The sequence below is a fragment of the Pristis pectinata genome, chromosome 2 (genome assembly GCF_009764475.1).
Source record: "Pristis pectinata isolate sPriPec2 chromosome 2, sPriPec2.1.pri, whole genome shotgun sequence".
NCBI classification, from domain to species: Eukaryota; Metazoa; Chordata; class Chondrichthyes; order Rhinopristiformes; family Pristidae; genus Pristis; species Pristis pectinata.
In genome coordinates, this window is record NC_067406.1 from 75610939 (window position 1) to 75755117 (window position 144179).

Below are 144179 nucleotides of genomic sequence, written 5' to 3' on the forward strand. Positions count from 1 at the left end.
TTTTAAGGCCATCGATCTTTCCTCATGCTGAAAGAAGTTAGGAAGTGGATATTTTATAGGCAAGTACAGAGCGAGGGAAAAAGGCCACGGTGAAGGTTGGAGAGGATAAAACAAAAGGAAACATCTTTGATTTAGATGTGGAGGGCAGTTGTGACTAAATGACGGAAGGTATGTAGGGAAACAGAGTGATAATGAGACAGAAACAAAAGATGGGTCCAGTGGAAGTGTAAATGACATACACTGTTTGAGAGTTGCAATGGGACAGCAAAAGACACTGAAGACAGAATAATCAAAATGCCGTAATATACTTATTTATAATAGAGAAGGAAGTCAGTCAACTCAGCAGGCCCATCCCAGCTCCCAGAGCAACAATCCTATTGGTCCCATTTTCCCTCTTTCCCCTTTGCCCTGCAACTTATTGTCTCTCACATGTCCTTCAACTCTTTGATTATTTTGTCACTTATCTACACTAAGGGATAATTTACAGGAGTCAATTAACCTACTAATGCTTTTTTTTCAATCTTTTTATTAGTTTTCAAATTAATACAGATTGATATATTGCATCAATATTTATACATGTAATACAAAGAGACCAGGATAACAATCATAGCATATATAATGATAAAGAACAATAAAATATAAAAAAATCTGTAGATCCAACAATCTCTTAGTAAATGAATATAATATAAAAGAAAGGAAAGAGAAAGATTTATTACATAAATTTTAAAAAAACCCAAATCAATAAAAAAATATAAACAATATAAACTAAACAAACAAAAACTTTTCAAAAGAAAAACAAACAACAAAAAAAGGGGAAAAAAAACTGGGCTAAACCTTCTCAGTAGAAACAAAAGAATATTATGTCGTCAAGTCCGTTCCTCCAAGTTGGAAAGTTATTGAAAGGGAATCTACATCATGTGAAAATATTGAATAAATGGACTCCAAACAACTTCAAATTTAAGTGAAGGATCAACAATACCACTCCTAATTTTTTCCAAGTTTAAAGATGATATAGTTTGAGAAAACCATTGAAAAGTAGTAGGGGGTATTGGAGCCTTCCATTTAAGCAAAATGGATTGTTTGGCCATTAATGTAACAAAATCAATCATACGGTTAGTGGAAGGAGATAAATGGCCAAACTCTATCCTTGGTAGTCCAAAAATTGTAGTGATAGGGTGAGGTTGTAAATCAATCTTCAATACTTTTGAAATAATGTTAAAAATGTCTTTCCAATATTTTTCTAGAAGAGGACAGGACCAAAACATATGTGTCAAAGAAGCCACATTCGATTTACATCTATCACATATAGGATTTATATGGTTATAGAAACGAGCTAACTTATCTTTGGACATATGGGTCCTGTGGACTACCTTAAACTGTATCAACGAGTGTCTGGCCCACATTGAAGATGTATTGACTAAATGAAGAACTTTCTTCCAAGTCTCTATAGGTATAGATGTCCGGAGTTCACTTTCCCATTCATTCTTAATTTTGTCTAATGATTCTAGATGTATTTTCATAATTAAATCATAAATTATCATTATCAAGCCCTTCTGATAAGGATTAAGAACTAAAATTTTTCCCGTAGTTTCAATTTTGTAAGGCGTTGGAAAAGAGGGTATAGTAGTTTTTAAAAAATTTCTAATCTGCAAATATCGAAAAAAGTGTGATCTAGGCAAATTATATTTATTAGACAATTGTTCAAAAGATGAAAATCAGTTATCACTAAATAGATCCCAAAAACATACTATTCCCTTCCTTTTCCGTATGGAAAAAGCTGAGTCAGCTCTGGATGGATGGAAGAAAAAATTAGATTGAATGGCACTTGACAAATTAAATTTATTCAATCCAAAAAATTTATGAAATTGAAACCATATTCGTATTGTATGTTTAACAATTGGGTTAGTCGTATGTTTACTTAACTTGGTAAGTGCAAAAGGGAGAGAAGCTTCTTTGGGATGTGGAAGGAAACTGAAGTATCCAGCAGAAACACACGCAATTACAGAGACAACATGCAAACTCCACACAGACAGTACCAGAGGTCAGCATTGAACCTGGGTTGCTGGAGTGTCTAGTGCCATGTGTGCAGACAGAATGGAGTTCAATCCAGTCTGCCTTGGTAAGAAGGGATGAAGAAAAGCAGGGTGGTAATGGAACAGAAACAAAAGATGAGTCCACCTGATGTCCAAGAAAGTGTAACCTCAAGCCTGAAAATGGTGCAGCACATGGAGTTAGAAATGTTTTGATATTGAATTTGAAGCTAGTCAATTTTAAAATTCTGTAGTAGCTCCCTGCTGATTTCCTATTAAATGGGAATGTTATATTACTGCAATTCTGAGACCAATCCTGAATGAAAAGCAAACTGCTGGAGAAACTCAGCAGGTTGAGTAGCATCTGTGGAGGGAAATGGACAGTTGACGTTTTGGGCCAAGACCCTTCATACGGACCATTTGCTGATCGACCCATTGAGTTCCTCCAGCAGTTTTTTTTTCGCTCCAGATTCCAGCATCTACAATCTTTTGTGTCTCCCTGTTTACAATGATCATATTTGGATTATCCTTGCCTGTGCAAACACAGTGAAATAAGGCACTTAGCACTATTATCAGATTGTCCCATTCAACCTTTCATATACGTGTGGTAAACAAAAAAGTTAAATATTTTTACCTATTATTAAGTCAGGTGGCCATTATTAATAGGAGATTTTACAAAATGTTAACAAGCCTGAGACAAAACTCCCAAACAGAGAATCTATTTCAGTCTCAGTCACAAGAAGAAACTTCCAGTCAGGCAGAGTAAAAAAAGTCAAGAAAATGTCTTTTTGAAAAATGCAAAATTCTCACTGACCCTTGCAAATCCCTGGCTTGTCACTGCTTAAAGTGGAAAAGAAGTATTCAGAGTGTATTGAAAACCTTAGAACGTTACACTGGAAACCCAGAGAAAGTCTGCATAATTAGTTGAAAGAGAAACCTTTTCACAAACTACAAACATTCCTCCTGTCAGGCACCTTCTGTCCCATCTGTGGAAGCATCTGTAGTTCCCACATTGGCCTTGGCATCATCTCAGAAGTAATGAAACTGAGAAGAAACAATCGCCGCAAACAGCAAGAGGAAAAAGAAAAACAAAAAGAAAAAAGAGAAAAGGTAAAGAAAAAGAAGCTACTCTACTGTGGAAATCTGATGCTAACTTCAGCCAAGTATTCAAATAGTTTCCAGTGTGAGTTTTCACTCTACATTAGCCGAGTCTTGACACACTGCAATGCTTCACTGTCAACCTAAAGAATGTTACTTCTCTGGAAATGCCAAATGGATATAGAATCTGGCAGCTTGCATGCTTGTGTAGTTTGGTGCATGCGGGGGTAACCACAGATCAAAATTATTTCATTGGTTTTAGAGCATTTTGTGATGCCTTGATCCATGAAAGGCATTGTGTTAAATGCACGTCTTTTGATATTGTACTTCTAGACCATTGGATGTAGTTACGAAAAATGTTTTCAAATTTGGAGATATATGATTTAGAAATTCCCAAAGGTCTGGATATAAGGCAATAGGTCAAAAAATATAAAACCTTCTATTAAAAAAATCTGATTAATTTGATTCAACGTGGTTTGATAGAAAATTAGATTGATAAAAATTTTCAACACTAAATTTTAAGGGACTCTTCTAATATCATATTAAACTAAATTTTCTTTTAGAACAATTGCTTTCACAGACAAAGGAATGCTTGTTGTATTTTTGGGAATTCATCTGTCACTTCAAAATATTTCCTGTCTGAACCACACCTGCTGTCAAATCTGTCGCCATTTGAGTATTTAATACTTATGATTCAGAGGTCAAGCATAAACAGACACTCACAATGCCCACAACTATATTATTTCTTCTTTGGCAGGCTTGTGGGATCAAGGATGACGTGTCTATTCCAATTTTTTCGGTTCTGAGATGGTTGACAGGGCAGATTGGTGGATAGTATGGAACATGGTGCACTTCCTCTGCTGTTAATACACTTCTGTATGCTTCCAAAATAAGTACTCAAGGTTCTCACAGCCATCCTGAACCCTACTCCTTCAGTTTAAGTCTAGGGATTCCCATGAATCAATGGGGATGTTGCACCTTTTGAAGGAGGCTTTGAGAACATCCTTGAATTGTTCTCTCTGTCCTCCTTGTAATCTCTTGCCACAATGGAGCCCAGAATCTGGTGTACAGCATGGGAACGATGTGATCTACCCTTTGCAGCCAGCTGAGTGTAATTACAGCCTCAACACTGTGAATATTAGTCTTGCGGTGGATGCTAACTTAGATTTGCTTATGCTGCCAGTGGATTTGGAAGATTGTGCAGAGAGAATGTGGGGGTGGTAACTATCCAGTGCTTTGAGGTCCCTGCTCTTAGTTGTCCCTGCTCTTAGTTGTCCCAGAAGCACATGGGAGGGTAGAGATCACTGCTGCCAAGTACACTTTAAGCTTTGTACTGTATTTGAGGTCTTGATCTTCAAACATTCCCTTCCTCACATGGCCAGAGACTGTGCTGGTACACTGAAGGTGATGGTGAATTTCATCATCCATGCCTGCCTGCTCTGAGAGTTGGCTCCCAAGTTATGGAAAGGGGTCTATATTTTTCAGGGTTTCACTATCACCCTTTATTACTGGGATCATTTTTGCGCAGTGGAGGCAGGTTAGTAGAACTCATGTAATAGAAATTCCATCTTTAAAAAAAGTGTCACACAGGCAATTCCTTTTTTGAGGTACAGGGACCTGGAATGTCAGGACCTTACAGACAACCTCAAAAGTAACAGACCTGAAAATTGCGCTGCTCTCATGACCAGGGACTTGGATACTTTGCATTGAAATCACTACCATGAGTGAGATAAAATGGATGTAGCTAGGTCATAAAGCACGAAAGGGTAAAGCTGAAGAACATAACAGCATTTACATGATTACCTATTAAATAAAGAGAAACAAGTTAATGTTCTCTTAGATTTCCAGAAGACATTTGATAAGGTGGTGTATTAGAGGTTATTGAAGAAAACAAAAGCTCATGGTAGGAGGTAGCATACTGGCATGGATAGAAGATTGACTGTCTAACAGGAAATAGAGAATAGGCATTCATGGTTCTTTTTCTGATTGACAAGATATAATGAATTATGTGCCCTAGGAACCAAGGCTTAGACCTCAACATTTAACAGTTTATATAAATTGCTTGAATGAAGGCACCCAAAAGCATAGTTGCTAAATTTGATGATGATACAAGCAGTAGGAAAGTAAGTTGTGAAGAAGACATATGGCGGCTAAAAAGGGTTACTGAATGGTTAACTAGGTGTACAAAGACCCAGCAAATGGAGCATAATGTGGGAAAATGTGAAAAAATGTGAAATTGTCCATTTTGTCTGGAAAAATAAAGAGCATACTACCCAAATTGTGAGAGATTGTGGAGCTCTGGGATGCAGAGAGATCTGGGTCTCCTAGTGCATAATTCACAAAAAGGTTATTTGCAGATATTGCAAATAAATATGAAAGCTCGCTGAATGTTATTACAGTAAACTCTCATTTATCCAGTATTTATGCACCTGGAATTCTCATGCAACTGGTAGAAATTTATAAGAATATTAAGCAATTTTTAAAATGAAAATAAGGTCAAACTCAAAGTCGAATTTATTGTCATATGCACAAGTACATGTATGCACAGAGGCAATGAAAAACTTACTTGCAGCAGCATCACTGGCACATAGCATCATATAAGCAGCATTCAGAAGAAAAACATAAATTAAACAATTTTTACAGGTAAGAACACAATTAGAGCAAAAAAAGCAAAGCTCAGACGATGAATTTTATTTCAAGTATTAAGTATTATGCTTAAGTAAATGTGAAAATACATTCTTATTTTGTTTACAAATATTCATGGAGCAGTGCAGTTGTAAGCTGATTAGCAGCAACATCCTCTGAAGATTTGGCATTCGTGTGATGGTGAGTACAGTCATTCATTTTATTTTTGCTGCATTTTACTCGAATACTTTTTAGCCTTAAATATAGAATTGCAATGGAAGATATTATTATTTAAAAGGGTAAGGAGAATACACATATTTTGGCAATTTATTTAAAGGTTAATCCATAGAATATTAGTGTGTGATGTGCAGTAATGTTTTTTTTTGAGCAATACTCATGCAACCAGTATCCCTATTCCCCATGGATGCCAGATAGCTTAGAATATACTGAATTTATTGGGAATGGAATTGAATCTAATGGTAGAAGATTATGTTTCAGGTTTAGAGCACTGGTGAGACTACATCTGGATTACTGTGTACAGCAGTGCTTTTTTTTCCTTTTAAGAAATTGGTAGAGTTCAAAGGTTTGCTAGACTTACCTGGAATGGAGAAAGGTTGGGCCAAGCTAAGTTAGTACCTGCTGGAGTTTAGAAGAAAGGGAACTGGACTGAAATACACAAGATCCTTAAGAGTCTTCATAGCATGAATGTAGGGAGGACGTTTTCTCCTGTGGGAGAATGGAGAACTGGAGTCACTGTTTAAAAATTAGTGGTCCCCATCTAAGACAGATGAGCAACAATATTTTCCTCTCAGGGGACTGTGAGCCTGAAACTCTCTTCCTCAAATGCTGGCTGAAGCAGAATCTTTGAATAACTTCTAAGGCAAAGATGGATAGATTCCTAATAAGCAGAGGGAAGAGAGGTGAAATATTATTGTGGTTGGATGGGCATGTGGAGATAAGGTTACAATTAAACCAGCTGCAATCTTTTTCAATTGCAGAGCAATTGCAAAAGACCAAATGGCTAACTGCAGCTCCTAATTCTTATGTTTGGAGCTACATACAGTACAAACATATCTTAACTATCCTGCCCTTAGAATGTTTCCAGTTTTGCAAAATTAATACATCTTTGTTTAAATGGAGACAGGATTTCGATAGCACTTTGATGATGAAAAATTATTTTGCATAAACAGTACTTTTAAAGACTCTTGTTTTCATCTTTCTCAATTTATAGGAATTAATCAGTATTTCCATTAACATTCAACTGCTGCATTGAGCCTTGACTGAATTTTAATCCAGTATTCAAGTATTTTGCATTTGGTGCACAATTAAGTGATATCATATTTGAACTAAGACTCTCTTATTATGGAGGAAGTTGGTTCAGCTCAATGGGAATGACAACAGTTATCTTACTTGGACTAGTAATACAAACATAAATCAGGGAGGATTGTGATCCAGAGATGAGTTTGAATCTCAGTGAAGCAAAACACAAGAAAGAGGAGGTGATTCTGTACCTTCCATTATTCAATAGAATTATGGCTGTCTCTTTCCTGCATGATTTTTGGTAAAGCTAATCATTACATTTTCCTGGTAGAAATTTGGAGTCTTTGTAGGGCCCTCTATACAACTCATGTCACTTCTCATCTGATATGATACAATGAGCAGAATTTTAGGTTCAGTAGAGGAACTTGCAGGCATGTTATCCCGTCACCACCCAAACTGGAATTTAAAGGGTCAGAATAAAGACTAGAATCCTGGTATGAATAGATTCCACCTAGAATACATGACCCTCCCAATGTCTTCCCACAATTTTAATGTTGATCTTTAAAAAAAAAATCCATAAACAAATAATTGAAATTTAAGTATTTTACAGCCCAAATTAAACATGACACCAAATCCATGGCTACAGTGTTGACAGGAGCTTGAATTTTTGGCATTGTTTAGCTGTAAATGGGTGTGCTTAAGAGCTTGTGCATTGTACACAATGCAGACACATTTCAGTTTACAATTGCAATCACATACATAAATGGCACGAAGGGACAATTAGCTATCATATTTTGCACAGGTAGAATAGAGAATTCATAATTTCTCTATTCATTATAATGATATGAATAGATGATGACAGCAAGATGCTTTCAATTGCTGATTGTCCCTTCTAATCTTATCAGGAATGCATGAACTTATCTATGGGTGTATCTTGTATCAATAATTATCTGATGAAATCATATTTACTATAAATAGAACATAAAAATAAAATCACCCAAATGTTCAATAACAGTCTACTCAACACTATGCTTTAAAGCCTATTCTAATTTTAACCAAGGTCATTTTGATGCCAAGAGAAAATAGAAGACACATCGGAGAGATTTCAACAGGGAACTTCATGTTACAAATTGTTCTGACATTGTTAGCAATTATGTTTGAGGAAGGAAAGTGTTATTTGATGAGAAAAAGATTACCTTAAATCTCTGAAATCCAAAGATAGATCTATTTTAAACTAACTTTTACAGGAACTATGTTGCAAGGTAAAGATTTGAAGGCACAAGAAATTCTGCAATGCTGGAATCCGGAGCTATACACAAAAAGTGCTGGAGGAACTCAGCAGGTCAGGCAGCATCCATGGAGGGAAATGAACAGTTGACGTTTTGGGCCGAGATCCTTCATCAGGACTGGAGACTTGATTTGGATTATCTTGAGATTTGGTTATCTTGAAAGCACTATTCAAATATAGCTAAACATATCATTTAAAGGTATTGGGGATATGAGTCATAAGCTGAAGTTTCAAGAGCAGAAAAGATAACTTCAATCTAGTTTCAGATAAAAAGCGACCACCTCTGCCAGTGGTAGAACAGCATGTTGGTGTCAAAAGTGTTTACTGGATGACCCAGAACTTGCTTAGGTGCTTCATAAATTGATAATTCATTTTTCTTAAGATGTTCTGTTGAAACTAAACCTCCCAAACCTGCAAGGTTTCTTTCCACAAAGGTCAGTACACAGATTTAGGTGTGGTACCTCAGAAGTGGTTTCATACCTTTTGTCTATAGATTCAGAGCTATACAGCAGGGAAACAGGCCCTTCAGCCCAACTCATCCATCGCGTATGAGATGCCTATATACGCGAATCCCATTTTCCTGCATTAGGCTCATATTCCTCTAAACCTTTCCTATCCATGTCCCTATCCAGATGTCTTTTAAACATTGTAACTGCACCAGCCTCTTCCACTTTCTCTGACAGCTCACTCTATACACTCACCATCCTCTATATAAAAAAATCTTTCCCCTCTTACCGTAAACCGATTCCCTCTAATTTTAAGACTCCCCTATCTATGCCCCTCACAATTTTATAAATCTCTAAGGTCATCCCTCAGCCTCCTTCACCCCAGGGTAAACACTCCGACTATCCATTTTCTCCTTATAACTTGAGCTCTCCAGCCAAGCAACATTCCTGTAAATCTTTTCATCACCTTCTCTTGCTTAATCAAATACTTGCTAAAGCGTGGCAACCAGAACTGCTCACCAAGTGCAGCCTAACCAATGATTTGAACTGTAACATGCTGTCCCAATGCATATACTCAGTGCCTTGGTCGATGAAGGGAAGCACACCATATACCTTCTTCACCATTCTGTCTACCCATGTCACCACTTTCCAACAATTATGTACATGTACCCCAGGGCCCTGCTATTTACTGCATATGCCCTGCCCTAGTTTAACTTCCCAACATGTCACTTCACATTTGTCCAAATTAACTTTCATCAGCCATACCCCTTTCCACTTTATCTAGATCTTGTTATAACCTTAGACAACCTTCCTCACTGTCAACTATACCTACAGCAAGTCCAGTAGGCAGGACAGGATAAGGGAGTGAGGAAGGGCTGATTGGCTAAACTGCATTAATTGTAATGCAAGTATCCTGATGGGTAAGGCAGATAAACTCAAGGCATAGATTGGCACATGGGATTGTGACATTATAGCCATAATGGAAACAAGTTTGGGGGATGAGGGGGACAGGCAGCTCAGTGTTTTGGGGTACAACTGCTTCTGGCATGATAGAGATAGAGGCAAGAGGAAGTCCAATGATTGAAAAGGTAGAATATCATGGCAGTACTTAGTGAGGATATCCTAGCAGAAACATAAGCAAAGTCAAATGAGCAGAACTTAGAAATAAAAAAGGGGGGGGGGGGGGGGTTGGAAAAATCACTGATGGAATTATACTACAGCTCCCCAGTCTTCCCCCTACCCCCCAAAATAGTCAGCAGGAATTAAAGGATCAAATAGGTAGTGAAATCAGGGATGTGTAGGAATAATAGAGTTGTAATAGTAGGTGATTTTAACTTCCCTAATATTGACTGAGATTGCCATATTGCTAAGGGATTAGATGGGGCAGAATTTGTTAAGATAACTTTGTACTTAAAATACACCACAAGTTGGATTCACATCAACAAAATGGATTTATATAATTGGGCTATAAAACTCTTGATAAATCTGCAGAGTTTATCCTGAAGTGGCAACATCCCCCATGGACAAATGCTTTTCTTCAGTCAAATCTAGCCAATTAACTCAGATAAATTGCAGAGATTCCTGAAAACGGAAATAAATTAAAGCCTATGCTACAACTTCATGAGCTGTTTACTCATCCACACATTGATTTCCAGAAGTATGCAGCCACTACACCAGCGGGAACAGTGCTTCCAGTTGCCTAGGGCCTAATCTCTAATTTCAGTTCCTAAACTCATTTCTTTCTCTTTTGTCCTTACATTATCTAATATATACCTTCAAGTAAGCTTTGACAGCTGATCCAAACTTCATTCCAGACAGTAGGTACCAACAATGAAGACCAAACATGGTAGCTAAGAGACCTTGGGGTTTTGAAAAATTTAAGAATTCCAGTGGAAAGACCATCCATGGCAGAAATGTCAGACATTGGACAGAGAAATTGTGCCAAGTCAGAGAGACTGATGGTAGGAGGGGAAAAAAAACCTGCAGTTAATACATGAACAGGAAGGCCTGAGTTTTAAAAATGGATTAACCCAAGAACTATCCTAATCTCCTCATGAGTTTAGCTGTCAAATTTTGTGTAATGCTCCTGTGAAGTGATGCTTTACTTTACTAAAAGATGACATGTTAATATACATTGAAGTTATTGCAATCAATTTGAAGATAATCTGTCATTCACATTCCATAATGTCCCAACAAACATTCACTTCCATTGGGAGCAGGTAAAACACGGTCAATCAGCTCCATCTGCAATTAAGACAGTTGACCAGAACAAGAAACAATTCTTACACAAGTATTATTAGAATTTTGATGGAGAAGTGCTTTTAAGCAAAGGAGATTTGGTATGTCACCAAAGGCCCTTGCAAATTTCTATAGATGTATGGTGGAGAGCATCACAGCCTGGTATGGAGGCTCCAATGCACAGGATTGCAAGAGGCTGCAGAGAGTTGTAGACTCAGCCAGCTCCATCACAGGCACAACTTTGACTGGTATCTCAATATCCTTTACTAAACACTTAAAGCTAAACCCAGACCAGAATGTGTGTATAGTGCACCAAAGTGCTAAATAAGTAATATTTACCAGACTGCCATTAGCTTTTCCTCCACTGGTCTCATTTTATAAACCTTGAGAAATGGCCTTTGACCACCAGGATCCCTCCTTTTGTCACTAATTCATATCCATCAAGAAACAAACATGTATCAAGTTGCCACTACTCAAATGTATAACATAATTCTAATTTACATTGCTTGTGCCCATTTATCTAAATTACCCAATCTACTTTCTCTTTATTGCTGAATCCTGCATAGATTTCCAGCAAATCCATTAAGGAATGGACCAAGATAATTAACAAAAAGAAAGCAAAGTATTAAACACAGAACCAGTGCAAACTTATTACTGAAGTGGCCTTCAGTTTGTAAATTTCCCATTAATAGATTTGATCAATTGTTTTTATATGTAGCTGCTGAATCTGTAATATTTTTTGAATCTATTTCCTATCTGCTCCAAGAAATACTTGCTCAAAAGTTAGGAAGCAACAAACGGTTGAAGGGCAATCTGACAGAAGTATATAAAATTATGAGAGGCACAGATAGGGTAGTCTTTCTCCCCAGGGTGGAAAAGTCAAATATTAAAGGGCATACCTTTAAGCTGAGAGGGGGATCAGTTTTAAAGACATTTGCCAGGCAAGTGTTTTTCTTTAAACAGAATGGTGGTGCCTGGAACATGCCATCAGGGGAAGTGGTGGAATAATACAATAGCAATGTTTAAGAGGCATTTAGACAGACAGTAAGTGGGCAGGGAATGGAGGGATATAAACCATTTGCAGGCAGATATGCAGTTTAAATTGGCATCATTGCTGGCACATACATCAGCTGAAGAGCTTGTTCCTGTGCTGTACTGTTCTACATTTAACTGCCTTTTATCCAGCTATTGTTTTAATCACTTTCAGAGTGGAATAACTTCTGATCCTTAATGTTTAGTATCAGTAATAACCTATAGTACAGCAAAACTTGTGTTACTTGTTTATCAAGTTTAACACCACATTTTTGATTTTTTTTTAAACAAAGTTAAATGCTTATGATGCTAATTAGAACTATTAATTTTAGTGAAGAGATTCAAATACAGGTGTTCCTTTTAAAAAAGGCATTTATGTATATGTTTAGAATTTTTGAATATTAATTGAATCATCTTGAAGATCAAACAAGCATCATTAAAAGTACATCAGATGACTATCCAATATTTTACTGCTAAATAAACAATGATGTGACAACTACAATTTAAATGAAGGATTTATTAGCTGTTAAATTAGCTGTAAAACAGAGCTGTAAAACTGCTCTTGTAAGCAGAGTTGGCAACTGATTCCATTAATGAAAATTAGTCAGGAGATTCTCTTTAGATTGATCTTTTGTGCACTAAATCAAAAGCAAATTTAAGAAAAATAAATTCTGCTGTTCTCATGTGTCCAGCCATATTATTCATAAATTAAACCATGGATTAAGTAACAGTGACATGAACATGGGCTTAAATACTGCAAATTTGCAATCACCATTTTTATGGGGATGAACCGTTTAGCTCTTTTCAAAGAGTGGCAATAACAGTAGTACAGAAGTCCCAGGAAATTACTGCATCCCATATATAATAGTGTATCTCACTGGCTCCTTAATTCTTAACTTAATGCTAGAATAGGATATACTGTATAATGATTCATCAAATTCCAGACCAAAATGATAGTTGTTTGTTTTAAATCCCTGTACTTTTGTGCTTAAAAGTGACGGGAAAAAGTATAACAATGAGAAAATACAAGCAAGCATACATTTACTTCTTATCCAGGTTCTATTTCAGAATGTAATTTGTTCATTTTTAAACTTTCTTCATGCAAAACCTCTATCCTTCATTGTGAATCAGTATTCTGTCATAAATCCATGCAGATTCAAAACAAATGTACTGCAATATTGCACGACCTTCAGAAAAAGGCTTCAAAAAATGAACTCAAAACTTAGAAACACTTTTCAGTGATCTTCATAGAGCAGATTCATGCTATTTAATACAATCATAGTTGATTGTAGTGAACTGCAATTAAATCCATTCAAATGTAGAACTTGGTTTCACATTGTTTTAATGCTTTTCAATGAAACAAATACAGTGATCAGTGCCAGTTGCAAAAAACATTCTCATCCTCTGTATGAAATTAAAGCTTTTGGTCTGAACATATAAACACAAACATCTTTATTCAAGAAATTCCCTATAGAATACCCCTGCACAGATAATATAATACATTACCATTTGAAAATTTTAATGCAGATCTTATAAAAATACATTAAGACAGTAGTTCATGTTCCCTGACACTAAAAATTGCTCAAGTTTTAACTCTGCAAAAGTTGTAAACTTTACTTTCAGTATCTAACATCTGATGAATTACACCAAAGCAACTATATTTGGCAATTACAGTAGATAACTTCCACCTTTTTCTTGCATTTTAAAAGGCGACATATGGAATTCAAGTTTGCTCCCTTTCACTGTCACCTTATTGCATATTTACAGTGGTATGAAACAGGTAGCTAGAAATCATTTAAAAGGCCAACAAATTTATTTATACATTCATTACCAAGATGAGAAAAAAGGTTTTCGGCAGTGAAATGTCTGGGTGAAGGCATTGCTCAGGTGAACTATCCTGCCTTGACTTCCAGAACTACTTCTTTCCACAACCACACGAGGCATCTGAACTAACTGAATTGGACTTCTTCCATCTTTAAGTGCCTGAGTAAGGTTTAAAATCTAAACAGAAAGAAAGGTGCATCATTTCCAATTCCTTTCAGTTTCATGAGTTACTTCAATGCACTAGTTGAACTTCGGTCTTTTTAACAGATTGCCACAACAAAAAGTATGCTACGGGTTTCATTCATGCATAACCTTGTGTTAAAAAGGTAATGAACTGCACAGCATATTCACAATTTCTTCCATGAATTTTGATGAAAATACAATAAACAGTTCATTTTACAGCTAATATTAGATACAGTCAAAGGCACTTAGATGAATTACTTCTGTATCAACATATCTGGATAAACAATTATTTCAGCAGAGTAGTTAAAAGGATACAAAGTTCAAGGTTTCACTTGCAAGTTATTTCACACCAAATTCAAAGTCCAATCATATGCAAATATTACCTGTCCTCTCATCACTGACATCTGTAGTTCAAAAGTAGCTTTATCAAACCCTCTGTCAGTCTGAAAGAAATATTGCATTTAAAAATTAAACTCACATTCCCATAGGCAGAGGCTTTTATTTAGCTTATGACCTTCTTACCATGAGCAGAAAACTTTACTCATTAGTAAATCATTAACCATCTTTGGATGTGACAAGAAATAGATCCAGTCAGTCATTCCATCAATTTCTTAGAGGTACATTCAATTTGTTACTCTCCTTTAAAATGCAACATGCAAGACAAGTGCCATATACATGAAATGGAAAACAGGAAAAAAAAATAGGCACCGGAACAAATTGAGTGGCTGAAAAAATGAAGTTATTATATAATTTAGTTTAATTTAATGACAATACAAGACCTGTTAATTTCTTTTCAAATCAATAGAAGCCTTGCTCTGGGATTATTCCCTGATGATGAGAGAGAAGGACAGCCAGTAAAGAGCAGATTAAGAACAGTTAAAGCTCCTGGTTGAAAGACAACAATCTTCAAAAGGAGGCTAAGAATAATCATGTTTTTACATGCAAATGATTTACAGGAGGTACAATAGCACAACTAGATTACTATTATATCTCAGGCCAAACTGAAGGAGGCAAAAGCATTAATTATCTTTGACATTTCAACACAAATATATACTCTAAAATATTTATAAATTGCTCTAAAATATTTAAAACTAGCTAAAAAAACTAGGTAATGACTACCACAATTCAAGATGGGCAATAAATTGCTGACTTTACCAAGGCTATCTACACCCATCAAAGAATTTTATAAAATTAGTTTTCACTGCCTAAATATTCATGAACGATTCCAAAAAACAAATATTTGTTCATTCCACTTACTTGTGGCTGTGCAGCAAGTTTTACTTGAAATAAATCAAACCCGCCCAAAATACCCAATATTCATAAAATGTCCAATATTTTGCCACTGACTACCTTAAATAGTAAAAGACACAATTCAATGGCTACTAGAAATTTAAGCAAAAAAAAACACTAAAGTCAGCAAACCAATTTTAAGAACTGAGAAAGCAGGAGAAACACTTAAGAGTTTACCAAGTACAACTCATAACATTGATGAACAATATGTTACAAACTGCTTGCACAAGCATGATACCACCAGCAAAGGAGAAAGACAGATCAATCTCAATGCTCAGAACAAGAGCAGTTTATTTTAAAAATAATGTTTCTGGGATTTGCTCATTTTGACGCCAGCTTTTTCATCTGAATGCAGAGATGAAGCAACAATCATGATTATTTGACAATTTACAAAGACGAGTTTTAACACCTTGCAGGATTAAAGAAATGGTAGAAGAATGTGACTGTGGTTGAATTGAATACTTTGACAGTAAATACTTAAAGGTTTAAAAGAGAAGGTAGGAGAAGGTAATGTTCAGCAATGATGTTCCAACTTGATGGATCAACTGATCTTTTCTATCTGCCGATTTTGATCACAAGACAAGGGAGCAGAAGTGCCCTTGTCCCATTGAGTCTGCTCCAAAGAAAAGGGGAAAAAGAAAAAGAAATGAGAAAAGGGGGGGTAATGAGAAAAAAAACTCAATAAGCCCAATTTCCAGCCTTATCTGCATATCCCTTGATACCTTGACTAATTATCTATCTCCTCCTCCTAAAACGCCTCCAATGATCTAGCCTCCAGTGTTGTACGTGGCAAGGAATTCCATAAATTCACTACCCTCTGGCTAAAGAAATTTCTCCTCATCTGTTTTAAACCTGTACCCTCTAATTCTAAGATTGTGCCCTCTGGTCCTGGACTCACCCACCAAGGAAAACAGCTTGGCCACATCTACTCTGTCCAATCCTTTCAACATTTTAAATGTTTCTGAGGTCCCCTCTCATTCTTCTGTACTCCAATGAGTACAGTCCAAGAGCCAACAAACGCTCATCATATGTAAGCCCTTTCATTCTGGGAATCATCCTCAAATCTCTTCTGAACCCTCTCCAACATCAGCACATCCTTCCTAAGATTATGGGGCCCAAAACTGTACACAGTATTCCAAATGAGGCCTCACTAGTGCCCCGCAGAGCCTCATCAACACTTCCTTACTTTTATACACCCTACCTCTTGAAATGAATGCCAACATAGCATTCGCTTTCTTTACCACTGATCTGAACTGGTGGTTAACCTTTAGGGTATCCTGCACGACTACCCCCCAAGTCCCTTTGTACTTCTGTACTTTGAATTTTCTCCCCTTCTAGATAATAATCTGCCTGTTTATTTCTGTTTCCAAAGTGTACAACTGCACATTTCTCAACATTGAATCTCATCTGCTATTTCCTTGCCCATTCTCCTAAACTCTCTCTCTGCAACCTTCCTGTTTCCTCAATACACTCTACTCCACCTATCTTGGTGTCATCCACAAACTTAGCCACAAAACCACTTACTCCATCATCCAAATCATTAATGTACAGGGTAAAAAGAAGCGGCCCCAACACCGACCCCTGCGGAACACCACTAGTCACCGGTAGCCAACCAGAACAAGATCCTTTTATTCCCACCCTTTGTTTTCTGCTAACCAGCCAATGCTCCAACCATTCTGTTATCCTACCCGTCATTCCATGACCTCTCATCTTATTAATCAGTCTCTTATGCAGCACCTTGTCGAAGGCCTTTTGAAAGTCTAAATACACAACATCTACCACCTCTCCCTTATCCACCCTACCTGAGATTTCTTCAAAAAAAAAAACTCCAATAGGTTGGTCAGGTAGGATCTTCCCTTCACAAAACCATGTTGGCTTGGACCTATCTTGCCTTGCACCTCTAGGTATCCCACAACTTCATCCCTGAGGATCGATTCTAATAACTTTCCCACCACCGACATCAGACTAATAGGTCTGTAATTTCCTTTATGTTGCCTCTCACCTTTCTTATACAGCGGAACTACATTTGCGACCCTCCAGTCCTCCGGAACCATGACAGAGTCTATCGATTCCTGGAAAGTTATCACCAATACCGCCGCTCTCTCTAAAGCCACCTCCTTCAGAACCCGGGGATGCACCTCATCCAGTCTGGGAGACTTATCAGTCTTTAGTCCATTTAGTTTTCCTAGCACCTTCTCTCTAGTAATCTTAACTGAACTCAGTTCCATTCCTTGAGACCCCTGACTAACCAGTATATTGCTGATGTCCTCCACAGTGAAGACCAATGCAAAATACTCATTTAGTTCCTCTGCCATCTCTTTATCATCCATTATAATCTCTCCCGCACCGTTATCTATTGGTCCTATATCAACCCATGTCTCTTTTACTCCCTATTTAAAAAAACTCTTAGTATCCTTATGAATGTTATCTGCCAACTTCCTTTCATAATTCATCTTTTCTTTCCTAATGACCTTCTTAGTTTCTCTCTGCAGGTTTTTAAAAGTTTCCCAGTCTTCTGTTTTCCCACTAATTTTTGCTTCCTTGTATGCCCTCCCTTTTTCTTTTATTTTAGCCTTCACCTCTCGTTATCCACATTTGTGCCTTTTTTCCATTCAAAACCTTTTTTCTTGGAATATATCTATCCTGCATTTTCCTTATTTCTTGTAGAAATTCCATCCATTTCTGCTCCGCCGTCTGTCCAGCTAGCTTACTTTTCCAATCAATTTGGGCCAGCTCCTCTCTCGTGCCACTGAAATATCGATACACCAGTTATCAGCTTCTCCTTCTCAAATTTGAAACTGAACTCAATCATATTGTGATCGCTAGTTCCTAATGGTTCCCTTATGTTTAGTTCCCAATCACCTCCGGTTCATTACATAGCACCCAATCCAAAACAGCCGATCCCCTGGTGGGCTCATCAACAAGTTGCTCCAAAAAGCCATCCCGTAGACATTCCACAAACTCACTCTCTTGAGATCTATTGCCTTGCTGGATTTCCCAGTCCACCTTCATGTTAAAATCCCCCACAATTATCTTAATGTTGTCACTCTGGCACGCTTTTTCTATTTCTAACTGCAACTTATAGTCCACTTCCTGACTGCTATTAGGGGGCCTACATATAACTGCTACTATTGTCCTTTTACCCTTGCTATTTCTTAGCTCCACCCATAAGGATTCTACCTCTTCTGACCCACTGTCCTTCCTTTTATTGATTTTCTATTACTACTAACCATCATGGCCACACCATCTCCTCTGCCTACCCTTCCTATACACTGTGTACCCCTGGACATTTAGTTCCCAATCACATCAGTCATAAAGCCATGATTCGGTGATTGCCACAATGTTGTATTTACTAATCTGTAGTTGTCCCACTAGGTCATCTACTTTATTCCTAATGCTACGTGCATTTAAATATAGTACATTTAGTCCAGTATCTGCTATTGATTTTGTTGTACTTCTATTGTTCAGCAAATTATCCTGACTTTTCACCTGCCTGTCCTTCTTACCATCCTCACTATCACGGATTTGTTTCTATATACCTCATCCTCTATCCTAACATCCTGTATCCTAACATCCTGGTTTGTTGTACTTCTATTGTTCAGCAATAGAATATTACTTAGAATAAATTGATCTGTGAACAGCAGTAAATGTCAACATATAAACCTCAAAACAGTCTCAAATTCCAGCTTCCCCAAAAAAACCTATTAAATATATACAACCATACAGCACAGACTTCAGCATTACTTATAAACTGCCATTTTCAATTGAGTCTCCCATTTCTCTACTGGAATTTGAGTTTAAGAATAATCAGTTTCAGACATGAGACCACTGAAAACATAAAACAAACCTTAAAGAGTTCATAAAGATCCTCACAGAGATCCTGAACAAAATTCATATCTGAAATTCGGGGAAGGACAGAGTCTCTTGTCTCCTGTGAAAAAGGAATTTTAGCTTGATGAAGCCAGGCCCAGTGAAATGGATCTGTTGAAATAAACAAAGTGAAGAACAAAAGTAAGAAAAACTGCAAATGCTGGAAATCCAAACAAAAATTAGAAAATGATGGAACCACTCAACTGGCCAGATAGTATCTGTGAAAAGAGTTTAAAACACAACTTCCTTTTGCAGTTCTGACAAAGGATCTTTGACTTGAAATATCAGTTGTGTTTCCCTTTCCACAGATGATGCCTGCCTGCTGTGTTTCCAGCACTTTGTTTTTATTAACTAAGTTCTCCACAGATTTAGAGCTCACTGTAGTTACTCTCTCCACACCACCACAGCCCCCCCCCCCGCCCCCAAGTCATCACGTCTAGGAATTTACTTATGACCAGCGGTGGCTCTTCCTTCAGCTGTCAATGTTCTAAGTTTTAGTATTTGCTCTGTAGTTCTCAAATAGTACAAAGTACACCAAGTACTAAGACTCTAGAACCTAGGTTGCTTCAGTTTTATTGGCCAATCCGCCAGGACTTTGGTGGGTACCATTTAGTAAAAGATACCTTTAAGAAAATAAAGTACATCAGTGAATGGTGACAGGACAAGAAGTCATCTGCCCTATCAAGCAATTCAGCTAGTCTCACTTTGCTGCCCTCCTTCAAAGCCCTGCAAACCGTTTCTTTGGATACCTGTCCAGTTCCCTCAGAACTAGAACCAAAAATCAGTCTCAAAATAAGGGTTCACCATTCAGGTGAGAGATGAAAACAATTTTCTTCATCCAGGAGGATATGAATCTTTAAAATTTTCTACCCAAGAGGATAGTGGAGGCTCTGTCACTGAGCATACTTAAGGCAGAGATCAATGTTTTTAGATATTTAAGTGAATCAGAGAATACACAGTTAGTGCAGGAAAGTTGCACTGATTTGAAAGATCAGATTAATCACATTGTACAGAGCAGGCATTAGGGGTCAAAGTCAAGCCGGTGTTCCACAAAGATTCATCACACCTTTCTTGTTCTTGTATCCCATGCCTCTATTTAGAAAACCCACCATCCCATTTTTTTTTAAAAAAAGCCTTTCCAACCTGCCCAATCACTTTCAATGAACCTTGCACATATAATTTAGGAAAAGGAGTTGGCTACTCAGCTCCACCTCAGTTCTGTCATTCAATAAGATCATGGCTGATCTGACTGTAACCTCAACCCCATATTCCTGCCCTCTCCAAGTAACCCTTCAACTTCTTTTCCAGAATAATTTCCTTCTGCCTTAAAAAATATTCAAAAATTCTGTTTCCTCTGCCATTTGAGGAAGAGAGTTCCAAAGACTTGTGACCCTCAATATATTTCACTCCATCCTTTGTCTTCCTTTTATAAAGATTCAAGGTCCTTTGATGAGAGGAAACATCTCCACATCCACCCTATCAAGACACCTCAGTATCTTGTATGTTTCAATCAAGTCACCCTTCACTCCCCTAAACACTAATGAACACAAGCCAAGCCTGTCCAAATTTCCACACAATACAACCCGTTACAGATATTAGTATTAGTCTAAACCTTCTTTGAACTGCTTCAATGGAGACCGATATACAAGTCCAGAAGCAGTCTCAATGCCCCATACCACTGAAGCAAAACCTTCCTGGTTTTGTGTTCAATTACCATTCTTAGCTTTCTTAACTATTTGCTGTACCTCCTTTCTAGCATATACCCCCGTTCTTATACCCCTTTTAGAACTGTGCCCTTTTCCATATATTACCTCTTCTCATTCTTCCAAACAAAATGTAGAACTACACATTTCTCAACATTAAGTTTCATCTGCCACCTAGCCACCCAATACAACTGCCATTCATATATCCCTTTGAAGTCTATTACTATACTTATTGTTCACTATGTATCCATTATGTCCATACCATCTTTCCCTCCCGCTTCCTCAGTCTAGTTTGAACGACTAATAATACCAAGGATGAGCTATGAAGAATGATAGGGAATATAAACAAGGGGCACCATTCTAAAGTACAAGAACAGGATTATATGCTTAAATCACACATTCTCAATACTGGTATAGTGAAAACATTTCAATGGAAAAATGTACACAAATCAAAATGTGCAAAGAAAAAGGTAAAATTGAGGATGTTAAACAGATTACAGGATCTCAAAAAATATTTCATTGAGAATTAGTGAATAAAATAGCTTTTAACAGCTAAATGTACTTACAAGCTCTCCATTCATCAGGATGCTTAAATGGAAATGCCAATCCATTGTCAATGGCTGCAATTTTAATGATAGGTTCTTTGCAATGTGTCCATTCAGAGTCCTATAAATACAAAACAATAGTTTTAATTTTACATCTGTAAATACTGAATGTCAATAGAATTTTTTAAAAAAATCATTGGTAATAACAATAATTTCACTTAATACCCATGAAGTAAACAAAATAAAAGAGTAACCGAGTAACCCTATCAATTTCCACATATTCCAAACAGGTATCAACCAAAGACTCAAAACCTTCCTTGAATAAAGTGACATTTCCCAACCAAGATTTCTAATGCTAATGGCATAAATGAGCTCTGATGATTGCCTGTACCATTCTGATCTGTATGTGTTTCAAGATCTCTATGTGCTTGGTCTGTTCAAATCAAGAACTGGGCTGAATGGAGTGGGTGGGTGGAAGGCATGGGAGGGGAGAAGGAAAAAGTCTCTTTTTCCCCTCCCCAGTTCCCCTTTCAGGCCACACCCCAGGTCTCCGTTCCAGTCTCCCCTTCTGCTCCTCTTAACTCCCTATGTCCCCATTCCCCCCCATGGATCTCCCTCTGGGCCTCACCTTAGTACTTTTCTTCCTCCTTTACTCTCCCTCTCCCCCCCTTCAGCTCCCCCACCACCCTATCGCCCCTACCCAAATTGCTTTTCTCTTTCTCCTTCTCCCACTACCCCGAGGACAGTCGGTTGGTCTCTCCCTCTACCATGCTGCCCCCTTTCCACCCCCTCGAGGTCAGTCACTCAGGCTCTGTGGTCCAGCGACAAAGCAACTGCTCATCTAAGTCTTTTTAAATGTACAAATGGCTTCCACCTCAGGAGCCTTTCAGGTAGTGAGATGTAGATCCTACCAAAATCTGGCTTCCATCTAATCCTATGCATTATCTTGAATTTATGTCCCCTTGTTATCAATCTATCTATAGATCCTTATTTCACCATACCTCAGCCACTAATATTTTATGTACCTTAATTAGACCATCCCTTAGCCTCCTTGTCCCAAAGAAAACAAACATAATCCTGAGAAGCTTTCATCATTAAAATTTTCCTATCCTACCAATTCCCTTGCAATTAATTGACCACTGTAAACTTCCCTGATGTGTAGTTGGGTGATAGCATGTGGGAGGAGTTGATGCAAATAGGACAGAAAATAAAATAGGATTAGTGTAAATGTGTGCTTGATGGTAAATGCAGACTTGATGGACCAAAGAGCGTTTCCATACTACGTTTATCGACATTCACATCCAAAGGCATTACTAGTCAAGTTCCCCACAATTAACGTCCTGAAATTCAAATGGACTAGTCACATATATACCATGGCTACAAGAGCATGGTAGACACTGGGTGTCCTGCTCACTCTCTGACCCCCAAATCCTTACTGTCTGCAAGGTAGAAGTAGGAGGACAACTAAATACTCTCCACTGGCTTGGATAAGTGCAACTCCAACTCTCAAAGTTGGACACCGTCCAGGACAAAGTAGCTCAAGTGGCTGACAATAAGTGGACATGAAGGATGCACAAAATATTTTATAACTTACCTCCCTATACAAATGTTTCATAGCTATATTTTGCTATAAAAACACTTGTATTTTTTCCCCATTGAAACCAAAAAAAAACATACTTCCAAGATACCAAGGTACTCTACATTATGAAAATTTCCAGAACTTACTTTATCACAAAACTCTGTTCTGTTTGCTGGTTTTTCATATTTCATTAACCAGTTATCATTTCCTCTATCTGGAGAATGGAGAGAAGAGAAACTAATCAATCTGGTACCCAATTCTTTTGTCTTGTGCCTAAATCACCAACAAAATAAAAATTAACTTCTCCAGTTTTCATTTAGATTTCCTTCAGAACTGAGTTAAGATGTTGCATAATCATTTGAGTTTCGCAGCTGTGATTGATACAGATTTGCTATTTTGATAAGTTCTATTGATGTACAGTGGAATGGTTGCATCACAGCTTGATAATGGAGGCTCCAACGCACAGGATCCAAAGAGGCTGCAGATGGTTGTAGCTTCAAACAGTGCCACAGGCACAACCCTTCCCAACACAGAGGACATTTTCAAGAGGTAGTGCCTCAAGAAGACAGCATTCATCACCAAGGACCCTCAGCATCCAGAACATGCCCTCTTCTTGTTACTACCACCGGGGAAGGAGGTACAGGAGCCTGATGAGCACTTAACGATTGAGAAAGTTTCTTTCCCATTTGCCATCAGATTTCTGAAGGGACCATGAACCCTGAACACTACCTCATTAAATATGGCAAAAAAGGAATAATTTTGTAATTTATAGCAATTTTATGTCTCTGCACTGTACTGCTGCTGCAAAACAAATTTCACATTATACAAGTCAGCGATAATAATTCTGATTCATAATAATTCCCAGATTGGCTTTCTTAAATTCTCAATCCATTTAAAACAACTAGGTGAGCAGCAAGAAATCAACAGCATATACCTTAATCAATCTCCAGGATTAATTACAATTACTTATGTAGAAACGACTGAGCCTCTTAACCTTGTTCAAACAATCGATCAATAGTTAATTTGCATCTTAACTACATTCATTCAATATTCTTTAATAGCCATTAAAAATTTTGCATTAAGCTATCCTCAATAAGTTTTTGGGATAGAGTGTCCCATATTTTCACTACCCTGTATCAAGTGTTTCCTGAACAGTTCTCAAATTGAAAATCAAAACAAAAACAGCAGGGGCTGAAAATCTGAAATTGCCAGTAATGCTCAGGTCAGGCAGTATCTGTGGAAAGAGAAAGTTAATGTTTCAAGACAAAGGATCTGATGTTTTCTCCATTTCTCTTTCCACAGATGCTGCTGGGTTTGCTAAGTGTTTCTAGCATTTTGTGTGTTTATTCCTTTTCTAAAGTCACCCATTTCTCCTTTGACTTGGGTTCTCCCAGAGGCAATAGCTTTTACCTCTAACTCCCCTAGCATAAACATTTCAAATAAATTATCCCTCAACCCTTTTGATTCAAGAGAATATCTCAATTTAACCTCTTCTGTTTTTGAATTTCACTTCCTAGCTGTCATAATTGCTAATTTTGTAAGTTATACTTTGCTCAAGTACTTCCCCTTGCATAATCTTCCTTTGGATGGGGGGGGGGGGGGGGGGGGGTGGGTGGCAGGTGGTGATGGGATAGGAAAAATAAGAGGTAGAGAAAGGCAGCAAAGTGAAACTTTGACTTATATTGCTTACTGCTAGAGCAAGGGTTTTCATTAGGATTTTCTTCCTAAACATCTTTCAGAAGCAAATATCCTCTGGGAAATACTCAGTAATGGCAGGATTTATAGCACTGCTCAAGCAATAAAGGGCATAATTTCAAGCTAGTGATACAAGGGCAACATATCAAATCCCCAAGGAAAGCTGCCAGTTTTCTCCCAGAATTCATTTTTCAGGAAGTGGCATGGCCAACATTTATTACCCATAACTAAATTCTAGAAGATGGCACCCAGACAGCTTCTCATTGGAGGGTTCCAGAATTTAGACCTTGAGTCAACGAAGCTGCCAAAATTTATTTGGCAGGTAGGGTTAAGGAAAATCATGAGAGGTTCTATAGGTATATTAAGAGTAAAAGGCTAGCTAGGGAGACAATAGGTGCCCTTGAAGATCAGCATGGCCGTCTGTGTGTGGAGCCACAGGAGATGGGCAAGATCTTTAATATTTCATCAGTTTTTACTGTGGGGAAAAAATGATAGCTGCTGAAGAAATGCAGGAAATGAGTGATGATATCCTGAACCACATACAAATTACTGAGGTATGGCAGCCTTATAACGTATCAAGGTAGATAAATCCCCAGGATCTGACCGATTGCATCCTCTGACCTCATGGGAAGGAACCATGGAGGCCCTTGCAGAGATATTTGCTTCATCTTTAGCCACATGTAGAGTTCCAGAAGAGTGGAGGGTGGCTAATGTTGTACCATTATTTAAGGGCAAAGACAAACCAGGGAACTATAGGCCTATGAGCCTGACATCAGTGGTGGGCAAGTTACTGGAGGAGATTCTGAAGGACAGGATCTATCAACATTTGGATAGGCAAGATCTAATTAGGGATAGTCAGCATGGTGATGTGTGTAGGAAATAGTGTCCGACAAATCTCACTTTTTCAAAAAGGTAACCAAGAGGAGAGATGAGTGTAGGGTAGCGGACGTTGTCTATATGAACTTTAGCAAGGCCTTTGTCAAGGTCCTGCATGGCAGGCTAGTCTGGAAGGTTAGATTGGAGAGATAGCTAATTGAAATCATAATTGGGTCAATGGTAGAAAGCAGAGTGATGGTCGAAGGTTGTTTCTCAGACTGGAGGCCTGTGACGAATGTTGTGCTGCTGGGACCTTTGATGTTCATTATTTATACAAGCGATTTGGTTCAGACTGTACTATGTACGGTTAGCAAGTTTGTGGATGATACCAAAATAGGTGGTTTTGTACAGAGTGAAGGTGGTTATCAAAAATTACAGGGGGATCTTGATCAGCTAGGCAAGTGGGCCAAAGATTGGCAAATAGCTTTCAGTTTGGATAAGTGTGAAGTGTTGCATTTTGGGAAGTCAAACCAGGGTAGGACTTGTACAGGGGAGTGTTGTGGAACAGAAGGACCAAGTAGTACATAGTTCATTGAAATTGGCACCGTAGGTAGACAGAGCGAAGTTGTTGTTTGGCATGCTGGTCTTTCAGTCAGGGCATTTAGGAGGAGGGACACTATATCACAGTTATACATGTGATTGGTAAGATCACACTTGGAGTATTGTGTACAGTTTTGGTCGCCCTGTTATAGGAAGGGCATCATTAAACTGGAAAGAGTGTAGAGAAGATTTACGAGGATGCTGCCAAGACTCAGGGCCTGAGTTACGGGGGGGGGGGGGGGGGGGGGGGGAGAGAGGTTGGGCAGGCTAGGACTTCATTCCTTGGAACATAGGAAATTGAGGGGTGACCTTATTAGAGCTGTATAAGATAGGGTGAACACAGCCTTTTTCCCAGCAAAGGGGAACTAAAAACTAGGAGGGCATAGTTTTAAGGCAAGAGGTGAAAGATTTAAAAGGAACCTGACAGGCAACTTCTTCATTACAGAGGGTGGTGTATACATGGAATGAGCTGTAAGAGAAAGTGGTTGAGGCAGGTACAATAACAGTTAAAAGACATTTGGATAAGCACATGGATAGGAAGGGTTTAGAGGGATGTGGGCCAAGCACAGACAAATGGAACTAGCTTCGTGGGCACCATGGTTGGCACGGATGAGTTGGGCTGAAGGGTCTGTTTCCAAGCTGTATCACTGACTACATTTCCAAGAGTGGATGGAGTGCAGCTTGGTAAACAACCTGCAGTTGGTTGCATTCCCACGTGCCTGCTCTTATCGTCCTTCATGGTGAAGGAGGCAGGTTTGGGAGCTGCTGTCAGAATAGTCCAGATTAGTAACTGCTTACCATCTAAGTAATGTAATGCACTACACCACCAATGAAGGAAGTAGACTTTTAGGATGGTGAATCATGTGTCAATCAAGCAGGCTGTTGCAAAATGGGTATCCTGCTTGAATGTCTTTAATTTCGTAAATGTGGAAGAACTGTAGACCAGTATCAGAACACATGCTATCCTTCAGGCAAAGGAGTCACACCACTCCTAATTTAAAACTTGAGTTCCACCAACTGGTTGAATATTCATATTACCACAGTTTGCCAAAGAGCTACATTAACTAGAAATGGACAATAAATGCAGGGATGACATTTTGTAAATTTTGCACATGCAATATAGCAACAAAAGCATCTTTGAGTTTTCATTGTCACACACAGAAAGCTCCAGGTTTAGGTTCTGGAATTTTCACACTACTAGACACACTGGCACTATTTATAACCTGACAGGCATGATAATGGATATTTAGTCAAAAAATGCAATGTGTTAAATATAAATTTTTATCAGAATGCATTATATTCCCAGAACATTTTATACATCCAAAGAGAGGCTTATTGCATCTGATGCATTGCCAATGCATTTAACTGATACACTAGATTTCAAAAAAAGCTAAGAATTGCAGGAAAAAGATCAAATCATTAAGTCCAGCACTATTTTTAAAATTGCTGCAGCCAAACCTGAAGGATAGAATCAGTGAAATATAAAACATTTAGTCCAACAAAACTTAAATGGTATAAACAAATTCCAAGGCTAATCAGTTTCTCTGAAATACTTAAAATAGCAATGCTCATATTCCAACTTTAAATGATTTTGTTTACCTGTATTTCTGATGATGTAATCTAGGATCACCAGCTTCTCAAACTGGGACTGAAACTGCTTGCGAGTATTTTCTGGCAATGGGTCGGTTTCAAATTTTCGAAGCCAGTAGTCAGCTTCTTTGTAATTTTCTACAAAGAGCTGAAAGGAGCCAACCTAAAGAAGTGGAATACTGTCAACCATCCAAAAAATATTTAAGTTTTGTTCTTATGCCTGCTAGAAAGCCCATTTAGGAATATTATAAATGCTGTGGAAGAAAAGGTCAAGAAATATCCAGCAACAAATTCATACAGTACTTAATTAATGAACCACATGGATCAACAAGCAGAAGAACATTTTCAAACATTTAAACCATGGGGAAAACAAGTAACTGTGGAAATCAAATCTGATTGAACACACTGGCATTGTAATGATGGATCAGGTCATGTTTTAAAGGTCTCAAATCACTGCACTAATATACTAAACCAAAATCTTATTATATTAATGCAAATTATCATCATGCACACTGGTTCTTTTTGGTCTGTGCACCTGGCTACTAAGTATAACTATACTATAGTTATGTGCCTGGGATCTCTTTTTTTTTGGGTGTTATATTTTAAAAGCTCTGCCACACAATATATACCAGCGAACATTCTGTTCCTTTAAAGTTCAGAAATGAGTTGGTGGGACATAAAAAGGTAACAGCAGCAATGACTACCCAATCTTGGGCTGAAACCATACTGTTTCTTCTAAATGTGTTATACCCATAATATCAACTACATACTGTACATCTAAAGTACAAATTGCTTTCAAATTAACTTATTGTGTTTGCATACTAAAGCACACAGTATGAAGTAACAAAAATGAGTACTGAAGTTCAAAGTGTCATCAGAAGATTTAAATTAATACCTTGGGAGGTAGTCCAATCCTATGAAACCTGCGACCAACTTTTGGCACTTTTTCTAAAGCATATTTCTTTCCTCTGGATTTTGCTCGATCTATTGCACTATAGTTGAATGTTTCACTTGCAAGCCAAACTACCTAGGTAAAAAAGATAAATACAAGTTTAAAAGTGGGCTCATAAGGTTCATTCTGAAAATAATGCAGAAAGAAAATGATTCCAAATTCACATCATAGGATAGATGCTTTTGAAAAGCACTCAAGATGGAACAAAAAAGGATTCTGATTACAGCAGATTGCACTCATCTCTATGAAACTTACGATTTTAAGAGAACTCTTGTACTTGAAAACATTGACACTGTGTTGAATTTGTAGCTTTACATGGGAGCCATCTGCTGGAATCAAGTGAACTTGCATATGTAGAGTTATGTTAAAATGGCGATATAATGAAGGAAGTTTACACGGGGGAGGGGGCACGCACGTGGACAAATCAAAAGGCCTCCTTAAAAATATAAGCTCTCAAACTTAAATTAAATTGCTAATAGAATTACAGGCATTCAGAAAGTGACTGCTTCCTAATTATGGATTGGACAAGGGAGGTGAAAGGCACTACAGGCAAATCAGATGGAGTGCTGGGTCTAAGTTTGCTTCTATGAGAGGTGGGATACGGAACTACAAGCAGGAAGAAGTTGCAAATATAGCGAAAGATCACATATTTGTAAACTCTGAATTCAATACACTGGAGCTATGAATTCAATGTACTGTAGGTCAGAAAGGATGGAGATAAGCAGTGGTAACGTGAACTAGGATTTGTAATGTTTGAAGGATGAAAATTTAGAAAGTAGTGAGGCAATGATAACAATCAAGCAATGACCAGATATGTGGTAGATCTTCACGAAACAGAAGGGCATCCAAATCTGGAAATCAGTAGACATTTGCAAATATACATGGTAAAATGAAAGACAAAAATAGGCTTTTAAAAAATACAACATTGATAATATAGTATGAACCAAGATAAAGTTCAGAAAGGTCTTAAAAGAAGGTAATGAAAGGAGGAAGAAATAGATTAAACACCAATATGAAAGACAACTCAAAATTCTGTTGTCCACTCTTTTACTTTGTTGACAAAATAAAAAGATAGTTAAAAGTAGGAACCAATAAGGAATATTTTCTTGTGGAGGCAACAGCTCTAGCTTCAGAACAGTTTTTATTACAAGTCTGTTTGCAGCTGGCACAAAACATGGCTCAATTGGGATAACAAGTTTCATTCTGGACACTAGGATTTATAAAAGATGGAGGAAGTAAATCTGAACAAAATTTGATTCTGCAAGAATGATCAGTATGAAATGTAGTGGTAACACTGGTGCATTGAATGTTTCTCTTCACTGATTAGGGATAAAGTCACATTACTTAACAAGCTGAGGGTGCTTCACTTATTATGTAGCTTTATAAAATTTGGCAAGCTCATGATGAAAAATTTATGCTAACACCGGCAAAATTTAAAAAGGTGATGAAAACTGATGGTTACTTTTAATTTGAAATGCAGAGGCAAATGTTAAAATATCACGTTACATCATGTATTTAATCAGGAACTTAGATTTGCAATTCAGAATACTGATTTTACGTTTATTCTAAGTAGTGAAATTAATCTGTTATGTAACATCCAATAGTAAAGCAATTTATTTTGAACAAAACATTTGGATAGATAATAGAAAAATATGCAATATGCATGCAATATCATTTTAGTTGTGCCAATCTGCAAGAGGACAACATTGACCCATAGATGCCATCATAGACTGCATATTTTAGAAACCAAAAACAGATTATTTCCCCTCATTTTCTCCGCCTTTTAAGTAATTTGGGCTAGGTTCCACGTCATGCTCTGGCATTATTTCTTCCAAAACCCTTTTTCTCTTAAGAAAAATCAAATTACATGAAATGACTGTGCCTGATGAATTTAATCATCTACCTCAGAACCAAAAATTCTTTGACTGGAAACAACTTCTGCAAATTCTACCATGCTCAAGTAACCAAGGAAGAATAATAGGAGCGAAATTCTTTAGAGGTCAATCATATTACAAATAGAGGCTCATATAATATTAAAACAAAATCCAAGTTTCTAGTACTTTCTCAGAAATGTAACAGAAGGTATAACAAATGACAGAAATGACAACAAAAACAGGACTTAAAGGGTATAAAGAATTATATACAATTCTGCCAATCTAGAAAGCCAACTGCATTGGTAAAGAGTTCTTCCACAGAGTAACCCAATACCCAGACACACATTTCAATAATCTCCATGATAAAAATTACCTTTGTTTTTGGTACAACTCCCAATCCCAGTTTTTCATCTACAAGGTAAGCACCAGCTTCTGACAAGTAACCTTGATTAGGTATGAGACAACCACGGCCAAAACAACACGGACAGCAGATCTTGTGGAAAAATTTTGTCCATTTGGGATTTAATTGCCCATAAGGTTCTTCTGTTTTTGGTTTGAAAACTCCAATAATTTTCTGAAAAGTGATCACATTTAAACAATGTCAAACATGACTTGATTACATTTAAACATTTATGTCAAACATAATCACAACAAGCAGCTGAAATTTTGTATCCGATATTTAAGACTAAAAATAAATGCAATTACAAAATTAACAAAACTAGAGAGACTTGGATTTCCACAAATTATTGGACAAGGTTATGTTTTCTTTTTGGATATACTATTTTACAGAGAAAAAGCCCAAAACGAAGCAGAACAGTTGCAAAGATGGCTAGAAATTGGTTTCCAAATATACTTCAATTTAACAAAAAAAAGAGGAAACCAGAGGCAAATTGTTTAACTGCATTAAGATTCAGAGTGACTAAAATGAAAAACAATTTTAACAGATTTAAGACATTTCCACTTACAGGAATATACTTAAAGGGAACATGAAATAGATGACAATGGATTCCGTCTGGCTATATAGGTTATTTAAGCCAAGTAGAGATGGGCGAACCAGGAAGCACAAATATTACTTTACAAGGGGCAAGATATATTTGAGGCTAGAAATGCCTCGTGTGGCTGGATGACACATTTCAAGATATTGACACCATATGCAACAGTTTATTACCAGTATTTGGATGGGCTCATGCATAGAAAAAGCTTAGAAAGAAGTGGGCCAAAGGGGACTACTCAAGGAAGGCACCTTGGTCAGCATAAATGAGTTGAGCCAAAGGACCCATTTCCGTACTGTATTACCCTGGGATTTTAAGCTTCCCAGGTTGTTTCTTGAAAGAAAGTTGATGTTGTTTTATCACCCCATGCCTACCTGATTGCCTATACAACCCAAACTCCTAAATCCTATGGGGAAGTTCATTGTGCCACCACACCTATACATTGTCAATATGAAGAACCAAAGCCATGTATTTATATAATAAAATCAATGTACAATAGAAAACTTTATATATTAGGGCTAAAACAATACAGAGGATGAAACAGATACGCAGAAATGGATTGGGGTGACAAGATCTGAGTGTTTGGCTTCAAGCTAGCCCACTTCCATTGATGAAAAAGTTGGTAGATACTAAGTACAAAAAGGCCTGAAACATCAAACTGACATCAAACAATCACAAAGTGGATGAGTGTATTGGGGCAGGGGTGGACAGAATTGTCTGTCTTTATAAATGAGGCTAAAAATATGTAAATGTTAAAAACTAAAATGGCAAACATGACTGGTCACTCCATACAACATTGGCCTGCAATTCAATAACGGGCAAATGACAGCAATTTTTTTCTGTAACAAAATAAGATTTTTTCAAAAAAGGATCTAGAAGAAAAGTTATGCTGGAAGGTTAGTGTGAAAACTAAATGACAGATTAACCATTTACATATAAAAGTATGGAGCTGGGATGTTAACTAATTAGGCTAATAAATAACCTAGTTAGTGATTATTCATAACAGTCTGGCAAGTCTCATCGAATGCTTTACAATATTCTTGGCATCAAAAATTCACTTTTGTTAAGCAGAGAGTCCCCTTCCTTCAGATTCCTTATAGCAGGAAATATTTTCCAAAAGTTACTCCACTCGTCTCCATGCATTGTTTAGTTGCTAGTTTAGATTGATGTTGTAAGTTTTCTTCTATTTGATGGGATGAGGAGACATTGTTGATGCTTTGTTCATGGGTCATATATCCTATAGAGGGTACTCCACTGATTCTAACAAATTTTATGAGCGAGTTACAAGCACCATTTGGTTACAATAGAGGGCAAAAAATTGAGATTATATGAAAAAGGCTGGTGAAAATAATTTTACAGTCAAACAATAGAGAAAGAAAATGTTTTGCATCTATCTGGATGGTAATGAATGCCAGCACTTCATTGTGAAAGGAGAAAAATGTTAGCCTTCTGTGTCAATACTTTGTTTTACTCAAGACTTTAGTTCTATGCTTACAGTATCTAGTTTTCTAATCCAAACAATTATTTGCATAAATCAACATTATGTCACAATTTATAAAACTCAAACCTCCTATATGGCATGTTTGATCGGGAGACCAAGACTGCCCCAGATTAGATACTTTGACTTGAGCTACCTGATGCTTGACAGGAGACAATAAGCGCAAATTAAAAGAATAAGGCCAAAGTCTTAACTTCTTTCCTCAAAAACCTCTTTGGCTGCTGGCTCTTAAGTAAATGGGCCACGATGAATGAGCACACAAAAGGCAAATAGAATAAATTATTTAAAAAAAAATCACACTGAGTAACTTCAAAATATTTTTAGCTCCAAAAGGAGGAAAAATAAACAAGTTTCATTTATAAAGCATCTTCAACAGGGTAAAATATCACAAGACAAATCAAATAACAGTTATCAAACAAGACACAACCCAACACTACATGATGAAACATTAAGTGTGAAGAACAATTGCTTCAGAGGTAACTTTTAAATAGAGCCTTAAAAGGAGGAAAGAAAAGCAGAGAGGCATAGCAGTTTAAGAATGGATTTCTAGAGTTAGAACATCCGTAGTTGGAAGTAGAGGCTGCTGCCACACAGTGCCAGAGATCCAGGTTCAATCCTGACCTCGGAATTAGAATTAGTTTATTATTGTCACTTGTACCAAGGTACAGTGAAAAACTTGTCTTGGATACCATTCATACAGATCAATTCATTACACAGTGCATTGAGGTAGTAGTCTGTGTTGCATGTTCTCATTGTCACCATGTAGATTTCTTCTGGATGCTCCAGTTTGCTTCCATGTCCCAAAGGCATTCAGATAGGTAGGTTAACTGATCATTGCAAATTTCCCCAAGTAGATGAGTGATAGTATCTGGGGGAGTTAATGGGAATGTAGGGAGAACATAAGGGGTTAACAGGATTAGTGTAAATGAGTAGTTGATGGCTGGCACAGACTCAGTGGGCTGAAGGGCCTGTTTCCATTTTGTACCTATGAGCTATTAATAATTGAAAGGTTAATTCACTAATGGATAAGGTGCCAGAATTAGAGGTACACCAACATAGGAGGTCTAAAAGGCTGATATAGATTAGAGATAGTGAGAATCAAGGCCATGGCAGAATTTGAAAACAAAATGTAATGATTTTAAAAATCAAGGTATTGCTTAACCAGAAGCCAATGTAAATCAGCTAGCGTGACAGGTGAACAGGGTTTGATGGGATTAGGACACAAGCAATCGAGTTTTAAAAAGTTTCACAGAATACAAAATGCATGATGGCATCTAAGCTTTGAAACTATCCCAAGTAGTTGTTTTAAGATTAACTATCTATGCTATAGGAGTGAAAATGATACAAGATGTCCTCTCAAGAAATTGACCATCTTTTATTTGACTATCAGACAGCCATGAGAAACCCTTGGAGCTTTGATTGCAGTAGATGTAATTAGATCACAAAAACAGGGGGACGGAAGATAAACAATGCTGGAAGATGTACAACAATGTAGTTGAGATCAAGACAGAACAGGTAGTCAGTTTTGCTACAAACTAGAAAGTCTAGTAATATGAAATTATTGAATTCAATGCAAAGTCCCAAGCACTGCAGCATGGATGGTTGGAAGATGAGATTCTGCTCCTTGAGCTTGTATGAGACAAAATTTAAAGGCAGAGAGGTCAGAATGCCTTCAATACTCTTGTGAAATACCACTGAAGTTAATGCATGGCAGGCACAGTAGTATAGCAGTTAGCGTAACACTATTACAGCGCCAGCGACCAGGGTTCAATTCCGGCCACTGTCTGTAAGGAGTTAGTATGCTCTCCTTGTGTCTGAGTGGGTTTCCTCTGGGTGCTCCAGTTTCCTCCCACATTCCAAAGACGTACAGGTTAGGAAGCTGTGGGCATGCTACATTGACACCAGAAGTGTGGTAACACTTGTGGGCTGCTCACAGAACACTATGCAAAAAAGATGCATTTCATTGTGCGCTTTGATGTACATGTGACAAATAAAGATATCTTATCTTAATTAAGCAATAGCTATACCTGGAAATCAAAACTTCGTTATTTTGAGTTACATTCAAATCCTTATGACCAGAGCAGATTCCTTGCTCAAGCAAGCTACCTCTATCCCTATATAATGAAAGAGCTGCTAATCGTTCAATTGGTGAACAAAGAGGGCATATACAAAAATCTTGGCTGAAGGCATGTGACTCAGGTAGACTTTTAAAAGCAAAGTAGTGAGGCAGAGATTATTTGCCTATAGATAATAACAATTGATGTATGAATCATTTTGAAACCAGGTGTTAACTAGAACAAAGGGGATGAATTGAACAGTGTATGGCACTTAGGGGATTTCAGTGTAAACTCAAATCACAAAGCAAGAGGGATAAACTATGCAGACACAAGAGTCTGCAGGTGCTGGAATCTGAAAGCAGCAAACAATTTGCTGGAGGAACTCAGCAAGTCAAGCAGGATCTGTGGGAGGAAAGGAATGGTCAATGTTTTGGGTTGAAACCCTGTATAATTGGATAAACTATGCAAAGCCTCAGGAGGAGAACCTGGTTAGTAAGATACCATAGAACTTGAAAGGCTATATATAGTGGCCAACTAGAAAGTGGTGGAAGAAGTGTACAGCATTGGGAGAAAAAGTTAAGCCAAGGTGGGAATTTTAGAGGAAGGGTATAGTGACTTAGTTTTGGAGGCTACAAGATGACACAGATTCAATAATTTAAAAAGTTATTATTTTTAAATTATAACAATTTAATTATATTAATTTAAAAAGTGAGCCTCATTTCTTCCTGGACTATTCATGTGGGTAAACTTCATCCAATATTTACAATTACAGTGGAAGATCTTCTAGTCAGAGTATTACAGCACGGAAACAGGCTCTTTGGCCCAACTGGTCCATGCCGACCACAGCAACCTCCCTGCTAGTCCCAGTTGCCCGCATCTGGCCCATAACCCTCCAAGCCCCTCCTCTCCATGCATCTATCCAAATGCCTCTTAAATGTTGCAATTGTACCCACCTCAACCACTTCCTCTGGCAGCTCATTCCAGGTACTCACTACCCTCAAAAGTTACCTCTCAGGTCTCTTTTAAATCTCATCCCTCTTACCTTGTATCTGTGCCCTCTAGTTTTGGACTCCCCAATCCTAGGAAAAGATTATGACCGTCCACCTTATCCATACCCCTCATGATTTTACAAACTTCTATGAGGTCACCTCTTATTCTCCTCCGCTCAAAGGAATAAAGATTCAGTGTTTCTACGTATCCATGTTTCTACCTGAAACATAATGCTCTACCGATACTGCCTAACCTACTGAGTACACTGGCACCTTGTTTAGCACTATTCTGGAGAGGGCCAATTCATTTCAGCACCCTTAGCCCTCCAACTGAAAACTTACAGCTAAGTATTCCCCTTGCTCTTTAAAAAAAATCCCACTCTGGCTGCTGTACTGGAAACCTGGCACATGTCTGCCCTCCACTGGTACTCCTGTAGCAAAGAATTTCCCTAAGCTTGATGTGGGGATCTGCCCAAGGGCAGGTCAGTGCAAGCCAGGTCGCCAATCAATGCTGAGATGTGGGGCTGCAGTGGTTGCTTCACATGCTTACAGACCAACCAAATCCTATTGTCTCTCTCATCACCTCCTCGTCTTTCTTTCCAATCTTTTTATTAGTTTCCAAACTTTTTATTAGTTTCCAAATTAATACAGATTAATAGATAATATCGACGTTTGTACATGTAATACAAAGAGATCAGGAGAACAATCATGGCATAGATAACCAAAGAATAATATAAAAAACTGTAGATCCCACAATCTCTTAGTAAATGAATATAATATTAAAGAAAGGAAAGAAAAAGATGTGTATATAAAAAGAAAAAATCCCCAAATCAATAAGAAAAATTATAAACAATATATCAAACCAAACTAAAAAGAAAAATTTCAAAAACAAGAAAGACTGGACTGAAATTTCTCAATAGAAACAGAGCAATATTATGTCGTCAACTCAGTTCCACTAAATTGGAAAGTTATTGAAGAGGGATCTATATCATGTGAAAATATTGAATAGATGGACTCCAAATATCTTCAAATTTAAGTGAAGGATCAACAGTACCACTCCTAATTTTTTCCAAGTTTAAACACGATATAGTTTGAGAGAACCATTGAAAAGTAGTAGGGGGTATTGGATCCTTCCATTTAAGCCATTAATGTAACAAAGACAATCATACAGTAAGCGGAAGCAGATAAATGGTCAGACTATCCTTGGTAATCCAAAAATTGCAGTGATAGGGTGAGGTTGTGAATCAATATTCAATACAGTTGAAATAATGTTAAAAATGTCTTTCCAGTATTTTTCCAAAAGAGGACAGGACCAAAACATGTGTCAGAGAAGCCACATTCGATTTACGTCTGTCACATATAGGATTTATGTGGTGATAAGAACAGGCTAGTTTATCTTTGGACGTATGGGTCCTGTGAACTACCTTAAACTGTATCAATGAGTGTCTGGCACACATTGAAGATGTATTAACTAAATGAAGAATTTTCTTCCATGTCTCTGTAGGTAAAGATGTTTGGAGTTCACTTGCCCATTCATTCTTAATTTTGTCCAGTGATTTTGGACGTATTTTCATAATTAAATCAGATTGCTGCTATCAAGCCCTTCTGATAAGGATTAAGACCTAAAATTTTTTCCATAATTTCAGTTTTGTATGGTGTCAGAAAAGAGGGTATAGCAGCTTTAAAAAAATTTCTAATCTGCAAATATCGAAAACCTCCTCTTAGAGGTGATGGAAACACTTGTTCTCCCCCTCTTTGTTAAGCTTCACAGCTCTCCCCACACTAGAAATTGCTCTGCGGGAATAAAAATGAGAGGATTAGAGAACCAAAATGGAGACACAAGAAAGATTGTAGATGCTGGAAATCTGGAACAACACACATGAAGAACTCCACAGATTAGGCAGCATCTATGGAGGGAAAAGAACAGTCCACATTTCAGGCCAAGACCCTTCATCAGTCCTGAAGAAGGATTAGAGAAGCCATAGGATTTGAGCTACTGTCAACACATGGAATAGATGCAGGCAGTTCTACCATGGACCACCCTCAATGCTGGCCAGGGCACATCACTGAGCTCCACATCTCAATGCTGAGCAGTTGCAGTTCTTGCCCTGGCCAACACCACAGGAAGCCTCTCCACACAGCATCATGGCAATTCATTGCTGTAAAAGTGCCAGTGAAGGTCAGAGGTTCATGCCAGATTATCAGCATGGTAGCACTGTCAAGAGCACATTATATTTACTATATAGATGCCTTTTGACATCAATTCTATTAATGCTGGAATTCTTGGGAATGCATCTTGAGCACCAAGAAACTGATGTACTGCCAGCATTCTCTATCTATGCTAGTGGGTACACACCCCATTGTAATACTAGGTCAAAGCAGAAACTGTAGTCTACAAATATACAGAACCGCTCTTACTACCCAGTCTTCATCCCAATGCATGTATATTTCAGGGCTACAAAAGGAACGTTTATACATGGTAGGCAACATAATATTAATAGTTTGGTAGTTTTACCACAGCAGCAGAGCAATAGAATTTTTGGACTGCATATACAATCATTATTTAAGAATGAGATCTAAAGTCTGCCCCCATCTCAGATAACAGTTCTTATCTTGGTATACAGTCATATGCAACTTGATCTCAAAGTTTAGAAAGCATCTTAATCTGGTAATTCTGTTATGACAACAGAGCCTTGGAGTCGTAGTTGCTTAGCACAGAAATGGGTCCTTCAGCCCACCACATCCATGTGACCTTTTTGACCACATTAAGTCCAGATCCTTCTAAGCCTTGCCTATGCTTATCTAGATGTCTCTTGAATGCAGTGATTGTATCCAACTCCACTAATACCTCTGGCAGCAACTTCCAGTTATCAACCACTAAAAAAAAAATTCCCCTCAAAGCCCCTTTAAAACTCCTTCCTTTTACCTTAAACCTATGCCCTTTTGTTTTTTTATACCCCTACCATGGGAAAAAGATTCAGAGTATCTACCCAATCTAGGACTCTTATAATTATATATACCTCTAACAGGTCACCCTTCAATCTCCTGCACTCCAGGGAAAACAAACCCAGTTTATCCAATCTCTCCCCATAACTGAAGTCCTCCAATCCAAGCAATATCTGGTGAATCTCCTCTGAACTCTCTCCAGCACAACCATATACTTCCTATAGTGTTGTGACCAGAATTGCACAATACTCCAAGTGCAGTCTAACCAGTGTTTTGTGAAGTTGCATAATAATTACCCAACTTTTATGATCTTTACCCTAACCTATGAAGGCAGGCATGCCTTCATCACCCTATCTACCAGTTGCCACTTTCAGGGAACTATGGACTTGAACCCCAGAGTCCCCGTTTATCAACATTCCATAGCACCCTATCATTTAATGTACCCAACTTCCCAAAATGCATCATCTTACACTTGGCAGCATTAAACTCCAATTGCCAATGCTCTACCCAGCTTTCCAACTGATCCATATCCTGCTTTAACCTTAGTCAACCTTCCTTGCTATCCACACCAACAACTATATCTCCAAACTTACAAATCATACCTCATACATTGACATCCAAGTCATTGACATTTATCACAAACAACATGGGTCCCAGCATGAATCTCAGTGGTTTACCACTGAACACAGACTGACAATCAGAAAAACATCCTTCCATCATTACCCTTTGCCTATCACCAAGTCAATTTTGGATCTAATTAGCCAGCTTACCTTGGATCCCACATGCCTTAAGCTACTGGACCTTGTCAAATGACTTACTGGTCCACACAGAATAACTAGAGTCATGCCTTCAATCATCTATTGTTATATCTAATACAAATATTTTTTTCTCATTTTTTCAAAACTCAAATTCAAAATTAAATATTAAACAATATACAGAACATAATTTGCAAATTTTGACTGGGTTAATCAAATTCATTGTCAAACAATCTCCAAACCAACACTGTCACACACTGATTTTAATGCTGTTGATCAACTATCTAGATTTGCAGAGAAACCTTTGAGCATATACTGTACATCTTGAAAGTAGCTACAGAAAAACAAACTTAGAAGTAATTAAAATGAAACTATATCATGTTTAAACTTGGAAAAAATTAGGAGTGGTACTGTTGATCCTTCACTTAAATTTGAGGGAGTTTGGAGTCCATTTATTCAATATTTTCACATGATATAGATCCCCTTAGAATAACCTTTCAATTTAGAGGAACGGAGTTGATGACATAATATTGCTCTGTTTCTACTGAGAAATTTTAGTCCAGTTTTTTTTTTGTGTTTTTTAAAAATTTTTTTTCTTTAGCTTAGTTTGGTTTGATATATTGTTTACAGCTTTTCTTATTGTTCTGGGTTTTTCTTTTTTTTATATTTTATAATAAATTATATTCATTCACTAACATATAATTGGATCTACAGATTTTTTTTATACTCTATTGTTCTTTACGATTATCCATGTCATGATTGTTCTCCTGATCTTTGTATTACATGTATAAACATTGATATATTAATCTGTATTAATTTGAAAACTAATAAAAAGATTGAAAAAGAAAGTAATTAAAATGGATGTTACATTCAAGAGCTTACAGTTCAGTTTTGTGTTCACATGCCACAGGATTCTTCAGCTGATGATTACTCCAATAGAGATAGTACCTTGCAACTTGACCCCTGTAATTGCTGTCAAAAAGTAGTAATTATGATATAATGTCAATTGACTACTTTCAGTTAATAACCCAAACAATAAAATGAATGATAGCTCCAACAAAAATAGAATCACAGAATGGTTACAGCATGGAAGGAGACCACTCAGAATAGTACAGAATTTATGCAAGAGTTGTTCCTACTATCCTGCCCACATCCCAATCTTGCAAATTCTTTCCTTTCAGATATTCCTTCAGTTCCCCTTTAATCATTACATTTCAAACTGCCACCACCACTAACTCATTACATAAAAAGTATCACATAGCTTCTGGCTTTTTTGCCAACTACCTTTATGCCATGTCCCCTTCACCAATGGGAACAGTCCCTTTCTATCCCTAAATTTTAAATACTGATATCAAATCCCCTTCCAATCTGCTCCAAGGAAAACTACTCAAGCTATTCCAAACTCAAATTGTTCAAACCTAGAATTATTTTGGCAAATCCCTTCTGCATTCTCTCTGAAGCCTTCACACCTCTCCTAGCCCATGATACCTAGCTTTCAAAATATGGACCAGTGTGTTATTGTAGTTGATCTCAGCTTCCTTGTTCATGTACTCAATGGCTCTATTAATAAACACAATGATCCTATGTGCTTTTTTTAAAATCACTTTTTCAACCTGCCAGGGTATTCAAAAACAAAAATGTGCATATATACCATCAAATCTGTGCCCTGGTGCTCTTTTTAGAATTGTGCCTTTTGTACCAGATTCTTGATGATAAAAGTGCACAAGTTTTTTTTTGACGATTCTACCACACAACAATATTTATAAGGCTAAATAATGAAGTTAAAATTTAGGTAAACAACTCGTCCAATTTTAAGAATGTGATTCAGAAAAAAAAAGTGAGTATTTAAAACAGAAACAGAAAGTGCAGGAATAACTTGACCAGTCAAGCAGCAACCATGGAAGGCAAAACCAGCCTACAGTTTGGGTCAGGGACCCTTAAGAACTGGGGATGAGTGGAGCTGTTGTAGTTTTCTGAAGAGCTTGGAGAGAAGTGAGTTGCAAGACAAAAGACTATATGAATTGAAAGTACAATTAATCCAAAGTAATTTGCTAAAAAGCCAACTTAATTTCTTTGCAGAAAGACCAGTGTTAAAAAGTACTCTAAGATTTTATTTAGCATAATTTTCTGATTCCAAATAGCAGAATTCAAAAACAATGCAAATTTTCAGTCAAGTAATGGTTATATTTTCGTCCTTCAGAAATAGATAGAGCATTCCTGATGCTGCTAAGAGGAAACACTTCATCTTTTTAATATAGGGCAGGCAACTTAGGTGTACTTTTTGCTCAAAAACGGCTTTCAAATGTGACCCAGTTAACAACCATTCAACATACTTATCAAAAGAATCTAACTCTACACGTGACAACAAGATTGCCACGGATTTTTTTTAAACATGAAATAATTTCATACTGAAATAAAGTTTCAAATTGATTTCATATTCAAATATCTTTAAAAGCTGTCAATGATTTCAGATTTAAATACCTTAAATGGCATTAACATGAGACAACAATGCTTAAACAATGGTATTTAGGATTATCTGGGTATGTTACTACATTAGTATCTCAGAAGCTTTAACTAATTATCTCAAATCCCACCATGACAGCTGGGGCATCTAAATGCAGTTGATTAAATAAACTGGAATAAAAATTAGTATAGGTTTATTATTGTCACTTGTACAGTGAAAAACTTGTCTTGCATACCATTCATACAGATCAATTCATTACACAGTGCATTGAGGGTAAAAACAATAACAGAATACAGAGTGAAGTGTTACAGCTACAAAGGAAGTGCAGTGCAGGTAGCAAGATCATAAGGTAGATTGTGAAGTCAAGAGTCCATCTTATCCTATAACGAGGAAGGGTTAAGAAATTGTGACCATACAGACAACTACTGAAAAAAATACCACACACACAAGCCCGACTCAAGACCAGGTGATTACTGTGTCTGGAACTTGATTGTAAGCCAGCTGTCCTTGTACCTTAGACATCCTAATTGAAATCGGTGTAGTTGCATTGTTTAAGTATGTGACAAGGACTGTATAAATTAATGTCTGCCCCTCTGTATTGTGGAGACCTCCGATAAAGACTTTGCATGAGAGTTAGGAGAATTCTTCCTGGCAGTATACTGCTAATAAACGTGTTTTAACAGAATTAATCTGTGGCACTGTGACTTTGCAGCAGGCAGGAGTGGGAACTTAAAATTGGGATGACAATAAGGGAACCATTCAATAGTCTTATCACTGTGGGATAGAAGTCCTTGAGCCTGGTGGTATGTGCCCTCAGGCTCCTGTATCTTCTGCCTGATGGGAGAGGAGAGGAGAAAAGAGAGAATGACCCAGGTGGGTGGGGTCTTTGATTATGCTGGCTGCTTCAAGGCAGCAAGAGGTATAGACAGAGTCCATGGAGGGGAGGCTGGTGTCCATGATGCGCTGGGCTGTGTCCACAACTCTCTGCAGTTTCTTGCAGTCCTGGGCAGAGCAGTTGCCATACCAAACCGTGATGCATCCAGATAGGATGCTTTCTATGGTGTTTCGATGAAAGTTGTTGAGTGTCAAAGGGGACATGCCAAATTTATTCAGCCTCCTGAGGAAGTAGAGGTGCTAGTGAGCTTTCTTGGCTGTGGCATCTACGTGGTTGGACCAGGACAGACTATAGGTGATGTTCACTCCTAGCAAATTGAAGCTCTCGACCTCAGCACCATTGATGTGCAGGTAAATGTACACCGCCCCCTTTCCTGAAGTCAATGACCAGCTCTTTTGTTTTGCTGACATTGAGGGAAAGGTTATTGTCATGACCCCATGTTGCTCAGCTCTCCATCTCTTTCCTGTACTGATCGTTATTTGAGATAATACGTTTAGAGTCAGGAGCCTGCTGCCCTCAAAATCTTGCCTGCTTGTGACTCCAGTCCCTTAGCACCTTGACTCTTAACTGCAATTTGAAATGGCATAGCAAATCAGTTAAAAAGCAGCAATGGATGGACAATAAATACTGGCCTTAGGAGTGAAACCCACATCCCACAAATGAACAAAGAACTTCTTAACACACACAAGATTGACTTCACTTTTGTGTGTGAAATGACAAATTGTAAGCCTTCAGCTATTTAAAATCATACAATTCCATCCTCTGAAGCACTGGTGATGGTAAAAAGGATTCACAGATTCCAACATGGGAAATGTTTATATGTCCAGAATCTTAGGATTATGATTACAGTCAAAATACTATTTTTATTAAATGAAGTTCTGGGACTTACTTCTATCACTTTCCATTATTTTAAAGTCATGACACTCCTTTATTTCCATTAATCATAAGATTTATGATTACTAGTCTTAACGGAATGCATAGCAAGCTGCACTAGATGATGCTAAGATGCATGATATTTAGAATTGCAATAGGAAGGGTAAGTTTTAGTTATGAGGAAGACAGTACTGCCTTTTGGGACCACTCAGAAATGAAAGCATTAGGCAGCAGGAATCTAGATGCCATGAAGTTGGGGTCCTGAAGTTAAAGGGAATGAAAGTACATGGAGCTGTTTTAATTAGGCATCACCATGGAAGGGCCATGACTTGACATCTAGATGTTTTGTTTATTTCACTGGTGAATTGTTTGATGCCAGCGTGCAGAAAGGAGTTAAAAAGCACAAACAGGGACAAATGTAAATGAGACTGAAATGGAAGCAAGTCTTTAGAAACAAAGTGAATGCATTAAACATAAGGTGCCAGTCAAATCCCCCGACCATCTCCCACCCAACTGCACATGCACTTTTTAAAATCTTATACAAGATATGATTCAAAACAGGTTATAGAAAGCAACAATATTTTAAACTGTGAAAAACATTTTAATCTTTATTCACTGCCATAATTATGACAAATTATTGCAATACAAAATTTATCATGAACTTGTTCATGGCTTATTATTCAGAATTTAAATGAAATCAAATTGTTTTAAAAAGCTAAAAGGTAAAATATTTGCATTGTGGATTTCATTGTACAAATATTCCAGATTAGCACCTTCACTCCAAGGGTATTTAAAATACTGAATACATTCTAGAACTGCATTATTTCAAAAGAGCAACAAGATAATTGACCAATGAATTTATTTTCTTTCATATTTGCCAAGGGAGAAAAATTAGCATAGGAATCATGGGGAACTCCCACTTTTGAATAGTACCATTGCTCATGTCTTCTTAAACAAACAGATTACATCTCAACTAATACAATAATATTCACAAAATGTAACAGCCCTGCTTTATGGGGTTGTGTGATTGAACCTTACATTAAGGCCATGAATGCCACCAACTAAGCCGCCCTGACGAAGAATCTACTTGTAATTTTGCATCTGCACCAATGCAAGATCAAAGGTTGCTTCTTGTTTTCCAGTTGGTCCAGTCGCTAAAATGCAGAAAGAGTACTAGCTTTTCCAAACCTACATCATGCATTTTATTTCTAGATTCTCATTAGGATCTCTTTTCAGGACCATGGTGGGTTAAGTTTAATGTAGCAGAGGGGTGGGGGAAAAAAACACCAAAATAACAAAGTTTTCAAGATGTGCCAAAGACCTTTATTACAATACTTCAAAAGAACCAGATTTGTTAAGAGATGTGACAACGGAGGATCCATAAACAGCAAATTCCAGATCATTGAATTTTGTGATGTTAGTTGCAGTATTACAGAATTTCTGAAATGGTGCCATGGAATATTTTAAATCCTCCTGAATTTACAAGACTGAGTTAGTATCTTGCCCATTTACTAGAGCAGAGAAAGAGTAAGATAGATAGTTGTGTCACGCTAGTTAAGTGATAGACCGGCAATCCAAACATCAAAGTTCAAATCTCCCCATTGTGGAATAATCTGGAATTGGGAGGGAAAAACACTAGTTATTGTAATGCTAACTACAAAACTAATGGATAGTCATAATGTCCTTCAGGGGAATAAATCTACCACCCTTAACTAGTTTGAACTATGTTTAAATCATGAGGCTGACACATGCCCTCTAAAATAGCCAAGCAAGCCATTCAGTTGTTCCATTACTGCTGCATTGAAATAAAAGGTGATATCAGACTGACTTCAAAACATCAAATTAGGCATTGAATTTGGATAGGGCAAAGTCACTCCCAATCCAGTTGGCAGTGCAAAGTCCTCTTCACAGGCTTCTGCTTCAGACCAGTCAAGTAACAGCTTGATGACAACTTGCCTGACTTCTCCATATCAATTTCTGGGTACACTTCATGCCACCAGAGATGGTGGCACAGTTGGATAAGACAAGATAAGATATTTATTTATTAGTCATGTGTACATCGAAACAGTGAAATGTATTACTGAGAATATGTTGGCGGCAGCCCGCAAGTGGTTAGTCCTGGGAATCCTTAACAGGACTTCAGACTCAAGTTCCATGGCTTCACAGAAATGGGGGATGTTCACTGATGATTGCAATAATCAATTAGATTTGCAATTGCTCAGCAAATGAGCTAATTGAGGCCTGCATGAACAACAATACCATTTATCAGTTCATGCCTTAATATTAAGCAACATTTGAACCACAGAGAGAGTTTAACCACCAAACCACGACATTCGATAGCATTACTGATGCCAAGTTCTTGACCATGAACATCTGGATTTGGGATAGGTTGTCACCATTTTGCAGCAATTCATCGGAACCAACCATAAAAATTATGATTATACAGGTCAGAGGCTGTGACTCACCTCTTAACACCACAAAATCCTTTCACCATCTACAAGGCTTGAGGCACTTCAGGAGTGGTAATAGAATACTTTCCAGTTATCTGGTGATTGTGGTTGGTTATGCAAGGACCAGCACCCACTGCAATACACCTACCACCACAACAGGTCTACAGCAGATGCAATCTCACTAGCTCTCCACTCTTTTGGAGCACCTAGAAAACTGCAAGACAGGCTACTGCTTATTGATTACAGCTTGGCATTCAACACTATCATTCCCTCAGTACCAAGCTTGAAAACTTGGGCCTCTGTACCTCCCTCTGCAACTGGATCCTTGACTTCCTTATAGGGAGACTACAGTCAGTGCAAATCAGTGACTATCAACACAGGCACACCTCAAGGATGCGTGCTTAGCTCACTGCTCTACTCTATCTACATTCACGACTGTGAAACCATCAAACCCTATCTATAAATTCACCAATGACACCACTGTTGTTGGTAGAATCTCAAATGGTGAAGAGGAGGCTTACAGATGGGCTGATTGAGTGGTGTTGCAACAATAACCTCACACTCACCATCAGCAAGACCAAGGAACTGAGTGTGGACTTCAGGAAGGGAAAGTTGGGAGAACACACACCAATCCTCATTGAGGGGTCAGCAGTGGAAAGGGTGAGCAGCTTCAAATTCCTGGGTGTCAATATCTCATCGGATCTACCTTCACCCGACACATTGATGCAATCAAGGCGGCGGCACACCCGTGGCTCTACTTTGTTGGGAGTTTGAGACTTGGTATGTCACCAAAGACTCTTACAAATTTCTATGGATGTAAACTGGAGAGAGTCCCGACTGGTTGCATCATAGCCTGCTATGGATCCTCCAATGGATAGGGGCATAACAGACTGCAGAGGGTTAGAAAATCAGCCAGCTCCATCATGGACACAACCCTCCCCACCAAATGAGGACATCAAGAGGCAGTGCCTCAAGGCAGCAGCATCTATTATTAAGGATCCTCACCATCCGGGACATGCCCTTTTCTTGTTACTACCATCAGGGAGGTGGTACAGGAGCCTGAAGACCCAAACTCAACGATTCAGGAACAGCTTCTTCCCCTCCCCCATCAGGTTTCTGAACAATCCATGTACACATGAACACCACCTCACTTTTTTTGCACTATTTATTTTTGTAATTTATAGATTTTTTTGTCTTTTGCACTGTACTGCTGCCACAAAATAACAAATTTCACATCATATGTCAGTGATAATAAATCTGATTGCAATTACACCACAACTTGCAGCACTTGACTGGAACTATTCTCCTTCTAGCAGCGCACAGTGACTGCAGTGTGCACGTCTACAAAAAATGTAAGGAAGTTACTTACCCAAGATACAAGGACCGTTACTTACCCAAGATGCTCCTAAACCTAACCACGACATCTGCTACCAAAGGCAAGGCCAGCAGACGCATGGGAACACTACCACTCACGTGACCCCCTCCAAGTCACACAACAGTCTGACTTGGAAACATATTGCCATTCCTTCATTGTCCGAGTCTAAATCCCAGAACACCTCACCCAACAACACTGGGGGAGAACTTCACGACAGCAGCAGTTCAGGGTAATGGCTCACCCCCACCTTTTCAATAAACAATGGCCTTGCCTGCAATGTCCAGATCCCCCCAAAATGAATGAATTAAAAAGTAACAAACTATACTGTTCCCTTTGTTGCAACAGCTCTAATCCAAGCAAGTTTCACATCACAAATGAGTTCAGCTTTCCAGTTTGCAACTCCTACAATCTCAATAACGATACCACTGCTCAGATCAACTTTGATCCACACAGACAAATACGTGGATGTTGGAGACACTCGCTTTTGGTTTGTGCCATTTCGTTTTATTTTGCGTGGATCGGAAGGAAGAGGAAAACAGTTCGTATTTTTTGTAGTTGAGATTCAAAGGCGGTATTCGACAAATTCAGCAGACCGCTGTTCTTTTAAAGTTTATCAGCTGACCGTGAATTAAAACGCCACTGTTTAACCAGCCTAAGAATTTTGCAGACTTACTGAACAGGAAACTCATATGCAAAAGGAAGAACAACGCAGAGCATAAATGAACACGGTGAAAAGGTCCCTTGCAGGAGGGGCTATCCTGGAGGAACCTGCAAGAGCAACTCGTTGCATGAACCAAGAACTAGTCTCGGCTAATCCGAGCCTCAAACCTCGTCTCGCCAACTGTGCAAAGTGCCCGAAAGTCGTGCAGAGATGGCAGAGTGCGGGCTGCGGAGCCCGCGTCGCCCGCCCCGGACCCCCCACTCACCCCCTTGGCGTCTTTGACGAAGTAGCTGCCGCTCGACCCTTGCGAGATGCGCTGCGGGTAGACGCCGCTCTCGATGGCCTGCTCGGCTCGCAGCACGATGTCGGCGAACTCCGGATCCTCTGGGAAGTGGTTGAGCTCGGTGCCCGGCCAGCCGGGGCTCTGCGGCTGCTCGTCGAGCGGGCTCGGGCAGCTCAGCAGTGGCTCCTTCTCCGGGTAGAGCAGCAGCAGCGACGGAGAGGACGGCGAGTCGCCCAGTTCCAACCCGCCGGCTCCCTCAGCCTCCCGGCGGGGTAGGAAGCGGACGGCTCCCCCTGGGTTCGCGGCAGCCCGGCCGAAACGCAGCGGCGCCACTACTACTGCTGCTGCTTCCTCCTCTTCTACCACCCACTCCAGCGCCGGCACAGCATCGCCGCCGGCTCCGAGCTCCAGGACGGGGGCCGCGTCCCCGCCGCTCTCCGGCACACGCCCGAGCGCCGCCGGCTCGCCGTCCATTCGCCTCCGTGATGCAACTGAGGGGGGCGGAGCGGCACATATCCCCCGCGCGCCCGCTCTCACCTGCAACCGCTCGCAGCGCTCGCGCCGAACGGCCAACAGCCGTGCACGCGCAACACCTGCTCTCGAGACCGGGAGGGGCTACGCGCGAGCAAGGGCCCGAACGGGTGACATAATACCTGAGATAGTGATGTCACAATAATGTTGTGACATCATTGGGGAGGGCGGGGAGGTCCGGCGGTAGTCACACTTCCAGCTAAATCGAGTTCCAACTTTCCAAGGCTTGGCTCGGTCTGAATGATCCAGTGGTCAAATGCACCATGGCGTGGGATATGGTGGAGCAATGCGAAGCCGGAAGGGTCAGGTAGGTTGATTTAGAGCTAATAAAAGCTGGCCCCAACTGCGAAGCAAGTGTGAGCCTGCTGGAATTTGCAGGCACCTGTGCTGCCCCCCCCCCCCCCCCCCCACTTCGGTTATCTACAGGGCAGGTGCGAGATACTTTTGTCTTGCTCCATGTATCTGGTGCATGTTTGGTCCATCCCTACAATAGCTCTCTGGAAAACGCCTGAGATTTTTCCTCGTCATCTGGAACTCAAAGATGGGGCGATTTTCCAGAAACTCGATGTATAAACCTCCAGAAAAAGGGGGAAAATTGGGAATCACGATGACTATCTTTGTGTATAGCTATGAGAAGACCATGGGCATGTAAACACCAAGTGTCAATGTATTTTGAGACTCCATCTATCCCCTGCAGAACACTTTATCTAGAACACCTCTGATCACAAATCATTTCCTCAGGCTTCCAAATCAATTCAGCTCCTTCCATCTGCTGATCATCCTCTCTCCATTTGGTTCCATCTATCACCTACCAACCTCTCTCCCACTCCCTCATATTGTTACATACAGGCAATCTTTTCTGTTCCCTCTCAGACCTGATGTAGGGTCTTGACCAGAAATGCTTTTGATTCCACAGATGCTGCCTGACCTGCTGAGTTTTTCCAGCTTTCTGCTTTTCGTTCCCAGTTTCTCAGGGGTCTGTACAAAATATCATCACAGCCTGCAGGAAAAGGAGACAATGGATCCATTAGGTGGTTCCCCTGGAAGACCGTCATAGTCGCTTGGCAGAATGCCTTTCAAACAGGTACCAAGACCTTGTTTGGTTGGTGGTGGAAAAGGCCCTCATTGTCCAATCTGTCATGCATGGTCAGGATACTGACCACACTGCAGACTGTCATTGTGACAGCTTCACTGTCCTTTTGACATATAAGGAGGCCATTTGGCCCATTAAGTCCATGTAGGCTCTCAGAACACACCTATCAGTCCCTTTCCATCGCTTATTTCCTAGGAGAAACCCACATGATGACAGAGAGAATGTGCAAACTCCACACAGACAGCACCTGAGGTCAGGATTGAACCAACATCTCTGGAGCTGTGCTTTAGCTGCACTAGCTATCGCACCACTTTGCTACCCTGAAGGATCATTGTTTAGTACTCTCCTGCCATTGCACACAAATTAGTTGAAATCTGTGTAAAAACTCTATGGACTATTTGCTTTCAGATTGTAAATAAATAACTCATGACATGCCAATGTTAAGTAAAAGAAGTTACATGATGTTATAAAATGTTGACTTGAATGTTCTGTATTACCTTTTGTTTTTTTAAAGAATAAAGTATGTTTTGTAATTTAAAAAAAAATTGAATTATCTTCAAACATGGCCAAATTCACGCATGAACATCCAAGATTAAAAATGCACCCACCTTCAGGTTGAGGAGAGCAAGTTATAGAGAGAGAAACAGAGTCAACGATTCCGGTCAATGACTCTTCATCAGTATTGAAACCTTGTCCTCATACATTGACTCTGCTTCTCTCTCTAACAGAATACCAGCTGGCCTGCTGTGTATTGTGATGACCTTCTGTTTTTATTTCAGATTTTGAGCATGGGCAGGTTTTTTTTGATCTTCAAGTTAAATAGAGATTTGGTTTGTGTTATATTAATTGAGATTTGGGGACTATATTCAGAAAGGCTTTTGAAAAGAATTGCATATTTTGTCCACCTGTCTTTCTTGCTATTTATTTTTAATTCTTGCTAAAGCAATTTTAAACTTAAAATTCAACTTTATTTATACAGCACGGTAACAGGCCCTTCTGGCCCAACAGGCCCACGCCGCCCAATTACACCCATGTTAACCTACTAATCCGTATGTTTTTGAAATGTGGGAGGAAACCGAAGCACCCGGAGGAAACCCATGCAGACACAGGGAGAATGTACAAACTCCTTACAGGCATTGGCGGGAATTGAAACTGATCGCTAGCGCTGTAATAGGGTTACGCTAACCGCTACACTACCATACCACCCTAAATTTTTTGTAGGAATCTAACTTCTGAAAATAGATTCTCTTTAGTACTGCTTCTAAAAGGCTCATTGTAGTCCATTTGATGAAACTGAAAAGAAATTGTTATTACCATGGCACAATTTCTTGCTTGATAGAAAATATCATAATCTGAATTCCTCTCTGAGATAAATATTAATAATTAGTTGCTGAAACTTCCACAATGAGCACCAAGTTTTCTCTTGCTTTATCTACCAAGCTATGTTCTTGTATATTTTCAGAATTTCCCCTTGTTGGAATACTTGAGCTTCTTCACAGTTAGATAAACTTTGGTGATTAAGGCATTCTTCCTTTCGGAACCTGTCTCTAGGGAACTCAGAGTTAACTCGGAAATAATTTTTAAAAATGTATTTAAAGTTTAAGAACTTGCTGTCATTTACCAATAACATTTGTGACTTGAAAATGCAGCAAATTACACAAGCACACCACCAGCATTCAATTCCATCTTATCACTACTTTGGTCGATCCCTCGAGTGCCACTCATCATCTAATATTGGGCGAGTAAAAATTTGCTTCAATCAAATAGTGGGAAGAGAAAATCATTGGACCAGATGAAGATAATACTAAGCCAAAGGTTCCATGAACACTTCCATCCTTTGAAACCACTTCCATGGAGGTCAGCTAGCTGCATTGTGCCAGCACATCCTCTTCTGGCACTGGACTCTGTATAAAGTATAGAGGCGGAGCCTAGTTCCAGTTGCACTTGGCAGCCAGCTGTACACCAGCCATGGCTGGCCCATTGTAATACATCCACATTCGTATGAACACATTAATCAGACTTAATGTTTATAATTTTTGGAACTTAAAAGAAGCATCTAAATTCCTATAAAATATTTCAATTTGAATTTTTTAACTGTATCTTATTATTTGCTGCTTGGTGACTGCTCGGCTTCCCAGGATGGTTGTGATAGCGAGCCTTGATTTGACCTACAAGGATACCAAGGTTTACTGTGGTTGCAGGAATTGTGTTGGATCAAGAGTGCCAAGCCGATCTGGTCATTTCATGTATGATCTGCCTACTGTCTCTTATGAAGTCCTATTCCCAAGTGTGTAATGTCACCAATGTCTACCACTGCCTCAGCTTATCTGCCGTCAAAATATTCATCCTTTGAAGCCACTAGGCTTTAATGCACTGCTCTCCTGCTTGCCTCCTACCTTTGCACTTGAGGTCATTTAAATCTCTATTGCCCTTATCCCAATTCACATCAGGTTCTGAAGATCAAAAACTCTGCATGCCGGAAATCCAAAACAAAAACAGAAAATGCTAGAAACACTCAACGGGTCAGGCTGCATTCATGAAAAGAGAAGCTGTGTAAATATTGTGTCTTCCAACTAAAATATTAACTCTGCCTTAGACAGTTTCTATTCCGCTATTTAAAGACTCTTGAACGGTCCTCTTGTACAATAAAGATGAACTGTTGATCTCTCAATCTACCTCGTTGTGGCCCTTGCATCTTATTTTGCCTACTTGCACTGCACTTTTCCGTAAGTGTAACATGATATTTTGCATTCTGTTATTGTTTTTCCCTTTGTACTACCTCCATGTACAAATGTTTGGAACAATCTGTATGGATGGCATGCAAAACAAAGTTGTTCACTGTATCTCAGTACATGGGACAATAATAAACCAATTACCAATCTTAAGCCCCACCCCCATGTTTTATTTGCATGCTACTTCTCATTGAAATAATGCAAAAGTACCCTGCTCTATCTCACCACCAGCTCCTGATCATGTTATTCCTACTAAATTATCTGATCAAGTGTCAATTTCAGGTTGAGCCAATGACACTTCACGCTTGTTTATGGAGCTCTGATTTGCCTAAGTGTCCGGTTTCAATGCACAAAGCATTAATGCCATGACTTGCATAATTTTTGTTTTGGTTAGATGCTGTATTTAGCGCAGGTGTGGCCTGTTCCTCGCTCCTTTGCCTTCACAATCACCTGGGACGTCTTCCAGTTTATCTGGAGGTCCGAGATGGAGCGAATCTGACAGGTCACACTGCACAAGTCCCCTAAGAATAGGACAAAGGTGTACCCAACGTTGCCCTCATCCTGATGACCACCTTTGTGTGTGGCTGTATCAGTCTGTGTGTGCACCCCAAGTACATGGGCACGAAGTGTCACTACATGCTGAGGTTCTACCTATCCCTGGTGTTGCGGAAGATAGGCTTGGCCCCTCTACCATACAACACCCCAATCAGCTGGATGTTGCCACACTACCTGTCCTTTGTGGAAGAGTTCTTCCAAGTAAACACCTTTGACCACAAGTCCATCAGACAGTGGGAAGCGCAGAATGTACTTCAGATACTGTAGGACAGGGACGCTATGGATTCTGTGGGTTTGTTCCCGGTGCAAACGATCCAAACTATATGGCAGAACGCCTCATCGCTAGATCCGACCAACAAGCACAAAGACCTCATTTGGCTGGTGATGAGAGGTGCCCTCCCTGTCAGAGCCTTCCTATACAGACGACATATCACCCCCAATGTATGCTGCCCTCGGGACGGCTGCGGTGGGGAAGGAACGGTCACCCACCTCTTTGCAGATTGCTAAGAGGGTGTGGAGACAGATGCAACGGTCCATGTCCCAGTTCATCCCCAGCAGCCACGTGACAGAGGTCTCTCTGATCTATAGGTTGTTCCCGGGGCCACACACCAAGACAGATGTCAAGTGCTGCTGGAAGGTCATCAGCTCAGTGAAGGATGCCCTTTGGGCTGCCCGAAACTTGTTGGTCTTCCAGCACAGCGAGATGTCCATAGGGGAGTGCTGCCGACTGGCACATTCCAGGCTGCAGGAGTATGTGCTGAGGGATGCACTGAAAAGCTCGGTGCAGCCAATGCTAATGCTCTGTGGGGAAGGACCACAGTCCAGGCTCCTTCCGCTACTGCACATGGAGGGGCAGAGTTGGGTGGGGATGCCCTTCAAACAATAAAAGGGGTATCACCTCAGGGAGCCACATAAGTGGCAATGTTTGTTTGTATTATTTTTCTCTTTGAAGTTTTATACCACTGAATGTAACAACCATGAATGTTAAGATTTTTGTATTTTACACTGTATTCTTCCTTTGTATATATTTTTTTATTGTGAATAAAGTTTATTTTTGAAATAAAATGGGAAGAGTGAGTCAGCACCCCATAGCTTTACACGAAATAAAAGGTTGGGGTATAAACTGGAGGTAGGAGGGATTAGCTATGTCGGCACAACATTGTGGGCCGAAAGGCCTGTTCTATGCTGTACTGTTCTATATTCTATCAACCCGGCGTGTTGTTAAATACACTGTCCCTGAAGCACAGCATTCATTCTAATTTACACAAAGGCGATTAAAATACCGCACTTCCCATGTGGAAATAATATCTGGGGTAACGTGATGCAGGGAGGCGGTCTTCACTGGAGAGATCGCGAGGTGAGATCTGTAGCGAAGTCGAACGTATGGACTGGTGAGGACTGGGTGGTCGGCCGTATAATGTTGCATAAATATATTCGGCAGTCCTCGAGCAGTGTTTGTCGACTGCTGTCATGCGTGTGAAGTTTATACATTTCTTTCGGGCTTAACTTCTGCTCGTATACGCAGAGTACAATAGAGGAGCCTACCACAGATTTATTGTGTGTCAGCAACCTATTTTAACGTAAAATGCAAAGTTTTCAAAAAGTGAAAAGCCACGCATTTCATCCACCCGGTTGGATTTGTGCGTGAGTAAGTTGTAAGACGGCCTGCCGGGTTAGGCTAACTCCGAGGTCTCACTCGTGGCCTACCGGCTGCAAAGCCGTCTCTGCCTGAAGGGGATCAATGTGGGGCCGTGGTCCAGCGCAGCGAACCCGCGGTTGTAGAATTGTTACAGTGTACGAGTGCCTCAAATCCTCGGATGATGTTTCATTTGCGTACAATGTCATCGATGTTACTTCTGCAACATGACAACATCCTCCTTCCATTAAAATCCAGTATACTTAGTAAAGTTTAGCATTGCAAATGTAACATTAATTGATTGGCCTGGCATGCATGGACAGCCCTTAAAACATTTCCATGCTGAAAAAGTAGTTAGGTTTTCAACTTCGAACCTCTTCCCACGCGATGACAGGCAAATTATAATGGACATATGCTATAACATTTATATTAATATTATTTCTTTGTTTTCATTTTTTTTATTCTTTAAAGTGGATTGGTTTTTAAATGTTAGTAAAGTCGCCAAGTTAAACTGGTGGAAATAGGCAGTGGAGTAAGTGAAGCGAAATTAAACAACATGGGGACATCAAGAATCATGCATTTCATTTTAATTCTCTTAATACACAAAAACTCTCCAGCATTTTTTTTTACAGATATTCAATATACCAATCAGGTGCTTTAAACTCTGACGAGATATCTTTACCTTATTAAACTTTTGCGTTCTGTTTTATACAAGCTAAAATGCTGCTGGCATATGTATATGATTTTATCAACCTGCACCCACACACTTTTGGATTTATTGTCCCCTGTTTTCATCTCTCTCCTTGGAAGGAACAAGATGATTTTTAAAACAAAAACAATAGAAAATCTTGTAAACGCTCAGCTGATCAGGTACCATCTGTGGAGAGAGAAGCAGTATTGACATTGCAATTTGATCACCTTCATCACAGCCATCTCTAATGAAAAATTATTGACCTGAAATGCTAATTCCGTTTCTCTCTCCACAGATAACATTTTTATTTTTAAAATATCCAACATACCTGGAGGAATAACAACCTCTTTGACTCTGAAAATGGTTGTCTGACAGTAATTAACACATCATGTTGATAAATGTTTATTTAAGTTTGAGGAGGGTAAGATTTAACGTTCTCTCTTAAGTTTGGTTTGTATCTACCATGCAAATACAGCAATTACAAATGGGACAATGAAATTCATCTTGCGAATCTTATGGCTGAAAATGAAGCAAATGAGACTGCAACTTTTGAATATTTGAGTTTAATTGTGCCTTGCATGAAGTTACTGTACCATTAATGCATTAACTACCATGGCTACAAAATTAGCAATGTATCTCGTGAGAGGTGATTCGCCTCCTAATTCCCAGAACCTTCACACTATCTTCACAATATATCAGGACGGTAACGGAATATTCTCCATTGCCTGTATGGATGCAGCACGAACAATACTCAAGAAGTTCAAGATTATCCAGAACAAAGCTATCTGCTTGACTGGGTTCCCATACACCTCTACACATACTTACTCCCTCCACCATTGGAGCATTCTAATTTTAGTGTGTATCATCTACAAGTTACTCACCAAGGCTACCTGGACCACAGCTCTCAAACCTGTGCCCTCTATGACCAAAGAAGGACACAGTGGGTTTAGATATGGTTATTCTCATCTGCCTCCAGCTTAACCTTTTTGGGGTTCACACTTAAAATGACCAGTTTGGTGAATCATCATGGGGAACCCTTTTTCAGAAAGAGACGAACTTCTTCAGACTGAGAAATGAAAGGGAAAAAAAAATCATGAAGTAAAAAATACGTTACTCCCTATTTATTAAATGGCAAGTTATAGGACAAATTTCAATACTTATTAATTAGTTTTCATTTTGGTTGATCCCCTTGGGGAATTTCAAGAAGGTGATCTGTGAATAGAAAGAACATTTCAGCTGGGTTAGTTGGGGGTACAGCATTAAAATATTGCTTTGATCATTGCCTTATTAAGATGAATATTCAATGAAAACTAAACATGTTTAAGAGAAAGATAAATGGCTATGATAGACCAAATGCATTCCCATGTTATTTTTGTTATTCATGGGACGTCAGTATCATTGGCAAGGCCAACGTTTATTGCCCATCCCTAATTTCCTTTGAGAAGTAGGTATGAGCATGGAATGTAATGTTCCAATGATTTATTCTTCAGATGTAACTACTGGACAATGCCATGTTTAATTGAAATTTCATTTTGCCTCAACAGCTAGGATGAATACGGAAAATTTCTCTCTCTGTGAAAAGATAGTCTCCCCTTCCTACATTCGCCAAGGTTTACAGGCCCATCGCACACATGAGCACTTAATTCGGCTACTAATAGAAAAGGTAATGAAAATGATTCAGATTAACAATTTGCATGTATTATTTATTGTGCAGGAAAACATATCATCTTTTAACATATGCTAAAAAAAAAACAAAAAAAATTGTTACTCTCTAAAAGCTTTCTCAGAACCTGTCGATTTCTCTTCTCTCCTCCTTTAGCTTTCTCCCTGTGTTAATTTCTTCAATTTTAAATGGTTACCTAAAGAATTAGTTAATTGTCAGTTAAAAGCTTATTCATGAGAACACTCACAAATCATTTTGTTTATGGCACTTACTTTATATGTAGACACTGACTAATTCACAATATTTAGTTTGAATTTCATACTTTGAATCTGCAAAGGCCATTGCCAATCTTTACCTGATTCTTTGGAATATTATAGCATATTTAAATACCAGAAAAGGTATCTGAATCCAATGTAGACTGCTGCAGTTTAGATAGTAGATTATTTATTTTCATGACTATTCCTAAATGTGCATTGTAATTAACAGTGCAAAAGGAAAGGGTAAAATTTTTTTTGTTCCTTTAAGGTATACTTGGAGTAAACGTTTCCTTTTAAGAGGACATATCTGGTGGAATGGATAAATATGTAGCTAAGGTTACGTGTTTTGGCAGGGAAAACAAGCAGAGACAATATATGTTAAATAGTACAATTTTAAAAGGAATGCAGGAACAGAGACACCTAAATGTGTATATGTACATAAATTTTTTAAATTTTCATGGAAGATTGAGAAAGTGATCGTTAAAGGATACGAGATCCTTGGCATCATAAATACAGACATACAGTACAAAAGCAAGGAGGTTATGTTGAAGCAACAAACGATTTGCTGGAGGAACTCAGCGGGTCAAGCAGCATCTGTGAGAGGAAAGGAATTGTCAATGTTTTGGGTTGAAACCCTTCATCAGGACCCTGGGGTGGTTTTTAGAACAAAGAAAAAAATGAGAGGATATTTTGAGAAAGGTTTACAAAATCTTGATAGGTTTGTATATGGTAAACAGAGAAAAAGTGATTCCATTAATGAAGCTGCAACACAGTGGTGCAGCCAGTACAGCCGCTGCCTTATAGTGCCAGAGATCTGGGTTCACACCTGACCCCTGGTGCCGTCTGTGCAGAGTTTGCATGTTCTCCCTGTGACCACGTGGATTTCCTCCAGGTGCTCCATGCTTTCCTCCCACATCTCAAAGATATGCGGGTTGGTAGATTAATTGGCCACTGTAAATTGCCCCTAGTAGGCGAGTGGTAGAATCTGGGGGAAATCGATGAGAATGTGGGGACAATAAGAATAAGCATTAATGTAGGATTAGTGTAAATGGGTGGTTGGTCAAAATATATCACCGTAGATATGATAAATGTAATTCAACATGTTCGCCTGATGACTTTAAGGATACACTCACATGCCTCACCAAAAATACCAAATTTAAGTTTCTGTGGGCACCTTTGACCAGAGGACACAAAAGTTCTGTGGATGGTCATGTGAAGAATTATTTTATTTCTCAAAGTAGTCATGACATTGCTGCATTGCCTGAAACTGTGGTGGGTGCTGCTTAAACTATATATACTTACTAGCTATTCAATCCAACCAGTCTAAGGTAATGTATATGTCCAGTTAACCCACTATATGCTTCCCTGCTTTTAAAAAAAATAGCTTAATTCTCTATTGCTTTTTCTATCCCTTCCCTAACCAGAACTCTGGATTAATGAGAGGGAGATGTGGGGTAATTTGGGAAGTGGGAAGATGCAGGTTAAATTTAACTCCAGAAATAAATCAAGAACATTAACAGGAAACTCTTGGTTTGATTTTTTTTTTAACATTGCTTTAAAGAAGGAAGTCTGCCCTTGGTGTTGTATGGCCAAACCTGACCCACTCTTGAACCTTGGAAACTACATAAAAGCAAATTAGTGCAGATGATGAAAATCAGGAATAAAACAGAAAATGCTGGAAAGACTTAGCAGGTCGAGCAGCATTTATGGAAAGTGAACTATTTAATATTTCTGGTTGACAACATTTCTAAGTAGCATAATTTTCAAAGGGTAGTGACCTGAAATGTTAACTTTGTTTTACTGCAACTATCCAGTTGTATCAAACACACTCAGAAAATCTACAGAAAAAGTAAACCAGGATGGACCACCAAGCATCAACCTAAACATTAGATTCACAAGCCACAAAGGCATGTCCAGTGGCATGTTTGTAACATACTCCTCACTAGTAGGCAACAGCATAGGCTCCTCTATGTAGTATAAAGTCAGAGCATATCAAACAATTATAAGTGATTGGATTAAGATACTTAGGAATTTGTATTGAATTGACAGGACTGAAAGAAGCTTTATCCATGGGTGGGGTAGGTCAAGGGCAACCTTAAAATCAGGAACCTAGTGAGGAAAAACCTCTTTATAGAACTAGTGGGAGAGGGTTTCAGAATTCTTTCACAGAGAGATTAATGCTGACTAAAGAAAAAAATGGTAAGTCTAAGATCAAGCTGTTATTATTATGGGGTATGAATTGAAGGCAAATGGTGAAAGTCATGTATATTACTGAATGGCAGTACAGGCCGCAGGGACTGATTGGCCTATTTATGTTACTGTGTTACTACATGCAACTTGAGAATTCCAATTAAAAGGAATGAAGTGTAGAAAATTGGAACTATAAACTTTGTATGAGTGTTTAGAACTCTTTCTGTTGTAAGGCATATTGCCAGCTTGTATTTTGTTGCAGCTGGTTTAGGACCATTTGGATGTTTATCCTTTACTTTGGCACAGGCTCTCCCTGGGTTATAGATGCCTGACTTACAGACACCCTGTACATATGAACGAGCTCCCATTAATATTATTAAATTCAAATGAGAACCACTTTTTGCAGAGAGGGGAGGAGATCTATTTGTGACCTCCCCGCAGTAATCAGACACATTGTCTTAACAGGCTGCCAGTTTCTCCATGGGAAGGTGTTTCACTTGAGAGAGTTGCTCTGGAATTTGACAAGCAATCACTTATGTTGATACTTGTGAAACAATGCCCTATTAAACAAAATAACACCCATTGATGCTTTAAGCCCATTGAAACCAACCATTGAGCATGAGACATCCTGATTCTGTATCATTGTAACTAGGCAGGGGAAGACAGTAAATAAATGTTCATGTTAATTGGCTCTCATCAACACCATTTATTACATTACTGCAGAGGTATAGTTACCATATCAAATGATTTTTGTGTATTTTGTGGACAAAATCGACTTCCGGACATCAGTAAAAATGGGTTTGTAACCCAGGGATGGCCTGTAAAGGCAAATAAAATTAGAACAAATGAGAAGCTTAGGTGTTGCATTCTTTTAAGATGTAAATGCAGGCACTGTTATGACAAATATGGTTGTATTTAAGTGTTCAAAGTCTCATCAATGGAATTTTACAGCCCACGCAAGATATTAAAATCTGCACATCTTTTCACTGTGGCATAATTTCCTTAGGGTAAGTGTCCAGAAGATGGATGGGATGAGAATACCATTGAGCTTTTTCTACACGAGCTGGCTATTATGGATAGTAACAACTTCCTCGGTAATTGTGGAGTTGGAGAGAGGGAAGGAAGAGTGGCCTCGAACCTCGTTGCTCGAAGGCATTACAGGTAAAGTTTAAAATATGTTTTTTTTAATAGTTAAGTACACTTTCAAAAGGAATACTGTAGCACTATTCTGAACATACCAATCTATTTCTTTGAAATAAAGGTAATCAGATTTATGCTTCCAGGTCATTGTTGGAACATTTAAAATAAAAGGTTTTTTTTAAGCAAATCATCTAATTAATGCATGGCAGATTTGGTAAAGTTGGGCATTGTAGGTTACCTGTATTATTTCCAAAAAGCCAATCTATGCTTCTGAAGAATATTATTTTATTAAGTACTATTATTTCATTCAGCAATAATGGTTTTCAGAGGGAATGTATCCAGTCTGGCCTGCAGCTGATTTTGCCAGAAGCCATGAATTAGCTTTACCATTTTAGGTTGGACATGAAAAAATCTGACATGGTGCTTTTCCTGATTTCTTTAACCCCTTGCTGCAGAGCAACATTTACATCGGAGACAATGCCCAATCTACATCAGAAGCTAAGATAACCTGTGGTTCTCTGTCACCTTATTTTCAATACTTCCAGTCCTCAAATGGCATTAAATTGACTCTGCAACTCTTCCCATTTCTTTCATGGCTTCTCCTCATTCTTTCCATAGAACCATACAGCACAAAACAGGCCCTTCGGCCCACCATGTTGTGCCATCCATCAGACCACCCTCACACTACCTAACCCCTTCCTCCCGCATATCCCTCTATCTCACGCTCCTCCATATGCCTATCCAACAAGCTCTTGATAAATGATTTACCTCTGGCGTTCGGGGCAGCATCACGTTTCTCCAAGAATTTCCGCGCACTGTTCCAAATTCACGGCCACCAGCGTGGAGATGCCGGGGATTGAACCCGGGACCTCATACATGCAAAGCATGCGCTCTTCCACTGAGCTACATCCCCGATCCCCAGTTGTTTGTTTTCCTACTTTAACATCCGATGGCTCTGATTTGCGACATCCCATCAGTCCCGTGATGTGTGAATAACCCAAACTCGGTCTCTCTCCCTCTCACTCACCCGATGTTCCCGACCACTGAACTGATTCTCGTATGTTAACGCCGAGCTGACTCCGTGCACCCCTCCTTCCATTGCCTGTTGCAGCCTGTCCCGGTAGAAGTCCATCAACTGCAGCAGCTTGAAATCGTTCCAGTCCGCCAAGAGCTCGATGATCTCTGAGTCTGGACCCGTGCCCTTTCCTGTTCTCGTGTTTTGTCTCGGTCCTCTCCATCTATTTGATCTATCTCACTCTTTACTCTCCTTACCGCCATTTCTCTTTTGCTTTGTGCTCTTTCTGATTTGGAGACTAGAGATCTGCTTGGATTTAAGGTTAAAAGCTGACCTGAGCCTGAAGGCTTCGTGTTTTTTTTTGATACCCAACCCAAACCTGAGGCATATAGACAGGTCCAATTTAGACTGGGTCAGGTGGATATGCTCCACGTTGACATTGTACACTGAGAAATAGGAGCTGTTTCCTGGGCAATCTGCGCTTGTATTTTTATTTTCTCACCACAAAGTAAGAGGTCATTTCAGCCCATTGGGTCTATGCCAGTTCTCCAGAGCATTCCTATCTGTCCCATTCCCATATTTTTATTTCCTTGTACTCTATTCACATGCTGATCATCACCCCTTTGATTCTCCTATCACTGCCTGCACTAGGGGTAATTCACAGTAACCAATTCATCTACCAACCAGCACAGGGAGGAAGCTGGAGAAACCCATTCATTCACATGAAGAAGGTACAAACTCCACACAGACAGCAACAGATGTTAGGATTGAACCTGGGTTTCTGGAACTGAGAGGCAGCAGCACCAACTGCTGTGCCCCAGTGCCTCCCCAACTTTCTGAGGGCAGTTTTCCCTATCTTGTTCCACAGCAATCAGGATTAGCACACTTACTTGTGAAGAGCTGACCTGGTCCTGAGCCTAAATGCTTATCATTTTTTTGATACCCATCCTGAACCCGACATATACAGTCGGGTTCTGTTGGGCTCGGGCAGTTAGTCGGCTGCAATGGGGAACAACGCCAAGCCAGGACTACGCATCTTTGCCGGAAGGCCTCCTTTCGCCTCCCTACTAACCACCCTTCCCTTAGTGCCTATCCTTATGGTTTTGGATGCTCAAACACAAGAGGACCATTTTAGTTTACTTTCAGTCCTTGCTGTTGCCATTCCTCCTTATTTGTTTATAGATATTTGAATCTTGTTATTGGTGAGGCTTTTTTCCACTTCCTCACTGAGGTAATTTCAGAGCAGGTGTTCAATGCTTAACAGAGCAACGATTTGACTCTGTAAACCACCGACTGGTGCCCAACCCAAATGAGCACTTGTACCTCCTGTTCTTTCTCCCTCATCCTCCATGCATTGTCCTCTGATCTTACTATTCACCTTCACCATCACAGCAACTCTGTAATCTTTGTCTAGTTATCATCCTACTCTGGTTGACCAGACTGGTATCATTAATCTAGATTCTCCCTTGTGTAACTTCACAGGAGATGGTCTTATTTTGAAGAACTAATCAACATAATTAAAATTGCTTGAGAGTTCTAAGAAGCTGCTTTTGGCACCTAAACTATCACCTTTCATAATCCATCTGCTTACTGTGTTCAGTGATGTAGTTTGCTTCTTTGTAATCTTTTATAGCTTAGTGCTGATGAGCATTTATAAATGAGAGACCATGTAAAAGTTGTGCATAAATACAATTTGTAACTGTGATTGGTTTAAACTCCTGAGACAGATAATTGAAGCATGGGATCAAGTGTGATTTTATTTTTCTGGATTTGTGAGAGCAACTATTAAATTTAGTGGAAATCCTGCTAATGTTCTCCTGAGAAAAGAAATAGTTCTTCTTATAAGTAGGGAGAAGTTGGAAAATCCATGAGTCAAGTTTGATGCTCTTTAAACAATAGAGAAAAGTTAGTAATGCCATCCTGAGCATTGCAATTCTGCTTTAGAAGTGGTAACTCATGAGCAGGCGTTTTCAGATAGTTGTTCTACATAGGCATTTGCGCTCCACTTGAAGATCTCCATCCCCTCTTTATGTGAAACCAATCACTATACCTTTTTATTTCTTTCTCTCTCGTGTGCTTAACAAGTTTTCCCTTAAATCCATCTATACTATTTGCCTTAATCATTTGTTTCTTGGCCTGCAAATGCAGGCTGACCTGCTTAGAATTTCTAGCATTTTCCGTTCTGATTTCAGATTTTCAGCATTTGCAGATTTTTTTCCCCAAGAACTTGAGAGTATGAACGAAGGCTTGTTACAAGTTTAGTATAAGTTCTACGTTTTTCAACTTTGTCCCCCTAGAGATGAGCCCCAGTGCTACTTTTTCTCTTTTAATGTCTTATTAACTTGTGTTGCTACTTCTAGTGATTTGTGATTCAATTTCTTGAGATCCTTTTGCTCTTTTATCCAGTTTAGAATCTTATTTTTTTAGATAATGGGTTGCTTCTTATTCTTGCATTTTTAATTGTTTACTAAGGATTAGACTGATCTTGGGATTTGCTATTGTTTTATTACTTGGTCAACTTAAGGAGCCAGGAAGAAGATATGACTTCTTAATATGCATGATTTTTTTTGTAAATTTACATTTAATATGCAATATGATGTATTAGTCCATAGTGAGATTTTAATGAAAGCATAAGTTAAGTCCAAAAATCAATTACTCGATAAGTATTGGTTGCTTGGGCGTCTTTCTTTGTAAAACAAAAGGTTATAAGGATCTCAAGTTTAGGCATGCAGAAAAATGTGGCAAATTGAAACTTACCAAAAAAAAACTGATTCTAAAATATGAAAACCAAGATAATCTTAGTTAAGGTGAGTTTTAAAAAAATAATCAGATACATAGCTGGTTCAATCTTGGAAACTGATCAAAAGTTAAATAGATACCAATAGAGCCAGTTAACTTTAAGTTAAATTCAGTGAATAACGAAATGCAATTTTTCCCCACTACAATCAGTTAATACGTTTTATTAATTCATAAAAATAACTTTTAGCAATGACTGTAGTTTTAAGCTTTTAATTTGCTTTACCTTACTTTACTTTAGGTTAATGCATGGGATTGGAAGGTCAGGTGATATTGCAGCTATACAGCCCAAAGCAGCAGGATCCAGCCTCCTGAATAAAATCACAAACTCTCTGGTGTTGGATATTCTTCGAATTGCAGGTTTGAAAAAAAATGTATTATTTTACAGGCTTTGTCTTAGTAAGCTGTGACAACTTTAATGGTGTTGTCATTTGTGTTTAAATATAAATGCATATACAAATATAATTTTCATTCATTGTAAATTTTAAGTATAAAATGAATATCTAGCTCCAGTTTATCTGGTTTTTAGAAGGAGATTTTTATTTTGGATTGTTATGTATGTTATTTAAGCCTGGAAAACAGTGGCCACACTGGAAACTGGTGCAAGATGGCTGTCATGAGGGGAGTGCTCCCTATTTGTGAAAGTAAATTAAAAATCTTCTATGCACAGCCCTGTAAATTTCACCAATGCAATTGCATTGTAGGTGTAGCTACAGCCACTTTCTCACTGGTTTAGCAGGTTGGGACTTTTTTCATTGGAGCATAAGAGAATGAGAGGTGATCTAATTGAGGTGTATAAAATTATCAGGGGCATAGATAGGGTAAATGCACATAGTCTTTTTCCCAGGGTTCTTCAACTAGAGGGCATAGGTTTAAGGTGAGAGGCTTAACAGGAACCAGAGGGGCAACTTTTCCCCCCAGTGAGTGGTCGGTATATGAAATAAGCTGCCAGAGGAAGTGGTTGAGGCAGGTACATTAACAACATTTAAAAGGTACTTAGACAGGTACATGGATTGGAAGGGTTTAGAGGATATGGGCCAAATGCAAGCAAATGGGACTAGCTTAGATTGGAATCTTGGTTGGCATGGACCAGTTGGGCTGAAAGGCCTGCTTCCGTGCTGTATGACTCTAATTTTGGAAATGAGGCAGAATGCACTGCCAGTACTACAAATGTGCATTTAGGGCAAGTGATTGGGGACAGTACTCCACAGCATTTTACAGCACACACATGTGGCAGCACCATCCTTCTGAAAGGTATGTTCACCAAGTCTAATCTCCTGTTCTTTCTCTAAACCCATTTAGAGCAAATTCTATTTGAAATATTTGTCCTTGTTGAAGAGTATAGATATTGTGCTTGCTGCTGATTCTGAAAGAGCATAACGAGTGCATATTTATGCACATTTTTTCCTGCATTTCTAGGTGATGATTATAACTTTGTTCTCTAGTTATTGACACTCTAGTGGATCTAAATTTCTCATGGTTTTGAATGTGTCCATTAGATTTCTTCTTAACCTTTGCATGAGCAAAAAGAACCATAGTTTCTCTACTTGTCTCATAATAGTTACAATGAATCTCTTTTTAATTTTCTCCATAAGCTTGCTGCCCTCTAAGGGGGTTGAAAGTGAACACCGTTTTCCGATTCTGACCCAACTGCTAATTTGCATAGCTTAAGACTATAGCATTAGTCCGTCTTATGTCCACTTGGAATTTGGTGAACTATAGAAAATGTAGAAAACAAATAGAATATTTAAGTTTGGGGTGTAGTCTTGAACCAGGAAGCTGAGAAATGTCGTGGGTGAAATGTAACTGTAAAGCATGCCTCTTAAAAAAAAATCTGCAGATTGATAATAAAAAGACTTCTGCTTAGGCAGCAGAATTCTGGTGGAGTGGTGGTTTGGGCCAGCAGATTGGTGGGGAGGGGATGGTTGTGTGGCAGATCGGTGGGAGCATGGCTTTATGAGAATATTAATGTGGGTGGCTTTGATGGTGTTGAGGCGGCAGATAGGTGGTTTGACAGTAGAATGGTGGTTGGCGGAGCAGCACATTAGTGGTGAATTGATAGCAGAATGGTGAGGAATATGTGGGTTTGCATGAAAGTTGCAAGTTGGGGTGGGAAGGTAAGGGTCATGTCTTTGCATGGCATTGGGGCCCTGAGGCAAAGCCACTATGGTATCTGTATTTAACTTCAAGTAGAGCCAACAAAGGTAGGTTTCTATATGCTCGGACCTACTGAGGGAGTAATGATGCAGCAAGCCCCACACACTCTGTATGAAATGTCTTGTGCTGTTTGCATGGTTCAAAATTTCTGAGCTGCTGGATACATATTTGGACCTATCTTAGACACCTCTGCTCTGGGGAAAACTTTCTTACTATTTATCCTATTTATGGCTCTCCTAATTTTGTGTACCTCTATCAGAACTCGCTATATTCTTTGCTCCAAGGAAAACAAACACACTCTCTCCTCATTGTTGAAATATTCCATCCCAGGCAACATCCTGTTGAATCTCTTCTGCATCCTCTCCAGTGTGTTCACATCCTTCCTATAGTGTGGCAACCAGAACCACACACAGTATTCCAGCTGTGGCCTAATCAATGTTTTGTAAAGATAGGTGTTCTGTCATGAGGTCATTTGTGTTACTATGAATTGTGTAAGGAACTGGAAACTGCGTTACAGCTCCAGTAATTTTAACACACAAGATCAGAAATTTCAGTCTCTTCACACTTCAACCACATATTGTCAACATTCCTTGGAATGTTCAAAGGTGTAATAGAAATAGAGTTTTGGGACCAATTTGTGAGAGTTTCTAGCACTTATTAGGCCTTAGCTGGAGTCTGTTTAACGGTAAACTACATGTACAATTAAGTGGGAAATTACTAAATTAAAATAGTTTGAATGCTTGGTACTGAAAATCTAGATATGATTTTTTTTCTTACTTGGAATTAAAAGATGGCTCAAAATATTTCAATATTTGCATATGCAGCATCTCTTCCAGTTTTGGCATTAGAATTTCAATCCTAAAAATTCAAAATTTGCTGTCTCAGTTGCTTATCTCTTTTGAGTATTAAAGTGACAGTATGTTCTGCAAAAATATTTACTGACTAATTAGAGATATAAAACACCAATGAGTTATGGATGGTTTGAGGGACAGTTCTTGAGTTTGAAACAGGAATCATTGGGGACCTTGTCTTTTTGGGAAAACAGGCGGAAGGGTAGAGAGAACTCAAACCTGCAGGAAGAGGGGAATGTGACAGCAATACATAAATAAATGTATGAGGTTGCTAATTATTTTGCATTAACAGTTGGATTTCTAACATCGTGGTGTTCTTGAGTTTATGTACCTGTGATGTTTTAATAAGGTTTCAGGCTTGTCAAGACGCTTATTGTTAATGACTTGCTGATTTCTGCAAAAGCTTGAACCTTTTGTGGATCTGTTGGTCTTAACAAAAATAATCTGCCTCATTTATCTATTTTGAAGTAATTTTACAGAAACTTGTTTCTCTGTCACTAAATGGCTGAAAAATAAATCCTGCTTACTTCAGTGTGTGATCTGAACTCTAATAATGTTCGCTCCAACAGATACACAGATTACTTGGCAACAAAAATTTAGTTTAAAAATAACATGGAATTTCCAGCTCCTCAAGTTGGAGAGGTGTTCAGTATTAGGAAAATTGAGTACTATTACCATTTAATGTTGTTTATCCAAATCTATGCTACGGATTGAACTTTGCCTGCTAACTATACACATCAGGAGATTGTAGTCACGTTACTTTGTGCAGAATACATCTGTTAACTTGGGTCTCTAACACCCTTTGCTGACATGCACAGTGGTGCAGTTGTTAGTGCTGCTGCCTCATAGCTTCAGGAACCCAGGTTCATTCCTGGTGCTATCCGTGTGGGGTTTGCACATTATCCCCGTGACCATGTTGAGTGTTTCTGTTGAGTGCTCCAGTTTCCTCCCACCTCCCAAAGATATGCTGGTAGATTCATTGGCTGCTGCAGGTTATGTATCAGTGTAGGCAGGTGACAAAAGAATCTTTTTTTTTAAGGAAAGTGGGCATGTGAGGGAGAATATGTCTTAGGGCTACTGGGAAATAAGAGGGGGATTGCGAATGATGGATTACTGTGCTGGGAACTGGCATGAATCCAAAAGGGTGAATGGTCTCCTTTGTATCATGCTAAGAATGATCTTTGTTACCTCCAGTCTTATCTGTTCCAGTGTTCTCATAGCCAGACTCTTTCCTGTTCTATTTACTCATTCATCCTCATTCCTTGTTGATGGATCCTGGCCATGATCATCATCCACTTCAAATACCTTCAGAGTGTCATCTTCGCAGCATAGAACTTGCATGAGTTCTGCATTTCTCCAATTCTATCCTCTGCCCATCCACCATTCAGTTCTTTCTCTTTTTCTAGCCGTCCCTTCCAAAACCTTTCTGCTCTCCACCTTCATCAAGTTCCTTAAACGTCATCTCTTCAACCAAAAGTTTAGCTGCTTGCCTTTCTGTGTTTTTTTTTCTCCCGCGCCCCCCCAACCCTGAACATTTATTTGGGTAATCAATTTTTGTTTGATTAAGCACCAGTGAGGCACCTTGTTATGTTAAAATTATAATTTAAATATAACTTGTTCTGATTTTTCAATCATGCAGCAAGGTACAGTGAAGATTAGGTTTGCTATGCCCCAGCAATGCACCTCAACTACAATCTCAGAACAATGTTCTCCAGTGGTGCCATCCCATATTCTATCAATTATTTCTTTTATGGCCTTGGTCGATGAGATCAACACTAAATTCAGTTTGTGCTGATTATGATATTTTTGGGCTGTCAGTGCATGTGCATTAGGAACTTGTTTTATTTAGGCTTATGTTGTTTTTGCAGGCATCCTTTTCAGTCAGTGTACCAAGGAGATGTATCCTGTGTGTGCTGATGTGTCTCCTGGCCCTGAAGTGAGAAGCCCAGTTGTACCAGCCCCAGTATTTATTCTTCAAGTTTTTAAATGCCAAAGTGTGTTAATCTGAACAGGATTATTCCTTTTTATCAGAATTCTTATGGAAAAAAGAAAGTACAGTGCCCCATTCAAGGCATTTAAGAGATGATACTCTAACAGGAAATTATCTATATACTATTCCTCCAACATAAAATTTGCATGCCACACGATTAATGCTTCGACCATCAATGTTATTTTCAGGACTGTTAAGATACAGACTCGACTCCCACACTGCTACAGTTTAACACTTAACAGCTTTCTGAGCTCTGTCTTAACCACCTGCAACAAACAGTGCACATGGCACACCAAGTCGGTGTCAATTGTACACCCTTATTTTGGCCAGAGAATGTATATCAAATCTGCCCATTCTTTTCATTATGATAGCAAAATGGTTTAAGCATTCAGCTGGAGAGAAAATGATTTGAAGAATTGGAGGAATAGTAGTCCACCTGTGTCGATCAGTTCAGACTTCAGTCTCTGTCGCATTTGAAAATCAGTTTTCATTGCCATCTCCCATAACATTGCCTGAAGGAATTTCAGAGCAACTCACCAGATGAAGTGTGTGCCTTGAGGAAATTGCACAAATAATTTTTGCTATGTAAAGGATGATGCAGTGATCATTGCAACAATACTGTTTCACATAAATTAACGTGACTCACACACTTTAAGTCAGAAACCAATTCACTTTAATAATGTTTGTTCAATGATTTTGTTTTATTTATTTTTGGGATTTGAGCATTAGAGACCACTGTACTAACCAACTCTGGTTAGCTTGCAAAGATTGGGCATTTTATTTGAACTGCTGCAGCCCTTGTTCTCCACAATAGTGTTGGGTGGGGAATTCCAGTGTGCTTGCCCATTGATGTTAAAGGAATAATATGTTTTGAAATCAGGGTCATATGTTACAGGAAATGGATCTTAGAAGTGATGGTGTTCCCACATCATTGTACTTTTCATTCTGTTTATTCATTTTTCAAAATCCAGGCATCAGAAGCCAATTTAGTTGAAACATTTAAGAGTTAAGTACTGCAGGTCTTGAATTGCAAGTATGCCAGATTGGGTGCAGATGTTGGACTTCCTTCTTTTGAAGTACATTATGGAACAGATGGGGTTGTACGACAGTTTACTAGTTTCATAAATCGCTTATTTTTTTAATTCCATGTTTTAACAATGTAAATTCCAGAGCCGTGTGATGGCCGTAGTTAAATTCAAGTCTCTGAATTATTCAGTTCAGGCATCTACTGATGTAGTAATGTGACCGCTGTGTTACAGCCACATTCTGTGTTCTTGTCTTTCTTGGTGAGAGTTGCTGGGAGGGAGTTATTGTGGAAGCAAATTTGGTGACATGTAGAATATGTCAAAGTGTTTTCTAGCCATAATGCATCACTCCAGAGTGAGGGAGGGTGGATAATGATTTGAGGAGCAACCATCAAACAAGCTGCTGTAGACATTATCTGAAAAATGTTGAGCTTTCGCCACTGAGGATTTTTTAGGGGTAATGAACATCTGAGATTATAATCATACTGATGCACGTGCAGAACTAGTTTCAGCATTTATCTCAAGGATTACAGAGCCATACTAAACAGAGACAATACTTGGCAGGTCTTTGGTGTTATTAAATTATCACAAGTACACAATGCTTAACAACAACTAGGATGGTAACCATCCTAGTTTGGCTCATGACAGTGATTTACTTTGCCTCTGAAGGTGTACTGCTTAGAACGTCACATTGTCCTGCATAAAACTTGGAATGAACAATAATGATTTGGCCCATTGATTCTACACTTATCCATGTCCAGTTTGCTTTATGGAATTCAACATGTTAATCATGTAAAGGAAATTTCTTCAAAGCTTCTCCTTCATTCCCAAAGTCGACAGATTTGGCACAGGCCTGAAGCGCCAGTGGTCTTTCTGTGCCATGTCATTCAATGATTTTTTTGAACTCCATCATATAAAATTTTACAATTCATCCCATTGGGCTTGTGCTTCCACTCTGAAAGAGCCATTTCCTTAGTCCCATTCCCTTGTCTGTTCTGCAGATCCTTTCACATTCTTTGTTTTTACATATTTATTCAGTGTTTAAATGCCTTTTTATAGAGTGTGCTTCCATCAATGTTTTATTATTGCACTCTGTGTCTTAATACTTAATGTGTAACAAATATTCTGCCATTGATGTGCCTGATGTTCACCTTCTATGTTATTATTTGCTATAATTCTGTGTTACAAAGCAGCAACCCATATCCTGTGATTACTGTATGTCACAGTTGCATCATTAAAAATGAGAAAAAGCTTCGATGTTTTCAGTTTTGAAATTCCAAAACTTAGTTATCCGTTAAACTGCTCGAAATTCTCCTGACTATAAGAGCTGAGATAGGGCTGACTTGTTGATTATGTTTTGCTTACAGCACATGTCATGGTCAATTGTAAATAATTTGCATGGTTTGAAGCTTTTGCTGAGGTAAATTACCCAACCATCTGGGAACAAGATGGGGATTAAATCTGGATAGTTGAGTGAGGGTTGAGGTACATGATAATCTGCATGGAAATACACAGTACCAACTGGCCCAGTATTGCTGTGCCATCCCACTGTTTACACTTCACTTAAGCCTCCTCTGTGCTTCCTCATCATCAACATAGTCTTCAATTTGCTGCTCCTTCATATGGTTATCCAAATTCCACTTAAGCTTTGACACAATTTACCTCACGTACGAGTATTCTCATCCATCGATGGTTAATGATTTTCTTTTGAAATCCCTTTTAATTCTTTTGTGGCTGTTTCTTACTGATGGCCTCTAGTTTTGCTCTCCCAAGTGGAAATGTTGTCTTTCTGCCTACCAAAATCTTTTATGTTTAAGTACTTCTATTGTGTTACCCTTAGCTATAGCTTTTCAGGAGAAAACGACCCAGCCAGTTGAGCCCTTTTCTAATGGTTACAATTTCGCATTTCTTTTATCGTCCAAGTATTTTTTTGCACCTTCTTCAATGCTTCTATAACCTTTTTAGAATATGATAACCATAAATAGATGGGTGTGTTCTGACAAATGTTTAATGTAAATTTAGGATTGCTTCTCTACTCAAAAGACATTCTATAAATATAATGACTTAAGAGGTGTGGGTTTGCTCTATTACTCTAAGTTTGATTTAACAAAATATATTTCACATCCGGTGTCATTGTTGTGTACTCATCTTTTCCAAGTAATGTATTTTTGGTTTTAATATTAATGATTGTATATTAGACTGTGCAGCTTGATCGTTACTTGAGGAAGTTATATATTTTCTGTTCTGTGATTCTTCCAGTTTTGAATGTTGTTTTACTTGTTTAATAAATTTAGTCTTTTACATTCTGTCCATACATCCATTCTGGACGCGATTGTAATGGGCATCTGTAAACAAAATAGCAGTGTGATTAAATTGAATCATCCTTCAAAACAATCAGATGTGTACATTTGTTCAACTTTGTTCATGCTCTGCACACTAAAAAGTGCTGACAGTGAGTCTCTTGTGTTTCCAGGTGTTCGAAGTGTTTCTAGCTGCTTTGTTGTTCCAATGGCAACAGGAATGAGTCTGACTCTTTGCTTTCTTGCACTCCGCCACCGGAGACCTAAAGCAAAGTTTATCATATGGCCAAGGATTGATCAAAAATCGTGCTTCAAATCCATGATCACAGCAGGTACAAAGTTCACATTATCATATCAAACAGTTCCTGAACATCCATTTCACCTTGCTACAGATTTGCTGTACTGCCTGCTCTCTTTTCTACTCCTCCTGTCACTTATATTCTGGCACTGTTTACTTTCTCAGTTTAACAATTTCACTGTGTTTAATATCTTCCCACTCCCTGATATTTTTCTCTCTGTTAACAAGATTTATCATGATTTCTGTGGGAATACATTAGAGTGGTCCACTATAGAGGTGCTTAAAAAAAAAGTGCTATAAATACTCAACAGGTCAGGCAGCATCTGTGGAAAGAGAAGTGGTTAATGTTTTGGGTCAAAGACCATCAGAATTGAGAAAGTTAGACTAAGTAGCGGAGAAGGTGGAGCACAATAGGTGGAACAATATCTGTAATATGGTGAAATAATGTAGCCAACCTGTAACCAACATTCCCATTGTTCCAACCATTGCCCTCTCCCACCTTCTCTGCTTCCTTGACTAAATTGCTTTCTCTCTTTCTCAATTCTGATGCAGGGTCTTCGACTTGAAGCATTAACAGTTTCTCTTTCCACGGATGCTGCTGGACCTACTGAGTATTTTCAGTTTTTGTTTCAAATTTCCGGCAGTTACAGTTTTTTTTGATTTTCATTTACTGTGTGGCATTACAGTTGCCATCCTTTCTTCCCCCATCTCCCCAGCACACCCACAATCCCCAGGCATTTCAACTAAAAGTTAGAGTAGAGGTAGAGCCTGAATCAGTGCCTTGGTGCATTTTGGCCTTATGTTCATACTTATCTGTAAATGCATCAGTTTCCACATGTAAGTCAACAATGTCCATGTCCATCTTTATCCAGCCCTTCACGGTCTCTGATTTGGCACCCTCCTTGTTTGATACCCAACTGGATATATTGTAATTATTTGGAAGACAAAAGCCATTTTCTTTGATCCTTAGCAAACTACCAATTCCATTCCTCTTGATAACTATCAGAAGCTGAAACAGATCATTTACCACCTTGGTTTTATATTTGACTCCAAGTGGAACTCTGAACCAAAATCCACTCCATTGCTAATACATCACTGGTGACTCTATTGGACTCTATCCCTGCATCAACTCACCTGCTGCTGAAACCTTCAGCTATTTTTACCTCTAGATTTTACTCATTCAAAGCGCTCCTAAATCAACCTCCCATCTTTTCCACATAATCTTCTCCCTAAATTTCACTGCCTATATCCTAACTAGCAACTCTTCTTTGTTACCCTTTTGCTTGATGACCTACATTGACGACCAGTTTAAAAACAATATTTTTTTCTTTTAAAATTCTCACATTTTCTGCCTGGCATAAAACAGTTGCCTCCCCCACAGTTGCTGGTGTATTACTTTTATCAGTTTTAAGACATATCATATTTTGCCCAATATTGAACTGCCTATATTTCCCAACATGAATCATTGTACAGTAATCTGCTTCACAGTGGGACAAAGGGCAGTTTTTACTGCTCCGGTTGGAAGTGTCCAAATCAGCATGGATCAGAAATCAAACCCGAGACTTTGGACTACACAGCTTAGTACATTTATCCAGGTTAATATCCTGCTGTTAACTTTAACAAACACATTCTTATAAACTCTATTACCAGAATGAAGTCCAGTTCAATAGCAGGGTGGATCAGAGAATCAGGACAAAGATCTGCTGGCCCTGTACCCAATGCTCTTGACCTGAAACAGAGACAGCTGGAAATTGGTCATACTGTGCCACATTCTGCATTCCGTACATCTCACAAAATTCTGCACTGGGAGAATGCTCCTGAAATTCATTTAATATGCTCAACTTTGACCAATGAAAGTCTCTCCCTAATCAAATGATATAATAAGTGCATGGATTGGAAACTTCTGTTAGTGTAGCCATGTAAGTTAAAAGATCCAAGAACGATTATACACTTGCACGGTAAGCTTAGGAACAGGAAGTGGGGGCAGCTGTTTGGCCCCTCACATCTGTTTTCCATTCAGTGGCTGAACTTCTGCCTCAGTGCCACTTTCCTGCACTAACCCATATCCTTGATTCCTAAATAACTAAAAAGCCATCAATCCTGAATGGTTTTCCTGAATGGTGGACCCCTTACTGTCATTTCTGGTTCTAGATACATCAGCCAGGGGAAACATTAACTCTGACAGGTCCCACAATATATTGTACATTTCATTGAGGTCATTTCTCATCCATCTAAACTTGAGAGAATAGGCCAGTCTACTTAATCTCTCTTCATATGACAAACTGCCTTCCTGGGGATCAATCTGATGAATCTTTGCTGCACTATCTCTACCTCAAGTATATCTGCACTCTCCTGTGTCTACAAGTATATCGTTCTTTAGTCCAGGAGATCACACCTGTATGCAATATTCCAGATGCATTTTCATCAGGCCCCTGCATAATTGGAGCAAAATATCTTTGCACTTGTATTCAAATCCACTTTACAATGAAGGCCTACATACATTTTTTTTCTTTTCCAATTGCTTTTTGTATCTCCATACTAACTTTCAGGGATTCATGTATAAGGACATTCGGGTGCCTCTGAACAAACATCTTTCGATCTCTCACCAGTTCAAAAAAATACTTCACAAATTTTTTAACCAAAGTGGAAGACCTTGCATTTTTGCATATTTTCCATCTGACATGTCCGTGCTCAGTAACTTATTCTGGTCTATGGTTCTCCCTCTCCCCTAAACCTTTGCATCTCCTTGCATCCCATATTGTCACCTGGCTTTGTATAATCAGCAAATTTATATCTATTATGCTTAACTTCTCTTCTAAATCATTGATTGGCTGGAGCCCAGGTATACAGTTGCAACCTCCCTGCTCAAAATAATCTGTTTACTCCTATTCTCTGTTTCTTTCAAATCATGCCAGCATATTACTCTTAACACCATGCTTTTTAACTTTGTTTAATAATCTCTCATCTGGCGCTTTATCAAAGGTTTTTTTAAGTCCAAAAGCACCGCTTTTACGGGTTCCCTCTTATCTATTGGCTATTTACAACCTCAAAACTTTCAATTGTGATGTATGACCAAATGATATTTCACAAGTTTTTCCTCAACTCTCGCATATCCTTTTCTCCTTTTATCATCTGTTTCTGTGATTAAATAACTTGAGTTCCTGCACCATATGGCCGTAAGTGGTGTAAATTGCTCCTTAGTGTTTTAGAACTGTTCTTAATCATTTCCATGTGGATTTATTTTCACATCAGGTTTTGAACCTGTTGTGATTGAGAATCTGCTCGAGGGAGATGAATTACGCACAGACCTGCAGAGTGTTGAGAGCAAGATCCAACAGCTGGGGGCAGAAAATGTCCTTTGTGTTCATTCCACTACCTCTTGCTTTGCACCAAGGGCTCCTGACAGGTAAGCAAATCCTGCTTGTTTCTGATTTGTTAACTGCCCTGTATTTTTCTAGTAGTTTAGCTCATACTGCTATTGGCCAATGACATGAATGCCCTGGAATGTGGTCAACAAAGAAGGGATAAGCGGGGCTTTGTTTTATTTTCTTCCTTTTTCCTCATCCTGTTCAATGGCTGTGAGCCACCCAAAACTGCAAATGTGCTTTAAGGCCATGAATGCCAGCATGCTGCTAGATTGAAAGCGATCATAGTTAGACACGTTCTGGCTTTGTTAGTGGGTCCTATAGCTGGAGGTACTGATGAGGGATCTATACTGGTGTGGATCTCGATGCTACACCCATAAATATGGGGAGATAATACTATCTAACTCAGCACAGCTTAAAGATCAAGCCAGAATTCTAAAGACACAGCTGTATTTAACCAGCTGTCTCATTGGAAAGCTAATAAAGGTTATCTTCATTATAAAGATTGCTTTCAGCAAAGAAGGAGAGATGAAACATAAAATTGTGGGAAAATGCAGCAACTTTCTGGAACATTTGTGCAAATTTGTGCCTGACTTTGGGGTGTAGTGCTGGTGGCTAGGAATGCAAGAACGATGCAGTTTTATGTTTCAGTTACAGTAACTTGCTGTATTTTGATCCATATTTTTTCAATCCCTTCTTGTCCTATTTTCTTGACTCTATTTGAAATAATTCCCTGGCTATGCTTTAACTTGTTGCAGTCATGCTTTATATACCTTGTTTATTCTTTTCTTACTCACTGTATAGTTTGAGCTTGTTAACATTCCCTTTTGCTTCATCCCCATTACAAATGTTTTTTTTCTGCTTTTTTTTGTAAGTTTTATTGCACATATGAAGACTCTGTATCTTAAAATATTAAGTTAAGATGCAGTGTTCATTTCAAACAAATTTGAATTGTTAAGTCTTGACTGGAATTTCTAATAAGTTGCTGGTTAGTGTTTAGAGCCATTTGCCATTTTTGACAATTATTGTATTGATTTTCATTAGCATACTTATATTTCCTTCGTAGACTGGAAGAACTGGCTCAGATTTGTTCAAAATATGACATCCCTCACATAGTCAATAATGCTTATGGAGTCCAGTTGTCCAAGTGCATGCACCTCATTCAGCAGGTACGAAACAAGACGATAGTGCAAAAAATAAAAGGAGCTAAGAAAGTATTTGGTGGAAATATGCTGCTTTTAACTTGGTCTGGACTAGTTACATTCTTTAGAGTATATTTTCCCATGTCATTGGTGAAAAGTGAGTTTTTGAGTGTGTGACTCAATTCCCATCCATTAGTTCCTTATCTCACTTCTGCCATGACAATAATCAGCTGAAATTCTTTTTTTCACTAGTGTAGGTCAGAAGAATCTTAATCCTAATTTCTTGGTTGTTTTGTACACGTTCTAAATGGAATAAACTCTAAAATTGAGAACCTTCATTAACAAGTTGAAGCACTTATTCCCAGGAGACATAAGAGACTGCAGATGCTGGAATCTGGAGCAAAAGCGAACTGCTGGATGAACTCAGTGGGTCAAGTAGCATGGGGTGGGTGGAGGGGTGGGGGATGGAACTGTCAATGTTTCAGGTCCTGATGTTGGGTCTTGACCAAAAACGTCAATTCCTCTCCCCACGCAGTTGTTGCTAGACCTGCTGATTTCCTCCAGCTGTTTGTTTTTGGCATTTATTCCAAGCCCCACTTAAGACCGTAAATAAAAAGTAAGGCTTGCATTGCTTTTGGCAGCATTGAGAAAATTCTGCATTTTTGTAGATGTTGTCTATTGAATTAAGAGCTAAACTGAGTCCCCATCTCCTTACTGAAGTGGACAAAATAGACTCCCTGTTGCCGATTGGAAAGAGAAGGATTTGTCTGTCTCTTGGTCAAACTCACACCCATTAAATTAGATTTATCTAGTCCTTGCACTCCTTTGTTGCCTGAGAGGTATTGGAATTAGTTCCCTTCTTGGTTCACATAACAACAATGACTAGATTTTCATTGCAGTAATACATTTGAGTCGATTGGAATGTCACATGTGTTACACGATAAGGAACTTGTACTTAAAATTCTTCTTACCATGAAGGTCATCTTGATGACCATCACTTCTTTGCTGTCCAATACAGATGGCTTATGTTATTGCCTGAATAACTATTTTTTAAATATTTTCAAAGAAGGAATAAATAAGCTGAATAGTCAAAAAACTTGAGTTGGTACATAAAGAATTTGTTTAAAAGAAAACTGCACTATTTAATTTGGATTCCATTGGCTGTCCATCTGATCTACCCAAGAAAGTTAATCTGTCATAAAAACAGAAATGCTGAAAGAATTTGGCCAGTCAAGCATGACTGTGGAAAGACAAACCAGTTAATGTTTCGGGTTGAAGACCCTTCTTCAGAACCGAGAAAGAGAGAAAGCGAATTAGTCTATGTAACAGGAAAGGTGGGGCAAGGCATTGGGTGGAACAAAGAAAATGTCTGTTATTGGCTGAAATGATGGACAGTCATTGAATGGACAGTTTAGCTCCTTTGTTTGTGTTATCTGTCTGGTGTAAATCAAGTCCATATTTGGGGATCCTTTCTTCAACCCAATTTCTAATGTGTTGTGGATTTATTTCAGCATTACTTTCCACTGCCACTTCCTCCTACCCAACTAGCCACCCTTGACCATTTTACCTGTGAGATTGCTTATTTCTGACAAATCATGGGCAGACTTAATGCCGAGGAACTAGGTTGAGATGACCTCAATTTATGGCACATAGGATTTTTACAGGCAACAGTGGAATCTTCAGCCCACTGCCATTCCATGCATTTCAGTCCAACTCTCAGAATAATGGAGACACGAGACTGCAGCTGCTGGAATCTAGAGCAAAAAACAAACTGCTGGAGGAACTCAGTGTGTCAGGCAGCATCTGTGGAGGCAGAGGGATGATCGATGGTTTGGGTCGAGACGCTACAAGCAGCAACTTAGTCTCAGGTGGTGGACCCATAATTATCTGATGGCCTTCTGACAGCTCACTACTTTTAAAGGCCATTGATAGATGTATTTTAAAATACTTCAAATTAAATAAACTTTTTTTAAATATTAAAAATAAAAGGTATAGGAATTAATTTAAACATGAAGAAACTTATAGACATATTGAAAAGAGGGGCCAGGTGCAAAGTACATCCAGCCCTTCAACTTTAAGGAGCATTGCCTCAATCACGTGAATGGGATCACTGACCTGAACGTATCTGCACTTACCTTTACTTCAGGTCAGTGATCCCATTCACATGATTGAGGTTGTACTCTTCAATTTCAATACTAAACCAAAATACAAAATACTCCTTCCGTAGCTGCTGCTTAAGGTAAGTATGATCCAACCACTTGTGCTAACCGACTTCCAGGCATGCAGTATTTTGGTTTAGACTTACGACTTGAGGCTTTGGGGAACTAAAGTAATTTAAAAAAAATACACTGAACTTGGATGTAATTATCTTTGCAATGCAAATGTTCAGGTTATGAGTGCAGATAGTCAAAAATTGTTAGTTGATTTAAAAAAAACTATTCATGTTTAAGTGCACTTTTTATTAGCTTAGTTTGGTTATGTATTATGCTCGTTGCAGACACATTTTAGATGAAAAATTAACTACCTGTCCTAAATGGCAGGAGAGTTGGGATGAGGATGTATCTGCAGTTGAAAATTTGCAGTCCAAGTAATCTTTTCAACTGCCTTTCTGTTGCCAAGCATGCCAAATATCATTAGATGAGCACATCAATCTTGTCACCGCCAAATGAATAAATTGTGAAGGTCATGTACGAGATCCCTTTTTTTAATCTGATTGGGAACTGGGCAACAAGACATGCAGGTTAATGGGGTGTTGGGCAATAAGGAAGTGTGAGACATCTTTTAAGCCTTTGATAACTTTGAAAATTAATAGCTGGAACTCATTTCTTTCAAACAAAGTGTTATCTGTACTGGCTTTACTGAGTACTTTCTCAGGTAATTAAAGCAGTTTCTGCTAACAGTATTTTTAATAACTACAGAAAATCCTGAATTTTCCAACAAAGCTTTCTTTCCACTGAAATGATTGGGGAAGAAAAGACTAATCACATATAAATGCTTACTGCTTCTAAAGCACTTGCTTTAAAAGTTTCACCAATAGATACATTTCATTTGGTGAGGGAAAGCATAACTGGAATGTTGGTGTAAGGTAAAAGATGCTGAGAAAACTTAGGTGAGGGAATATGGTATGGGGCACTTGATTGCAATGGTCTTGCAAAGTGGTGAAAATGGAAACTCATTATTACTTTACAATTGTAAACATAGATATTTAATGACCAAAATAAGTGATTAGAAATTTGCAGAGCATAGTCATGTTGTATCCTAGATGGATGACTAGCAGAAACAGAAGAATGACATTGTCTGTACAAGTGACCACTGTGTTATGGCAGTTCAGGTAATGAAAACTTGCCCTTACAGAATTCACAAATCACTACTCAAAAATTCCAGCGACGGAATAAAATTCACTCTTATGCTATTTGTATGGGGAAAAAATTAAAATGCGAAAGAAACAACAAATTCTGTCAATTTTTATTTTTAGTCAACCAGTACTGTGGGACAATAAGATTGGGTTGGTAGTCGCAGCCAAGTCTCTCCTTTGCTATGCCCTCTCCAGTCCAAGCGAACAGATGTCCCAGAGTGCAGCACAACTGCGCTCTTCATCTGTGAGGCATTTTCTCTGATGCACTGCATTTTTGGGAGCTGCAGTTAGCCAAGGCCAATTCTTACACCAGATCCTTAAAGTAATCCCCTGGCCTTTATTCCACTTCCACTAAGTCTCCGCGCTTTAACCATTACCCCCCCCCCCCCCCACCCCACCCCCGAGCTCCTCCTACACTATCTTTCTTCCATGAATCCTGATCCTCAAATCTCATCCCTTTCCCTGATATTCCCACTTCCTAAACCCTTTCCTAATCCTTGTCCATCCCCGAGTCTAATGTTGGCCTCAGCCGTTAAATAATGGTGGTGGGTCACTTTAACATTGGCAATAAAATGGCTTAATATAGGTATGATGTTGATATAATATCCCGGAGGAACGCATTTCCACTTGTAACATTGGATTCAATGGGAAAAGTGGGTTTGCATTATGGAAAATCGCTCTGTAACATGGGGTCACCTTTTTCAAAACGCTGTGGTTAACAATGTCAGAATCAGTTTTTTTTGTATTGTAGTATTGGTCCAGAACTTGTTGCTGGGAGCAATCTGCCTATGATTGCCACTGACCTACAAGATGAGCACACACCGATCCACTGGTGTTGGTTTGCTCTGCAAAAGCATTCCAGAGCAACTTTGCCCATGTGTCAGATTTGGAGATGATGTTGTCCAGAAGGTTGTTCGGAAGTCAAGAATGAAGTGCAAATCTTATGGTTACAAACGTTTTATTAGGTGTTCATCGTAGTATAAGTCAGCAGGGTCAGCTTATACCAGCAGGCAAGGCAGGTAAAGAAATAACAAAGGAACATGACCACATGCTTTCTTTTTGTACTGCAAACTGGTCTAAATTGGTTTTAGATTTTAAAAAACCTGTTAACAGGTACTGACCAGTCAAACCAGCTTTGTAGACAAAGAAACGACATAAGTATGGAACCAAATATACCACGAGTTACTAAAAGCTTACAGACAAACAGGTGATTATATAAACATATAAGTAAGCATAAAGAAAGTTAAAACTACAAGGAAAAACACAATAAAAACAACAATCTGGACCCTAATCCAACACGTGTAACAGCTGGTTTAGCTGGCTACCAAATCCCTGATATTAGGAAACATTCAAAAGCTATTAAAATTAATCAAACAATTTAGACATTTTAAAATTACTATTTTTTTTTCACAAACACAAGAAATTAATATTAAACTCAATTAACACATTCATAAAATGTAGATTTGTAAATGGTTACCCTTCATCCTTGAATAAAATGAATGAGTTTGTTCCAGTACTTGGTCTGCCCTGGTGTAGCTTCACAGGCAAATCCTCAGATGTTTGTGCTGGGGGGGTTGCTGTAAGTTCAAGCACTGGTCCTGGACCCCATGGGCTTGATGATGATGCACAGTCCGCCAGATCTTAGTAGTCTGCAAGTGCACTCTGGAAATACTGGAACTTGTGTAGAGAAATGTTGGAAGTTTGGCATCAAATGGTTAGCATTTCCCAGCAAGTTCTGTTAATTGAGTTCCAACAGCATGGGCTAAAAATCCATTCACCAACCCTGTGGGTGGGGAGTAGGTGGTATATGATTGAAAATTGATTTAACCTGGAGCAGGATACTTTTGCACAAATTTCTGGGCATCTTAGCAACAGCTGGGAATTTTTTTGGCTGTGTTTTGGTTTTCATTGGCATATTTTTTTTTCACACATAAAACTCCTAGTGACGAAGTAAGGAATAATGCATGACGTTTTTTATCCTCATTGGTCAGAATGGGCTGGTAGGTTAATTAGCTGCTGTAATTTGCCCCTAGTGTGTAGGTGAGTGATGGAATCTGGAGGAATTGATGAGAATGTCGTATTAGCATTATTAGGTTGATAATCGGCAAGGACTCGGTGGGCCAAAGGGCCTGTTTCTGTGTTATATCTATCTGTGACTCTGAGAAAAATGTTTGTTCTTGTTTACTCCTTGAACAACCATGTTTTATTAATCCTGTTTCCCTAAATCCATGCCATTTAAAGAGCCAACATTCAAACTGTGTTCTTTGTCCTCCCTGAGATCTGTGACCTCAAATATGACCTTGTATACCTTGACTGCCTCACCCAGATACAGTCCTATTGTCAGTATCATAGCAGGCTTCTGCTGTCGACCTCTGTCCCCTTATTAGTTTGCTGCTCACTTCTGCACTATCAAGATTGCCCAGGCTCCATTTACAAGGAGTGGAGACTTTCTTCGGCCACAGGAGCAGGCAGAATGAGCACAAGTATTTCCTTGTGTTGCAGCCTTCCCAAAATGCAGACACTTATGTTATTACAAAGACCTCCCTGACAACTTCCCATCACAAGTGCCTAACAATAGTTCCTGTGGGTCTCAGAGGTTACTCATACAAAGAACGCTCCTTCTGTGGGCACTGTACTTCAGCAGCCTGTCTGGATCTCACTGACACACTGGGAGCACTCTCCTGCCTTCCCTGTCAGCATTGCAGCATCCATTTGTTCAGTAGCAGCACTCACAAGAGCACAAGAAAATAGGAGCAGGAGTAGGCCACTTGGCCCCTCAAGACTGCCCTGCCACTCAACATGATCATTGTGATCTGCCCTAGGCCTCATCTCCACTTCTGTACCAATTCCCCATAGCCCTCAATTCCCTGATCTTTCAAAAAAATTATCTGCTTCCTCTTTAACTAACTCCAATGATACAACCTCCACAACCCTCCTGGGCAGAGATTTTCCACCCTCCGTGAGAAGAAATTCTTGCACACTTCAGTTTCAGGTAACCCTTCATTTGAGGCTCTCCCATTAGTGGAAACATCTCAACATCAACCCTGTCATGCCCCCTTAGGCTCTCACATATTTCAATAAGATAGCCTCTTGTTCATCTGAACTCCAGAGAATGTGAATACAACTTCTTTAGCCACTCATGATAGGACAGCCCTCTCATCCCAGGAATTAGCCTGCTGAATCTATTTTGGACTACTTCCAATGATAGTATATCCTTACTTAAATAAGGGACCAAAATGATACACAGTACACCAAGTGTGGCCTCACCTGTACCCAGTAGAACTGTAACAATACTTCCTTTATTTCTAAACTCCAACCCCCTTGCAGTAAAGGCCAGTATGTCATTTGGCTTCCTAATTATTTGTTGTACCTGCCTGCTAAATTTTTGTGATTCATGCACAAGAACACCTAGATCCCTCTGTACTCGACGTGGCTGGAAGAATGTTTCGTTTATTATGGTATCTCCATTTTAAGAGCTGGCTGCAAAGGTCACACCTGCTGGGCTACATGATGAGGATGCAAGAACTTGTGATATGACAACAGGGAAGACCAATTGAAAGACAACATCAGTTTCAGCATTGCAGTGCACGGGGAAACCCAATAAGCTTTATATTTGAAGTTCTCACTCTGGCAGTATTAGGGTAATAAGTAATGCTGTTTTGATCTAAAACAAATTGTGGAATAACTTCTATGCAAATGATTTTAAATATTTATTGGGATTCAGTGGTGCTAGCAAGAGTTCATGCTGCTTTAATGAAAACGGAAAATGTTGTGGATGCCTGGCAGGTCAGATAGAATCTGTGGAGAGAGAAATCATATTAGTATTTGAGACGGTAAGCTTTATAAGATCTATTTTGATTAAGGATCACTGACTGGAAATGCTAATTTTGTTTTTCTCCATGGACGCTGCGTGACCTGAGTATTCCCAGCATTTTATGTTTTTATTTCAGGCTTCCAGCATCTGCAGTTTTTTTTTTGCTTTTCAATTCTTGCTCCTCTTTATGGTAGCTATTCCAAAAGTATAGATCAGCTACTCCACTGGAGGTAAAGATTTGCTGTTAATTGTTGCCAAGAGCATGGATTCGAACTGAGCTCAGACTAATGGAACGTAAAGCTCCCTTGTGTGCTGGCTAAGGTGGCCAGATGTGAAGTGAATCTGGGGATGTGAGGTCCATTTCCTAATGTATATAGAAGAGCTCTACAACACTCTAATTGACTGAGATTTGGTTGGTAGAGTGTGTGGCAAGTGAAAGATTGCTGCATTTGAAGGTGTTTCAGTAATATAAGTGGAACGATGCTGGGGAATGTACATTAATCTTTGCAAGACCATACCTGGGAGCTTTTTGGCACTGGCTTCCTGAAATTGAAAGTGTTTCATTGCCTGCACTCAACATCATTCATCTTAATGAAATCTGCTTTGCACCATTCCTATGTTTTATAAAATACATCATTAAAATAATCTATTTTTGATTATATCCCCTGTTATCTCCATTCTCATCAAGAGCTATCAATTGTTTATTTAATTGATGCTCCCCCACTACTAACCCTTCTCACCCTTCCCATTGATTAGACTGGATTGGAAAAGTTACCAAGCACTACATTCTGAGAACTGAATTAACACTAGATACATTCACTATTTTCAGTCTAATGACCTCAGATTTTGGGGGTCAGTACATCCTCTTGGCTATTCTCTCTGATGCTATGAATTTGTCATTTGTGAGTTAAAATATTCCCAGAATAAAAATTGTGAAATCACACTCTGGTATTTTTAAAATAAGTATGTCAGGAATACTCAGACTTCCTGTATTTGGATACAGAATTTGGATTTGGATACACTTAAATGTTATTAAAGTAGTGGTCAGAATATCAATTTTTTGTTGTTTTGGCATTGACTTAGTTTTCTCCTCTAATTAGGGAGCTCGCATTGGCCGAATAGATGCCTTTGTACAGAGCTTAGACAAGAATTTCATGGTTCCTGTAGGTGGTGCTATAGTTGCTGGTTTTGATGATGTCTTCATTCAAGAAATCAGCAAAATGTATCCAGGTAATTTATTATATATGAGTTAGCAAAGTGTTTTGCAGTTACAATAATGATGAGAATTACTGCAAGGTCAACTTTCATTTATGTCCAGATTGGCTGAGGAAAATCATTGATGTAAATTCTGCTTAAGGCTCTTTAATCTCAGGTTGATTTAGGATTCTGAACCTGGATTAAGTATATCATATATATTCAGAACTCATAAGATTAAGTTTAGTGTTCTTTGAGGAAACAGTTATTTTACTGTTGTCAATATTAATGAAATGGATAACAATCATAAGACTATACAAGTACTTTTTTTATTTAATCATATGTTGAATTATAATTAGAAATGAAAAGGGTTTAAGTTATTTTCATGCTGCCATTTAAACTTCTAGCTCATAATAAGTTTTCCTCCCTTCCTGTTTTCTTGAACTGTCTTTTTAAAAAGATCCTTTAGAAGACAGGTTGGAAATTGTGTGATGCAGTGACACCTTTTTCAAAAAAAAATGTGATGGACATCTTGTAAAATGTCTGTACTATTCTCTTGCTCTTTTTCTGTGGCATTAGTTAATAGTCAGTGCAAACACTGGAAAATTGTTAGAAGCATTCAAAAATATTCTTTGTAGTTTCCATGGAAGAGTGGTAGAGCCCCTGCCCTGCTGAAATTTTATCCTTGTGTATTAAGTTTTGTCGGAAATGTCGCATAATGGGCCCAGTGGTACTGATGCCCTGCCCCAGCACTAGTCCTACAGTCACTTGCCATTTACAGCCAGGGAGTCCTGATGTCTCCCTGGTGCCACAGCCATAACCATATGAGATATTTAGAGATAGCTGAAATATACTTCAATTTTTTTCTATTTTTCATAATTATTATTTAAAATTTTTAAATAATTTCTTAAAAAAATCTAAATTATGGAAGTTATTTAAAATATTAATATTAAAGGATGAAAAAGTCACCTCCATCTACATTTTTCATCCACGTAGGCAACCCATTCAAACAAATGGTATAAAGCTGAGGGGCCAGATGTGAGGTGCATCTGACCCCCTCAGTTTAGTCAGGGACTACCTCTGGATATGATGCTGAGTCCTGGACGTAGCAGGATTTCAGATGCAAGTGTATCCAACCTCGGGTACATTCCATACTTCCACATTGCAATATACAAATGAAAAGTCTGGAAGGAGATGGCATGCATGCTGATACATTGTCTTTTGCCACCCTGATTTAGAGTAGTTGATCCTTATTAGAAAAATTTTGATTTTTTTTCCTGGTCTGCAAAGCTTAATGCCACTATTGAAGTTCTGGGGATGAATACTTTTTGCATGTCATTTAGAAATGCTTAAGTTATGTACTAAGGATATTTCCCATTGGTACTTCTAGGCCGAGCTTCAGCTTCACCCTCGGTGGATGTTCTTATAACCTTGTTGTCACTTGGTGTAAATGGATATAAGCGCCTGTTAAAAGAGAGAAAGGTGAGCTTATGTGTCCCAGACCAGATACCTACATAATCATTCCACTCTCTTTAATTACAAATTTGCTTTTTCGGTACTGCATATGAATGAACATCCTGTTACAAATTGTATTTATTTTTTTTAGAATTACTCTTCTAAGGCATGGTTTTTACATTTGTGTTTTTTTTGTGTGATATCTTGTGCAAAAAAAAACTCATTACAATTTCATTCTGAGCTTGATAGCTTACGATATCTGAGGCTTGTTCTTCTCCAATGTTGCCCAAATGTCCGACTAGTCAAGCATCTCTGAGGTGCACTCTGCCTGTCAAAGGAGGCTCCTGAGAGATCCTGTTGGCTTTTATTGTGGCCTATGGAGAGCAAAGTGCAATGAGGCTTGGAGATCATCTTCCAGAGGTTGCGAAGCAGATGCCTCTACATCATTTTTTAACTTTACTGGATGGATTTAAACTTTAACAACGATTTGGCTGAGGAGACCAAATGTTATATTTCTGAGTTTGCTGATTGAGTAAGGAGGAGGATGCAAAGAGAATTAAAGAGGATATAGTTAAGCTAACTCAGTTGGTGAGAACATGGCAGATGGAATATAATTTGGAAAAATGCGAGGTCATCCATTTCAGTGCACCAAAACAGAAAGGCACAATTTTTATCAGTTTCCAATCATTCACAACCAGTCAATCATTTAAAAACATTTAATTTACCTTTAGTCAGAGATTAGATTATAAAACAATACCCCTGAACTGAGATTTGCCTGAAAAGAATGTGCGATGTGATAACCAGAACCTAACATATCACTGATCTTCTGATTGGTTCGAAAAGATGCCTTAATTAAGAAATACATGTTCTCTTTGAGGAAAACCATGACAAGGACCTTGGCTTTTTTTTACATTTCTTATCTAATTTCCCTGCATAAGTTCAGAGGATCTTTCCTCCATAGTTAAGATGAGAAAATTACTTTTGTATTGCATGCTAAACAAAATTTGACTACATTATATCTTGCCAACTGTCTCATTTTAATATCATCAGCAGTGGAAGGTCAAAACTAACCAGAACAACAATGGAGATTAAACCTTATTAATTTGAATTTTACTCATTGATGACTTTTCAAATATCCATAGCTGGTGTATAAGGAAATGCTGTAGATGTAGAAATTAGATCATAAGATGTATTCATCTTCCTTTTTAGGAACGTAATCTAGGTACAAGTGTAACATTTGTTTCCAGAATGTTATTGCACATCATAGCAGGATTCAGTTTGAACAGACATTTTTGTATCAGATATAGAGGATTTACTGCTTTGAAATGTCAGATCAGTCATCCCATAAATCTTTTTCTAAATTCTGTGGTTGTATTTGTTTACTGTTGCAGGAAAAATATGAGCAGAATTTTCAATTATATTCAGAAGTTATTTTGAAACATTAATCTAGTCAGATAGCTATAGAATTGATATGGGGCTGTCATTTCATTATTCTTTATCAGAAGATAAAAGTTGCCCACAGTAGCCATTTAAAATTAATAGACAAAGTGTTCAGCTAATAAGTAGTTGTATCTCTTCAGTTGAAAAGCAAAAAGCAGCTTCCTATGAATGCATTAGGTGTAGATTAGGTGTAAGTGCTTAATTCTTTCCTATTGACTAATCTTCATTGGAATGGAAGGAGAGCCACAATTAGCTCTTGCCCCTTGTTGCTCTCCAATAACTAACTGCTGGTATTTGTAGGGTGTTGGGTGAGGCTCAACTGCAGCGCCACATTTGCTATGCTATTGATTGTCCTGCTGCCACCCCCCTGTACTGCAGCTACTTGGATATGTTACTGAGGCTCGCTGAACCAAGACACTCATGGAAAGGAAGATAGTGCCTTCACAAGAAGAGTAATGGGGAAGAGAAGGAAATCATCAAAAGAGGGAGGGAGAAGTTTTATTGTTATTCTAGTTTGAGTAAAATAGTAAATTCATTGAAGATTCATTGTCAGTTCTAAATTTGCTGATGCCACAAGTTCAGATGCTGAATTACACTACTTTAGTGGGTTTTTTTCATTTAATCAACCTACAGTTATCCCATTTTCCCCTGGTTGTCCAGATCAGGCCCCCAGCCCCACTCCCAGGTTAATAACCAACTGAATCTTAGTTTCTGTCTTATAAAAGGACCACTTCAAAGGCTACTAGTGTCCTTGAAATTACTTTCCAATCTCTAAGCTGTAAAGAAAGTGACGTTTTCTGTGTCCAAATATAGGTGGTGTGGTTCAGTATCTGAAATGTTGTGTGGTCACCATTTTTCAGAAAAGTTAAGAAAAATGCTAAGGAAAATGAGGCAAGAAAATAATGAATTGGTTAATGTCTTAAGAGAAGGACCAACAGGTGGAGTTTAAAGAGATTTCCATAGTCTTTATTTGTGGTAAACTGTTTCATGGGTCTTTAAAACAAATAGAATGCACAATGGTTTGTATGATGCAGATCAACTTTCATTCAACAAGATAAAAATATGACAGTTACAACTAAAAAGATTAATGCACTGGAAAGTTTGCTGATTTATGGCATCTGTCACAGCACTCTACTGCATTCATATAGTATTCCTAACTGGGCAGTGATGGCTGGCCAGTTGCAAGTCTGAATGCTAAAAGCAGCACAATAAATTCCTGCACATGTACAAGCTGGGCCACTTTGGTCTGTCAAAGATACAAAAAAGCTTGGAATAAAGTCCAAATACCTTGTGACTGCTTAAATGAGAAGCTAACTAATTACTCCACACAGCAGGGTAATCTGTATTCTTTCATAATACATCCTGAACTCATTTAAACAATAAATCTACATTGATGATAAATGAGGAGACTTAGTTTTCAATTTATCATTATTTCTAGATTCTAATTGAATAACTGATTATATTTTTATTAGGCTGTTGATGAGTTTTGGAGGTTGCAGTTTCATATTTTCAAAAGTTTAAGAAGAGTCAAATGAATAAAAATTGAGCTTGGTACAGGATGGGGTGGGGAGAAAATGCATCTGCTATTTATGGTCATTGCAAAGGAGAAAATGCACCGCAGGGAAAGCCATTTATTCTGTGCCATTGTATAACTTAAATTACACGAGGTGTAGAAAGGAACATGGCATCTCTTCCTTATATAGGTCCCACTGATGAAAAAGGAGGCATTTAACTTCTTTTCCTCCAATTTGCCACTCTCCCTCTAGTTCAAGAACTAGGGCAAAGAAAACCAGGGGCCATGCTTAAGTAAACTCTCAATACTCAAGAAACTGTTGCTAGCCTGGAAATATCCAACATTATAAATGACTTTTCAGCATTAGATGAGCTAGAAATTACATTTAAGTGGCTTATGATTTCAGTCAGCTGAAGACATTATTTGATTTTCATCATATGATCTTCTTGCATCACTAGCTGGCAGGAAAGATTTCAACTGGTTCCTGTTTACAACATTTTTAAATCTGTTCTTTAAATGAACATTTACAATTTCTGTATAATTAAACAATTGTGCACATCTTTCAGCATAATTCAATTCAAAAGTTAACTGTGGAAGTCTCTTATTTTGCATGATATGCTGGATTTGGCAATCTTGAATGGCGATTAAGCAGTAGCATAGAACATATGTCCTAACATACAGCTGACAATGGATAATAGAAGATGTATTTCTGTAAAGTAAATCCAAGGATGTTTGCCTGTCTTTGTATTTCCTTTCCTCTTACTGTTTTGCTTGCTTGTTCCTTTTTATTGAACAGTTGGAGATTTTTTTTGTTGGTCTTGCATTTTAGTTTAATTAGTATTCAGGAAAGTCTTTGTCCTTAATAAACAATCTTCTTTGTCCTATTTAAAGTAGATCAATTCAGTTTGACTTGTGGAGGGATCCTATTAAGATAAAATGGCACAATTAGATTAATTTTCTAAGACTCATTAAATGTTCATTAACGACGTCATTTACACAGATGTCCTGTAGTCAGACAGTCACCACTCTTTATTTAGAATTCATGGAGATTTAATAGTGTGGAAACGATAAACTGTTGCAATGAAATGCATATTTATTAAAAAAAATAATTACCAGTTACAGAATTACAGCGTAGAACATGCACTGTTGGAAATGTACTGCAAAAGAATGAACTAAAACATGATTGATTGAGATATTTTGTTTTTAGGCCCAGGAGTAAATCTATTTATAGAAATAATTACTGCTAGAGAGAAACAAAATTCAGTGAACGATTGTTACCAAAGGTTAGGTTTTCAATATTCTTGGGAATGTGACGGGTAGTTTTGTGACCAGTTTATATTGCTTGTTATAAAAGTTACTAAGGCAATAGAAGGTTGATGTAATGATCTGCAGATTGATCAAGTAAGATATAAAGTTGAGTCTCGAATCAAAAATGAGAAATATACCATGATTCCTTTGAGCAAACAACTGATGGAAATTTTGTTTTTTGTACATGACATTTGGAACCAAGTGCACTTAGTTTTGAAATTGTTAACGAAAAGAATTTGGTTGTGTGCCCATGTAATAATTTTGGTGTGGATGAGAAGCTTAAGGATGTAGTACCCTACTGATGATCATAATAGTACTCAAGGTTGTACCTTGAGATGATGGTACATGATGGACAAGGTATTTGTTCCACATGATCAGAGCGTATGACTGACTTTGTAAAGGTCCCATATTCTGAACACAATCAGCAACTTTTCCAGTGTTGGAAATTATCTTTGTTTTAGTACCGAAGTAAAACAATCATAGTTATTTTTGAATATATTTGAGAGGAACCACTGAAGCTTTATGATAATTATTTTGTTGTCCATTGTAGTTTGGGATATGGTATCAAGGAAATCTAATGAAAGATCCCTTTGAAACTGCTTTTCACCAAAATCCACAGATATAAGTGGGGAGGCTTATTAAGATAATATGGATATCTGAATAAGGTAATGATGTGGAAATGGTCCCTCTTATAAAATCATGAACTGTTACAGCACAGGAACAAGGCAGTTCCTTCATCCGAGGGCGTTGTGAAACTAAATGTATCAGAACAGAATAAACACTAATAAATTCCCTTGATCCATGCATTAACATAAGGTTATAAGCTACAAATTAAGATTTATAAAAGGGAAGTGCTACCTTGGCACGAAATTAAAAGATTCAGTAAACCAAAGGTGTACAGAACGTCAGAGGACTAGTTTCAATCCCTTCAATTGACATTTTTGATGTATATAGTGATACTTTGAGTTACAGAAACAACTTCTAAGTTTTCATTGTATTGCAATGAATATCAGAGTGTGCATGATATGAGGATCAATAAGCAGGTATGTTTTACAACTTAATTTTGTTAAGACTTTTTTTACGGTGCACAGTAAGCTTACTAATATTGTTGCCACGTATGCATTTCAGTTTCTAAGCAGTTGTAAAGATAGCTAACTCTTTCTGTTCTTTTTCTGCTTTATCATGGGGGAAAATGTAGCTCAGAGTACTGTCGTTCACGTTTCCAGGCTTAGTGATATTTGAGCTGTGATTTTCTGTTTTAAATGGTTACCTAATTGTGTTTCTATACATATATTTTTTCTTAAAAGTGATGGAGGAGTGACAATATGCTAGGTCTCTTAGAAGAAATCCAGATCTGCAAACATAAGACACTAGATGCTGGAATATGGAGCATAGAAGAAACCGCTGGAGGAACTCAGCGGGTCAGGCAGCTTCTGTGGAGGCAAAAGGATGGTCAATGTTTAGGAGGAATTGAATGAATACGAAATAAAAGAAGTTGCTGGGTGATATAACTTAATAGAAGTTGAAGTTATTATGAATTATTATTGTTAATTATTTTGTAGACTAATAGATGAAATTTGTTTCTGCAGGAAATGTTCACTTATCTTTCCAATGAAATAAAGAAGTTGTCCGAAACTCACGGTGAAAGACTTCTGGAGACCTCAAATAACACTGTATCTTTGGGTACTTTTTTTTCCATACCTATCTAACATGAAATTATTGTGTCTGCTTGCCTTGAACTCTATACTACAAGCAATTCTAACTATATTTCCATGCAATAAAAACCCAATTTATTCAGTAATTCAGATTAAGCAACTGCAGGATATTAGCTCAGGAGACGTTCATTCATAATTTCAATTTGAATTAACATACATTAAACGGCTTTGATCTAAGGAATGGACTGTCTGGAAATCTAAGCTAGTCATACAGAAAAGTAATTAGGCAGAAATGGTGAAACATCCCAATTTTCAAACTATTATTATGCATCATTCAAGTTTGGATCTTTTCCAGTCTGTAGTTATCCATCATAAACAAAGCTAAGTAAAGCTACTAACATTGTTGGGGTGGGGGGGGGGGGGAGGGGAGGGCGGTGGGGGGGGGGGGGGGGGAAGAGAATAAAAGTACTGCAGATGTTGTAAATCTGAAATGAAAACAAGAGATGCTGGGTTGGGCTGCCTTTGGACAGAGTTAACATTTCTTCATATCAATGACCTTTCATCAGAATCTTTCATTTATTTTTTGTTTCTGGCACTAGAGGTCACTGTAACACAACAGTGCATGTTTTCTCACAGTTTATTTGTAATGTAATCTGTTGCTACAGTGTATGGATATTTTGAACAAGGTTATTGTTTCCCATGAGTTCTGTACAATCTTGTTTTCCTGCATTCCTTTGTAAGTTATAGCCATTGTTTGCCCTAGTTTCTGACATAATGCGGCAATGCAAAAATTTAATGGTACCAGTGACTGATCGATTTACAATTACATCCAGGAATATGATTTTCTGTAAATGATGTGCATAATGCACTTAACTAACTTAAAGTCTGCTTCAGAGTATGCTTTGCTGTTGATCTTAGTTTGCTTATTCATTAAGATTCTTGCAAGAGAGTTGCAAGCTAACAATCCAGTTGGATAATTTAGATAATAGTCCTGTATGTTGCCTGAACTCTTAATTGCTGTGAAATATTTAGGCATTATTGGTGATAAATATGGCTGCTGAGTGGCTCTTTTATTGTTATGATGTGTTATCAGGTCATAGGAAAATAATTTCTAAAAATGTATTGATCTGGTGACAGGAGTTGGAGGGCACTGGTATTAGCAGGGAAATCAGTTTCTTGAACACATTTCTGGTCATTTTCATCTTAAAATGAAAGCAGGACCTAGAAGTTCCTTTGTATAGCTCCAAAAAACAAGTGCTGTGCAATGGAAGATTAGCTTAACCTGGAGTAATTTTGCACAGACTTCTGAATGCTTTAGTGTCCTTTGGGGAAATTTGGCTCCTGATATTTTGATGAGGTTCTCATTTGCTCTAGCTTGTTTTATCCTCCAAATGATGTCAACAATGGTGTAAGGTACAAATTTCATCTGCCATGAGATCTTCAATTTTACTGGCCTGAAAGTTCTTATTTACACACAGAACAATTGGCTTCTACTGACCCTTTAACCTGAAACAGTGCAATTTAAAGGGCCAACCCTCAAACTGCAGTCTTTGTCCTCACTGATATCTTCACTGCTTTGCTCACAAAGGTCAGGTTCATAGCCTCAACTTTCTGGCCTCAGGATCATTCCAGGCAGCAGCTGTTGACCTCTGCCACGTCTGTTTTCTGCTCACTGCTGCAGCATGGGTGGCATCCAGATTCCATAGTCAAGGAGAGGAGACTTCATCTACTACTACTTCAGCCCCAGGAGCAGGGGAAGTGGGCATAAGTGTTTGCCTGCATTGTAGGCTTCCCCAGGCTTCCCCTAAGTGCAGACATTAAGAGACATAGGCAACCTTCTAGCATGCATGCCTGGCTGTTGCCCTGGAGGGTCACCATGGGCCACTTGCACAAAAAACATTCCTTCTACTGGTACACCACGGCACCAGTCTGTCTGGGTCCCTCTAAACCATGGCCTGCCCCTCCCCAGGAGCATCCATGCATCCATTCATTCAGTAGCAACACTCCCCTGTAGCTGGAGGAGTGTTGCTTTTTTATCGTGGCATGTCCCTTTCAGAGCTAAATACAAAGTTACTCATGTGGGATAAATGCTGACAGCTGTAAAAACTTGCAACACGTTATCAGGGAAGGCTGCGCTGAAACTTGCATCAGGTTCAGAGCAGTATTACACTGAGAAGCATGACAATGCTTTTATGTGAACCTTCTTGTTATAGATCTCGATCTTTTTGTAACTTTCACAAACAGCTTTATGGAACCCACAGAAGCGTTCTACAGCTCTTGGAAAGTAGTAAAGAAATTTCTAGCCCCAAGTTTTTTTTCAGCTGGATCTTGCTCCTTATTGAAAAGCGCATTTAGCTCCAGTTTTCTGCTTTCAAAGCAATGATTCAAGGTTGGTGGCATTTTTTTTTCAACAGAACACACCTTCTGTTTGACGATTATCATGGGCTTAGCCCAAACTTATACCAGTGGTTCTGCACTGAACTGCTTGCGTTTAACCTCATAAATGTAAGGAAGTTTGCAACTCCCATGCAGATTCTAAAATCCTGAACTTGTTGGCTACTCTTTGCTGGGGTTTTCCTGACTGCAGTCTGAAGTAGGACTCTTCAAGAAGTCCGGTAACTGAGTGTGAACTTGCTGCAATTCCCCCAGTAGTTGGGCTGGGATTCCACCTGCTGAACCTGCAGCAGGTTAGAGCTGGAAAGAATAGTGAGTCTGATCATCTGATTGGAGACAAACAACTGCAAAAGAGGATGAGAATTGGTTAATTCATGGTTTGTAATTAAGTCGACCAGTTTAATATTATCCTTGTTTTACATTTATAATATTTTTTAAGTTGCTTAAATTTATTTTAATCTTAATGTTGCTGAACGTCAGGCACATAAGCAGGTTTGATATGGTGCAGGGCCTAGCTAACTGTCAGAGTTTAATGGGCAGAGGCCATTCTGGCCCGTCTGTTTGATGGCATTATATTATGCAAGACAACCCTACTATGCTGAGCCTCAGCATTTTAAATTGGGACAATTTTGGGCCGCAAGTTGACAACGGCAAAAGTGAGTTTTGGCCTGATTCCCTCTTGAACATCACCAAAGATTCAGTGAAATCAGAATTAGCGAGAGGAGCTGTGATTATGATCTATTTCACACTTGCGATGCACTTATGGCTTCTTCAGTTTTGGTATAGAAATGTATCCCATCTCTCTGTGCAAAATATCCTTGTATCTCAATCTACTGCCAGGAGTATTGTCAGTGAAGTGAGTGATGCTGCTGTTCCTCCTTACAACAGTGGCACTTGAGATGCTTTGCAGCTGTTCACCGTTAATTGATTTTTATCAATTCAAGTACTCGCATCTGAGAAGTGATTTAATTTAATTTTTTCTAAACACAGCAGTAATAAAGTAAAAGCTCCATCTCTGCTGATTTTGCTTTAGATTGTGTAAATGTTATCAGAAAGTAATTATAATTTTATGACATAAAGATACTAGTTTAATTGCCGTATAAACATTCATTGTAGCATGGTATTACAGTACATAGCTTTCGTATTTATAACTTAGGAATGATTAGTTTTCTCAGTTTAATTTAATGCTAATTTGATTAACCCAGTTGAATACTGAGTGGCATTTGTTTTTCTTAACTGGTGCACTTGCAGTTTGCCTAAATTATGAGAAGTACAAACTGGAAACAGCAAATTACATGGTTAGCTATAAGTCACACACAGCTAGGGGGAAGCTGACAGTTATATTTAATGTTAATGAAAAGTTGGCTTCAATGACATTTGCTTCCAAAAGCAATCACTATACCTTACTAATGATACATTAAATAAAGGGTTTTAAATGTAATAAACTGCCAGATGAATCCAAATTTTTCTATTAAAGGCTCTATAATAAAGGTTTTTACAAAGATTTCTCTCTGCTTGCAGTTGAGCACAGCTGGTGTGAGACTACCTCCTCAAAGTTGTGTCACACCTGACAGATCTCAAACTGATTCCAGTAGAGCTGCAGCTGTACTGCAAACCTCATCTTAGTGCAGTGTCAAAACAACTTAAAGCACTGCCAAATGTGCAATATATAATATAAAAATATCCTTTGCAGAAAATTTGTTGTCGAGAAGTTAATTATGCTCTTTTTTAGTTGCATGTTGACTGAAGAAAATTATAGATTAAAATTAAGAAACTCAAGAAATATATTTTACGACTCTTATCATCTACATGATACAAGGATAATGTCTCCTTGGAGATGGTAGTGTAGGAAGCCATTGATGGGACTTAAGTTGGCTGGGAATCCAATCTGTACCCTACAAGTTTATCTGGAAATATGACATGTGCTTTCTTGGGAAGGCCCCACTAGTGAGCAAGATCTTATGCACTTTCTTGCATCTTATTGTCATTTTTAGGGATATTGAAACAAAATATGTTAAACCCTGATAAACTGAGTACTCAAGCGAAATATGCTGTAGATGAACTTCAAGTTCTGTCTCAAGTGGAGATAAATGTTTTGCCACCATGAATTCTGACCTTCCTCTAAGCCGACAGTTTGAGTCCTTTGGATGGCAAATTGCTGGAGGCAACTGCATGCATTGACTGGGGTGATGGGGGTTTGCTGTGCTAGTGTGTTTTTGGCAGATCACTTTATAGATTTTTATTTAGGCAGCTTTCAAGGCCAGGTTTCAAGACTCGAGTTCTGCCTATCTGCAACCAAACATTGTAACCAGTGTATCAATGCTGGTTCAAGATGTATAACAGATGTATAGTATACTATCAGGCACTCCCATTTCCAGGTCTTCTGTAATACTGCATCACATGGGCCCTGGATATCAGTTGGAAATGTGTGATTCCTTTCTTAAGCCAATCTCAACCCTTTTCCTCCATCTTTATCACTTTTTTAGGTAAAAATCATAGCGTCAAAGAGAAATTCAGCACAGAAACAGGCCCTTCGACCACTGAACACGCACCAACCATCAACAGCCCGTTTACACTAATCCTACATTAATCCCATTCTCCCTACATTCTATCAACTCCCCAGATTCCACCACTTGCCTACACACTACAGGTAATTTACAGTGGGCAATTGACCTACCAACCTGCATGGACACCCGGGGGAACCCATGGGGTCACAGGGAGAACGTGCAAACCTCCACACAGACAGCACCCAAGGTCAATATTCCTGCATTCCTGTTCGTTCTTGCATTTTTAAAAAAAAAACTGTTACGTTTTCTACTGAAACATTAATTGTCTGGGCGCAGTTTTTATGAAGCCTGCACTGTTCTGTCACCTCATTGTTCCTTTCTTTCTGCACATTTCAGCAATGTCCTTGAAGAGATTCCATGAGCACAATGATAAGTCTGTCACTCAGCTTGGATCTATGCTTTTCACCAGACTAGTATCTGGAGCCAGGTGAGTGACTGAGTAATTGGCACCCTTAATGCAGTTATTGATTGCGTTGAGCTTTGTTTTCCTTTTCATATGAGGATCATGAATGTCTGAATTGGGTATGTGAGCTGCATCCACCAAGACTTGTCATTTTTAAAAAAAAGCAGCCATCCCCTGCCATGTCACCAATCTACTGTTAGTGAAGAAGGATTTTTTTAAAAACTATTTTACAGTATGTTTTTCAGTATTTTGTTATTTTATTCAAAGTTTGAATTTAATAGGGTCTTATTGAACATGTACATAAATTCAACGAGTCAATCCCACTTCATTTTCTTCTCTCTTTCCTCCAGAGTTGTTCCAGTCCGCTCAAAACAAAATATAAATGGCTATACTTTCCAAGGATTTATGTCTCACACTAATTGCTACCCGTGCCCTTATTTGAATGCTGCATCAGCTATTGGAATAAAAAAAGAAGATGTGGATCTTTTTATTAAGAAACTGGACAAATGTCTCAAGAACTTGCTGAAAGAGAAAGGAATTTCAGGAACAGAAATGGAAATTGGAACGGCAATGCTGGAAAACTCCAAAGGCGCTGATATCGAGCAATTGTCAGAAACTCTTCAAGATACCCTAGAAGTTGGGACTGATGTGGTAAATCAGGCTGTCTGATACCCTTCAAATTACTGTCCTTGCTCGTTTCAGAGAATGTTCAGAAGTGCATGACTGAAAAATAATACTGATGTAGAATTATGGAATGATTCTGATTCATATCAGAGAAGCTAATGCTTCTGTGATAGTCAGGCGAGAATGGTGAAGCAATAAATTAACTACTGTGATCTATAACTAATTAATGGTTGGTTGTCAGTTAGCTTAACGTGTATATTTTGAAGCTAAAGTTTAGATTGGGTGTTGGAGGAAAAAGGGCAAAATAAAAAAAAAAGGAAAATAATTGAAAATGGTTTTGAATTTGTACTGGCACTGCAGGAATATCCTGTATGTGCTTTCTCCAGAGCATTTAGGATAACTTGTCATTTTTGTTTGACGTTGCACAATTTTCTTTGTTTATTAAAAGCTGTTAGAATATGTGTATGTAAAAATGAAGCATGCAAGTATGAAAAATGTTTAGCAAATATGAGTGGTTTTTGTGTTTTCTTAAGGCAAGAGTTGGGAATAATGAATGATGCATTTATTTTTATCTGAGGGGATTATTTGGTGGCCCAGCATTGCCTTAAGAAACCACTTATCTCCTTTGCACTAGGCAGTATTGGGCTTCAGCTCTTCAGACACTTGTCAAATCAAATCCGCTATAGACTACATGGAAAAAAGCCAGGAATCATTTCACTTGAGACCCTTAACAGGCTATACTGACAGAGTTAACACCCTCAAAGTAAGTTATCATTCTGCAACAGGATTATAGACCAGGAACCTAGTTATATTTGGGGCTCAACTGCACACAGACTAAATAGTTGATTTTTTTTCTTCCTCTCCCTCTGCAGCGTGGATGTCTTTTGCGGTTGAGATTTAAGTTTAAAAGGAAAGTAAATATGATTTTCACTTTGATTGCATTTGAAGAGTCTAGTTAGTCTATAAAGCCACTTCTGTTCCAAGAGGAAGAAAGAGAGTAATGGGACCAGATAAAGAGGTTGTTCCATATATTGCACTTTTATTTTAAACTCTAAATGAAAGAGAACACAGCTACCCAATCCCAAAATGCTTTCATGATGTTTTCTAATTCTGCTCCAGTCTCGGCTCATCTAATGATAAAACCTTTGTCAATCCTTTTTATCTTTAGGTTTGATTATTGCAACATTCCCCTAGTCAGCTTCCCTTGTTTGACCTCTGTGGGTTTGTGGTGCCTATGTTGTAACTTGCACAAAATGCTGTTCACTCATTCTGTTCACCCGGCAACTTATACAGGTTCCAGGCTCAGCAGTGCCCCAGTTTTGAAATTCTCATCTTTTGCTTTCAAATCCCTTCATTGCTTCACCCTTTCCTACCTTTGTAATCTCGGCGACTCCTACAACCCTTCCAGATCCTTTGCTCTTAAGTCTGACTTATTTCTTCATCATCCCTGCAGTTTAACTGCTGCATCTTTGGCAACTGGATCTTAAAGTGCTGAGACCCTGTGATCAGGAATTCCCTCCTTAAACCCCTCCTCTTGTAACATTGTCTTTTCTCTGTAACCAAATTCTTGGTCAAAGGCCCTAATAGCTCCTTGCTGCTTGATGTAAAACACCTGTGAGGCATCTCGATGTGTTTTGCTACATCAAACATGCTATAAAAATGATATTAACGTGTTGGAAAGAAAAAAAATTGCAGATGCTAGAAATCCGAAATAAAATCAGAAAACATTGGCATTACACAGCATGTTAGACAGCATCTGTGGAGAGAGAAACAGAAGTAAGATTCCAAGTCAATGACTTGGCATTAGCACATATAACATTGTTGTTCTTGTGATAAAGGACTTGAGTGAGACTGTGGGCTTTGAAACTGTACTAATGGGTATCATTGTGCTACATTTACAGATGGAATACAAAAGCGAAAACCAGGTAATTACCAAGTGTTGCTGGTAATGAGAATCAGTGTCACAATCCATGTTGTAATACAACTGGAATCTTTCTCTTTCACCATAATAGTGATGCCATGGGATTACTGTGTTGCAATACAGGAATCTGAACAAACAGAATCTAATGGAGAACTCAAACCATGCCTGATTTTTGCTTTTGTTTTGCTTCATTTTTTGCATGCAGCATGAATCTGTCTCCAATTTTCATTAACATCTTTTATAGCAAAATTACTTCCCTAATGATTGAGCTGAGATTGGGATTTTTTGCCCCCCTCTATCAATTGGCTTCTCATCTTTCACTCTCCTTAAACAGGCCTCATCCAAAACTCTGTTGAAACACTAACTCAAACCAAATCCTGTTCACCCTCCTGTGCTTGGCTCGTTACTCAACAGCTATTGAATTATTCAATACTGCTCTTTCCTTCCTCTCCTATCAATGTATTTAAATGAAGCTTTATATACTGTGATTATTTGTTTCTGTTAGTACTGCAATAACATATCTTGGCCATAATTTGTAAAACATTGTTAGTAAACTATTTTAACATCCACTTACCATAACTGTGAAACTTTTTATCACTTATTTTTTTGATTCACTAAACAGAAATGGCTTTGAAATTGCACTATGGGGTACTAGCACATAAACATTTAATACATTCTTCTGAAATGTCTCTACGCTACATTAAGTGTTGAGTTTATATTTACAGAGCAATTTCTGCCTGGGGCTTCAGGTGATGTGGGGCCTGCCTAGGGTAACACTTCACAAAGCAACTCAAAAGCAAATGTCATGTACTAGTTGAAAGTCACTGTTGTATCCTTCATTATGCTGATGGTTGAAGAAGGGTTCATGCAGGTCAAGAAATCCCTGAGTGGAAGGATGTATTGCTAACTTGTAGAATGAGGCTAAATACCCATCTGTGACAGTATAAATTATCAGATTAAACTGCTTGCAGCAGCAATTTGGGTTACTAATTAGCTGTGGAGCTTGAGGTAGTTCTTCATTAGTATTTAGGACATACCAGTTAAGGGCAGCAAAATGGAGCAGCTCGTGGAGCTGTTGCCTCACAGCTCCTATGTGCCAGGTTCAATTCTGACCTCTGATGCTGTCTATGTGGAGTTTGCATATTCTCCTTCTGATTGTGTAAGTTTCCTCCAGGTGTTCTCGTTTCCTCCCACATTCCAAAGCCACGCAGGTTGATAGGTTAATTGGCCACTATAAATTGTCCCTGGTGTGTAGGTGAAGGGATGAATCTGATGAATATGGGAAGAATAAAATATAATTGGTATAAATGAGTGTTTGATAGTTGGGAAAGTGGGCAAAATGGCTTGTATCTATGCTAAATAACTCTGATCAGTGCTTCATTCAGCCCAGAGAAATGTTATCAAATTTGAATCTCTGGCCGTAATAATGCTCCAGTAAAATCTCTCTTTCCTCTATTTTAGGTCAACAGAGACTAGGAATCTTACTTTGAGCAAGCTCTTGGAGAAAGCTGACCAATTAACTGGCAGCCATCAAATCTCAGCCATGCAAAGGTCAGGACAGGCTAGAGATCAAGTCCTGGCCCATCTGACCTCTGGCTCCACTGCAGGACTCACTTTGAGCTCATCAGCATAACCAGTGAGATGCTGAGGAGAGGGGAGATGCACTTTGAATCCAACCTCAGCTTTGCTCCAGGGAAGTCTAGTGTAGGTTGTACAAGACCATTCATTTGAATGGGATTACTGACCCAATTCGGGGGGGAGGATGGGTTAGGAAGAAAAGTGATGTGGTTATTTTAGTTTATTTTAATATTTTTAATGATTTAGCATTTTAAGGTTTACTTGCATTTATTTTACCTCTAATATAAATTATATATTTTGAATAATTAAATCTATTTTGAATAGTTTTTATATGTCCTCGAGTTTCAGAGACGTTTAAAAATAGTTCAGAAGCCTTTGACAGGTAGATTTAGAGGGCAGGGGCTTGGTGTCTGAGGCAACTTACCCCTCAGAACACACTCTACCTCCTGGGCCACCTAAAGGGCAGAGAATCCATTCCTCCACCTGCACAGTTTGTGTGGGCACTATGGATAAAGAGCCCACCTTGCTCCAGCCCTCGTGTTCAGAGAAGTGTGAAAAACATTTGATGGTGCATTTTGCAAATCTCACTGGAAAAAGGTCCAAGATGATAACAGTTTCGTGAGGCAAACGGTGCATCCAAGAGCTTGATAAGCATCAAATCCAATGATCATTCTCCATACCCAGCGAGTTTCAGGGTAGAGAAGGAAACAAAGTAGAAGCGGAGTGAAGTAGAGTCAAATTAATTTGAGGAAAGGAAGTTGAGCAAAACAAGAATTTCAAAATAAAATCAATTTTACGTTTTAATGACCTTTAGGAACAATTTACTACTTTCAAGAATGAGATTCTGCAATTTCAATTGTTCCCTTGCAGTGTTGGTGGGGCTGAGTGACATTATAAAAACTATTAAATTAGTCTTTACCTCATTGACCACCAGCCCTTACTTTCTGCATCTCTAGTTTAATTCACAACTAATGTGTAGACGCAACAATTTCGTGAAAAGCACGGTGAGGTTGATAGTGAGATTGAGTTTTAGTACTTCATAGCATCTCTCTCTGTGGGCACAAATAGTTGGGTTACTTATGCAATAATAGCATCATGCACCATTAAACCCGCTGTTATTTTTCCAGAATATCCTGCTGCAACATTAGCTCCCTGTAAAATTGTTCTGTTTTTAAAAGAACTAATATTTCACTCAATTATAGAGTCAAAGAATTGAAAATGCAGAGGCAAAAGAATGTTTATTATACATGGCAGGCTGGTTAAGTAAACAAGCAGGGGATGCCTGAAACAGTGTAAAATTCTTATGTAATGGATGATGGTGTTTATGTTTATAAGGTATTTGTTTATGGTATTTCAATCCTCATGCTAACTCAAGTGATGCAACTTAATTACTTCCTGTCAGAAATAACATCACATTTTTTAAAAAAAATACCAAAAAATATTGGGAGGTTAAGAGGAAAGAACTGTAAAATGGAATGGATCCTCAAGTGGTTGGAATGGCAGATGCGATGGATTATTATGCAGACTTTTTACTGCTGGGAAATTATTTCAAATCCAGAGCCATCCAAATGGAGTTCTCTTCCATCAGCAACCTAACTGAAATTTGTTCAGGCATTCTCAAACTTAATGCCTCACGTTGATCCATTTTGTTTCAAGCAAATTGATAGTTTCACTCACATCTTGCAAGTAGTCGCAGCAAGTTTTAATATATTTTCATACGATGTAGAGGGAGGCTAGTTTGCCCCTTAAATCTATGCCTGCTCTCACAGCATTCCCATTAGCCCCATTCCCCTATTAATATCACTGTAACCTATTCTTTGTCTCATGCTTATCAACTCCACCCCCCCAATTATCCTGTCAACAACCTAGACAAGGGACAGTTTACAGGAGCCAATTAACCTACCAGCAGTACATATTTGGGATGTTAGAGCAAATTGAAGTATCTGGGGGAAAAACCCATGTGGTCACAAGGAGAACGTGCAAACGCCACACAGGCAGGATTGTGAACCCAAATCAGCAGAGCTGTCAGACAGCAGCACTAACTGCGTGCTACCATGACATAATAATAAAATTGCCCTACAACTGATTTACCTTATATTAGAGGACTTTATTCTGACACAGGCTATTAAAGTGGTAATGCATTAAATACATTTGACTCCTCAGTGATGAATCCACATCCAACTCACTCAATGAGCATACCACCCAGATAGAAACTATATATAAAGCAAAAGACAAGTAGTTGGTTTGAACGTTTGGTTAGATAATAATATTTACCTACAGTAGTTTGACTATGTGAATTTTTTTTTCAACTTATGTTTGAAGTGTTCTGTATATCTGATTTGAATCAGGATGGGAACTTTGTATAAAGTGGATGGTTAACCAGGGATAGAGAGTGTAAGAAAGAGGAACACTGAATCTAAACACTACTGGGAGCCTTGGTATCACAGACAAAGTGACAGGCACCTCTTCTGAGTATGCAGATCCGGAGATCTTAGTTGATGGAGATCCAGAAGAAAATTCTGATGGCTTGGGGCTTCTGGAGGCCACCAAGCAGAGAAATGAAGTGGCAGTGGGAGGAGGTAGACAGACAGATCAATACACATAGTGATGCTACCAGAACTTGGACCCAGTGCTGCAGGAACTTTAATGACCACACAAATCTTGCAGTTCATCAACACTGGTAGTCATGTGACACTCTCTAAAATGGATAACCTTAGAACTTTCCAAATTATATTCCATCTGCCAACATCTTGCCAACTCATTTAACCTGTCTATATTTCTTTGCAGGCTCTTTTGGTCCACCACACAGTTCGTTAAGCCATCTATCTTTGTATCGTCAGCAAATTTGGCTACCGTACACTCAGTCCCTTCATCCAAGTTGTTATATAGAACGTAAGTAGTTGAGGTCCCAGCACTGATCCTTGTGGCACCTCACAAGTTGCTGACTGCAAAGCTAAAATGCCCTATTTTTTTCCAACTTGTGGTTTTCTGTTAGTTAACCACTCTCCTAACTGTACCAATATATCATTCTCAACCCCTTGCAATCTCATTTTGTCCTTACGTGGCACCTTATCAAATGTCTTCTAGAAATCCAAATACACTACATTATTGGCTATTACAGAGCCAGCAACCCAGGTTCAATTCCGGTCACTGTCTGTAAAGAGTTTGTACGTTCTCCCTGTGTCTGCGTGGGTTTCCTCCAGGTGCTCTGGTTTCCTGCCACATTCGAAAGACATATGGGTTAGGAAGTTGTAGGCATGCTATGTTGGCACAGGAAGCGTGGCGACACGTGCAGGCTACCCCCAGAGCATTCTGTGCAAAAGATGCATTTCACTGTGTGTTTTGATGTACATCTGACAAATCAAGATATTTATTGGTTTCTTATTTCACACCCCATTTGTTACATTCTCAAAGAACTATAGCAAATTTATCCAACACTTTCCTTTTCATAAAAAAACATACTGACTCTGCTTGAATGTCTTATGATTTTGTAAATTCCCATCGATCTCTTCCTTAATAATGGTTACCAGCATTTTATCAATGACACATGTTAGGCTACCTGGCTAACAGTTTTCTGCTTTGTCTCCTTCCTTTCTTGAACTGTGGTGTTATTATGAGTTTTCCAATTCTCTGGGATCTCTCCAGAATTTACAGCTCTTTGGTAGATTACAACCAATGCATTTGTTTCCTTATGATACTAAGATGCAGTCCAGAAGGTTCAGGAGACTGTTGGACTTCAGCCTCATTAATTTCCCTTTGTACTTTTTTCCTAACCAAGTCTAGACAGAGAACTGGCTCTTCAGATACTGGAGATTGGAGAAGGCTCCCAAACTGACTTTTGGGATTTAGACCTCCTAGCCAGAACTCTTCTGTCCATTCTTCTTTAGCCTCCTCTAGCAAGTGTGATATGTTTTCCCCGCCTCCCTCTCCCGCTCCTATGTTGAAGATCCAGTGAGACCATCACTAAAGCACTAATAACAATTAGCAAGTAAAAGTCACCAGGATCGTATATATCAAGTAAATTCTCAATAACCTCAAGTTGCAGTCCAGCTCTTTTAATGCATTGAGCTCTCATTCAAGTAAGTCTCAAAGAAATATACAAGCAATCGATGATCTCCAAAAACAGCAGGGATCTGGAACTTCTGAAGTGGTACATAATGTGAACTCAGGGACATAGGCTATAAGGTTAACTTAAATGCAAATTGTATTATGAAATCATAGTGTAAATCTAAAGCGAATTTCAAGTATGTCAGACCTGGTTTGTGCAACAGAGCAGAAGATAAGAGGTACCAAAAGGTCCCTATGAGGAATGCAGTTAATTGGAGATAACGGCTTGTTACTCTTACCATCACCATGGTAACCTTAACTGAACAAAGGGATACTTTAGACAGAAGGCCACCAAACTGTGAAGAAAGGCAGGGATCAGTAAGCACAAGATGATCATGCGAGGAAAGTGATGTTACAGTGACTGATTATGTGCCTTCTCTTAGGTTGGTCAAGAAGTGATAACCAAGCATCTGGTCTCTAAATGTGTATAAAAGTGCCATGCTTTGTACAAGCAGAGAGAGAGAATGTGTGCACCACACCCCCAGTAAGGTGAATAGGCCTCTCTTTTCCTCCTCAGATAAAAGATCTATGGAATGAATACATTCTGTTTGACCTGAGAATAGAAAGTCTGAATGATTCTCTTGCTCCACAACACTGACTTGTTCAGACTTGTTTTCCTGTGCATGACTTAGATAGTGATAACTATATGTCCATGAATCCACTTCAAAGAGAAGCCGCCAATTGGGAATTGCATGTGGAATAACATCACCCGTACATGCTCCATTGTGTTTATGCACTAGCAAGAACGCTTCAGACCAGAAGACTTGCAGTTGTGTTTAGGAATCATGTTTACACTAGAAATCAATTGTGCAATGCAGAAAATAAAAAGTGCTATATAATTGACTTAAAAGTCTCTGGAGTGGGATTGGAACCAAGAATCTCTGACAGAGCCTGGTGGGCAACATCTCAATCTGGTTCTCTGCCTGCTCTTGGTCAGGACTAAAAAGTTTGTTACATAACACACTTCTAATAATTGAAAAACAAGTATGGGGTTATATTGAGATTTGCAACAACTTTGACTATATTAATCATCAATTATCTGCATTGGATAATGATTCTACCCTCTGAGGTTTGCTGTATATTTTGTCTGCCCTTCATTTCCTGGTCAATTAGCAGATCTGTTATCTCCCTTCCCTTCCTAAGGTAATGTTGATGGCTACTCCAATTTGCATGAGATTCCTTAAATTCAATTTGAGAAACTTGTCATCTGTACCTGCTTTGTCACTGATTCAACCAAAGGAAGGAAATTTTATCTTCAATACTGAACTGCTCATGAAAGTGGATGAAAAGGACGGCAACAGTATAAGTGGCGATTGAATGATCAGATCTCAAGAGAATTTGGATGAAGTTAAGAAGGTACCTTGTCTTCAGGAAGGCAAGTGAGAGCACACCATGAATTAGGTCATTCTTCATTGCAATTAAAGCAGGCCACCTTGCAAAGAGATTCGGCTGGAAATTCAGAAAAAAACAGCTGCAGTTCAGCACTTCCAACAGATCCACAATGGGAAATCAATTGAGAATCAGAAGCAGATGAGCCCTGTGGGATGACCAGGGAGAATATGGGGTATCATTCTTGAAGTTTAGCTTCAGCTTGAGTGCAGTAGTGTAGGAGACCAAGACTACAGCATTTGATGGAGAGGATTTGGCAACATGCAGTACAGAACGGGGGAAAGGGTGAGAACGGAAGCAGTGTAGCAAATATGCCCAGAAAAGAGATTGGATCAGTGATGACTTGTGCAATGATGATTTGACTAGGAAAGTGGGCAAGGTGGAGTAGGGAAAAAAATCCGTAATTTTTACAAGTCTCCAGCTTTTGCACATATGCACTGTTCTTATGCATAGTCTAATGACGGTGTTGTGGCTGTAAATTCAAAGTAGATTACGATGAACAAAGAGGGAAAATTATATTCAGCAAAATCACAGTAGTTGTTTCTACTGAGCAAAAGGGAAAGTAAAATGGCGAGACAAAATAAAAGTGAGACAGCTAAAGCAGGAGAAGGGATTCAAACCATGGAGCCTATTGTCCAAAGAAGAAACCAAGAAGTTAGCGGCAATATCAGGAGAGAGTCTTCAGACAGAGCTTGGGGTTCATTTATGCAAGGATTTGGGCCTTTGCTTCATTTGAAGCAAAGGCCCAGATCCAAAATGGCTGAGTGAAATTTTCCTGTAAATTTTTGGTCATTGCTATCTTGGTATCTCTAAGGTACAGAAAAATGGTCAGTAATTCAAATTAACCACTGCCTCAACCAAATGACACAGCTGAGACACAAGAAATTCTGCAGATGCTGGAGTCTGAAGCAATACACAAGAAGTGCTGGAGGAACTCAGCAGGTCAGGCACCATCCATGGAGGGAAATAAATAGTCGACATTTCGAGCCGAGACCCTTCATCAGGACACAGCTCGCTGGATATCTGTGCATATATCCACAGATTACCATGACTAAAGAGGGAAGATGGGTTCCCTCCCCATTGATATCGCAATGGGGAGGGAATCCATTCAGCTTTCCATATTCCATTCACTCATGGTATCCAGGTTTCATTGTTTCATCAACCAACTGTTCTCATACTGTGTCATAGTATCTCTCTCCAAAATACTGCAAAATAATTGGGAACTTAAACTCCCAACAAGAGCATTTTATTCACTAAATGCTTACACATTGAGACAGCATTCTTGGTGTAGCTTTCTCCACAGAGACACACAGGGCCTGGAACTTTCCATACACTGAACAATGTTGCAACGACACGGAGGGCCGCTAGTCAGCCTTAAAACAGCATGAAGATCCACATCCAGATGAAGGGTCTTGACACGACACATCAATTGCCCATTGCCTTCCTTAGATGCTGCCTGACCTGCTGAGTTCCTCCAGCACTTTATGTGTTGCTCCAGTTCCAGCATCTGCAGTCTCTTGTGTCTCCTTAAAACAGCAATGTTTGTTAACAACCAATATTACATGTGACACATGATACACTTACCATCTAAAAGAGGGAAGCAAGGTCATTTCTTAGAGAAATACATTGCTAGACAAAGGACAAGGTCAAGTATGATGCAGGGTGAATCAATGGCTTTAGGAAGAGAAATTGAGGGAATGTATACCACTGCATCTGATGTTGATCTTGGATTATGCAATACAGCAAGAACAGTGGTAAAAGAAGCAGATAATATCAAAGATATATAAGTTGTAAGTCATGATGGCGCTTGAAAAAATATAGAGAGACAATTGAAATTAGAGGCATGGAATGAAAAAAGAAATAAAGGACTGCAGATGCTGGAATCTAGATGAAAAACACGATGATGCTGGAGGAACTCAGCAGGCCAGGCAGCATCTGTGGAGAAGAGCAGGCGGTCAACATTTCAGGTCAGGATCTTTCCTCACCTTCTTCCTGAAGAAGGGTCCTGACTCGAAACGTTGACCACCTGCTTTCCTCCACACATGCTGCCTGGCCTGCTGAGTTCCTTCAGCATCATCCTGGAATGAAAAAAAAAAATGGATTTTGATACCTATACAAGACAGACAAAGGACAAATCTGGCGACTTCAGTGCTAAAATTCCTGAAGGAGCAGAGGCAGCAAAACAAAGTGCAAATAAAAAAAAAAATCGCATATCAAAGTAAAAAATCAAACAAGCAGAAAATATCAAAAATACATAGTATATCCATCAGCAGATGAAATGGTCAATGATGTGCTTAATTCATTAATTCCGAGTATGCGAACTTCATTGACAAGGCCAGTACTTACTGCCTATCTTTAAGTGGCTCCTGAAGTGAGTTAGATCATTTCACAGTCTGTTAAAAGTCAACCATCTCTATGCCCTGGTTTGCACAACAGCATACTGTATAAGAACTTTGGCTGCTGCTGAACATGTTTATACAATTAGTGTAACACACTGAGTTCTGTATTTTCTTCGTCTAACTCGGTTTTGCACTAACTCTGCACTAAATTATATTCTGTATATACTGTTTTTTGCAATATTTGTACTTGCACAATTTTTTTGTCCGCGTTTATTTTATGCCTTCTGTTTTATGTATGTCCTCTGTTGTGTGTCTGGGGGAAACAACATTTCATTCCTCCATGTGTTTTTATAGCATATGGGTGAATGACAATAAAGTTACTTGAACTTGAACATGAGTAACATACAGAAAAGACTGGATAAAGATGTTTCAGATCGCGTCCAAGATATCCTGAAGGGGGAGGGAGAACAGCCAGAGGTCGTGGTACATATTGGTACCAACAACATAGGTAGGGAAAGGAATGAAGTCCTGAAAAGAGACTATAGAGAATTAGGAAGGAAGTTGAGAAGCAGGACTTCAAAGGTAGTGATTTCCGGATTACTGCCTGTGCTAAACGACAGTGGGTATAGGAACAGAATGAGGAGGACATTAAATGCATGGCTGAGGGATTGGAGTAAGGAGCAGGGGTTCAGTTTTCAGGATCATTGGGGCCTCTTTTGGGGCAAGTATGACCTGTTCAAAGAGGACGTGTTGCACTTGAATCCCAGGGGGACCAACATACTGGCGGGGAGGTTTGCTAAGGCTACTGGGGAGAGTTTAATCTGGAATTGTTGGGGGGTGGGATCCGTACTGGAGAGACTGGGGAAGAGGTGTTTGGCTCTCAAATAGAGGAAGCTAGGAGTAAGTACCATAGGCAGGTGATAGAGAAGGGAAGTGTTCAGACAGGCTTAAGATGTGTCTATTTTAATGCAAGGAGTGTTGTGAACAAGGCGAATGAGCTTAGAGCCTGGATCGATACTTGGAGCTATGATGTGGTGGCCACTACGGAGACTTGGATGGCTCTGGGGCTGGAATGGTTGATTCAAGTGCCGGGTTTTAGATGTTTCAGGGAGGGAGGCAAAAGAGGTGGGGGAGTGGCACTGTTGATCAGAAATAGTGTCACGGCTGCAGAAAAGGTGGACGTTGTGGAGGGATTGTCTACGGAGTCTCTGTGGGTGGAGGTTAGGAACAGGAAGGGGTCGATAACGTTACTGGGTGTTTTTTATAGGCTGCCCAATAGTGACAGGGTTATTGAGGAGCAGATAGGGAAGCAGATCCCAGAAAGTTGTTGTGATGGGGGATTTTAATTTCCCAAACATCAATTGGCATCTCCAGACAGTGAGGGGTTTAGATGGGGTGGAGTTTGTTAAGTGTGTTCAGGAAGGATTCTTGACACAATATGTAGATAGGCCTACAAGAGGAGAGGCTGTGCTTGATTTGATATTGGGAAATGAACCTGGTCAGGTGTCAGATCTCTCAGTGGGTGAACATTTTGGTGATAGTGATCATAATTCTATCTCCTTTACATTAGCACTGGAGAGAGATAGGAACAGACAGACTAGAAAGGCGTTTACTTGGAGTAAAGGGAATTATGAGGCTCTCAGGCAGGAAATTGGAGGATTAAATTGGGAACAGATGTTCTCTGGGAAAAGTACGGAAGAAATGTGGCAAATATTCAGGGGATATTTGTGTGGAGTTCTGCATAGGCATGTTCCAATGAGACAGGGGAGTCACGAGAGGATACAGGAACCGTGGTGTACAAAGGCTATAATAAATCTAGTCAAAAGGAAAAGAAAAGCATACAAAAGGTACAGAGAGCTAGGCAATGTTAGAGATCTGGAAGAGTACGAGGCTAAAAGGAAGGAACTTAAGAAAGAGATTAGGAGAGCCAGAAGGGGACATGAGAAGGCCTTGGCGGGCAGGATTAAGGAAAACCCCAAGGCGTTCTACAAGTATGTGAAGAGTAAGATGAGATGCAAAAGGTAGGGCCTATCAAGTGCAGCAGTGGGAAAGTGTGTATGGATCCGGAAGAAATAGCGGAGATACTTAATGAATACGTCAGTATTCACTACGGAAAAAGATCTGGGGGATTGTAGTGGGGACTTGCAGCGGCCTGAAAAGCTTGAGCACGTAGATATTAGAAAAGACGTGGTGCTGAAACTTTTGGAAAGCATCAAGTTAGATAAGTCACCAGGACTGGATGAGATGTACCCCAGGTTGCTGTGGGAGGCGAGGGAGAAGATTGCGGAGATGGGAGAGGTTCCAGAAGATTGGAGGATTGCGGATGTTGTTCCCTTATTCAAGAAGGGGAGTAGGAATAGCCCAGGGAATTATAGACCGGGTGAGTGTTACCTCAGTGGTTGGTAAGCTAATGGAGAAGATCCTGAGAGGCAGGATTTATGAACATTTGGAGAGGTATAATATGATTAGGAATAGTCAACATGGCTTTGTCAAGGGCAGGTTCTGCCTTACGAGCCTGATTGAATTTTTTGAGGATGTGACTAAGCACATTGATGAAGGGAGAGCAGTATATGTAGTGTATATGGATTTCAGCAAGGCGTTTGATAAGGTACCCCATGCAAGGCTTATGGAGAAGGTGAGGAGACATGGGATCCAAGGGGACATTGCAGTGTGGATCCAGAACTGGCTGGCCCACAGAAGGCAAAGAGTGGTTGTTGAAGGGTTGTATTCTGAGTGGATGTCGGTGACCAGTGGTGTACCTCAGGGATCTGTACTGGGACCCTTATTCTGTGATTTTTATAAATGACCTGGATGAGGAAGTGGAGGGGTGGGTTAGTAAGTATGCGGATGACATGAAGGTTGGGGATGTTGTGGATAGTTTGGAGGGCTGTCAGAGGTTACAGAGGGACATAGATAGGATGCAAAATTGGGCTGAGAAGTGGCAGATGCAGTTCAACCCAGATAAGTGTGAAGTGGTTCATTTTGGTAGGTCAAATATGTTGGCAGAATATAGTCTTAATGGTAGGACTCTTGGCAGTGTGGAGGATCAGAGGGATCTTGGGGTCCGAGTCCATAGGACACTCAAAGCGGCTGCGCAGGTTGACTCTGTGGTTAAGAAGGCATATGGTGTATTGTCCTTCATGAATCGTGGAATTGAATTTAGGAGCCGAGAGGTATTGTTGCAGCTATATAGGTCCCTGGTCAGATCCCACTTGGAGTATTGTGCTCAGTTCTGATCGCCTCACTACAGGAAAGATGTGGAAGCCATAGAGAGGGTGCAGAGGAGATTTACAAGGATGCTGCCTGGAATGCAGAGCATGTCTTACGAAAGCAGCCTGAGGGAACTCGGCCTTTTCTCCTTGGAGAGACGGAGGATGAGGGGGGACCTGATAGAGGTGTACAAGGTGATGAGAGGTATTGATTGGGTAGACAGTCAGAGGCTTTTCCCCAGGGCTGAAATGGTGGCCACAAGAGGACATAGGTTTAAGGTGCTGGGGAGCAGATATAGAGGAGATGTCAGGGGTAAGTTTTTTTTACTCAGAGTGGTGAGTGCGTGGAATGGGCTGCCGGAAACGGTGGTGGAAGCGGATACGATAGGATCTTTCAAGAGACTGTTAGATAGGTACATGGAGCTGAGTAAAATAGAGGGCGATGGGTAAGCCTAGTAATTTCTAGGGTAGGGACACGTTTGGCACAGCTTTGTGGGCCAAAGGGCCTGAATTATGCTGTAGTTTTTCTATGTTTCTATTACTTCCTTCCTTCCCTGAAGGACTTTACTAAGCCAAAATAGCTTTTATGAAAATCCAGTATTTTCATGGATGTTACTGATTTATTATTTATTTGAATTTTAATTTCCCAGCTGTCATGGTGGGATTCAAACTCAATAGACCAGGATCTTCTTTAACATTCTACACCTTAACCACTAGGCTACCATACCAATGTTTCATTATGTTATAGCTGGATAAAGGAAAAGAGAAAGCCATGAGACTGCAAATAGGCAGATATGCTGACTGGTATTGCAAAGAAATAATTGGCAAATTGAATTGTCTAAACTATATTTTTTAAAGCTGAGTAGTTGTGAAAATGGTCAGAAAGCTTATTGCACAAAACTTACCTCAGTCAGCTAAATGGGTTTATTTTGCAGCATCTTAATTACAGGATTACTTCTGCTGGCCAACAGAACAGTACCATGGCAATGGCTTTTAAGTGACAAAATGGTTTTGCAGAAACAGGTAGATTTGTTATCAAGAATTGTTAATTCTGAAATCTACTGCCAAATTTTATGCTTAAAATAAAGGTTAACCCAATCTCTATTAAACTTGAATCCACTGCACAAAATTAATCAGTATTATCTTCACAGTTTTATCAGAATGGTAGCTAATGTGGAAAATTTATGCTTGTGCAGGCAAGGACGATTTCTGAGGTTGGAAGTTTGGAGCATCTTTACCTAATATTCCCTAAGTGAGGATGCAAGAGTAATAATATTTCATCAGACAGAGTCAAAAGTGTGTTTTAATGCACTAATTTCCATTTGTGCGAAGAATTTTGGCCACTTTAGAGTGACTGAATAACAACTGAAAATGCATTATCATTTGGCCAGAACTACTGGTATGATTGACTTCGGTGGCTTTCATGTTTGGAAGCTGTTTACTTTGTACTACTGGGAAGCTGAACCTTTACTGTTTGCAGGTTTTGTCAGGAGGGGGAAGCAATTCTTTCCTTCGGCCCTTCCTGATTGCTAATGCTAGTATCCAAAGGCAGTCCCCTTTGACATAGGTCTATGGCTCTGTCTTGTCTGGCTTCTCATTTACCATCTCCTGCTGCAAGGTTCTCCTGAATCCTATCTCCAAACCAGGAACTATATTTTGGTGGAGGAAGGAAATGCAAGTTATCATTTTCAACTGAATGTGAAATGATTTATTACAAAGTTATATCTGGAAGCATAAAAGAGCTAAGATCATCTGTGCGAGCTGATACAGCAATGTTATTGTCTGACATATGGTTGTGTCAACTTTTAATGACTCAGCTGTAAGGCAACTGTTAATAAATTGTTAAGTATGCAGTTCTACAATGCTGCAAATTATATAGGGATTATTAGAACTGGATTCTCATCTTAATGATATTTGGGACCAGGTAATGATATTTGCAGAAATGTTTTGATTTTAGTCTGCATCCCTGACCTTCATTTACATGTGGGAAGTAGGAAGCTTGCATTTTTTAATTTATTTCTTTGTAGAATAGCATATTTTTCAAATAGTTTCATGTTAGTACAGCAATAAATATTTGTTTCCTATAGTAAATTTGTGAGGAAATGAAGGTATTGTCCTGTTGACCAAGTGACTACACATTTCCATATTCAAACTTGTAACAGAAGGACTATAAAATCTGCTGGGCCTACTTACAAAGTCTCTTTGAAAAGGGATAGGTTCTCCAAGTTGTGACAGAATTGAAAGAGTTGGGTTAATTTCTCCATCATTTTCCAGGAAAGTGCATCTTATCCAATCCGCTCATGGAAAAATCCCCTTATTCCTGTAACCAATTAATTGAATCTGCATTGCACCACCTCTGAAGCAAGTATGTACTTCCTTCAGTATGGAGCCAACATTCAGGTTGGAGAGGATGACTTCATAGAGGAAGACCTCAGCAGCCAGGACCTTGGCACCGTGTCTGATACTGTGGTCCAGTAGAGGAAGAGACATGCAGTGGTTATTGGGGATTCGATAGTAAGGGGTACGGATAGGAGATTCTGCGATAGCGATAATGAGTCTCGGATGGTGTGTTGCCTCCCTGGTGCCAGGGTACGGGATATCACAGACCGTGTCGAGAATATTCTGAGAGGGGAGGGTGAGCAGCCAGAAATCTTGGTACATGTAAGTACCAATGATGTAGGTAGAAAAAGAGAAGAGGTCCTGAAGGAGGAATACAAGGCATTAGGGAGAAGGTTGAAAAGTAGGACCTCAAGGGTAGTAATCTCAGGACTACTACCCGTGTCGCGTATCAATGACAGGAAGAATAGAAAGCTCTGGCAGTTAAATGCGTGGCTGAGTGACTGGTGCAAGGGGCAGGGCTTCAGATTCTTGGATACCTGGGACCTTTTTTGGGGGAGGCAAGACCTATTTGCTAAGGATGGGTTGCATCGAAACTCCAAAGGGTCCAATATCCTGGCGGGAATGTTTAATTTAGTTGTAGGGGAGGGTTTAAACTGATCTGGCAGGGGGATGGTAACCAGGATGCTAGGTTACAAGATGCTAAGGCGAGGGAGAAAGTGTATAGAAACGAATCCATTGAGGATGGCAAGAATGACAGGCAGGTGATAAGTCAGGATAATTTACTGAATAATAGAAGTACAACAAATCAGGATGTTAGGATACAGAATGTTAGGATCGGGGATGAGGATGTTCGGATACCGAATGTTAGGATAGGGGATGAGGTCTACACGAACATGTCTAAGATAGTAGGTAGCGAAGATAGTAAGAAGGATGGACAGGTAGAAAGTCAGGATAATCTGCTGATCAATAGAAGTACAATAAAATCAATAGCAGATACCAGTCTAAATATACTATATTTAAATGCACGTAGCATCAGGAATAAAGTAGATGACCTAGTGGCACAACTACAGGTTAATAAATATGACATCGTTGCAATCACTGAGTCGTGGCTTCATGATGGATGTGATTGGGAACTGAATGTCAAGGGGTATACAGTATATAGGAAGGATAGGAGGGTAGGCAGAGGGGGAGGTGTGGCCATGATGGTTAGTAGCGATATAAAATCAATAGAAAGGAAGGACATTGGGTCAGAGGAGGTGGAATCCTTATGGGTGGAGCTGAGAAATAGCAAGGGTAAAAGAACAATAATAGCAGTCATATATAGGCCCCCGAACAGCAGTCAGGAAGTGGACCATAAGTTTGCAGATTGAGATAGAAAAGCGTGTCAGAGTGACAATGTGAAGATAATTATGGGGGATTTTAACATGAAGGTGGACTGGGAAATGCAGCAAGGCGGTAGTACTCAGGAGAGTGAGTTTGTGGAATGTCTAAGGGATGTTTTTCTGGAGCAACTTATTGAGGAGCCCACCAGGGGATCGGCTGTTTGGATTGGGTGCTGTGTAGTGAACCCGAGGTGATTAGGGAACTAAAGGTAAAGGAACCACTGGGAACAAGTGATCACAATATGATTGAGTTTAGTTCAAGTTTGAGAAGGAGAAGCTGATAACTGGTGTATCGATATTTCAGTGGAATAAGGGAAATTACAAAGGTATGAGAGATGAGTTGGCCCAAATTGATTGGAGGAGTAAGTTAGCTGGAGGACGGCAGAGGAAAATGGAAGAAATTTCTACAGGAAATAAGGACAATGCAGGACAGATATATTCCAAGAAAAAGAAGGTTTTGAATGGAAAAAAGGCACAGATGTGGATAACGAGGGAGGTGAAGGATAAAATAAAAGCAAAAGGGGCGGCGTACAAAGTAGCAAAAATTAGTGGGAAAACAGAAGATTGGAACGATTTTAAAAATCTGCAGAGAGAAACTAAGAAGGTCATTAGGAAAGCAAAGATGAGTTACGAAAGGAAGCTGGCGGACAACATTCGGAAGGATTCTAAGAGTTTTTTAAATACATAAGGAATAAAGAGAGACACGGGTTGACATAGGACCAATTGATAACGGTGCAGGAGGTATTATAATGGATGATAGTGAGATGGCAAGGGAATTGAATGAATATTTTGCATCGGTCTTCACCGTGGAGGACATAAGCAACGTGCCCATTAGTCAGGAGTCTCACGAATTGGAGCTGAGTTCAATTGAGATTAATAGGGAGAAGGTGCTTGGAAAACTAAAGGGGCTTAAGGCTGATAAGTCTCCCGGACCGGATGAGGTGCATCCCCGGGTTCTGAAGGAGGTGGCTGTGGAGATAGCGGAGGCGTTGGCGATTATTTTTCAGGAATCGATAGATTCTGGCATGGTTCCGAAGGACTGGAGGGTAGCGAATGTAGTTCCGTTGTATAAGAAAGGTGGGAGGCAGCACAAAGGCAATTACAGACCTATTAGTCTGACGTCAGTGGTGGGAAAATATTGGAGTCTATCCTCAAGGAGGAGGTTACCGAATACCTAGAGGCGCAAGGCAAGATAGGACCTAGTCAACATGGTTTTGTGAAGGGGAGGTCCTGTCTGACCAACCTATTGGAGTTTTTTGAAGAAATCACAGGTATGGGTGGATAAGGGAGAGGGCGGTAGACGTTGTGTATTTAGACTTTCAAAAGGCCTTCGATAAGGTGCCTCACAAGAGACTGATTAATAAGATGAGAGGTCATGGAATTATGGGCAGGGTAGCAAAATGGGTGGAGAATTGGCTGGTTGGCAGGAAGCAAAGGGTGGAAATAAAAGGATCTCGTTCTGGTTGGTTACCGGTTACTAGTGGTGTGCCGCAGGGGTCGGTGTTGGGGCCTCTCCTTTTTACCTTGTACATCAATGATTTGGATGATGGAATAAATGGTTGTGTGGCTAAGTTTGCGGATGACACCAAGATAAGTGGAGGAGTAGGGAGCATAGAGGAAATAGAAAGAATGCAGAGGGACCTAGACAGTTTAGGAGAATGGGCAAGGAAATGGCAGATGAGATTCAATGTTGAGAAATGTGCAGTTGTACACTTTGGAAGTAGAAATAAGCGGGTAGATTATTATCTAGAAGGAGAGAAGATTGATAGTGCGGTAGTACAAAGGGACTTGGGGGTACTCATACAAGATACCTTAAAAGTTAACCACCAGGTTGGATCGGTGGTTAAGAAAGCGAATGCTATGTTGGCATTCATCTCGAGAGGTATAGTGTATAAAAGTAAGGAAGTGTTGATGAGGCTCTACGGGGCGCTAGTGAGGCCTCATTTGGAATACTGTGCGCAGTTTTGGGCCCCGCATCTTAGGAAGGATGTGCTGACGTTGGAGAGGGTTCAGAGGAGATTTACGAGAATGATTCCAGGAATGAAAGGGCTTAAGTATGATGAGCGTTTGTCGGCTCTTGGACTGTACTCGCTGGAGTACAGAAGGATGAGAGGGGACCTCGTAGCGACATTTAAAATGTTGACAGGTAAGGATAGAGTAGATGTGGCTAGGCTGTTTCCCTTGGTGGGCGTGTCCAGGACCAGAGGGCACAATCTTAGAATTAGAGGGTACAGTTTCAAGACAGAGATGAGGAGAAGTTTCTTTACCCAGAGGGTGGTGAAATTGTGGAACTCCTTGCCACGCACAGCAGTGGAGGCCAGATCAGTGGGGGTATTCAAGGAGGAGATGGACAGATATCTAAATAGTCAGGGTATCAAGGGATATGGGGATAAGGCTGGCAAATGGGATTAGAAGAGTTTTTTTTTTCTTCTTTTTTTCCCCACCCCATTTCTTTTTCCCACCCCATTTCTTTTTCCCTTTTCCTTGGAGCAGACTCGATGGGCCGAATGGCCTGCTTCTGCTCCCTTATCTTGTGAACATTGGATGCAGTATTTTAGGTATGGTCTCACCAAACCCCACTATAATTGCAGCAAGACCTCCTTCCTCTTGTATTCTAACTCCCTTACAATAAAGACCAAGTATACCATCTGCCTTCCCAATTGGTAGTTGTTCAGCAGGAGTTGGGGCTGCTATGGTTAGGTGTGTGACCGAAGCTAGCAATTGGGAAGATAATTAGATGTGTGGTTGGTTCCAGAGGTCAGGGATGTGGTTAGGTGGGTGGCCAGAACTTAAACCAGAAACATGTTTAGGTGTGCATCTGGATCCAGGGACTGGGAATGCAGCTAGATGTGTGTCTAGTGTCAGGGATGAGGGACATGGTTAGGTGTGCTGCCAGAGCTAAGGGTTGGGAATATAGTTAAAATGTGTGGCCAGAGCCAGTAACGGGAGCACAGTTAAAGGTGTACACTTTACATTTATTTCATCAAAATCCTTAATATAGATTATAATTAGCAGGGGACCCAGGACTGATCCTTGTGCCACCCTACAAGTAATAGCCAGCCAAACTGAAAAAGACCAATTTATTCCTAGTCTTTTGTCTGTCCTTTAACCAGTCCTTTACTCATGCTAACATATTATTTGAGCCCACTTTTTACATTGTGGCTTGATGGGTGGAGCCTTTTCAAATGTACTTTGAAAATACAGAAACACACTAACCCTCTACTAGTTATCTCTTGCCTGTTGCACCTTCAAAAAAACTCCAAATAGACTCGTCAACACAGAAATCTTTTTGACTCGGCATAATTATGTAGCCATTTTATCGTGTTTATGTTCACCTCCACAAACTGCGGCTGGCAAACATCAGCAGTGGCAAAGACATTTTGGCTGGGTTGCAAATACACTAAGCAAGGGTATGTCTGCCTGCTGATAGAAGCCAAACTTTGGAGCCATGGTTTGGACATATGGAGAATCGAGAAACATTTAGTAAATCCTTGGCCCATGGAGATATAGTCCTTCCTTTCTGGAGAGTTGTGCATCCCTTAAGCAGGGGCCCCACACTAGGATTCCTTTAAATTCCATAAACATTACTTTATTCATAAAATTTTGCACATATAATACAGAACATTCATGCTGCAATTTTTGTTACAAGCCATGTCATTCCATTTACATTGCACTAGCACAACATCAATTTTCTTTGACATACATTTCTTGAGGAATACAGTGCAGGGGGTTTTCACACAGTTTCTCCCTCTGTTGTACAATAGCTGAAAAGGCATTAGACTGTGGCCTTTCCACAAAGAGCCTTTGGCACAGAGGAGCCAATTACTTTATCTAAGAAATAAAATAATTATATTTCATCTGACAGGCTGCCACCCTATTATGACTTAGCATGTTTGAACATTGATGCAAATCTCCACTCTGCAATACAAACATGAACTGAATGGCTGTGAAGGAGCCAGAAGGAGAACCCTCATCCTTTCACAGAGAAAAAGAACAATTAATGGAAAATTGCCCTTATGCTCAGCTATTGATCTAGTGCAGCAAAGCAGCATATGCAGAGTAGAACCTTTGCTAGTTTCTGAGCCTGCACATCAAGAAGACCAAGCAAGGAAGGCCCAGACATGAAGCTGATGGGCAGGAAAATATCATCTCACCCATTAATATGCCCCACGCCACGATGACTTGTTCATCATAAGTAGATACGCCTTTATATCTCCTCACACCTACCTTGTAATCTCAGAGTGTGTTATTGTATTGAAAGAAGTATTACAAATATATGTGCAGGTCCTCCTCATGTTATGGCATGGTTCCATTCCTGTGAACAGTTTGTAACCCAAACAGTTCACAAGTTGGAAATGTGGCCGCAAACTGAGTTCCCACCCAGCAGAAGATGCCTGCAGCAGCCAGCAAATCCATCCCACCAGTCTCTCAAGTGTCCATGCATATTGTTATGGACTGGGTTACTATTGGTGAATGTTCCTTTTAGATAGAGGTGTGTGTGTGTGTGTGTGTGTGTGTGTGTGTGGTTATGACAACAGAAGATAAAGGATGTCATGACATTTTTGAAGCAGACAGTGAGAGTCAGAGGAGGGAGAGAAAGAGAGAGAGAGAGAGAGACAGACAGACAGACAGTGTCTATCGATGGATGAAAAACAGTAACTGTGTCTGTCACTACAATCCATGTATGGATTTTTGGAGTAATCTGGTGGAGTCCATTTTGTTGTTAACCTGTAGAGGGAAACAGGTATTTGTGTGGACGGCCACGTCTCGGATGCCTTTCAGGGTGGCAGATACTACGGAACAAAGCAGTAGAGTTCACTTTGTTGTTGACTTGTAGAAGAAAACAGGTATTTATGTGGACGGCCACAATTCGAGTGCCTTTTGGGGTGAGGCAGATGCGGTGGAGTAGTCACTGCTGAGTGGACACTGAGGTGTCGTTTGGGTTCCAAAGTGGAACATTTGGATTTCGTAATTACTCTATTTTCTCTCTACATCTACATTTTGTCTTCAGTCAGTGGTTTTGAAGAAACCTTTGCTCACGTTTCACCTTATGGCTTGCTGAACTGAACTTTGAGAATTATTCCTGGACTTGGAGTTTGGGAATTTGCCACACACACAAGTTTAGTTTTGGGGGTTAATGTTTAAGATTTAACATTTTTATTTCTAACATTCTAACATTTTTACTTTTATTTTTCTTATCATCATTAGTTATTAATAAAGTAATTTTTAACACTTGTACATGACTCAGTGTGTTTCTTTTGTTGCTGGTATGTAACAATAGGTACATGCTGTACAGAAGTTGGGCGTTCATAAGCTGGGAAGGCCCTGCGAATAACTTCTTAACAAAGGGAATTTTTCTGGTATAATTGATACCTACTACTCTGGAGTCATTAGCCCAGAAATTAAATCATGCAGCACCCACTGTTTAGGTGCCAAGGAGTCCCATTTTAACTTCACCTGGAGCAGATAACACTGGAAATCAATTCCAAGTGAAATTGCACCAGATGTAAAATTGTACCAGGCATTTCCATTTGCTATTTATGTTCACATGTCTAACATTTTCCCAGCCTCAGGTACACACACCATTATTAGCACAAGACCATTTCTGCCCTTACTAACATACATTGGAACTAAAAGCTGCAATCTACATCTGCCATTGGACAGTCTCAATACAACTAGGGGAAAGTCACCCTATTGTTGTGTCTCTTGACATTTAAAGGGCCACTCCAGTGTCATCAGGAGATGTGATTGAGTGCCTTCAGGCTTCTCTAAGTTCTTCCAAGGTCCATGGAGTATGCTGCAATTAACAAATGAGTGCTTTCTCCAGTATTTTTTGCTGAGTTATTCATTCAATAGTATCTCAATGATGATATTGTTGACAGCTCACCATTACTGGAGTAGTTGTTACAGTGTTGTGAAACAGACTTGAAAGGTTTCAAAGGGCAAGGACTCTGGACACAGTCTTTGGAGTTACAATGACTTATTTATAAAAAAAACAAACATGGGGAAGGATAACAGGAGCAATACACACACACACACTGATGATCATGAATGTGGGGGAAATCACAACAGGGGTGAGATGCACACACACACACACACAATGAACTGGGTACATACATTAAAGGAATAGTCAATACAATACCTGCCACCCCTTGATTCAGTGCAGGCACAGCTCTATGTTACCAGGAATCCTAACTAATTACTCTTAAACAGTGCACAGCTTACCTCAGCATCCCTCAGAGATAAAGAGGCAGAACCAAGCATGTGGCACTCTTTATAGTGCTGGAGGGCTGGGGGGTCCAGCCCAGGTAGTTCAAACAAGCCAATGGCCTGAGGCCAGGTACAAAGGTGTTTAAAGGGACCAATGGTCAAGTGTGCACTGATGGGCAGGGGTGGAGCCAAACCTTGATTGACAGTGGTGTGTCTTCCGTCCAGGTAGGGGCAGTGCTGTCCTCTGACCAGGTAGGGGCAGTGTTGTCACGTGACAGCCACGACCCTCCACAATACATACAGCCATGACTAGGCTCTCAGGGTTGGTTGGGGCAGGAGGCTGAGACATTCCCAGAGAGCCTTCAGAGGCACCACATCCTACATAGACCTTTCTGATGGGTAATGTATTTGCTGGCTCAGATTTGTGACCTTCTGCAGGAAGACCATCAGCCACATTCTCATGCCAAGTCTGCTCTCTCTGTAGAAGTCAAGTTCATATTGACTCTCAACTTTCTTGCCACAAGATCTTTCCAAGCAGTCACAGCAGATCTCTTTTCATGTCTCCTGGTCCGCGGCTCACCATTGCTTCCAAAAGCTCACCCAGGCTCTATAGTCTCAGAGGAACAGTTTCATTTATTTTGATTTCAGTGTAAAAACACTAGCATCTTAGGCCCTGGAATTTGCTGTCCTATCATGAATGCAGGTAGACATTGGCAGCACTCATGTTCCCATAAAGGGTCCCTTTAATAACCTGGTCCATTTTAGGAAGAAGAAATGTTTCTACTCCTTCAGTGTTCAGGTTGTTGTGGATCGCCAGGCAAATTTCCTAACAGTGAATGTCATGTTCTCAGGAAGCATACCTGACCCCTACATCCTGAAGAAGTTGTTATTGCAGCACTTTTTCAACAGACAGCACTGCCCAGAGGGACGGATCCTGTGGCACAAGGACTACCTGTCCTTCCCTGGTTACCATATCAGCTCTATGTAAAAACAATTAGAGCCACAAAAGTACTATGACCACAGTGAAAAATGCCTTGGATCTCCTGAAAATGATGTTTCATTGCCTATTTCAATCTAGGAATGCCTTGCGGTATACACTGAAGAAACGTGGAGACTTCATTGTTGTTGCAGCATCCACATAAGCTTGCCAACTGAAGACAGTAACCATTGCTGGAAGCAAAACCAGGAGATCAGGGGCCTGAGGGCCCTAAGGTAGAGCTGGACCTGGGAAATAAGAGGTGCAGGAGGAAACAGGAAGCAACAAAGATAATGGCCTTGATCAGCATCCAGAACTTGCAGCATAGTACAGCAGGTAGTGCTGCTGCCTTACAGCTAGGATTCGATACTGAGCTCTGGTTCTGCTTGTGTAGAGTTTGAATGTTCTCCCTGCAACTGCAGAGTTTCCCCCAGGTTTCCTTCGATTATTTGGCTACTGTATATTATTCACAGTGTAGTTGGGTGGTTGGAAGATCCAGGAGGATTTGATGTGCATGTGAGAGAGAAAAGATTACAGGTAAGTAAATAGGGAATGAGAATGATAGGATTGCTGTGAGAGCTGGCATGGTTGGAATGGCCTCCTTCTTTGTCATAAGGAAATATGGAAAACCCCATCTTCTGGCTGAGCAGATTGAAGCAAGCATTGGTCCCACAGGATATCAGGGACTTCCTCAAAGAGAGATGATTTTCATAAACATCCTGCAAAATAAATTAGTGTAGTGTAACCTTCACACTCTTCAAAATCTTTAACCTACAACCTTTAAATTCAATACGGTACACCAGGAGAACCCAAATGATGCACAAAATTCCCTCACATCCTGCTATGCATTGAATGTAGCACTTCAGTGAAGATTCCCTGATTCTATAATGCAAATGCTTGCTATAAATTCTCTATATTTCCTGATCACTGGCATTTTGCTCAAACAACTGTGAGCTTTGCACAAAATGCACTTTCCATGGATTAGCTCAACCCAGTAGGTATAAACATGGCCAAGGTCTTTAACAATTTGGGCTGCTACTCAACATCAATATGGAAGCATTAGCATCTTGGCCACAGTGGCCGAGAGTAATGCACGCCACAACATATTAATCAGATATTCATTCATTGGAGAAGGAGATGCATTCAGGGATTAGCACTTCAAGCCAATGAAGTCCACAGTCATTCAACAATGAAGAATCCCTCATAAAACTCCAATTAAGTTCATTTTAAGTCATTACAGTAAATGACCATTTTAAGATACATTGGGCCACAACTATGTTTTTACTTGTATGACAGAGTAAACAATCATAGTTCGCTGTCAAGGTTAGCGGTCCATTCAAAGGCTTCTTGGTTGAAGGTTGTCTAGTTTTCCCTGGAAGGTTAAAGCCTGGGATTTCATTGCTTGGGTTGGTAACCAGGTTGTGCTTGGTGATGTCTGCAGACAGCCAAGAGCTGCGCCATCAGAGGCAGGGCTGTCATTGCTCTCTAGTGTTCCCGTAGTGGCTACAGGATCATGTCGGGGTTCTTTTGTCATTGGGAGTACCTTTTGGATGTCAGCTGGTGATATTCTTTAACGTAGATGCTTTCCCTGCTGACATCAAGAGGTACAATTGGGTTTGCACAGGAAGTCATGAGTTACGTTGGCCATGATGCTCCAGTGGTGTCTCTCATAGCTTCCTGATGATGGTTATCTAAACCATCTGGGTGTAGAAAAACCCACAGGAAAAGTGGCTACTTATACCTATAATAACAGGGGCAGGAGGCTCCACAGGCAACTGCACGTTAAAGACAGTTTGTGGTCCATAAACCCACAAATTAATCGGGTTTAATATTCCAGAGAGAGGGTACCATGACTCTTTGAAGTGAACAAGCTGGGGGAGGGGGAGAGGGGGAGGGGGAGGGGGAGAGGGGGAGGGGGAGGGGGAGAGGGAGAGGGAGAGGTGTATGTCTGATGCCCTGTAACTTATTTTTAAACGATCAACAGCACTATAATATTCACAAAACCTTTAAAAGTACACTATAAATAGTCAAAAACTATTCAGTCAGGAGCTGTTTAGGAAAAAAAAGCCCTCAGAAAGATCACATTAGTTGCACACACTAATATATGGAAGCTGTGTGCATGAAGAGAGCAATGGTAGATATGTTTGTAGTTTGTATTTCCTCACCTGGAATGTATCCCATTGTGAGTGTGCAATTCCCTTGGAACTGCCTTTCCACTTGGAGCTTAATTGAAGTAATCCATTTGTAACTACTGAAGTTGAGTTTGACCACCTGGTAGTTATTTAAGAAATTATGACACTATAACATTAACCACAGACATCTACACAGATACCAGGGAGGGAAGGGCTTGTTTGCTCAGTGCAGCAGGGGAGGGAGAGGGCACAATATAGTGTTAGATCAAAGGGAGAACTGTAACTAAAATTCTTTATGACTGAAGGAGTTTTACCTTGAAATCATAACCTCTCAGTCTTCAGGTATACTGCAGTCTGGGAAAGCTAACCTGGTCAGTCACCAGCAGATGCAGCTGGTGCATCATTGAAACAGTGGTTCCAGTCAAAGGGAAAGTTGACCCGGACAGCCACCAGAGGTCATGTCTCATTGGATTGTCAGTGGATTGACCTGAGGATAATCATTATAGCAAATGAGCTTTAATAAGGCAATGTAACACATTAGCCATTGCCACACCAGTGGTTTTTAACAACGTTAGTTGCACATTCCATAAAGTTTTAATAAATTAATAGGATGTATAATACCACTATTCTAAAGTGATTGTGAAGATCTTGCTGTCTTCCACATCACACAACAGCGATGAATGTCAGTAACATCTTTGCTAACCATTTGAACCGAATAGTGCCCAAATCCATCCAGAATTCCAAAAGGAAAAAACATAACACAGTGGTAGAAGCATGGAAAATAATAACATCTTTCAATAAGATAACACACCTAGTGCCTTTCCTATTTATCAAGTTTGTATGTGAGTTTCAATGCCCTGTAGCGACATCAAAGTATCCTCATGAATGCAGGGCCTGGCTGCTGCGAGACTTCTCCCCTTGAATCAGTTCCAATGTTCTTGATGACACATAAGGAGCTCTCCCTCTCAATGGGTTAGCCATAGGCTGTTCCGTTGTACATAATAATAAGGTTCATCCCATTTTGCTGGTACAAGAACAGATGTAACTAAGAAAATACAGTATAAAGCTACTTTATTGAGATGTAGAACCAAATTATCAAGTTTACTTAAATGGAAGAAATAAACTCAGAACAGTGACTTACAGCCTAATGCAACCTATATTACTCCTGGATGGGAAGTGCACTTCTTCTGATCTTTGGACTCTCTTGAACCTCTCGTCATCTTGTCTCTGGTTCTTTTTCTCTGTGTGGATGGTCGTTTTATCCTGAATCTTATCCAAGCAATATCCCAGAGAATCAAATCACAATCAGACTTATGCACATGTCCATGTCTTTAATTTGGTTGGTAATCGATGGTTTACATGGGTTGTACTTGCCTGGGCATGGGTATTATCTCACCATCCGTTACTGTGTTCAACATTGTTTCAATTCTGTACTCAGCACCTCTGCGTTTTCAGTTTATACAAACAATTCAGAGTTTTCCTCCAAGGACTCTGTAATTTCAGCTGATGTAAGTAGATTCAAAAGCTTCACATTATTTATAGTTTGTCCTACTTCTCCATTGAGAGGCAATAATTTCTTACAATACTTAGGGCCAATTGAAGGTGCAGTCTGGGATTGCTGGCAGTGAGGTAGTGAGCTGACAACTGAGAGGCCATTGTGGGAGATGAATTGGTGCCCTCATGAGAATGGATATTACTGTGCTGAGCATGGACACCAGGGGTGTCAGTGGGCCAGACAAAAAATGGTGCACCGATCTGCTGGCACTCATACCTCACCAACATTGTTACAACCATCAGATCTGAAGCTGGACCAGCCGACTAAAGCCAAGTGTTTGCTCCCTACTCTCTTCACCCTTCTCCTTGGAGTCAGTCCTCCGTGCAATCTAAGCAGGACCTGCTCCGATATAGAAGTGTGAGTGAGAGGGGATGTATGAGGGGTGGGGAGTGGGGGTTGGTTGTAGGGGTTAGGGGAATGCTGCTGTTCTTGGAGACGCGAGATGCATTCCAATGTGCCATATCTCTATTCCCATGGGAGAGCGATCTGCCTATGCATGCCATATCTCTGCTCAGGCAGTAGGACAATCTGCTGACTTGCAGCATCTTTCTGTTCATGTAGAACAGCTGGTGGCTGGTGGACAGGTTCCTGCATCCAGTGAGAGCAACAATCTGCTCACAGATTGTATTTCACTGCCTAATGAGGTCAGTGAACGATTCGAGAGTGGCATGAGGACATTAACTTGCTCCCTGGTGGTATAGTACTGTTCCTTCAGATCTTCAATCAGCTGCTGTGTGGCAGAGGCCAGACCACTAGCTTGATCAGGCTGACAGTACATAAAGACTCTCTGTGTGATCTCCATCTGTGCCTTTATGACGGCTGTCACCTGTCGCCTGCACTAGTAGGTGCTGTGTGCTGGGATTGTCAATGAGGCCTTGCCAACCAGTGGGGGTCATGGTCAGCTAGCTGCGCTCAACCTCCTGCAAGATCTTGGACTCGTTTTTTTCCTGCATTTGGCCAGGCAAGCCTAATAAAGAGATTATCACCTAATCATCGCCCCCATTGGAGGGGGACATTACAGATGTGTGGACTCCCTTTGGTGAGCCTCTGCATCAGATTCTCCACGCATGCTCCCAGACTGCATCCAGGTGTCTGGTGTATCTCCCTGCAACACATGTTCCTCCAACCTAATCTACTCATCTCTTCATGGTGCCAGTCTCTAAAGTGTTGCTGAGTGGTGTCTGGTGGGCAATGATGCAGTGTGATCTTCATCATCTGCCCAATCTTCCTGCTCCTCACGCTTGGAGTCAGGGGGAAACAAGGGGCCCCTCTGATATTCTTCAAAACCAGAAAGGAAGATAGTTGCATCTGTCCAAAACACATGTCTGGTGATGCAGGTGAGGGTGTTTACTGTAGATCAGATCCAAGGGGATAGAGTCAACACAATGAAACATTGTTAGTGAGTTTACCCAGCAGATTATGTACAACCTCTGATTTTGACGTGGTTTAGGCTCTGTGGCCCTCTGCTCACGCTGGTCTCCTCCAGCCTGATGCAGTGCAGGGCTCACATCAGCCTCCTCCTGCAGGAGGTGGGGGTAAGGGAGGCTCCCTCATGTTCCTTGGTAACTTGGCCTGCAATAGAAGAGAAGAAGTATCAACGTTTCATTGTCCTACTTCGGAGGCTTGTTCTTTGTGTGGGGAATGAAGTGATAGAATGTCAGTGGAAGGCCAAGGATGGAGGCATAGTGTAGGAGGCATGTGATGAGTGGAGGCATGAGTGAAGTAATAGATTGTGTGAGTAAAGGTTTGTGGGACTCTTGTGTCTGGCTTACAGTCTGCAGGAGTTATTAATAGTGGTATGCAGTTCATCTTTGTATAACATAAGATAAAACAGCACTGCTCCATGTTGTGGGGTTTCTCACTACTGGAGGAAGCCACTTGAGCCACCTTCTGTCAGGGTCTCCTAACTATGGCCCTGGCAGGTATTCTGCTCCACCTCACCCTAAACCACCAGCACACAAAACGTCCCTTCTAGTATGTGTTTCAGTTATAAGGACTTCAGTGTTCTTTCAGTGAATCATAGAGTCCACACCTTTAACCTGCAGCCTCCTCTTCTCCCTGGCAACTGTAATGTGTGTTGCTGCAGCCTTGTAGCCAGGAACAGTGTACCTTTAAGGGCTGATGTCTTTCTTGTAATTGCTGTGATGCAAAGTCTCTGCATTTTTGGCCCATTGAGCCTGGTCCCATCAGGAACTGCACAGATCGCACTTGATTGCATAATGTTAACCAGCCAAACTCTACTTCCACTGGAGAGTTTTGCGATTTTTTATGGGGGACCACATTGGCATAAGCAATAGATGCAACCAGATTCTGGTAGGTGCAATCCAATTTCTAGGCATTTGTTTTAAATGTTAAAATGCTAGATATCTCTTATTCATTTAACATATGTAATATACGACTAAAATAACTTCTCATATTGACTCTGATCTTGTGAAGCAAAGTAATAGTGATAGCAAATATTTCTCTATTGCTTAATGGATAATTAGATTTAATTATCAATGACAGGTCCCATTTAATTTTATGAATAAAATAAGGCGATATTTTCAATTGCCAAGATTTTATTAGCCAGTTGATTTTAAACTACAATGTAATTTGAAGTTTTTGAAACAAAAGTCTTAACGCTTTGGATAATTAAGATCTGCAGGCTTATTATATCAATGTTTCTCATTCAGTCTAAATATGTATATCTATTATTTGTCCTTCACGTTCTACCAGTAGAATATAATTTATATTACTATTTCATTCCAAATGTTATCTGAACTCATGAGGAATCTGTTCAGTAAACTAATTTGAATGTAAACTAATTCATATTGTGCGAAGATGGAGTTCTTTGATTACAGAATTCATTTTTTTGGCTCATTGAATAGTGGAAAAATGCATTACTTCCTGGACAGATAGAATCTGTATCAACTTAGCCCATTATCATTGTCTCCAAAGTACTCCAGACTCAATGAATTATTGTTGATGTTTAACCAGTGTAACAATCTGTGCATTGCAAGGTCCCACACATATGAAATGACTTGAATGGCAGTTTATTGTTCTTGATATTGGTTGAGGCAGTATTTTTGGCCTTAACATTGAGAGAACTTGCTCCATTTCAATACTGCTCTGGAGTCAGTATTTGTTACACCTGGATATAATGCACTGATCTGTGCTGCTGCAACAATTTTCCCTTCATTGTGTACTATTACACTGAAGAGAATACTTCCTAGATTGAGACTTTATTGATCAGGCATTTCTTTGACATTTGACTGTTGACTTTTTGTAATTCAAAACCTAGCTCATAATTGAATTGATCTCTTCTGTGTACATTGTAGACTTGAATTAAGTAGTTAATTCCTCTTAACAGGAGATGGATGAAAAGTTTCACCACATTAGAGAGCATACAAGGACCAGTCCTGTAGGTCATCTTGAGAACAATCAAGGCTACTTGATGCCTTATATTTTTACATCCTGCACGCTTGTTCACCTCCCTTAAGTGACTATATAAGTTAAGTAAGTTGGGTATAAACCATTATTTTACAAATTGTTCATGGTCTGTTGAAGTAAAAATAATCAATAGACTGAATGAAGTAATTTGCCTAAATGTGGTGGGTGGTTTCAATAAAAGGACAGTCTGAAGATTCAAAATGGTGACATGGGGAAAATGAATATTAAACTGCATTAATTATTGTGCTGCTTACAATTGTCTTATATTCAGCATGTCAAATTCTCCCTTATAAATTAATAACATTGTGATTAAGTCCATTATAATTACAAATCGTAAAATGAATGAAATGAAAACATTTGCAATTAGTAATATTTGTTTGTTTAGTTGACTAATGTTGTTCACTTTTACCCATTACATTTGGAGACAATGATTTGATACACAGCGCTACATCAGCACCAACTTAAACACATTACAGTGCACTTAATTCAATCAATAATCAGTGTACAATATAAATTTCCAACAGCATTTTGATATTTTCAGCAGTATTACTTTCATTCCGCATCATTAAACTGAAGCCAAACATTACTTAAACTGAAATTATTATTTTAGTGATACCTTTCTTGACTTTAGTCCTCAGATATGCATAATAGGGTTGTGGTTAAAAAATACTTTAAATTCCTATAATTTGTAATATATTCTCAAAGAGTGCTTGAAATAAAGTAATATTACACACAGTAGCATCAATGAAACAGAAGTTGTAGCTGTAAGCTATTTTTCCAGTGGCAAAATATTTGCAAAAGTATGTAAATTATTAAATGACAATGCAGATTTGCTGAAGAGCAAACAAAAATCAGTGGTGAACAAAAGTCTTGAAGATCAACTAACTTTGAAAAATACGCTGTAATAGATTAACATCTTGGTTACCTGTTCTGCCTGAAGAACATATAAAATAGGAGCCAACTGGCTCAGGACTAACGCAGCCTTCATCTGGGGCAGACCTCTTGGAGTGGCTGTGTTGTTTGAGAAGAAAATTAAATAGAAGGTACCATTCAACACCTCCCTGCATCATTCTATTGCCTTCATTGATTGTCATAGAGCCATAATATCACACAGCAAAGAGACAGGTCCTTGGCCCACCTGGTCCATGCTGACCTTCAAGTACTTATCTGTGCTAATCCCATTTACCTAAACATGATCTGCTATGCCTTGGTGATTCAAGTGTTCATCCAGGTGCTTCTTAAATGTTGTGAGAGCACCTGCCTTCACCACAGTCTCAGGTAGTGAGTTCCAGACTGCAACTACCCTCTGGGTGAAAAATTCTCCCTCAGAGCCCCTCTAACCTTCTTACCCCTCACTGTAAACCTGCATTAGATTTAAAATTGACTTCATATTCCTGTCGCTAAATCTGAGTGTATTTATAAATAAGTGGAGCTGAGAGATGGAAGAAGTAAAAAACTAAAATTCACCAATTTGCAATGCATTAGCTGGAGAGAAATCTAGCAATTCTGAATATGGAACCCAGTCACCTACTCACTTCGCTCGGAGACCCATCACAAGAGAGTAGTTCTTCCATGCCAGCAGATTCTCATCTGTTAATGGATTGGCTGTGGAGCAAAAGGCCCAGGTTTCATTTCCACTCCACCACCATCCCACCGCCCCTCCCGCTGCCCACCTCACCATCAATTAATGATAGCATAATGGTTATTTTGCCTTGCTCTTTCTCGCCTGGTGCAGTATTTTGCTTTCATTACCGATGGGTATCTATTTCAATAGGCTGTGCATATCGCAGTGCTTGTCAAGCCTTCTGGGCTGCTGAGGTGTCACGGAGGCTATTTGTAGAACAAATTGTAGATCGTGGAAGTGAAGCGGCTCGGTCTTCCTGAGAGTGTCAGCAGACACCCCAGTGAGCAGAGTGCTGCTCATTGCCTCATGATTCGCAATCCCTGGTGCGCTGTCACTTCGCGGGATGCTCTCTCTGCTGATTATGTGGCGACAAGCCTCCCTTCCCAAGAAGCCGGTTGTCATTCAGTGTCCCTTTCCCAGCGCTGCGTGCAAATCAGGGTCCTTTCGCGTCCACACTCTCTTGCAGAGAATAGAACATTCCCCGTGCGTTAAAGATTCACCACCCCGCCAGCTAACTGCAGCTACCTGTCGATTTCCTATCGATTAGGGATTTCCGATCTGACTTGGTGCTCCCTGTATTTCCTGTCATTATTAAAAGGGCGGGGGCGCAGAGTCATACCAAATTTGCTAAAAGGAACATGTTTTAATCATGAGGAAAAACCAAATAGATTCATTTTAGCACGTAAATGCTCAGTCGTGAAGATTATTTTGAAAATTGTAGGGTTATTTGCAAATTCCTCATATGACGAGGATAAACAAGTATTTATGTATTTTTTTGAAGTTAAAATAAATCTTATAGGCACCACAGTTACAAGAGAACACGGTCCAGATAAGTTTCATTTTAATGTTATAAATTAACAGGCGGTCCTGGGTAAGAAATGATCACAAGAGTGGGTCCCAAAATCGATCCAGGGTCACTCCCGCGGAGGGAAAGGTCAAAAAGCGGGCAAGGGCAATGAGACCTGTAGTGTCGGAAGAGGATATTTTTAAACTCTCTGGAGCTGGAACATTCAATAATAATTCATTGGATCAAGGGCTGCAATTACCGGCTGATGTCAGCCGCTTTCGCCCAAACAGCGGACGGTGCAGAAAGTGGAAGGCGCACGACAGTGTACGGGATGATTTGTTAAATGGCCGTGTACAAGGGCGCGTTCAAAGACCAAAAAATGTGCAGTTTGGACAAGAGCTTTGTGCTGCTCTCTATGGCAATTGGGATCAGCTTGTTATCCGGCACTGTGATTAGAAAAACAGCGAAATGTCCTTCTCGGTGCAGCTGTACCAGAGATACCATCATGTGTATTGGAACTTCATCTGTCCCAAGGATTACTGCCAGCGATATAACGTCCCTGTAAGTAACCAGAACCGACGACCGTATATGCTTGTCTATTATTACTAGGAAAGAAATGACAGTCCTTATTATCTTAGCTGACAGCCAGTACTACTTTAAACGAAAACCAAATGCAAGCAGGGAATGAAGTTTAAATTGAAAGACGAGCGACAGAGATTGTTTATGTTATTGTGTAACTATGTACCACTGCAGGAGAATAATACTAATGCTTTCGAGAAGCGAGAGACAAGCGATAGACGAATGCTGAGCGGAACATCTCAGCACAGTACTGAGCAGTTAGCGTGCATCATCGACAGTTGCGGAATAATTAAGGATGGCGTTTTTGCGATTTAAAGGTTTTTTTTTAACGCGATAACGTAAAGAAATTAGGGAGCAACACTTTTTTTCTGTTAATTTTTGATCCTCCAAATAAAAACAAGTAAACGGGCCTTTCAACAGCCGCCCAAACCCCGGGGAGCTGTTGTCGCACCGCGTTCCGTCCCCATCTTCTGTTTCATTGCAATCCAATCTTCAGCAAATATTGATCTATTTCCATTAACGCGTTTGGACTTTGTGTAAGAAAATAGAATATTACGTTCCCTTTTTTTATTCCGTGTTTTATTTTTATTTTATAAGCTACAAATTAGGTTGTAATGCAAGGGATCCTGCATACATTGGGATGAGCACAAAGAACTTCGAAAGAGATATTGAACAAGACTGGGTAAAGTGCACCAGGGCTTTCTGGGAGCAAAGACCCTACAGTATAGGTTGGTTAGGATAGTGCAAAACATCTGGAGTAAGCGTGAATGAGGAAAAGAGTGATTGCTAACTTTTCAGTCAAATCGGGGACGGCCTGCATTCTTCACCAACTAATGCATGCAGGTTTGTTTGAATCTCTGTCTGCAGGAGTTTGGTAAATGGAAGTTACCACGAAATAACAGAAAGAATGTTCTCAAGCTTGCCGTTTCTGCAACTTCTGTGAGTATGGATGTGTTTCTTATTACACTGGTTGGAGTAAACACCGACACACACTCTTTGGGTAAACCAGTAAGAACCTCTAGCAAAAATGTTAAATAAGTAAATACAATGTGCCGAATTATCAAAAAAAAGTGGAACGCATAAGTTGAGAGTGAGGTACGCATTTCTTAGGAGAAAAATATATGTGGAATCCAACCTCTAGATTTTAGAGTTGAGTTTATTTTTTTAAAATATTATTTACATTGTGATGAACAGATGTGAAATCAATTCCCGTGGGCTGTGGTTATTATGCCTATTACCGGTTCTTGCACAAAGATAACGTAGTTTTGAGAAAGACGGGGGAACCTGCAGATAAATGCACTCAGATGAAATCCCACCCATAGGCCACATTTCACAACATAGTTTAATAGTTAGTGTGATCATACACGGAAAAGTCCCAATGTATCTTAAACCGATCTGGGCTGAATGGATTATTAACCTCACTGCCAGACGGTTGTCCACATTCAGAAATGAGGAATGAAACCTTAATTCACCACCAAATCTAAATCCCATCATGAGCTATCGTTGCTCTGGAGTTAAGTACAGGAAAATTGGTAGTCGATGCAGGAAGCTCAAAAGTTTTGCAATATTACATAATAACTACAAGAATTATAAATTAAAAAATGATCAGATGAAAAGGAATTATTAGTATAACATTTTAGGAATGCCGTAGAGCATTGACATCAAAAATAAAGATGACTTTTATTAAGGCAATGTGGGGCTCATTTCCAAAGCTGTCATTTCCGCCATCAATACTTTTACATAAGGTATTCATTTCTAACTACACTCCCAACTATGGATACAGTAATGTGAGACAGATAGACAGATAGTCATGGGGGAATCACCAAGCTTGAGTGGTTATGGGGAGTCAGCCGTCTGAAGAAAATGCACCAGTAATAACAGTGCCCAACTTGCACAGCAGATCTTAGCTGATGAAAAACACGATGATGCTGGAGGAACTCAGCAGGCCAGGCAGCATCCGTGGAGAAAAGCAGGCAGTCAAGGTCTCGGGTCAGGACCCTTCTTCAGGATTGAAGATAGGAAAAGGGGAAGCCCAATATATGGGAGGGAAAAGCAGAGCAGTGATAGGTGGACAAAAGAGGGGAGGCGGGGTGGGCACAAGGTGGTGATGGGTAGATGCAGGTAAGAGATAGTGATAGGCAGGTGCGGGGGAGGAGGGGAGAGCAGATCCACTGGGGGATGGGTCAAAGGTAAGGAGAGAGAGGAGAAAAAAGTTGAAAAAAAGAGGCTAGGAAAGGGAAGAAGAGAAGAAGCATGGTGGGGGGGGGGAGGTTGTGTGGAAAGGGGGGTGGGGACTACCTATAGTGGGAGAATTCAATGTTCATGCTGTTAAGCTGCAAGGATCCAAGACAGAGGTGCAGTTTCTCCAGTTTGCACTTGGAATTCTCTTGGCAGTGGAGGAGGCCGAGGACTGTCATATCAGTGATAGTGGGGGAGGGGGAGTTGAAGTGACTGGCCAACGGGGAGATGCAGGTCTTAATTGATTATTCGTAAAAGTTGCACTGATGAAGAGATGGCTGCTCATAAGACTAGAATCTAGCCATGAAAGAAAATGAAGTTAAAAGAATGCAAGAAAGCAAAACAGAACAGTGTTCTTTGTCCAAGTAGATTGAAGAAGATGACTCTGAATTCAAGAGTAAATAGGTAGAGGCAAAGGTATCTATTTGAATCAGGAAGGAAAATCAGGAAATGGAGAGCAAGGGCTGACCAGGAAACTAACTTTTCACCTCCAGAATAACCTGGTTGACAGGTTGAAACCATACATGGTGTGGATGAACTTCATTATGAACTCAACCAGTCTTGATATTATTGACACGATATAACTTGTACACAACTCAATATATGACTTGTACACAACTGTATATTAAAATATTAAAGCCCCATCTTCCAGGAATAAAGTGTTAGCTTTATAAGGAAGGATAAGTAGGACATGTAGAGGGAACAGAGGCTGTAAAAGTAATGAAATTTCCTAAGGTCTGAATTATTTTCATGGAAGTCATGAACAGTGGGACGGATGAAGTTTTAGTCATTGCTCAACATAGTTTTGAAGTTCAGAAACTCAGCATATTTAATCAGAAGGGATACCTATCTGGGATGTGCAAGAAGAAGAAGAAATCTAGCAAGGGGAGATATTAATGGAGATATAATATCCCTCCCAATATCCCATGTCTTTTATGATTCTATAGTCTCATCCTTTGATTACATTGTGTAAATTATTAAATGGAAACATAGGTACAGATGAAGGTTATTAAGACCCTTGAATCTACTCCATTGTTCAGCTTAGATCATGCCTCATCTGTGCTTCAGCTCCATTCACCTATCTTTGTTCCATATCCCATGATACTCATATCTAACAAAACCACATTATTCTTGAACATTTGAATTCATCCAGCAAATAAGGCGCTCTAGGATATAGAATTTCAGATGACTGCACTCGTGTGTCGAATGATTATCTCTGACTTTACTTTTATTTAGTCTAGCTTTAATTTTAAGATTGCAGTCCCTTATCCTGCATTCCTCCACTAGAGGAATAATTTCCTTGAATATATTTCCCTTGTGTCTGAACCCCTCTATAATTTTAGGCATCAAACATCTAAACATGATGGAATGCAAACCAAATTTATAGAACCCATCCCCATAATTTAACCCCTTAGCCATACTAACACTTTGGTGAATTTGCAATGTGATGCCATGTTATTCCCCGCCCTCAACCACTCCCCACCAGTCACTCCTCCCTTTTCCCTCCCAAGGTTGATTACAGCTGGGAATGGAATGTAATACGGTTGTTAATCATATGTATTCTCTGAACAGATAAGTCCTGTGAAAATTAATCCTTTTTACTCTCATATTACATCTCCCTTGAAATAAAGACCACAGCTATGGTTTTTTTACATTACTTTTTGTACCACTGAACTTACCTTAAACATTGTTAGTTGGAAGTTGCCCTTCATAAATCCATGCTGACTGTCTTGAGCTAAGTGTGTGTGAAGAATTTGTCAAGAATTATGGATCCTGAATGCAACACTGAATCTAAAACCAGATTCTGGGGCATGGCAAATTTCTAAAAATTAAACAATTAACCTTGCTGTGCTTGGAGTAGCAGCAGAATTAACTAAGTATATCATAGTGACTTCCCCTTCTTCATGTGTAAATGTTGTCAATTGTACTGAATTACAAATAAATACCATGTATTTCCAAACTTTACTATAATACTTAATGAGAATTCTTTTATAAAATTGACATTGAGTATGTTTGACTGAAATACACTTCAAAATAACTGCAGTTTACAGAGAATACATGTAATTCATATTTGCCTAATGTTTCAATGTTGCTGTTAAAGATCAAAATCTCCAATTTCAGGAATCAAGTACCAGCTTCCATTTTCCACTGGTCAGGTCTGATGGCTTGAATCATGCCATACCAGCAACTTGCTTCAGCTTCAGAAGTCCACCTAAGCTTGCATTTCACACTAAGTATCCTGTGATTGCTTTCAGAGAAGTTACCAATTTAGAGAGAGTTTTGTGCTTTAGGTCTATGCAGTCATGTGCTACTGTCAGCCTGCCCAGATTTATTCCTTGTAGATTCCTTAAAGTTAGGACCATCTTTCATTCCAGGAAACCACAATGGATTTGAAAAAAAAACAGGTCCCATTATTGCAGGATCATGTTGTTGCTCCATCAGGGTAGTAAAAGATTTTAATTTTAGCTTCTACCCATGGAACTCAGTACTTGGTAACAAGATCTTATTTCCTGTTCAGTATTTATTTCATTTGGAAGAAATAAATGCTACTTGTTTATTCGAATAAATTCTATTTTTTTTGCAGGGAACAAAATATAAATGACGCTATCCTAATATAGTAATAAAAAGGCAGAACTGTCACATAGGAAAGGTAGTTTTCGTCATTATTTACTGATGGATATCGTAGCAATGGTGATTTTACCGAGTAATAGAACATGAATTATATGTCCATATGAATTAAAAAAAACAAAACTATATATTTTTTTCAAAATTGCTCAGCTAAACGTTTATCACCACCTCAACAAATAGCATTTAATTTTTTTTGCAGTTTACAGAAACTACTTCAGGCATCTACACACATAATGGAGTCAGGTTATGGCTATGGTTCTTAAATGCAATCAATACCAGTAAAAGCTTAGTAGAGAGAGGTTGTCAGCTGAACCTATGCTGTCTGCAGGCCAGTGTTTCAATCTTTCTGAAGGAACAGTTGACTGAAAAGCTTTGTGTTTTCTGTCTAATTCCAGTATGCTGTTGATATAGTGTACTTTTGTAGCATGTTGCTGAACTGCATTAAACATCAAATTGGAGTATTGGATATGATTCATTTTTAATTCAAACTTTTATTCTACATAGGGAAAAAAACAGAATAAATTGAAGCAAAATGAATATATTGCTTATAAACAATGTACAAAACATAAACATGAAAAAACAACAAAACATTTGGAAAACAAATGTTGAAGTATAAAGTGAGTTTATAAAATTGCATGAATTATTAAATAATTCCTAAAAGAATTACGATCAACAGTAGGTCATATGCCTCTCAGCTCTGCTTTGGCATTAATGAAGTCAGGGCTGCTCTGATCATTTTGCCTCCACTTCTCTACCCAATCCCTTGATTTCACCTAAAATCCACCGATCTCAGCCTTAAGTATGTATAACGACTACATCCATATCTCTTTGATGTAGATACACAACCCATTAAAGTTAGCAACACCAAACCCTTTTCCAATAAATATCATGGATCTTCCACATTGGACTTCAATTAGATTTGATTCTGATGGCATTCTGCAAGCCATTCACAATGTGTTTTCCTTTGTATTAATCATTGCGTGTGTAATATTAAAACTTTCTGAAGTCAAGCTATGTTTCTTCTGTTTGGACATTTGTTTGTGTTCACTGTGTTCCTGAGAGATGAACAATATGATTCTTCAACTGCAGGCCTTTTCATGGCACTTTCTAAAGTTATGGAAGCTGCCATTAACTCTCATATTATCCATTATATAAAAGGTTCTTGCTAATCCGTGATTGTGAGTATATTTTTGATATGGTGGATCCATTGGTGATCTTGTTTCCTATTAAAAAATACTGTTTATACCTTCTGTTAGCTTGATTCCTTCTTGCTTACCTGGTCCAACTTTATCTCTAAACATACAGGCCTCATGGATTTCTTCATCATTATAATGGTCTGTGCTTTCAGCTGCCTTTTCCACTGTTTCAATACCCCCGTCTACCAGGCTAAACTGTTCTATTGTTCCCCCTAACAGATTTGTTCTGAAGCTATTTTTCTTCAAAACCTACACAACTTTGAAACTCTCATTCTTTTACAAAGAGTTATTGCTAATTCTCCTATGAAAATTTATTGCTTATATTATGTAAATTAAATCTGCCAACATTCCTTGTTTGGATGCTATTACTTTGGAAACAAAAAACATGATACAAATGTAACACCATAATTTCCTTAAAAGAGCTACTGATTTTTATTTCAGGCTGCTGAATTCAGATTCAGTTACATCAATAAAAGATGATGCCTTTGCGGGGCTTCCACGTCTTGAGTATTTGTGAGTTCCTCTCCTTTTGTGTTTTCTATTTTCTTCTTTAATAATCAAGTTACTCAACCATTTGAACTAACTGGCTGTCTTCATGTCTCTAGATTCATTGAAAGCAACAAAATTGAGTCCATATCAAGACACGCTTTTCGAGGACTCAAAGATTTGATCCATCTGTGAGTCTTCATGTTGTTGTTGTCAAGTTATTGTCAAATCACCACAGTTTTAAGTAGTTTTTCTGTAAAAATATATCAATCATAAAATCAAGTAATTTCTTGGAAGGTATTTAAACTATTGAAGCGATGCTTTAAAACAAATTCTTTTATTTTCAGTTCTTTGGCCAACAACGGGATCAAATCTTTACCAAGAGATGTATTTCTTGAGTTGGATTCCTTGATTGAACTGTAAGCTTCTCACACTTTTTAGCAGTAGATTAATTTAACTTTAATTAATTTATTCAGTGCAATGAACTGGTAGAGTTCTAATGTGTCATTTCACACAAGTGTACAACATTTGGTTAAAAATTAACCGTTTACTTTGTAATGTTAAACAATGAGCTGAAAGAAAAATCCATGTCTATGCTCTGCAGAAATATGTTTGTGCACTTGGAAGAATATGTTTAGATCACAGTATGCAGATAAAAATGTTTCCTCTGATCTTCACCTACACTAATATACTGCAGGACATTTGCAACAACATAATAACATAACAGTTAATCTTAGACTTTAATTTACTTAGTTCTGAGTTAGATCAGGAAATTCGTGGAAAGTATAGTGCTGGGATACTTGCACCTGGAACATGAAATCACAGATTTATGATTTTGTAACATGCTATAAAATATCTGAACTTCACCGGATAGTATATTGGAGAAATATAAAACATGATTTGAATATTGAAGACTTAAGTAAATGCTTTTTGCTGAAAAGGAAGGAAGAAATTACACAGTTGTGCTTTTCCAAAAATAGTGTCAAGTAACAGATTGAAACCTTGGCTACATCTGTGAAATTGAGTAATGAGTTAGATTAATTGTAGTGTCTTCCCATTAATGTCTGCTGCTGACTTAAGGTTAATAGGAAAAACTGAAGTGTGCTCATCAGAAGATTATGATTTCAGGCACAATCCAAACATAATAAAGTTCACTTGTTTCTGTTTGTACTACCTGCCACTCAAACTGGAGACACGCCTTGGTTTCTTCTGATTTGATTTGTACCTCACAAATTCATTAATCTGAAAAAAGGAGAAGATGGCCACTTGGCACAATGTCTTCACTGAATCTCATAGTTACATTTATTAAACAGTTAATGAGCTGATTGCCAGTAACTGGGAGCAAGATGGGATGGGGGCTGGGCACCTAGTAAGTAAGTTCCAGGCTGCCACAGTGTGAATTACTATTGCTGCCAAGGAAGGATGTTGCAAATAAGTATGCCTTATTGAGAAGTAATACAGAAAATAATGCTGAATTGAAAGCACAATACTACAGTATATTGATTTTAATCTGATAGCATGGGAATTGCACATAGAGGGTATTGTTGTAGATCTTGCTGTATGGACCCTTGAGTCTTGTCATTGAAAATGGTAGTATATTTAACAGGAACTACTGTGGTACCAGTAGTGGTAGTGACACGGCAGTTATGTTCCGCTTTCATTGTGCCTTCTCATATTTGACTTTCTGCTATCATGGTCAGAGACAGTTATCCACATTATTATTTTCAATGACATTGCTTACTAAACAAAGTATGTAAATCGATTTTTAAATGTAGTTTTTGTTATTTTCACAGATAATGGTGATAGAACCAATAGTGAGCATTGGAATTCAGAGCAGTACAGTGAATCCAACATCACTTTCCGTCCCACAGATTAGTGTCATGGGAATTATGGCTGTAGATTCAAGGGTATCCTCATTTGATATCACCTAACTACAATTAAAATTAAATGATAATGCATACAGTTTACAATGTGCAGCTGAAACATAGAAAATAGATTTCAGGCACTACCATACACAGAAAAGATGAATAAAAATGCATTCTTTTATTAGAGGTTGCATTTCATGTTTTTTTTAAATAAAGAACCTGGGATCAAATCTGACAATTTCAGAAGAGAAAATAATGCGTTTGATCTGATATGAAAATGAAAA

The 144179-nt window shown here is 39.2% G+C and overlaps 3 protein-coding genes and 1 non-coding gene across 9 annotated transcripts in view; 2 read left to right on the forward strand and 2 right to left on the reverse strand.

The window, feature by feature from the left end:
- Positions 1–13452: 13452 nt before the first annotated feature.
- Positions 13453–49428, reverse strand: pi4k2b (phosphatidylinositol 4-kinase type 2 beta). Its single transcript, XM_052041767.1, has 9 exons — positions 48759–49428; positions 30912–31112; positions 28608–28739; positions 27722–27875; positions 23158–23225; positions 21454–21553; positions 19162–19295; positions 14408–14467; positions 13453–14018 (listed from the first exon to the last, which is right to left on the reverse strand). Exons 1-9 carry the CDS (start codon positions 49248–49250, stop codon positions 13845–13847), a joined length of 1515 nt encoding a protein of 504 aa, XP_051897727.1. The 5' UTR covers positions 49251–49428; the 3' UTR covers positions 13453–13844.
- Positions 49429–54997: 5569 nt separating this feature from the next.
- Positions 54998–102348, forward strand: sepsecs (Sep (O-phosphoserine) tRNA:Sec (selenocysteine) tRNA synthase). 6 transcript variants are annotated; one of them, XM_052042546.1, is made up of 12 exons: positions 54998–55078; positions 57559–57677; positions 61131–61285; positions 65317–65435; positions 73572–73730; positions 76949–77102; positions 78128–78230; positions 86473–86602; positions 87957–88048; positions 93872–93965; positions 99235–99325; positions 99652–102348. In XM_052042546.1, exons 1-12 carry the CDS (start codon positions 55009–55011, stop codon positions 99968–99970), a joined length of 1605 nt encoding a protein of 534 aa, XP_051898506.1. In that variant the 5' UTR covers positions 54998–55008; the 3' UTR covers positions 99971–102348. The 6 variants fall into 6 exon arrangements, with proteins under 6 accessions (XP_051898506.1, XP_051898524.1, XP_051898514.1 ...); XM_052042564.1 differs by having other exon boundaries at positions 55007–55044; XM_052042554.1 differs by lacking the exon at positions 54998–55078 and adding an exon at positions 55127–55161.
- On the reverse strand, positions 62106–62177 carry trnaa-ugc (transfer RNA alanine (anticodon UGC)). Its single transcript has one exon. It is a non-coding gene; the product is annotated as a tRNA-Ala (tRNA).
- Positions 102349–135182: 32834 nt separating the features above from the next.
- The window catches only part of lgi2a (leucine-rich repeat LGI family, member 2a), a 25489-nt gene continuing 16492 nt past the window's right edge, over positions 135183–144179 (forward strand). Inside the window, exons 1-5 of the mRNA XM_052010349.1 lie at positions 135183–135464; positions 136350–136421; positions 141986–142057; positions 142150–142221; positions 142378–142449. Of these exons, the coding sequence (XP_051866309.1) occupies positions 135247–135464; positions 136350–136421; positions 141986–142057; positions 142150–142221; positions 142378–142449 (506 nt within the window). The 5' untranslated portion in view covers positions 135183–135246. The remainder of the gene's footprint in view (positions 135465–136349; positions 136422–141985; positions 142058–142149; positions 142222–142377; positions 142450–144179) is intronic.

Excerpts from the sequence above, each read along its gene's own strand:
- pi4k2b (XM_052041767.1), bottom strand. The coding sequence starts at position 49,250 with ATGGACGGCGAGCCGGCGGCGCTCGGGCGTGTGCCGGAGAGCGGCGGG. Across the intron at positions 23,226-27,721 it reads TTACATCATCAGAAATACAG|ATAGAGGAAATGATAACTGG; the intron begins GTAAACAAAATC and ends TCCATTCTCCAG. Across the intron at positions 14,019-14,407 it reads TGTCAGTGATGAGAGGACAG|ATTTTAAACCTTACTCAGGC; the intron begins GTAATATTTGCA and ends CTTTCTGTTTAG.
- sepsecs (XM_052042546.1), top strand. The coding sequence starts at position 55,009 with ATGCAGGGAGGCGGTCTTCACTGGAGAGATCGCGAGGTGAGATCTGTA. Across the intron at positions 86,603-87,956 it reads AATCAGCAAAATGTATCCAG|GCCGAGCTTCAGCTTCACCC; the intron begins GTAATTTATTAT and ends TGGTACTTCTAG. Across the intron at positions 93,966-99,234 it reads AAATAACACTGTATCTTTGG|CAATGTCCTTGAAGAGATTC; the intron begins GTACTTTTTTTT and ends TGCACATTTCAG.